At 37.2% G+C, this 125,215-nt stretch overlaps 6 protein-coding genes across 7 annotated transcripts; 4 read left to right on the top strand and 2 right to left on the bottom strand.

Annotated features, from left to right (window-relative positions):
• The first annotated feature begins 8,547 nt into the window (after window positions 1–8,547).
• Window positions 8,548–73,140, top strand: LOC140137767 (2'-5'-oligoadenylate synthase-like protein 2). Its single transcript, XM_072159534.1, has 5 exons — window positions 8,548–8,692; window positions 9,104–9,421; window positions 10,017–10,428; window positions 12,043–13,387; window positions 73,067–73,140. Exons 2-4 carry the CDS (start codon window positions 9,412–9,414, stop codon window positions 12,176–12,178), a joined length of 558 nt encoding a protein of 185 aa, XP_072015635.1. The 5' UTR covers window positions 8,548–8,692; window positions 9,104–9,411; the 3' UTR covers window positions 12,179–13,387; window positions 73,067–73,140.
• Window positions 15,253–29,233, top strand: LOC140137766 (2'-5'-oligoadenylate synthase 1A-like). The gene is made up of 5 exons (XM_072159533.1): window positions 15,253–15,517; window positions 17,167–17,380; window positions 18,336–18,654; window positions 28,016–28,409; window positions 28,812–29,233. The coding sequence occupies exons 2-5, from the start codon at window positions 17,168–17,170 to the stop codon at window positions 28,942–28,944; spliced, it is 1,059 nt and encodes a 352-aa protein (XP_072015634.1). The 5' UTR covers window positions 15,253–15,517; window position 17,167; the 3' UTR covers window positions 28,945–29,233.
• Window positions 32,533–48,336, bottom strand: LOC140138429 (heme-binding protein 2-like). 2 transcript variants are annotated; one of them, XM_072160323.1, is made up of 5 exons: window positions 47,738–48,336; window positions 38,525–38,617; window positions 36,520–36,652; window positions 34,166–34,346; window positions 32,533–33,032 (listed from the first exon to the last, which is right to left on the bottom strand). In XM_072160323.1, exons 2-5 carry the CDS (start codon window positions 38,600–38,602, stop codon window positions 32,837–32,839), a joined length of 588 nt encoding a protein of 195 aa, XP_072016424.1. In that variant the 5' UTR covers window positions 38,603–38,617; window positions 47,738–48,336; the 3' UTR covers window positions 32,533–32,836. The 2 variants fall into 2 exon arrangements, with proteins under 2 accessions (XP_072016424.1, XP_072016423.1); XM_072160322.1 differs by lacking the exon at window positions 47,738–48,336 and adding an exon at window positions 39,806–39,911.
• LOC140137768 (heme-binding protein 2-like) lies at window positions 62,673–70,732 on the bottom strand. The gene is made up of 5 exons (XM_072159535.1): window positions 70,586–70,732; window positions 69,717–69,867; window positions 68,016–68,144; window positions 67,274–67,439; window positions 62,673–64,147 (listed from the first exon to the last, which is right to left on the bottom strand). Exons 3-5 carry the CDS (start codon window positions 68,110–68,112, stop codon window positions 63,973–63,975), a joined length of 438 nt encoding a protein of 145 aa, XP_072015636.1. The 5' UTR covers window positions 68,113–68,144; window positions 69,717–69,867; window positions 70,586–70,732; the 3' UTR covers window positions 62,673–63,972.
• Window positions 73,069–82,223, top strand: LOC140137769 (heme-binding protein 2-like). The gene is made up of 5 exons (XM_072159536.1): window positions 73,069–73,140; window positions 77,513–77,670; window positions 78,455–78,584; window positions 80,045–80,225; window positions 80,918–82,223. The coding sequence occupies exons 2-5, from the start codon at window positions 77,527–77,529 to the stop codon at window positions 81,093–81,095; spliced, it is 633 nt and encodes a 210-aa protein (XP_072015637.1). The 5' UTR covers window positions 73,069–73,140; window positions 77,513–77,526; the 3' UTR covers window positions 81,096–82,223.
• Window positions 82,224–86,977: 4,754 nt separating this feature from the next.
• Window positions 86,978–95,725, top strand: LOC140137765 (surfeit locus protein 4-like). The gene is made up of 5 exons (XM_072159532.1): window positions 86,978–87,129; window positions 88,956–89,104; window positions 91,827–91,941; window positions 92,916–92,959; window positions 94,153–95,725. Exons 1-5 carry the CDS (start codon window positions 87,073–87,075, stop codon window positions 94,604–94,606), a joined length of 819 nt encoding a protein of 272 aa, XP_072015633.1. The 5' UTR covers window positions 86,978–87,072; the 3' UTR covers window positions 94,607–95,725.
• Window positions 95,726–125,215: the final 29,490 nt, after the last annotated feature.

Here is a 125,215-nt window from a genome sequence, read left to right as displayed (position 1 = left end):
GAACCTTTAACTAACCTAAAGTCTAACCTCAATCCCAACCACAACCCAACATCTCAATTTTGCTATTAGTAGCACTACTCATGGAAATTCTTTGCCATTTTATTTGTACGTAACTCAAGGGAGGGAGGGGGGTAAAAAGTTACGTACGCTTTGTACATAAGTGAAAATGGCGAAAATTATGGACGGCCCCTAACATATATGTCCTATGAATGCAATATTTACCAAAGAAATACATGTGCAATTATAATTTTTTGAATGCAAATCCTGTCAGGATATTTTATATAGGCAAGAGTCTTTATAAATACATGTAGCTATTTCTCTTGTGATAGATTAAGATACTAAATCTTGATTTTAAAACTTTTTTACTTGCAAAAAATATAAGTTTAGCATATATGCAAATATTTGTATACAGGAATTTCTGAAAGCGAGAAATGATTTCATACGTGACTAAGTATATAAATGTTTCAATCTGAACTTAGTGAATAGTTAAATACAGTTTTACAAAACATCAATATTCGATTTTAGGGGGTGACATTTTCTTTAGAAGCGGCCAAATATGTCAGTTACATGTACATGTGTCAGTTGAAAGAAGTAAGCTTCATGACCACATAGATTTATGCAAACAATAATGATTCTCACTTTTTTAGTATGTCAAAAAATGATTACACCCACACACATGATACTCCTTTCCAAAGTAAATGACAGCCTCTTGAAGGATTTTTATTTTAAACATGATCTCATTTTCTTGTATTAATGTTTTATATTGTATTATTAAATTGAAGACATTTTATAATTCCAATTTTGATATAAATAAAGTACTTTGAATTAAATTTGTTGTTTGTAATTTTGATTTCAACGTCTGTGATTGTGTGTGTGCCGGGAAACCGATTGACTCTGGTTTTCAGACAAAGAAAGTGTGTGCATGGGTTATCCCCGTCAAAGACATGGGTTATCCCCATAATAATGATGAAAAGTGTTTCATACCTGCATCATTTTTGTGAAAGAATAACCAAATTAAAATTTGACAGAAATCCTAAGGCTACTTCATAAACATACAAGCTTATAATATGATTTTTTTGCTACATTTGTAAAATCATCACATGTCCCAACTTACACCTAAATGGAATCGGCCAAATTTGTTGCGTTTGGAGGTCAATTCTGTCGGTCGGACATCCGGGCTATCTCTAGTCTCGGGCCCAAGCTGCATGTGGCTCACGGTTTGTTGTGTACAACAGAAACCGGCTGTGAAGGAGGCTACATAGCGATGTTGCTGGAGTGACATTCAATTTCGGAAAAAAACGACACTTTCGACCATGGAATTTAATTTTAAGTTTGTCAGTATATAAACGGTAAATCAAGTAAGTTTCTTTCACTCTGAAGACTTACAAACGGTTGTTTGATTCCACTGACTATTTGCGATCGAAATTTACATTACACCAATGACAAAAATCATCAACAAAAATCGAATCACGGACTTGTTTTCACTCGAACATCATCAACCGGAAGTGACGTGACACGGACCGACAGAATAGAGCAATATCCAACATACTGCCATTCACACAGTAAATCCCCTATAGAACTTCATGTTAATATATGGTCAATATGTAGCCAGTGAAGTTTCTTTCTCATTACCTCGTTATTTCTACTTTAAATGGGCAGACTTGAAGCCCCTTCCTAACATTTATTACTAATATTATATCAACGTTTTGGGTAAAGACCAAAGCCTGACCATGTAATTTTTCATACATGTTGAAATACAAGCCCCCATATTATAAAGAACTAAAATTTTGATTAATTGGCTCACATTTTAATACACTATACTTTTCTATGGGGAGGCTGGCATGAAAGCTCATGAATCAGGATATTGCCAAATTTCATTGTGTTACTAGTGTGATTGTGCTATTGTGTGTGTGAAATTTCTGTCATTGCTGTTTGGTGTTTACATGCTCGGGAAATCCCTGAAGAAATCATGAAAGAGTTCATGCAATAATTATAGTGCATTAACCTATAATTTCATAGATCAGGAATAAAGATGGCAGCAAATGAAATGTATGGTTTACATATCTCCCCAAGTGTGTTAATTTTATAATGTTTCTAATTCCGATTTCAAAATAAAACTAGGTGTTTTTTGAAAAAATGTGAGTGCAAATAGATCTGCATAATTTCAAATACCAAAATCCTTTAGGGGTTAGTTAGCATAGGAAACATTAGATAAAGAACACTTTCCAAGTGTTAGAATTTATAAGAAATGAAAAAAAGGGTTTCTATTATTATCTAACATGGATAATGCAGTCATGATAGTGATAGCATGTTGATTTACTTGCCTCCTGTTTTGCCTGTATTCATATTGAAATCCTGTGATTTTCACTTTTTAGCAGTAATTATTTCAAGAACCAAACTTCAATTTTGCCAAGGAATTGTTTTTAAATTATTTTTGAAATCAGAAGTACCTTTCTGTTTATGGAAAGGGATAAGGTAGAGTAGAGTCCGAAGTTTTCTGTTTACGGAAAACGGAAGAAATTCACGGAATCGGAGGTACAACACGGAAAATGACATTTTTGTATGATGTGACAAAAATTGTTAAAAGATAAGAGAAATAAATGTTAAAAACAATCATGAGTTGTGTTTGTCAATTTTATGATAAAAATACTGTTTAATAATACCGAAATAAAGGTATATTACCGAGGCATGAACCCCCTATATCCCTCCAAACATCGTAATAGTCGGCCTATTATCGTGAGAACATTCCAATATTGATTGCGATATTGAACACGTTATTGTGATATTAATATCATTGTTTATACATTTTAAGCTTTATTCATGACACGGATTTACAAATTTGACAACACGGATTACAACACGGAAAATGGATTTTAGAAAACGGTAAACTTCGGACTCTAGGATAAGGATGCAGTTGTACACTGCAAATGTTAATTTTGACTTACTAACACAAATGATGTGAAACTTTAACATGCCTGAGCGTGTCACCTGTGCCTTGACAATAGCTAGAAATTTCTGGAGCGTCTCATATACTCATACCATGCATATGCTATACAGGTAGGTGCTAGTGTAAGCTGAACATTTGGACCGCTAATACAGGTAAGAAAATAGGCAGTGTACAAAATAATTTTTGTATTTTGTCTCATCCCTGGTATGAGCAATTAGGATTTTAAAATACCACCAATTCTGTTTTATTTTAATGAATCGTGCTTTTGGGGGTGGGGGTTGATTTTTATTTATATTTGGGGCTAACAGAACATATGTGGCATACCATCACTGGTTTGTATGCAGAGCTGCAAACAGTGTAAATGCTCACTGGTACATGTATGTGGGAAGTAAAAACAAAATTTACAAAATATGTATCGGTTATTTGGTTCAGTCATGTTCGATCACGTAGCAGCACTCAGGACTACCTGATCTTAGCTTAACAGGGACAAGTTGTGTTGGGGAACAAACAAGTTAAAGCCAACTAAGACTCGAAATAATGTTTCTCTATGTTGCTTTCTTGTTTTTATTTCAACACACAACTGCCATAATACATATAGCTACATATTTAGTATCCTTCTCCCATTGAAAGCCACATTGAGAGATCTGTCACTGCCAACTAAGTTTAATTAAAAGTTCATGCATGCTTTTTTGCATGTTTACAATTTTTAAAACTCTATTAAGTACCTGACTCCTGATATGTACAAGTCTGAAAATTTTGTTTCCATGTCAAGAGAGGAAAATATTGGATCCTAGAGGAAAATATCGGATCCTATTACAGTGCGCAAAATAATTCAGGTACCAGTTATGTTCATGCCTGTATATAATAAACAAAGGCAGATATGTGTAATGTGTCATAAAATTGGAATCAGCCGCCAATAGCTGCAGTGATATCTTTTATAGCATCATGATTTTTTTTATTAGAACATAAAAGTGCAATTTTTGATTTTGTTCCTTCCTTAGGGTTTAGATCAATGTTTCTTTAATTTTCAGCCAATTTCAACAAATGGGATCTTAATTTTGACATATTTGTCTTTGTTTTTGATATACAGGGGTGAACAAATACCTTAATTCTTTTTACTCCAAGGACATGAAGGAACTTGAAATTGGAAATCATCCACAACATAGATACACTTAATGATTATCTCTGAATGCGGCTTAAGTGACTAAAAAGAGTTTAAAACAAAAATGAATGATTATGAATGAATTAAAAGGTTCTCTGCCATTTGATATTTTTCTGGTACACTTAAATGCCCGCTTAAATGCAAAAGATTAAAGAGGCTCTGATATCAGTGGACATTCTGACCTTGACTCAAAATTCACCTCATCTCATATGCTATCTAATCTATATCATGCACTTTATTTGATAATAATCATGATGAACGATATGTTATTAATATTTCTCATTTTCTGTACATGACATTTTGCAGAACTTTGCCATTTTCAGTGATATAATATAAACATGGCTGCCAAAATTGCAGTAGTTCGTAGTCAAGCGCCATGGAATACCGTAGAAACCCGTCTATAAGGAATAGAAGCGACTGTGATGATAGCATATTTCACGCTAGCGCCCTCCACAATATTATATCATTATGGAATTTGAGCAAATCATTTACCGACACAAGCTGGTATACAATGTATTATTTTATCTTTATTTCGCATCTCACGAGCATAGCTCACTTGGCAAGGCATAAGACTTTGGTTCTTTAGATCGGAAGATGGTGAGTTTGAGCCTCATCACGGTCACACAAACTTTTATAAACAAAATATTGTTCAAACTTTTCATTTATATTTTCTTGCATTTTCTAAAGACTCCTTTCGTGATCATTTTTTTTCATATTTAGTTTAATTTATTCTATTGTTTTTCTTTTATTGTTTCTTTTCTTTGTCTTTTTTTCTTGTTTAATTTTATTTTTCTTTATTTTTCTTTGATTCATATAATATTGGCAGGATAAGGAGAGGAGGGAACTAAAGACCCATTCAGTGATTTGCTCATCCGGACGATCGTAAAAATCATCAAAATTCACCTTTGTCTTTGTCATAGATGTGGTAACATAGCCTGCTAGTGGTTCAGCAGAAAACCGTGTGACACATAATATACATTTGGCTACATTTTATTATATACGATAAATACTGAATTTATTAAACCTATCCCGACATTGCCCTTATGAACTCACATCCTCCTGTTTTATTTCAATACGCTGGCGAAGTTACGTAATAATCGGATTAACTACCATAGCAATAGGTGAAAAACAATTTTTGAATATACCGCGTTATACACTGATACGTTCAGGCGGTACCTCTTCATTGAACCATATCATGCTGCACCTGTAAGATCTTTGAAAAGACCAGTATTGTATTCAATCTATGATTGCAGACATACACAGTACAGGTGATGAGTGTAACCTGCTTGTAGCGCGGCGCGATATGTTCAAAATTGTTTTCACCTATTGCTATGGTAATTAATCCGATTAATTACGCCACTTCACCAGCGTATAATGGTCGAATAAATTCAGACCATCACCTGGCTTGTTGGATTCGTCTATACTACAATTGGCTGTCGAGTGCGTAATAATCGCAATAACTACCATCAAGCAGATTGCACTAATCACCGCGTATGTCACCAAACATAGATTGAATACCACTCTTTTCATAAATACTAATCTTACATGGCGAGTGATTAGCATTTCTTTGACAACTATGGTTTAATGCATAGGTGCCACGTGAACGATGAAGTGCAGGGCTATATATTGAAATTGTATTCATCAATTGCTATGGTAGTTAATCCGATTAATTACGCCACATCGACAGCTTAATAGCCTATAGTATGGGTTCAAGTGGAACAAAAATAGTGTATGTCCATTGCTAGCTATGGTAATTAATCATGTTAGTGTTTACATCACTACTTCGGTGAAGACAAGAGAAGTGTGCCTTCTCTACCAACGCCTGTGATATAACAGGTGCAAGCGAAACAAAATTGAATGACCAGAATAGTTTCCTTTGTCAGATGAATTGATTGAAGTTTTTGAAGACACTCTATTCTTGATGGGACAATACCCTTACGAAAATGGCACGCAGTTTTGAATGCATGCAATACGCAAGCAGCACGCTGCGTGCACCGCAGCAGCATGTGTGCAGTGGGTAGCGTGCGGATGCGTATATTTGGAGCGAGGCACGCATGCAGGAAGCATGCAGATGCTTGCTGCATGCATGCAGCAAAAATGCATGCTGGCGCACAGTTTGCATGCAGCATGCAAATCCATTAGCGTGCAGCACGCACTGGCCATATATACATATGCGAGACAAAATCACGAAAAAAAAAATCAAAATTAGTTATTGGCGTATATTGTCCTTACATTAAGTCTTACATTACCTGGCTATCTTTTTTCACAATGAACCAAAATTGCCTGGCTTAATTTTATACAAGTGATTATCTAACTTTACCTACCTGATTTTGAACCAGGGACCTTCTGCATGGGAGTCTGATGCTTTACCATTTGAGCTAACAGGGGTGTACACATTTGATGAAGTGTTTTAAGTTAATATAAGCAATATTTTGATGACTAAACGGGCCAAAGTGCATCATTGTAGGAATATTGATCAAATTTACTGTAAATATTGATAACATTTATTATAAAAATGTTGAATTTTGTTTTGATTTTTTTGCAGTGCCAACTGTTGATTCATGAATGGTATACCAACATTGGCCCAATGTTGCAATGACAACTATCGAAACAGGAATGCATTTCAACATTGGGCCAATGATGCAATGCCTAACTATCGAAACAGGAATGGAATTCCACTGAACATTGGCCCAATGTTTCAATGCTAACTATCAAAACAGGAATGGTGCATTCCAACATTGGCCCATGTTGAAATGCTAACTATCGAAACTTGAGGAATGGCATTCCAACATTGGGCCAATGTTTCAATGCCAACTATATTGACTCATGAATGGCAAATCAACAATGGCCCAATGTTGCAATGCCAACTGTTGATACAAGATTGGCATTTCAACATTGGGCCAATAATGGAATATTCCAAAGGCTGCTGAAAAGATGCAAAAAAACATGGACCAATGTTGGCGTGCCAACCGCGATGGTCCTTCCAATGCTTGCCACCGTTGAGCAAATGTTGTATTGATATTATGAGACGAGGTCTATTTAGGGGCTGTGCAATAATTAGTGGGTAAAATTTTCAAATACCTGCCCAAAATTGCTTGCCCTCCCCTCTAGACCTGCCAAAAATGGCTTGCCTCCCCCTCACCTATTGGCCTGCCAAAATTGCTTGCTCCCCCCTCTTGGACTGCCAAAAATCTTGGTCTGAAGGTTAAACACTTAGAAAATTTTGGTCTGAAGGCTAACTTATTTATTCATTGTAAACATTTAAATATTTTCACTACTAGGTCATTGCCAAATTCTCACTTATGTCAGTTGTGTAAAGGTGAATTAGTCATTGAGAATCCTGCATGCATGCAGCATTTTACCTTTGCTGCTTCTGAAAACCCTGTATGCGTGCAGCATTCTAACTTTGTGATCTGGAAATCCTGCATGTGTGCAGCAATATGTGTGCTGCATGCAAGATGCGTGCAAGTTGGGAAACAATTTGTGTGCAGTCCTACAGTCCGCACACAAGTGTAGTCTGCATGTAATTTGTGTGCAGATTGGTAGTCTGCACGCAGGTTCTGCAAGCAAATTGTGTGCGCGGTGGATATTTGCGTGCGATGCCTGCATGCATACTGCTGGTTCGCACGCCTGAACACGCTACCAGCAGGCCTTGCATGCATGCTGCGCACATCTGCTGCGTGTGCTGCACACTGCCTGACGCGTGCTGCATGCTGTTGCACACATGTTTCATTGCTTGCATTTTCGTAAGGGTAGATTCAAATATGGAATAATTATTATTCCTCATCTATTTTTTTTTATTGAAAAAACTGCAATTGTGGCAACAGAACAATATTTATTTTGATTTCATTTCAAGTAGAAACAAAATCGTGCTTAAGCCAAAAACGCACCCTACCTCAAGAATTGGGATGGCACAAAGGTGCAACATAGGTTTTTATTGCAAAGACGAGGACAGACAAGTAGTTACAACACATCTGTCTAACCGTGGGTTTCGCTATTATTTAGAATAAATGCTTTTACTAGTTTCTATAAAACCACAAAATTACTAAAAAAAACTATAAAAAAACTAAAAAAAAAAAAAAAACGCACCTAAAATTAAAAGTAGAAAGGTAGATTTGAAGAAAGATAAAAAGAACATGTCAAAAGTTAAAATTAAACGAGAATGAAAAAACGGAACCGGTGCCCGGACCATGCTCTCTTCAGCATGTCTTCAGTTCCAAAGTCTGACGCTCTATCAATTGAGCTATATACGATCCTGATATCTGAAACAGTCGTTATTATGTCAATACAATTGATTGGTGTTACAACATACTTAGATGGAATGCATAGCCACCCAGTGCCAGTATATATTTGCTCAAACTCCAAATACAACAAGCAACCAATTTTATTGAGGGCGTTTCTTAGGTATATCCTTGTAGACGGGGTTTTACAGTATGTCCTCTCCAAAGGGGCTGGAGAAGTGGTACAAAGAAAATGTGGAAGATGGTTGTCAGGATTTTGCTACTGGATGCAATGAAAGCATGGATACCCTTGTTAGATTTCTCCAAGAGTTCAAAGGAATCAAGATTAAAGAAGTGCGAAAGGTATGTTTTGAGTTTGACTACAGCTATGGGATGGGAATAGTTGTTGTCATGAAGTAGATCAGAGTGCACAGTGTGGCAGCGGTACAGGCTGTGACCAGCTGTGGCATGATCGTGCATGAATCCAAAATGTGTATGTTTTTAGTGCGCTAAAAATTAAAAAATCTGAAAATTAAAGTCTCTGGACTTCGGGCCAGATTTGGCTTTGATTATTACAGGACCTTTATAATTATGTTCAGCCCTGATTATTGCAGGGTATGTTAGTTTAGTTCAGTACATTACAATTGTGTAATAAAAATCTGAAGTTTAAAAAACGTTGAGGGCATCCTCCTCAGCAGATGTTACATTATGGATATAAGTTAACATTTATATTGTGATCGCTTTAAAGTGTTACTTTTGATTTAATTTTGACAGGCGGGTTCTCTTGAAAAAGGCACCTTTATCAAGGATGGATCCGATCTTGACTGTGTAGTTATTTCCAATGAGATCAAGCCACTATCGGAAGTGAGTGATACCGGGCGATATAGACAACAGATTCTTGGGCCACGAGTTGAGAAAATAGTGGCAGCTCTTCAAGCGGCATCATTTGTGAAAAGTTGCAACAAGGGAGATAATAACATGCAACTGAAAGTGACGGTGAAGCAAGCAAACCAAGGTGAAACGGAAATTGATGTTCTCCTGACAGCAGATAATCTGAACTATGAATATGAAGATCGGCAGAAATGAAGAAAAGTAAGTTTCACTTGCATCTGATGTTGATTTATATGCTACTTATTTATTTTGCAGTTAAGTTCTTACATGATATTTAATACTCATTGTATGTGATTTGAAGTACTTGTCAATGAGTATAGAAATTTGAGGGCAAACAAAAATTTCAATTCAATTTCTGCTTTAAAAATTGTTTTTCATCATTCAGGCTTTTGCAGAAAAAATTGTTCCTTTTATCAAAGATTGGATTACAATACCTATTATACAAGTTTGTGTGATTGTATCATATATACTGGTTTATTTTTAACCCTGGAAAAGACAGAGTTGTTACGAGTCTTGAATTGTGACGTAAGGTAAATGAGGCCACTGACTCGGGATTTGTGTAGGTTTGCAGTGGCGTGTCCGGGGGTGGGGGGCTTTGGGTTCTGAAGCCCCCCTGCACATTGTTAAAAATTATGTAAAATCAGCTGTATTTTGGCAAAATAACACTGAAACCCCCGTGAAACCCCCTCTGAGCCCCCACAGGAAAAGATCCTGGATTCGCTGGTGGTTTGTGTGTGGGGGTAGATCGATGTGTGTTTGTCTTCTACCCATTGTTACATTCATTATGAATTTACAGGATTGATCGCACCCTACAACGCCATGATGAAAATGAATGACAAGGCTCAGCGATTCATATACCAGCCATGCTTGACACCACTGCAAACTGAGTTTGTCAAGTCTCAGCCAACCAATGTGAAATCTCTCATTCGTTTGGTCAAATATTGGAAAGCTGAATATTTACAACGAAGGCAGACAGAGAAGTTGATTAATTCCTACACCTTGGAATTGATCACCATTTACGTGTACAAAGATGAAATGGACTCACCTGACAAATTTGATCTGGCGGAAGGATTCAAAAGAGTTCTGTCTTTGTTAGCAGCCAGACTGGATGGTTTTCAACACTTTTGGGATACCTACTACTCAAAAGACGTGGCACAGAGAAATATCACACGCTTGAAGCTTGGGAGAAGCCAGTACTTTACCAAAATGTGAGTTTTGTAGAAAAATTACGATTTGTATGTTATAAAGTATATGAATATTCCTAAATAAGCATATAACTAAGGTTCAGATTTCATCACATGTTATTTCCACATTGGTTGAATGGCTCCTTAGCAAAAATTTCTGTGGAGTGAAATTTTTCCCCTGGCTCTCCCTGGCTACAGGGCCGTTCCTAGGGATTTTGCCGCCCTAGGCAAATCCTCTCCCCGCCGCCCCACCAAAGCACACCAAAAAAGTGTTTAAGGTGGTTACCTCCTTGAAAACTGGCCACCTATTTGTATACTGCACACCAGTGGCGCAGTTAGGGCTTGTGACGCCCCCTCACCCCGATTCTTGAAACTATTGCGCTTGTTTTGGCTGTAATTAATTATTAATTATCTTTAAAATGATTTTGAAGTGAAATGCGCGCAAAGCACACGAACATTTTGACTTTCATCGCTTGGAGGGGCGCAGAATCGATGCTGAATTGGTCAATTAATTGATTTTAAATAAGGTCTACCACAAATAAATTTTAGCTGTAATTAATTATTAATTGATCTTTAAAATGATTTTTGTAGTGAAATGCTTGTTGCTTGAAAATTTGACTTTCATGGATTAAGGCGCAGAATCGATGCTGAATTGGTCAATTGATTGATTTTAAATAAGGTCTACCACAAATAAATTTTCCTTTTCTGTATTTTTTATCCCTCCCATTTTTTTTTTTTTTTTTACTTTTTCGCCCCCTTTTTTGCGCCCCTCTGCGTTTGCCGCCCTAGGCGACCGCCTTACCTGGCCTAATGGTCGGAACGGCCCTGCCTGGCTATATGCTGCAGGGGCGGATCCAGGAATTTTTAATAGAGGGGGCGCCGAGCCACCGCCGCAAAAATACATAATGTCAGGCCCCCCACTAAATCTGCCCCTGTGCTGCTGACCCCCACTCCCACAAAATTTTATGCCAATTTTTTAATCCCTTTTGATACACGAGCCAAAATGAGTGGGTTAGCCCTCTTTAATTGGCATATAAAATCCAAACAACATTTTCAGCCGTACTATTTCACAAAGTAAATAAGAATTAGTACAGGCTTTCCACTGATTCCAATATTTCCATTTTGATGGAGATGAGGAAAGCAATAAAGCCCTCATTTTTTCTTGAAATTTTACACGATTGTAATACTAAATGATGTACTTAAATACCCTGAATGACATGAAATGCTTTTATTACAGTAAATTACAGTAAAATTGATAAGTTTATAATCATCGGAATACTAGATTTTCAGCTATTTTTGAACCCTGATATCGAACTTGGTCAAACAGAATAATTGACAAATAAACTATGAGGCTGAAGTTATATGTCTTATTTATCGTCCATGCATGAAGTTATGGAATGTTCAACAGCTCGACCTTGACACACTGATACATACAGTGATAGGCACTGAAATAAAATGAGCGATTATCTCCGTTTTTTCTCATTTTTCGGCCAAAAATTAAAAGAGGACGTAATTATCCGGTTGTGAAAGTTAACATTATTTTTAGAAAAAATACAAAGTCTATTTTTAATACAAATCACACATTTTGCTTTAATGACTATATTATTAAGATTCTTTTGTTTCATTTAAATTTTGCAGACCAGTCCTGTTAGATCCAGCTGACCCAACTGACAATGTCTTTGAAAGATGGATGGATGGACTTCACAAGGTGTCCAAGTTTGCAAGGAAACACTGGAGACTCCTTTCATGGAAAATACTGTGGTATAGACAATAATAATGCCAAATTGGTAGAGAAGGAGCAGATTTTAGCACGTTTTCAGCTTTTACATTTGTAGCATATGCCATGCAAGCTTAAGAGTTATGGTTATATAATTGGCCAATAATGACATATTGTAAATTATGAATGATAAATGGCTTTTGAGATATGATAGAGAACTATAATAGATTTATTTTTTGTCAATATAAAGTTTTAAACATCTTATGTGCTTGTATATTTATGATTGCTTAGTTTGTTGTAATATGTCATAGCATATAGCAGTAGGCATATTGGTCAAGTTTACATGACCAGGCATATGGCATATACTATGTTAAATACAAAGATACATAATTACAAATTTATCAATCATGCCCAACTGATAAATGGAAGAAAATATTTCCAGACATATGTAAAAAGTCAAATCACCATGTTCTAGGGCTAGCCCATAGTCAATGTCATGATTGCCACCAATCACTGTTGGGGATTTCCACAATGTAAAAATAGATAACTGATAGTAATCAACTTATATTGCATGCTATTGAATTGTGAACAGGTGCAAATACTAGCTGTCACCATTGTGTAATAAGGCATAAATCATTTAATTGATATTACCAGGTATTAATTTGAACATTATTGCATGATCATGGTATTACCTCTTGCACAGACACTTGTGAGTATATAGCCAAGCATGGCATGTTCTGGGTCCATAAGTCAGGCATAAGAATTTTTCAGGCTTTTTAAGGCCAAATTCATACACTTTTTAGGCAGTTTTCAAAAAAGCTATTCTCAGACCTCTTTTTAGCGGATTTGATCAAATTTATGTGTTTTCTATTATTTTCAGCCCAATTTGAGCCATTTTATCCCAATTTTATGCTGTTTTTCACCTTTTTAAAATAATTTTTCAGTATTTTCACTGTTAGTTTCAGGTCTGCATTCTCATGCCTAGAAGTCAGTTGTAGAGACCTGGGACAAATGCTGCCAATCCCCAGTGCCAATCTCTATTGGGGAATTCCAGCAGTTTTATTTGTATCACAAAAAAGATACATGCATAGCTAAAAATATCACTCATGTACTGCAGAAGATTCTAGAATCTAAGGGAAAGAATAAAAGCCAGGTGAAACGGCAGCAGTACTTATTTACCAAGTGTGTACTATATTGTGGAAGTCTGATACATTTTTGTTTTCATTGTGGATAGTCATCTGAAAATTTTCTGTCCAGCTCCTTGAAGTAAGTGTATATAATTTAAAAGCTATAGCTTGATCTGTAACATGTACTAATGAACTTTAGGCTAATCAAATTTTTGGTTTATTACCTAATTGCATATAAAATGGTAAAATCATAACCAGAAGCTATGTTTAATTTATACTCTGTATCTCAGTTAAAAGAAATAAATCACTGAATATTGCACTATTTTGGGCACAAATTGCAATATTGTAAATGTTCAAATTCGGACCTGAGAAAAAAATCCTGACACCATCACTGATGATAACACTCCCCATCCTGTGTTTAGGATATGGTGTTGCATTGGGATGGGTTCTGGTTAGGGTTAGTATAATTATGTTAGGGTTCAGAGTGTATTCAGAGAACTGGATGTCATGTGGCACAGTCGATGAAAAGTGTGATATAGGCAGTTATACACCATGTGCTTTTTTACGTTCTTATACTTCTTATATCCATATATATATTTATAAGCTTTAAACAATTGAACCAGAGATATCTGGACAAAATATATTGCCTAAATACTCCACTTTATGCTTATTCTATAAAACATTGCAAAGAACTTGTTCTGTAACTGAATTACTGTTCTCACATTTGTGACACAATCTGCCCCACGGGGGCCAAAGGAGGCATTTTTGAAAATTGAGTTAGCCTAATGTTACTACAAGATAATAATTATACTATCATTTACTGAAAAAAAAAAAAAGCAAAGGTCTAGCATATTTGGTTCTAAAATTATGAGGTTTTGTGATGTGTATTTTCTTATGTATTTTATTTTTTTTTACTCCATATTTTTGCCTTTATCTCAATTTCAAATTTGCCGCCTTTGGCCCCCATGGACCAGATCATTATATGTTAACCATGGTTTGAAGACCTCGTTTGCAAATGTGACATGATCTGGTCCATGGGGGCCAAAGGCGGCAAATTTGAAATTGAGATAAAGGCAAAAATATGGAGTAAAAAAACACTAAAATACATAAGAAAATAGACATCACAAAACTTCAAAACTTTAGAACCAAGTATGCTAGACCTTTGGTGTTTTCAGTATATGATAGCCTAATGTTTGTACAATGTAATAATTATAGTAACTCAATAATTTTCAAAAATGCCTCCTTTGGCCCCCATGGAGTAGATTGTGTCACAAAAAAAAGTGTTCATACTTTTATGCTATCATGTTAAATGCAGTGGCAGTGCTATTATTATTTTTTTCTGGGGAACAATGAATTGAAATTTTTTGGCAAAAATATGAAGTTTTCCAGGAATAAGGTAATTTTGGCCAAAAACAGGGGAAATTTGGTCTAAAATAGTGGATTTTCTGTGATTGTTTTTGTCCTGACTGGTGGAGGATCAAAGAAAAAATGGATCACTGGTTAAATCAGACTTTGGTTTTATTAGATTGATTTCCAATTGTCATTTGTAATGTCAAATCTGAATTCTGGTTGCACAAGAGTAAAATATCTGTCCACTTTATGCTATTAAACTTCAAATATATTTAAATGGTGTTACCAGCCTAATCATTTGTGAAATTATTGTGCAATAAGGCTTAAAAGGTCATAATATATGTATGGGTAATATTATGTTATCAGTGATTGGATGTTGCATGATCATAGCATTGCTCGGACTTTTCCCCAGACATACGTGAAGCATCATTATAGTTCTAGCTGATAGGCCTATTTACAATGCTGTATAAGCTGTAATTTTTCAAGTTGTTTTATTTTTGTGGATTCCACACATGAGCATGGATAAACAAATGTAAAGATATGAATAATTATTATGTATTAATGCCACAGAGTAGTGAATATTTCATGAAAAAAGCAACTTGCATACTAGTAATTTCCTAAATCTTGCAAATTGCAAAAAAATTACATACTTGAAAATAATAGCTTATGAAATATTTCCAATGCCATCAATCACTGTCGGGGATTTCCAGCAGTTATATTTGTGTTGCGAAAATAGATCATTGATAGCTAAAAATATCTCATGCTAGAAGCGGAAGATTCTAGCATCCAAGGGAAAGAGTAAAGCTGCACCATTTTATTGGAACTGAAGACAACATCAGTTAAATTAATCTATAGTGTTTTAAATTTGATACATTTTTGTTATCATTGTGGATAGTACTCTGGAGACTTGCAAAGTAAAGTAAGTGTCGTAACTAGTCAGTACATTTCAATCTGTAAAATTCACTTTAAAATATATTACAAATTCCTTACAAAATGCATCCCAGTAAACACAAAAAGGTTTTAAAACATTTAAAAGGGTTATATATTAGGTTTTGGTATAAACTTTTTAATATCATTAAATGTTGGCAGGTTTTATAAAGGTCATGAACATGTTTCAATACATTTTGTATGAAAAGACACTACAACATTTTTAAAATATTGTCAAAATGTTATTGTAAAAATATGCTTTCCAAACAGTTTTTTCCAAATATTGTGTCAAAACTTGAATTACATTAGGTTAAGAATATTTTGGAGTAAGTTCATTAGGCTAATGAAAGTTGATTCCAAGTTTCCTGACACCCGCCCGCATCACCTTTTCAATTTGACCAAAACTTTCATTATTTTCATAAAAAAGTCAATTATCTGAATATTGATATGAAAATAATCAGAATAAGAACTCTCAAAATGTCTGACATTCCCTGCTGATCATAATCATGATTTTCTTAGTTGTAGGGGTAGAAGATGTAGTAAATAATGGAAATTTAAGGAGTACCTCATCATGTTTCTAGTGATTACAAAAATTGCAAATTTCTTTTCATTTTAATAATAATTAACAAATTCAAATTTTTTCTCAATCTGTTGCAAAATGTTTGTAATGATAATCTAAGCATTAAAACACGTTTTGAGATGGACTTTCATCAACAATATAGGTAAATGAAAGTTTTGACAATAATGAAAGTTTCCAAAATAATGAATAATTAAATCATGACCTAATGTTTCACTGAAAAAAATGTGACAGGAAACTAATCATTTCATTTCATTAGCCTTATGTTTGTGAAAGTTATGAAAACATTTATACGCCCTTTATATATATATAACCCGACATTTTAATGTCTTCTGGTAACCTTCCCTCCAAAAATATTTTTGAAAACATTTTCTGCTCGTTGGGATATTCTTTTATCATTTTTGGATTCAGATATCTATTTTGAAACTCAAGTTATGGCTAAATGAAATCATCTGGTATTTTTGTTGTTGACATTGCTTATAAGGGTCTATTCATCCATTGTTCAAAGTCCAATAAGGTATTCTGTAAAGTATTGCATGATTAAACTATCTATATGAGATAAGAGTTTTGACAATTATTTTCCCCCTTGTTGAAATCTGTTTTTAAAAGAATCCTTCTTTTTTTGTAATTTACAATTGTACTTTACAATTGAGTTCTCACCTTTTATCATAAATTGAAGTAGGTCTAAATGACTTAATATAGCAAAATAGCAAACAAGGCGTTTTGTGCTTGTGTTGCATACCCATCACGATTTCTGTTTTACTTTTTACAGGGAAACAAGTTATGAAGGCTCATGTGACATATCATGCAACTGAATAGTGAAATATTTAAACCGGTGTATAAAATAGTGGACTTTTTTGGTTTTGGTTTCATAGCGAAATGATAAACCATTTTGTCATTTACATTGTGTGAAGTCATGGGATTATATAGTTTTATTTTAGTTATTATAACACATTTTTTTAACACATTTAGGTTTTAGTAACCTTTTAATTTACACATTTTTTTAGGAATAATCATTACACTTACAAATTTCAGGTGATCCCCTTACTTTTCCTACTATATAGAATGGCTTCAAATTTTAGTCGGCAAGAACCATGGAATCTGTCCCAAGAAAATCTACAAGAGTGGTTCCAAGATAATGTTGAAGAAGGTTCAAGGAGCTTTGCTGTTGAGAGTAACAAGAGCATGGATGACCTAGTGAGATTTTTGCATAATATGCCTGATATGAAGACCAAAGGGCCAAAGGCCAAACCTGTCAAAGTAAAAGAAGTTCGAAAGGTATGTTTACAAACAACACTTATATTGTTAATTTGTTGCTGCTGTTGTTGGTGGCAAAATAGGCACACTGCACTATGATATTTTAGCCCTGGTAAGACTACATTGAGAGGCTCTAGTTAAAGTCATCTAGGGCCAAAGGATGTAACCAGGAGCCTCCAAAGAAGCAGAATAATATTTGTTCTATGTCCGTCATTCATAGTAAATTCTTTGTTCATTGATTGGCTGTAAGATTACTCACTAACATAAGCCAATGTCATAGGGCTAAGTATGGTGTTGGGAGGAGGCACATCGAATCATTTTTTTTGGTGGGTATGTTTTCAATAGAACTGGAAATGGTGCGGAGCAGGTGGTGTACACAAAATGTATTTGTAAAAGGTAGTATTTTGGAGCTGCAAATTCAATAGTCATTCTTGGCTCTCTGGTTGAAAATCTCCCTGAAAAGAAATGAATGAGCAATTTTGGGGTCTTTTAGAGCTGAAAAATCAAATAATCAAATCATGGGTCTTTAATTTCTCTGTTTTGGTAAAACTTAGGGTCTTTTTTAGCTACACAGCAGGGTTGGAGATTTTCTTAATATATTTTTTTAAATCATAGGCATAGATTTTTTGATTTAAATCAGATTTTTTAAAATTTAAATCGATTTTAAACTTTATTTATTTACAAAAAAATCAAATCATGTGAAAATTTCGAAGAAAATGTTTTTGTTAAATTGTGGGGAAAAACCTGTTGAATTATGCACCTTGAAGATGAATTTGTAGCAATAGATAAAATGACATCATAGAGGTATTTAATTATATCCATTAGCTGTTTGCAATCTGATCATTTGTTTGTCTCTAATTTTGTTTATTTATTTCTCAATGGTCCTTTTCCCCACGTTCTTCCCTGCCCTTAGTGACTAATTAGCTTACCTCCGTTATTACCTCAGCTCTGATTATGAATGATTTTGATGTTACAGGGAGGATCTATAGAAAAGGGTACCTTCTACAAAGATGGGTCTGATCTGGACTGTGTGGTTGTATTGAATGGCATTCCTAAGCTGAAGGCAAATACAAAAACAGGGAAGTACAGGCGTGGACATCTCAAACCACTAGTAGAGAAAGTTGTTACGGCTCTTCAACAGGCTTCATTTACAGCCAGATGTGAGAAAGTCAGTAATTTACAGTTGAAGGTATACGCAAAGCAGGAAACTGGTGGTATCCTGGAAATTGATATTCTTTTTACTGGAAACAACCTGGACTACAATTATATTGATGATGAAGTGACAATGCAGAGAAGTAAGTACATTATACAAATATTGAATGTTTATAAGTTCAATGGTAAGAATTATTTCATGAGGTAAAATATGGACTGTTAATATTAATTCTTTCAATTGAACAAATAAAAGCATTTAATATTTGTTTTATATGACTCACACCGAGTTCAAAAGTCTTTTTGCAGCTGATGCTAAAAATAATAATAATAATAATAAATTGTATGGGCGAATCAAATGACAAGAATCTCATGTATGAGTTATATAATAAGTAATGGTTTCTGAGATAAAGCTTTAGCTTATTTTCCAAACTAACAAATTCTACCTGATTTACACAATTTTGATTGTGACAATTAATGCCCTGACTGTTCACTTAAAGAGCCATTTTCAGGAGCCAATTATACCCGCATGCGAAGCATGGACGGGTATATTGCCATCCTGTGGTTTCTTATACCCGCATGCGAAGCATGGACGGGTATATTCTTATTCTGTGGTTTCTTCTCCTCCTCCTCCTCCTTTTCCTCCTCCTTCTCCTCCATCAAACACATTATTCTGTCAAGGCTAGCGTTAAAACTACAAAGGCCCTGGGGCCCATATGTGGTACACTTATGGGCCCTACCCTCAGAAGTGCCTTTTGCCCATCTTGGCCCCAGAGGTCAAAGGTCACGGGCCCCAGGGGCCCAAATGTTAAAATACAAAGAATGCCGTTTCTCATCAAATGAAGCAGCCTCAGGGCCCTGAGTTGGTACACTGATAGCCCTAGGGGTACTCTATATTTACAAATATACAAGAGCCCCATATGTTATATATTGTGGGCCCCAAGGCCCCAAATGTTAAAATATGGTGCAAAAAGATTGACAAGCCTAGCTCTAAAAGTACAAGATCAATAGGGCTCATAAGTAGCATATGTATGGGCCCTAAGTTGTAGATGTGCCTTTTGCCCATTTTGGCCCCAGATGTACAAGGCTAGGGGCCCCAGGGGCCCAAATGTTAAAACAAAGGGCCGGCTGTTTCTCAGCAAATAAAGTAGCTACAGGGTTCAGATTTGGTACCCAGATAGGTCTTTAGTATTATATTGTCATATGTATATAATCCACGTATGTCACATAATATGGGCCCCAGGGCCCCAAATCCTACCACATAGGGCCGGTCGTTACTTAGTAAATAAAGCAGCTACAATGCCCAGCTTGAGTCTACTGATAGCACTTGAGAATCATACTTCAACATATGTACATGAGCCCCATAAGTCATTTATATTGGGCCCCAGGGCCCCAAATCTTAAAACAAAGGGCCGGCCATTTCTCATCATATAAAGCAGCTTTATGGCTCAGAGTTGGTACACAGTTTGCACCTGAGAACTACATTGTTATATGTACCTATGAGCCCCATATATCACATAATATTGGCCCCAGGGCCCCAAACGCTAAAACATAGGGCCGGCCGTTACTCAGTAAATAAAGTAGCTACAGTGGCCAGCTTGAGTCTACTGATAGCACTAGGAAATTATATTTCAACATAATTATGTACATGGGCCTCATAATTCAAATATTATGGGCCCCAGGGCCCCAAATGTTAAAACAAAGGGCGGGCCGTTTCTCATCAAATAAGGCAGCTTCGGGCTCAGATAGCACCTGAGAATTATATTGTTACTAACACCCACACACCCAGCCACCCCACACACGGAGGACTAAACAGACAGATCGTATGATATCATAATTGGAAATACCAGCGTGATGCGTTAAGGCTGTTCAGTTAAATTACATACCCATTGGCTGTTCCATTTAATTTACATACTCCCTCTGAAATGGCCCCAAAAAGGCTGTTCCGTTTAATTTACATACTCCCTCTGAAATGGCTGTTCCATTTAATTTACATACTCCCTCTGGAATAGTTTCCCCTGAATCATATTGCATAGCCTCACTGTGAGTAAGAGAGACTGACAACAGCACCCTATGGAGAATAAGAGAGCGACTCCACTGGGAGGAACTTTTTACAGTATATTTATTTTAAGTGCTACGACAGTGCAACCTACATTCAATTAAAGCTTGTGACTTGGACTTTCACTTTTTACACATACAATTTCTTTATTTTAAGGCCTCAGCAAATAAGGACTGTAAGTTTGGGTACACCGATAACATGCGGGTATAGCCGTATTTGTGTACAAATATATAGCCTTCTAGTTCTCCTTCTTATACCCGCATGCAATAGCATGCAGGGTATCTTCCCATCCTGTGGTTTCTTCTTCATCTCCTTCTCCTATCAAACACATCATTCTGTCAAGGCTAGAGCTAAAACTATAAGGGCCCCAGGGCCCATATGTGGTACACTTATGGGCCCTACGCGTAGATGTGCCTTTTGCCCATCTCGACCCCAGAGGTCAAAGGTCACGGGCCCCAGGGGCCCAAATGTAAAAACACAAACCATGATGTTTCTCATCAGCTGAAGCAGCCTCAGGGCCCTGAGATGGTACACTGATAGCCTTAGGGGTACTCTATAAATACAAGTAGACATGAGCCCCATATGTTATATATTATGGGCCCCAGGGCCCCAAATGTTAAAAATATGGGGCAACAGATTGACAAGCCTAGCTCTAAAGCTACAATTGCACTAGGGCTCATATGTTGCACATGTATAAGCCCTAAATTGTAGATGTGCCTTTTGCCCATTTTGGCCCCAGATGTACAAGGCTAGATGCCCCAGGGGCCCAAATGTTAAAACAAAGGGCCGGCCGTTTCTCAGCAAATAAAGTAGCTACAGGGCTCAGATTTGGTATACAGATAGGTTTCAGTATTATATTGTTATATGTATATATGTACCCCATATGTCACATAATATGGGCCCCTGGGCCCCAAATGCTAAAACATAGGGCCGGTCGTTACTCTGTAAATAAAGCAGCTTTAGGGCTCAGAGTTAGTACACAGATTGCACCTGAAAATCATATTGTTATATGTACATGTGAGTCCCATATATTACATTATATGGGCCCCAGGGCCCCAAACGCTAAAACATAGGGCCTGCCGTTACTCTGTAAATAAAGCAGCTTTAGGGCTCAGAGTTAGTACACATATTGCACCTGAAAATCACATTGTTATATGTACATGTGAGCCCCATATATTACATTATATGGGCCCCATGGCCCCAAACGCTAAAACATAGGGCCGGCCGTTACTCAGTAAATAAAGCAGCTACAGTGCCCAGCTTGAGTCTACTGATAGCACTAGAGAATTATACTTCAACATATGTTCATGAGCCTCATAAGTCAAATATTATGGGCCCCAGGGCCCCAAATGTTAAAACAAAGGGCCTGCCGTTTCTCATCATATAAAGCAGCTTTAGGGCTTACAGTTTGTACATATATTGCACCTGAGAATTACATTGTTATATGTACATATGAGCCCCATATATCACATAATATGGGCCCCAAACACTAAAACATAGGGCCGGCCGTTACTCAGTAAATAAAGCAGCTACATTGCCCAGCTTGACTCTACTGAAAGCACTTGAGAATTATACTTCTACATATGTAAATGGGCATCATAAATCAAATGCTATAGGCCCCAGGGCCCATAATGTTAAAACAAAAGGCCGGCCGTTTCTCATCAAATAAAGCAGCTTCCGGGGTCATAATTGGTACACAGATAGCACCCGAGAATTATATTGTTACTAACAATATACACCCCCACCCACACCCCCACCTACACACACACATAGGACTAAACAGACAGATCCGTATTATCTATATAAATAAAAGGAAGTCGCTAAATCTTGTCCAGAAGCAGGCTCCGAGATGCTTTCACTTTCAGCTCTGATTTATTCGTACATTAATCGGGTACATATTGCCATTAAACCATCTGACGTTCATTTTTTGCAAAACTATTCAATCACTATGGAAATAACAAAAAAAAATGGTATGTTGCTAGGCCGTTGAGGTCAATAACCTTATTGGTCAGGTCATGACAGCAAACGCGTCAAATGCAAGCGCTGTCCAACATTCGCGGTAAGTGGCCAGTCACGCATCTGCGCGTACACGGCACCATAGTTTCACGCGCATTGCGGCGCATGGTATGAACGCACTTAATGTTGGCTTACCGCGCATAGGCCTACGTATACGTGACCCCAGACAAATGTCTATGTACGTGACTGACTGTTTCTCTGAGACGTGACAGTGGCGTGTGAATGTGGAATGTGGGAAGGGGGCACACTCTAAGTTTTTGCCGCCACCTTTTTGAATGGCACGAAGCACCGTTGTGTCGCGTATAGCCCGAAAAGATCAGGAAAAGATTAAATGGTAGGGAGGGTGAGCCCACTTTAGTGGAACTTTGAAAGTCCACATTTTTGAAATTCTGCGGCCCCCGCAAATAAATCCTGGCTATAATGTAGGCCTAGCTATTAACAACACGGGCTCGCTTTAAATGTTTTGCTGCAACTTTGAAAGAAGTTGCTTAAATGTTTTATACCATTATAACCCGAAATTGAAACGTTTTCTTGCAAAACTCTTCTAACATTAATGTTTTATGTTTCTTGGGATAAAGTTAAAATCAAACATTTTGTCACGAGCTGTTTCAAAAGAAATCTGAGGGATTGAGTGAGTATAACAACATTATCACAGGTCTGGATATTCACTTCTTTAATATGACAGGAGCTAACATAAAAAAAAAAAATGATTATCAAGCTAACATGATCATTACTAATACTGGATGAATAATCTACACCAAGACACCATGATTATCATCACCGTTTACCATGTTTACTAACCACTCCCGTTTACTAACCGCTCCCGTTTACTCAACTAGCGGGTCTCCCGCTAGTAATATAATAATTGAAAATACCAGCGTGAAGCGTTAAGGCTGTTCCAGTTAAATTACATAACCATTGGCTGTTCCATTTAATTTACATACTCCCTCTGAAATGGCCCCAAAATAGGCTGTTCCGTTTAATTTACATACTCCCTCTGAAATGGCTGTTCCATTTCATTTACATACTCCCACTGGAATAGTTTTCCCCTAATCATATTACATAACCTCACTGTGAATAAGAGAGACTGACAACAGCAACCTATGTAGAGTAAGAGAGACCACTCCCCTGTGAGGGGACTTTTTACAATTTCTTTATTTTAAGTGCAACCTACGTTCAATTAAAGCTTGTGACTTGAACTTTCACTTTTTACACATTTTCCGGCCAATTGGGCAATTTTTTTATAATTTCTTTATTTTAAGTCCTCAACAAATAAGGACTGTAAGTTTGGGTACACCGACAACATGCGGGTATAGCCGTATTTGTGTACAAATATATAGCCTTCTAGTTATTTTCCTTCTCCTATCAAACACATCATTCTGTCAAGGCTAGCGCTAAAACTACAAGGGCCCCAGGGCCCATATGTGGTACACTTATGGGCCCTACCCCATAGATGTGCCTTTTGCCCATCTCGGCCCCAGAGGTCAAAGGTCACGGGCCCCAGGGGCCCAAATGTGAAAATACAAAGCACGCCATTTCTCATCAAATGAAGCAGCCTCAGGGCCCTGAGTTGGTACACTGATAGCCCTAGGGGTACTCTATATATACAAATATACAAGAGCCCCATATGTTATATATTATGGGCCCCAGGGGCCCAAATGTTAAAATATGGTGCAACAGATTGACAAGCCTAACTCTAAAAGTACAAGATCACTAGGGCTTATATGTGGCATATGTATGGGTCCTAAGTTGTAGATGTGCCTTTTGCCCATTTTGGCCCCAGATGTACAAGGCTGGGGGCCCCAGGGGCCCAAATGTTAAAACAAAGGGCAGGCCGTTTCTCAGCAAATAAAGTAGCTACAGGGTTCAGATTTGGTACACAGATAGGTCTTTAGTATTATATTGTCATATGTATATTTAATCCCCATATGTCACATAATATGGGCCCCAGAGCCCCAAACGCTAAAACATAGGGCCGGCCGTTACTCAGTAAATAAAGCAGCTACAATGCCCAGCTTGAATCTACTGATAGCACTTGAGAATCATACTTTAACATATGTACATGAGCCCCAAAGGTCATATATATTGGGCCCCAGGGCCCCAAATGTTAAAACCAAGGGCCGGCCGTTTCTCATCATATAAAGCAGCTTTATGGCTCAGAGTTTGTACACAGATTGCACGTGAGAATTACATTGTTATATGTACATTATGAGCCCCATATATCACATAATATTGGCTCCAGGGCCCCAAACGCTAAAACATAGGGCCGGCCGTTACTCAGTAAATAAAGTAGCTACAGTGGCAAGCTTGCGTCTACTGATATCACTAGAGAATTATACTTCAACATAATTATGTACATGGGCCTCATAAGTCAAATATTATGGGCCCCAGGGCCCCAAACGTTAAAACAAAGGGCGGGCCGTTTATCATCAGATAGCACGTGAGAATTATATTGTTACTAACACCCACACACCCATCCACCCCACATACGTAGGACTAAACAGACAGATCGTAATTGGAAATACCAGCGTGAAGCGTTAAGGCTGTTCCAGTTAAATTCCATACCCATTGGCTGTTCCATTTAATTTACATACTCCCTCTGAAATGGCCCCCAAAAGGCTGTTCCGTATAATTTACATACTCCCTCTGAAATGGCTGTTCCATTTAATTTACATACTCCCTCTGGAATAGTTTCCCCTAATCATATTGCATAGCCTTACTGTGAGTAAGAGATACTGACAACAGCAACCTATGGAGAGTAAGAGAGACGACACCCCTGGGAGGGGACTTTTTACAATTTCTTTATTTTAAGTGCTACGACAGTGCAACCTACATTCAATTAAACCTTGTGGCTGGGACTTTTACTTTTTACACATTTTCTGCCAAATTGGGCGACTTTTTACAATTTCTTTATTCTAAGTCCTCAGCAAATAAGGACTATAAGTTTGGGTACACCGATAACATGCGGGTATAGCCGTATTTGTGTACAAATATATAGCCTTCTAGTTTTGAATTCTTATTCTGTGAATTTGCATTTTATTTTATCTCAGACATTTGCTATTATTACATGATTTAAGGTGGCCCTATCGGCTAATTTCTTTCAATTCAAATATGTTAAAGCTCTTGCCTTGCAGATTACAAAACTGAAAATTTTGTTTCAATCGGACATTCGGTTCTCGAGATATGACCTGTCAAAATGGCGCGAAACCAACAAATTGGAAACAACTTTCTTTTTATTTTCTATATTTTTGACAAGCCCAGTTGCCAGGTAATTTTCTAATTATATATGCATGAATTATGCAAAGTAAAGTTTTCAGATAGAATTAAAAGAGCTGTGGTACTGAGGCATGGTACATGGGTAGTACACACAAGGTGCTACAAAATTACGGTTGCGTTTGGCAAATTTCAATTTGCATAATTAATTAGGGCCACTAATTAGAAAACTTGATTAGGGCCCTAATTAATTATGCAAATGGAAATTTGCCAAACACAACCGTAGGTTTGTTGCATTTCATGTGTACTACCCATGTACAAAGTTTCAGTATCATACCACCTCTAATTGTATCTGAAACACTGCATGCCAAAAATAAAGAAAATAAAAAGAAAGTTTTTGCAAATTTGTTGGTTTCGCGCCATTTTGACAGGCCATATCTCGAGAACCGAATGTCCGATTAAAATAAAATTTTCAGTTTTGTAATCAGGACAGCATGGACTTTCACATATTTAAATTAGAAAAAAATCTATATCCGATGGCCAATGCTGGTACTCCCTTACTCTAACATAGATACACTATGAAAACCAGTGAGGTTAAAGGGAAAGTAAGGACCATGCAAACTTCAATCAGTGTAGATTGAGGTTTCTCCTACAGTTCAGTCACAGTGGGCATAAAAAATGGATACTAAAATCCTCTTTCCAGAGGTGAGAAATAAAAGTGAGTCCCATGGCCTGCACCTGAATTGTTTTCCTTAAAGGCCAAAATAAGTTCCAACATTTAGGCTTATAAGCCAGCCTTTCCTGTTGGAGTTTCGACTGAAATCACTATACCCATGCAAGTGAACAGTGCAGTGGTGGCTGGTAGGCATGCACTTTTGTTGATATATAATAGGCATGCCACTGATCACTCTTGGGCAACACAATAGGTGTCTGAGGGGGGATGTGCCCCTATTAGAAGAATTTTGTGTGTAGTTGGCCAATAAAAGTGACTCTAGAGGGGCTGCACCTGAATTGTTTTCCTTAAGGCCAGAATATAATTCAACATTTAGGCCCGTAGCCAGCCTTTCCCATTTTGACTGAAATCACTACCCTTACAAGTGAACATGGTGGGCACTTTTGTTGATAAGCTAATAGTAGAGGCTCCGGAAGATTGGAGGGGGGATGGGGCCTGGCCCAAGTTATTGGGGGTGGGGCCTGTATACTTACTCATAGCCACCAAAATTACTGCAGGCCGAGCCCATAGGCTTGCGGTTGATTGACATAGGGGGGTATGCTGCCAAAGTAGAGATTTTTTTGAAAAATAGAGTTGAATTGGAGTGATATGGTGCATATCTGAGATTTTGCGTGTGGTTGGCCATTGTAAGAAACACTGGCAATTTTTCAGCAGTTTTCCAACAACATGAGAAGACAAACAAAAGCCCTGGAATAAAACCTATCACTTTAGTGACAAATCACAGCTGACAACCAAAAATCACAGTTGAGAACCAACACTGCAATCCCTGCTTACAATGGATAAACCACAGATAAAATTGTTGGACTAATACATTTAAATAAAATTCTCCATAAGGTACCACGGAAAATTCATATGATAATATAATAAAACGTGTGATAGGTATGAATGGTTGTGGAATTGATCTAGAGACCTGTCCCTCTGTCCCGGGGGATCACTCACATAAATGGGCTGTACGCATGTGTGACCAAAAAAACAAGGAAAAGGGGGTGTGTTTTTTAAGCAAGGCAAGTTACGCGAGTGACGGCGCATTTAGGGTCTAAAAAACACTGATTTTTAAGAATAAGGGTAGTTTTCTGAAGCTGAACAACTTGTTTAGTGTACCTTTTCACATTTTTGGTAAATTATGAGTCCAAAAAGGGTCCATTTTTTCATTTTTACTAGCCAAAAAACTCATTTGGGGGTAAATTTTATATTAAATTACCTTATTAAGGGCCTCAATTTGCTGGTAGGGTAAAACTCATTTTGGGGGTGTTTAAAGAAAATTTGGTCACGCATGCGTACACTATCATACTTGAGTGCCCCAGGGCCTCTGTTAAGTTATCTTAACTTTCTGTCCTCCAGCATGGCTGCCATTTCAATTGTTATACCGTTCCTGTTGGTTTATTGCATGCACTGTATTAAGTAGGAGGCAAATTTGTTCAATTAAAAACCAAATAGATACTAAGCAGCCTAGCGTTATATTTTGATGCTTACTTTATATATCCAGTTCTCAGTACACCGTACAATACAATGCTGAATATGCCTCCCAAGAGTCAGCGATTTATCTACCAGCCATGCTTGACGCCACTGCAGACAGAGTTTGTCAAGTCTCAGCCAGGCAACGTAAAATCTCTGATACGTTTAGTCAAATATTGGAAAGCCGAATATTTGCACCAGAGGCAGACAGAAAAGTTGATAAATTCCTACACACTGGAATTGATCACAATCTATGTGTATGAAGAAGAAATGGGTTCGCCTGATAGGTTTGATCTGGGAGAAGGATTCAAGCGAGTCTTATCATTATTGGCATACAAGCTGGGTGGATTTCAGCATTACTGGGATAACTTTTACTCTGATGAAACAGCCCAGAGAGGAATGAAATTGAAAGACATGATGAAAAGGTAAGATGCTCACAAATTATAACCATATGCCAATCTGACCAATCAAATGTAATCAATGTTTGTAAACTGTAAGATACCCAGTAAGATATCTTGTGCACACCCTTGTTAATTAGCTAGAGGTGTGCCTACTGTAAGGCAGGATTTCAAGTCTGCTACTGTGCTACTGCCCTTTTCTACTTTTACTGTCAACTTGCGCAATTAACTGAGTTCCATGATATGCAGTGATCAAGTCCGGTTTAGAGTAATATTTGGTAATTGTATGATGAACGTCAGTGATATAAAACAGTCTGTCAGTGTATCCATTTCTGTGATGCCCACAACATCATACATGTTATCAAATTTGCAAATATTTTGAGCTCATCATTGTTTTTTCTTGTTTTTTTCTCAATTTCGAATCTGTAGACCAATTCTTTTAGATCCAGCTGATCCAAGCGACAATGTGCTTCAGAGATGGAAAAAGGGGCTTGGCACTATAAGTGAGATTGCCCGTGAAACACTGCAAACTCCTCTTCTTCGAAGCATTCATGTGAATTAAAGTTTTCAGTGAAGATGATGAAGTAAAGCTGATGCTGATGGTATTCCACAATCCAATTCACAATTGCTTGTACATATTGGCATTTAAGGCCAAAATTTACATTGAAGTCTCTAGAAGTAGCAATAAGACATGCATGCCTAATAGTTGAGTGAAAGCTTCATAGTTATGCTTATAATTGAAGACCGAATTAAAAAGACTAGTTTGCGTCTGACGTCAGGGCAAAGGCGCGACGTGATTGGTTGCTGATCTGCACAGTACAGCATTTTTGGTCCGGTTAACAGGTCGTCATACACAAACTACTCTTTTTCTTTGGGTCTTCAATTACAGTTTAATTACTTTTTCAGTAAATGTTATCTGGAGAAATTATCATCAAAGGAAAGTATAATTATTTTCAATGTCATGACATCTTATTTTATGCTCTGAAGCATCAGAATGACTTATTCTTTGTTGTGTAAGACATTGTAATACAGTACCAGATTTTTTTGTGCTGATGTCAGACTATGAATGTGACGTCTTAATGTCAGTATTCAGTGAAAAACTACCCATTATTCACATATCTGGATTTTTCACTCATCTGGCCAATGCCTAGTCCCATCATGCCTGGATAAAAGAGATTGGACTGTTGATTGATTAGAAGACTAAAACCAAAAACAATCATGATTTTGCAGTAAATGACTTGGTTTTTCCAATACTACATAATTTAATAAACTGCTTTTACATCATTATAGATATAACTATTTTTTCAAATTAAATGTTATGCAATTCATAAGGTTTGTAGTTTTAAACAGTAGAAGCCAAATTGGCTGTTAATATCACCCCATATTAAAATATAGGCTGATATTGCAATATTTGGCGATTAACTGGGGATGCTGTTCCCTGCCTAAGGTGGTCTCACAGGTGCACTACAGACAAGAAAAGCAAGGTCAACTTAAAGGAGTATTTCGTGATCCTAGCATCCTCTTTTTATGACATTTTTCAGTACATATCCACGAAAAAAGCATATTCCCAAAATTTCAGTTGATTCCGATTTTGCGTTTGCGAGTTATGCATGATTATGTGTATTACACTGCTCCATAGACAATACGTTGTAAGTTCGTTCTGGTGCACCAGAACTAAATTCAAATTTCGCGATATATCTTTGCGAAGCGAATTAATCTGCAAGAAATATTTTGTACATAAACATTATGTAGCCAGAGTATTCCAGTGATATAAAAATCTCAACTTTTTTTTTGAGAAAAGTGGGGGATGAGGCTGTGGATCACGAAGTGCCCCTTTAACTATAGAGTGCAATGTTTGAATCTCTTGCAAGATTCTCTCTAAGATGCTCCTTTAAGAACATGTCAGCAAGTATTTGCCATAGAGATGATGATGTAACAGGATTAACTACCATAGCAATAAATGAATGCAATTTTTGAATATATCGCACTGCACTAAAAGCAGGTTGCACTTTTAATATCACCTGTGTATGTCTGCAATCATAGATTGAATACAATACTGATACTTATCTTACAGGTGCAAGTGATCAGCATGATATGAATATTCTATAGAATTACGATCCAGATCTTTATCCCTGTTCTTTGATATCTATGATTCAATGCAGAAGTATTGTGTGAACGTACTAGTGCAGTGCGATATATTCAAAAGTTGTATTCATGTATTGCTATGGTAGTTAATCCTGTTACCTCATCACTTCTACAGCAAATATGCTATGAAGACTCACCCTGAAATGGAGCATGATCAGCTTGTACTGAAATATATAGGTTACAATAGAACTATACCATTTTTTACCCCGATGTGGCGGTGACGTCAGTGCGAATTTCATTGGGCGCATTTTTAAATTGATAGTGTTCGCTCAAAGCGCTGGCACTACATAGATGCAAAGACACTGCAGAGATGCGAGCGCAAAACGGCTGCCTCAATGCATTGTCATCACTGCCACATCAGGGCGAAAAATGGTATATAAGTAGCTAATAATATGTAAGTAGTCACAAAATATGGTTTACTTTTTAATAGATTAGTTCTTATTCAATTAAATACCCGGTATATTTCAGATTATAAAAATACTGTTACTGTTTCATATATTTCCAATCTACAATAATTATTTTCCTTAATATACTACATGCAGTACACATGCATGATAATATATAAACATGATAAGGGATGAAATCAAAACTCGACCGCCGGTTCCGCCCGGTTGCTATTGTTCTAAACAATGGCAGCCGGACGGAACCGGCAGTTGTCCGCCGGTCGAGTTTTGATTTCATTCCTAAATGCATTCACTCTACAAGTTTGATATTATAATTATTCTTCTGTTTCTATAAGCAGAGTCAAATTCAAACAACTCCTGTATCTTCTAAATCATTACCCTGTTACCCAGATGAGTACCTGATCCATCCAATACAATGGGGAAAATTGACAGATGTCTTATACTAATCATTTTACTTGTCTGAAAATAAAACAATCAAATGTCAAAAAACATGTAGACTGAGCTGGTTACATGCCAGCTTGTATCACAATTTTATCTTGTTAGACATTAGATTGCTTGGATCAGGTCCACATGAAACGCAAAGCATCAGTAGGTATTACAAACTTAATACATGTATATATGTCAAGATTTTTAGCAAAAATTAAAACGCTGTCAATAGATTATTCATAATAGTTCCCCCTAATACTTTTTAAAATAAGTCGAAAAATATTTTACAAAATGTAAAAAGATATGTATAGCCCTATATTTGTTTTACTCCTGTGGAACAATTTATAGCGTCACACATTGTTGCGTTTAGTCACAATGGTTAATTGTGTAAGAAAAGAGGCCATTTTAAAAGTTGCACCTGAGTCTATAGCAGATTAGCAGTCAAGTTTTTTTTAACAAACACACCAATAGGCCTGGTCTACTGTTTTGTTTGAGATCTGACTCCTATGGCTCGACTCAGATGCCACTTTTAACACTGTTTAAAACAGTCTCTCTTTTTTACATAATGAACCATTGTGACTGGGGAACGCAATGACGCTATAATTTGGTCCATATGTGTAAAACAAATAAGACTACTTTAATACTTATATCTTTTTACATGTTTGCATTTCGTTAAATAAAAAAAAAAAAAAAAGTATTTCATCATCCAGAATGCACAATTTCATTGTCAATACAACTGCAGTCACTTGATGAGAAATTGTGCCAGTGAACTTTGCAAAATAAATCTCAGTGTAAACTCAGTTTTTACAGGCATGCTGTACATTGTAAAAATGCATGAATAACACATTTAACACTAAAAAGCGTTTATTTCCATACTTAACCTGTAAAGCATATTAGGCGTTGTTTACAATAACTCTGATATGTGTTTACAAGGGCATTTTTCATAACAATTACAGGGATGTAAGTAAGCCTGAAGAAAAAAACCTGAACATTTGGAAAAAAGCACGTAAATTTGGGCTAAAAAGCCCCAAAAGGGGATGAAAATAAAAGAAATTACGTAAATCTGGACTACAAAAAAACCTGAATTCTGTAAAAATCCTGAAAACTTACATCCCTGCAATTATTAACACACAAAGAAATACATATTGCTGATATAAACATGCGATGTTGAAAGACGGGTGACCGCTAGTAGTTTGGTGTTGTTCTCATGTGTATGGGCTTTTATGCACTCTTTATCTCCTGCCCATTAGTTTACTCTCTGTTTGTTGTCAAGCAGCTCTTGAGTAGCAGTAGGTCATTTGATTACCTTATCTTATCAGTTACCAGTTTGATTCCAATCCATATATCATAAATTCTGTTAATGTCTTCTGGGCTAATGTTCATGATAGCACTTAAAAAAATAAAATTTAAAAAAATGACGATGGGTTCATAGTGCCCAATCTCTACATACTCTTTTCAAGCCAGTTAATCTATCATAGTCTATTCAATAGATGTAGTCTGGCCCTCTTTGACAACAAACCATACTTCATTTCTCCTGTTGAACATCTTCCATGGGCTATCATACCCTGCTGTGTAGAAGTATTCTTCATGGACATTATACTTGCCATCAATTAGTTGTGCTAATGTCTGGGCTTCTTCTAAGTATTTGTCATCTTTTGCAAACCCAGGGAATGTTCTGTGGAAGCAAAAACATGGTAAAAAAGAGTAACATATCTCGATTTTTGTATTCAACATTGACTTGCATGTCTTATCTCAACCCCAGATCTCAACTACCCAAAAATGTTTTTAAAGCTTTTAAACAGGCTATTTATAAATGTGTTGAAAAGATCCAGGTTATATTAAGGCCATGAAAACATTTTTAAACGTTTTGTATGGAAAATTCCAAGACTTCAGAATAGCTTTAAAATTTTGTAAAAATGGTATTTTAAAATATTTTTTGGCAAACAGTTTTTCAAAATATTTTGTCAACACTTAAATAAGGTTGTTAGAATGTTTTGCCACAAGCTTCCAATGTTTTTTCAAATGCTATTAAAATGTTATGTACCTTTATATTCCCTTTATATAACTCAACATTTAAAATTTACTGTACAACGTTTTTTTTGTTTGCAGGGCACTTAGCAACTAATTTGACTACAAATATGGTGTGTCAGCAAAATATACCTTTATTTGTCAAGTAAAATATATTTGCATCCAAACTGGTTTTGCAGTTCTTTCAACTATTTTTACTTTGCCAACACTGTTAAGTAGAGTAGTAAAGAGAATTTTCCAGCAAGATTCTTGGAATTTGGTTCAAGTTCTTACTCTTATGCAAGACTAAGCTTTGATAAAAGAACAGATTCTGGTTAAGGTACAAACATCAAGTTTCAACTTATCAACAATCTTTTAACCAGAAGGGGTATCAAATTTGCTAAGAATATTGAAAAAAAATCCACTATGGGTTATCAAAATTGTGATGGAAGTCATTACAGGTGTGCATGGTTCGAAAAAGTGGGGAATTTGAGAAGCTCCTTCTCTGGAAATGTTGGCAATTCTGGTATTTGGAGGGAAATTGTGTCTTTTTTGTATTATTATAAAAACATGCTGTAAATTGTGGGAAATTTAGCTTGCTTCCCAAGCCCTGCAGGTGTGAAAATATCTTGCCATAAAAGTCATAAAAAGGGTAGGAAATTGTTTTGTTTTTTAAGTTATCTAAATAGCAGACATTTTCATCACCTTGTTTAGGATCATTTTATAGGCACCCCTGGCACAAGAAGCATGGTCGAATAACTCCCCCTTCCCCCACATGTTTAGTTTAAAGAACACCCTTACCTTGCTATGACCTTTTGTGCTGGTAATCTACTAATAGATACATTAGCATCATTAGGAGTGGGTGGGTCATCTTGGAATTCTGGTGGAACATAAAATGACATATCAATGGAACCTTCACATGCAGGACCTCCTCCTGCTATCACCTTACGAAGCACTGGAACTGTCATTTCTATTTTCTGTTCTGTAGATACAAGAAGATATGAAATTACACTGTAAGTGATGGTTAGACCGTTGTGCCATGCAGAGACATGCTTGGGTTCTGATGAGACCAGGCTAAACCAATTGCTCAGGCCAGGCTGAAGGGTCACATATCCAAAATAATCAAAATGCAATCTGTGTTAATTTTCCATTGTTTGTAGCAAAATTAGCAGAATTCATCCATAATTTTAGCTTTATTTTATAGAAATCATTTCAAACTCATTAAATTTGGTATATTGTTAGAATTAAGAATCCCAAAGCATATCCCCGCCCAAGAAACCAAATATCATAATCACTACCCCAACTTGCAAATATTTAAGTGAAGCCTCGCTTAATGCAATAAAAAAGTATTTTTGTGCAGTGGCAGAACCAGGAACTGTTTTTGAAAGAGAGGGCTATAATTCTGAAATTTGACATATTTTTGCCCAAAATAGTGGGATTTTTTGTTCAGTTTGGGAGGAAATTGCTCCTGCTTATGTTAAAAATGCAAACAAGTGCTTTGATATTATTCACACTGGCAGCAGTGTACATTTTTTTCGGGGGTAATTGGGGAAAAAATCAAGTTCTGGGGTAAAATGTGTACTTCTCATAGCTTAAACTTTTTGACATTTTGATACCCTATACATGCACAATGCAATGCTATGCTGAAAAATGAATACCATTTGCACTTGCATATACTTTGTTCATTCCCATATTTCTAGAAACAAATTGTTTGAAGGGCATAGCTAGCTGCACCTCTTCCCCCTCCTTAATTAATAATTTGATGGTTGTGCAACTTTCTAATTTATCCAAAATGATAACTGGCAAAGAAATACTAAGAGAATAATTAACATTGAACTATATAATATATTCTAATTAAATATAAATTGAGAGTAGGCTTAAGCTTGCTTTAAAAAAAACCTGTTGGTATGGTAAACACAGGAGTACATGTCGCTGTCGCACACAGGAAAAGATCCATTACTCACAGATAGATCACTTTACTGCTATCAAGTACTTAACCGATGAGTGTATCAGAAATTGAAATATTCTACAAACCATTTAGGTAACTGAACCATATTTTTAGTGTGTGAGAGCACAAAAAAATTGACTTAATGTCCCCAAACTGACTAATGGTGGACTCTTTGTGGCCACAAATCTAGGATGGTCAAACTACGGGGAGAGGAGGAGTTTTTAAGACCTAAACAATGTCAAAATTGGGCTGACTTTGCCCCAAATTATGAGGAGTAGGGGAGCCTAAAACCCGGGGAGGGGGTGGGGCACATCATAAAAAAAATTTTTGGTGGGTATGTTCCCCCAGAATTATGAGGTGGTGGGTCTTTGGAAGCGTACTGGCACATGTAAAAGGGGGTCTTTTGGAAACAGTCAAAATCGCCTGAAAAAACAGCAATGTGAGGAATGAGCATTATTTAGGGGTCTTTTAGAGCTGAAATGATCAAAATCAAGGGTCTGTGACATGATCTGGTCCATGGGGGCCAAAGGCGGCAAATTTGAAACAGAGATAAAGGTCAAAATATGAAGTAAAAAAACAATAAAATACATACGAAAATAGACATTTAAAAACTTCATAACTTTAGAACCAAGTATGCTAGACCTTTGGTGTTTTCAGTAAATGATAGCCTATTGTATGTAGAATGTAATAATTACAGAAACTCAATTTTCAAAAATGCCTCCTTTGGCCCCCATGGACCAGATTGTGTCAGAGGGGCGCGACAAAAAAGGGTGAAAAAACGGGAATGGAAAAATAAAAGGGAAGAAAAAAAGAAGGCCGGATAAAAAGAAGAAATGGGAGGAAAAATAAAAAGGGGGTGAAATAGAAAACAGGGTGGAAAAGGAAAATGGGGACATGAGAAGAAAAACTGATGAGTTTTCAAGGGGGTAACCCCATTAACACTTTTTTGGTATGCTTTGGTGGGGCGGCAGGGAGAGGTTTTGCCTAGGGCGGCAAAATCCCTAGGAACGGCCTTGTTCAAAATGTACAAAAGTGTACCACAAGGTAAAATAAAATTAATTTGAAGACTGGTTGTACCTAAAAAGAGGATGTTAGAATCGTGAAATATTCATCTATTAAATTGTTTCTTTTTAAAACTGCCATTTAGAGGAAGGGTACAGATGAACCTCCTGCATGAAGAGGTCAAGTATGAAATCACAGGACTTACCTTTATTATTTTTACCCTGTATGTAGTTAAAGAGTTGCCAAAAGTGATCACTGCCTCCATCTTTCATTTTCATGGTTTTAACTGGTGATGTTGTTACCCATGTTGATGGATCATAGTCTCTTTCTTCATATCCCTGTGATATAATAGTGATATAAAATTAGAGGATAATGACTGAACATGATTTTGTTGTAGCATAAATGACAAAACTTAAGGGGGTACTACACCCCTGCCCCATTTTTTGCCTATTTTTGCATTTTTCTCAAAAATTATAGTGCATTGGGGACAAGTAAGATATGTATATCATAGGGGCAAGGACTACAACTACTGCACTGGAAATTTTATTTCAGCACAGACAATAGTTGTGGAGTTACAGTCTAAAATGAGGGAAAACCAATATTTGATCAATATATCAATAACTACTTGCTTTAAGGTGCTGAATTTTCAGTACAGTAGATGTAGTCATTGCCCCTATAATATGCATATCTTACTTGTCACCAATGTGCTATAATTTTTGAGAAAAATGCAAAAATAGGCAAACAATTGGCCAGGGGTGTAGTACCCCCTAAAGCTAAATTAAAAACAATTATATAAGGGCAAGTGCACTTTTGTCATTTGCCCATCCAGTGGCATAGATTTCTTTTTGACATTGGGGTGGGGGGATGGGGTTGGAAAAAATTTCTTGAAGTATAGTGAATCAAGCACCTTTTAGCGACAGAATAAGTTAATGGTACAAATGCGAAGCGTGCAAAATTTTTTTGCCATATTGAAGCTAAATTGATGAAATATGGTGTAAAAGTGGAATCAATTTGCTCGAAGCATGGAAAAATTTGCACTTTTGGGTATAAAACGGCCAAACATGAGGTTAATTTGGTCAGAAACCCACATACAGGCGTCAATATTGGGGAGGGGGATGATTGTATGGACCATCCCCCCATGGCAAAATATTGAGGGGTTTTATCCCCCCATCCCCCCGGGATCTACGCCTATGTAGTATGTACCCATCAACAAAATCATACCTGTCATTGATTAACCTCATTCATAAACACCACAAAACCATCTTGTAAATTTGTATTAAGATATTGAATACTTACCAAAAAAAATATATAAAAATTCTTTCCTGTTCATATTCATAAAAATTTCAAACATTCTTGTGTAATCGTCACATAAAACTTAAACACATAAGAGAGCTTTGGTCCGATTTTCCATGTTATATATCTCAGATTGAGGCATACCACAAAATGTGAACTTTCTTCAGATACCAAAATCTCAATTTTGAAGAAGAAAAATGGGGGATGAGGCTGTTGATCAGGTGAAGAACCTTTACTACAGTTATTTTCTTTGTTTGGCACAAAAAAGCCTTGTGATTATATCAACATGATCAAAGGTTATGCTATTGTTTTCATTGAGCTAGGTGGGTTAAAAAATCAACTAGACTGATATAAAGGGGGTTGGCTTTTATTAAAGTGGTTCCTTGTTATGCAAATGAGACATTTTACGCTCCTTAGCTTTCACACTGAGATTCAGAGGCTTGCTTTTTGTTATTTCCCTATTTATTTTAACATGCTCAAGGACATTTCTTTACAGATGAATGATCATGAAATTATGGTGATAATATCCGGGGGATCACTCAAATATGACAGTGTACGCATGCGTGACCAATTTTTTCAAACACCCCTAAACGAGTTTTACCCTACCAGCAAATTTAGCCCCTAAATAAGGCAATTTAATATAGAATTTACCCCCTAATGAGTGTTTGGCTAGTAAAAATGCAATAAATGTACCCTTTTTGGATTCGTAATTTACCAAAAATTTGAAAAGGTACCCTAAACAAGTTAGACCCTAAATGCGTCACGCGTGTAACTTGCCTTGCCTAAAAAAACACCCATTTTTACTTGTTTTTTTGGTCACGCATGCATACAGACCATTTATGTGAGTGCCCTCCCCCCCCGGATAATATCAGATTACTTGAATCAAAAAATGTAATGCATGATGTGATATAATTTACCTCTGCCTCTTTGATCACTGTATATGCTGGCATCTTGAGGTCAACACCAAACAAAGTCTGCTTCACAGCTTTAATCATGGCGATTCTCTACTTCTGAAAGTTGAAACGAAAATTGTGCAGGGTTTTATATGATATCAAATGGATTCTAAGAGTTGATAAGAAAATTGTGCAGGGTTTTATATGATATCAAATGGATTCTAAGAGTTGATAAGAAAATTGCGCAGGGTTTTATATGATATCAAGTGAATTCTAAGAGAACTCTACCTTCATGAAGAGATTCAGCTGCAAGTACAACATGTTATATTATGAAATCACACATGTTCCGTGACATACGCAGTGGATAAATAATCTTTTGGAACAGCACCCTGTGATTATTATTGGACCCCAAATGTTTCCAACAAGACTCTTTGGAATAAAAACTAATTCATTGTTGTATTTTGTACCAAAAAAGAGCATAATGTAAAGTGCTGCCATAGAGAGTCTATAGAGAGATATATGCATGCAGTAAGCAAGATTTCAGTCTTTATCATGTTAAATAACATACAAAACTGAAGTCTTGCAGCGGCATATAAGGATGCACTGTTTGGCACGAAGTCCCAAAGTTTAAGAAGTCTAAAGTTCAAGAAATATAGGCCTACCTTATCCATGCCCAACCCCTTGAGACAGTTGCTCAGCTACATCCTTCGCCCCTTCGGGCCAAAAAAAAAAAAAAAAAAAAAAAAAAAAAAAGCCCACATATTGTGATGCTTCTAATTTGTACCGTAGATGTTAATAAAGCACTAAGCAGGGGCGGATCCAGGAATTTTTGATAGAGGGGGCGCCTTTTGGTCGATGACGAAAAAATGGTGTTAAGGGGGTTACCCCCTCGAAAACTCAACGGTTTTGGCCCATTGTTTGCTGTTCATGGCCGAATTTGTTCATTTTTTAATTTCTTTCATATTTTGCGCCCCCCCCCCCCTAAATCCGCCCCTGTAAAGTGCACTGTAACTTAGTATCCAATAACCATGATAACGTCATATATTAATGAAACATGAAAATACAGTTAGGGGCCTACAGTTCAGTTGAGTTAGCTACTACTATGAATAACCATCGAGCTAGTAGCTCGATGGAATAACACTACACTAGTATCATAAATATGTAGCAGTCGGTCATCGTATCCCAGCCTATCCGTCCTCAGTCAGAGTCACAGTTTGAGTTGTAAAGTTGTATTATTGTCACTGACTGTGTAGGCCCATTATACACAAATGTCATGACTGATGTCGCAACAGTCAAAATTCTTACCTCAAATTTGCAGACAAGGTATTTGCTGCAGCTTGTTGACCCTGTCAATGTGGTGATGTAAGACCCGCCTTGTTTAGATACGGGCTGTGTTTATCAAACCTTATGCAATTATGGCAAGCCAACTAGTGCATAATTTTCGACTGGGTATTTTGAGTTTCAGAGTATGAATATCAAAGAAAAGAAAAAAAAGGAAATAAGTTTAAATTTTGCGAATACAGTGGCCTTAAATGGAAACTGGTTAATACTGTTTGAAAGAAATTACGCGATCGCACTCCACGAGAAAAATTTGCTTTTTTTTTTTTATTATCACTGAATGAATTTTGGCCATAATTCTTACTAATTTCCTGTCAGGGGCGTCGCCAGACCTTTTTCATTAGGGGGGTGTAAAAGTCAATGTCCTATTTCAGCCCAAAATGAAGGTAAAATTTATGTAAAGGCCAGTGCGCGAGAAGCGCGCAAAATTTTGCAACTCGACCATATTTCGGTCCAAAACATGGTGTTTCGGGGAACATAAGGCAATTTTAGGGGCCTGGGACCGGATTCGGTCTAATGGTAAATCCAGCCCCAAGTTTGAAATAGCTCAATGGAAATCGGCCAATTTTCTGTAGATACTGACAATTTTCGGTTTGGCCGGCATGCAAGAGGTTAGGCCTATCCATGTTCTATAAGCTGCATAGGCCTATCCTCTTAACGACTGCTATACCTTGTTTAGGACTTTCAAAAGAAGTACCTGCATGTGCAACCATGACTGTTTCAAAATAGAGTCAAAAAATTAAAACTTACTTTTAATTTAAAATAAATCATAACGTGATAAAACTCCCTTTAAAAGGGAAAGCCAGCCTCAATGTAGAAGAGGTCTTGTAATTAGTTTTGGTCAATGTGAAAGGCATATTTAGGATCACGGCTTACTACATCCATGTTACATGACAGTCCACCAAACCATCAACGGTGAGAAGATGTACACTGAAACTGCAGAAAACATTAACTCCTAATCTCCTGTCAACTCTTTAATTCATTATTGTTCATTATTATTAATTCATTATTGTTCTCTAAATTGTTCTGTTCTGGTTTTATTTGTCTTTTCAGCTTTTTACCCACGATATTTCAATTTCCAATTTTTTAATACCATAACTCAATTTCTTCGCTTAGGAATGTCCGATTTTATTGGGGAAAACGGCGTTGTGGAGCAAAATAGCTCTTTATGTGAAAGGCTCCAAATTTATAAGCTGTCCAAAAGATGTCTGTTTTTGACATGATACGCCACATTTCTTAAAGACCCATTCAGTGATCCCAGCGCAAGAGTAAAAAAAATAAAATTGTTTATAAATTGCTTAAAAGAGAAGGATAGGCCTAAGTCGTTCAAATTGTCATTTGGTATTTTTGAAATGCCAAATTTGGCAAAAAATGAAGAAAACAGCAGTACTGAGGAAGTTCAAGCCCCGCCATTCAAATACGCGTAGCTAATTTTAGATACTGTCAGTATCTAAAAATACAGATTCGTGTAAAATGTCTTATTTTGTCTTAAATAGGCCTACACGGCTTTTGGCTGAACCATTCGCAGACTTAGCACATCTATGTAATAACAAAGGTACGGTACCAAAATTTTGATGATTTTTACGATCGTCCGGATGAGCAAATCACTGAATGGGCCTTTAATATTAATAATAGATAAGCTGCCTTTAAAAATATTATTGACAATGTTGAGAGTAGGAATTACCTTAAAAATGTCTCAAACACATGCCAGTTATATTCCGGTCTGAAACGATCAGACAATCTTTTAAACATTAATAACATCATAAACCCAAATCGTGAAAAAATCACCCGGGTAGATTTTTGGCTATTTCTCCATTTACCATCCTGCCCAAAAGTGTCTGCTTTCGATATACCACGTCACAAATACTACACTGCACTGACTGCAGGTTTTAGTTAAAAGGGCATTTCGTGATCCACAGCATCATCCCTAACTTTTCTCAAAAAAAGTTGAGATTTTTATATCACTGGAAACCTCTGGCTACATAATGTTTATGTACAAAATATTTCTTGCAGATTAATTCGTTTAGCAAAGTAATCGTGAAATTTGAATTTCGTTCTGGTATACCAGAACTAAATTGCAACACATTGTCTACACATAACCATATTTATCTATAAGTGCATGTCAAATGGGCACATTGTTCAATACTATAGCCTACATGCATAAATTATGCCCATATTATAGCTAGGCCCTAAAAACTTTATTTTGCATCGGATTTTTCCCGTTGAAAAGGCAAAACTGATGTTTATGATAGCAACTATTTCATCAATAGCATTTTGAGTCATTTTTATCCATAAAACGACACAGGATAGGATAGATAATTACTTTGACATCAATATGGTCCATATGATGAAGATTTTGATTCTTAGATCTGTTATCAACATGATATCACGCTGTTCAGTCAAAGACACTGAAATGACATACTTTTCTTCTGCTGACCATATGATGCTGTATATTAACTATTATTGTTACATTTTAGGCCTATACTTAAAACTTTTAAAGTCATATTAATTCAAACATAACTTTGGTAATACCACTGTTGGCAGGGCACCCTTTTTAAAGGGTGCCACTTGGAAATTTGGAAAATCCTTAAAAGGGTGGGGGTTTAAACTTTGTTGGTAAAAAGGGTGGATTAATATAAAGGGTGGGAGTAAAATAAAAAGGGTGGGAGTGCCAGCTTACAATATATTTTCATTGAATGATAAAATCATCCTAGAATAAGTGCCAAACCACAAGAATAAGTGCCAAACCACTGCCAGCAAACCATATCGCAAGATAAAATTCCATTTGATGCATGTTTACATCCACTAGGCTATTGTGTGATGATAGGTGCAGAATTCGGCGTACTTGATTTACTTCGAACCAAACTGCCTGTGACTTCATCAATGTATACAAATAGGGGAAAAAGTAAAAAGTGGTGGGGTCAGGAATTTTCAGTATAAGGCCGTGTAAAATTAATATTTTGGTTCTCGTCCCCTCCCTCCTCAATTTCTGGGATTTGTCAGATTTTTTTATTTTTTAGATTTTTCAATTTTTTAGACTTTGGAATGATTTATGAAATCTTCATACATATAAATAAGTTTATTAGAGAACAAGCATCACTTCCAAGTCTTTTTGTGGTACTCTAGGGGTTTATCCTCAGAATCTCACATTTGAAAAAAAAAAGGGCCTCATCGTTTCCTCGAGCACTGTTGGAGAAGACCGAAAACTACTGACAATGCTAATTTTACATTGGAAAAAAACAAAAACAAAAAAAAAACACCTCCCTCCCTCATCAATTCATGAAAATCCTCTGGACGAGAACCAAAACATAAATTTTATACGGCCTAAAGGGTGCCTCAGCAAAAAGCATAGGGGTCAGGAATTTTCAATATAAAGGGTGCCTCAATAAAAAGGGTGGGGGTAAAATAAAAAGGGTGGGGGTCAAACCCCACTGCCAAGTATGAATACTCACTCGTTTTCATTCGTTGAAACGGCAAAACATACTTACTTTTCCTAACAAATCGAATTAAAATATTTAAAAAAAATTTAACCACAAAAAAAAAAAAAAAAAAATCATTCCAATACCACTAAAATATAATCTCTTGAGTAAACTGACCCCAAACCTGAAACAGGTACCAGCCCCGAATGGGCTGGCGAAAAGACGTATATGCCTCAAAATTTTGCTCATTTCAACACCGAATTCGATCGCTTCCAGTGCCTATAAATTAAATGACTGAGTGGGCCTTGTACAACCAGCTAACCAGGAAAGTTGAGTTCTTGGTATAACAATACTGAGCCAGGTTGACCTAAAAGTCCCGCTAAAAGTATATGCTGCATAGGCCTACTGTACGGGCAGTGTACGAACTTTCAATCGATAACAAACAAGCAGGGCTTCTCTATTCAATCAACAAGAATTGTATTGTCCTTTTCTTTCTGAGATTTTGATGTAGGCCCTAATACTGATAACGATTTTTGTTCAGGGACCATCACAGATTTGATAAAGAAGAAATACTCAGCTACAAAATGCATGATTGGCAAAATATGTCCCTTTCATTCTACGAACAACTTGATATAATGATTCTTTTGTTATAGATATCACTCCTAAAATCAATTTGACTAAAAGAAACCTGGTATGTGTGTGAGTAAAAGCCATAGTAAACTGTATAAAAAGTCAGGACAAAGGTGTTTATTACCGGATTCGCACCATCCACTTGCATTGTCTACATTCAATTGAATTTAGTGACTGATCTCTAAATGCTGGGGCCGGGTGTATTGTTAAATGTTTACGATCCCAGGGATTTACATTTCCTGAAAAATTTACACATAGGCCTAGTTAAAGAATCCCTCCAAGTTGGTTGCGATAATCAAAACTCACGTGCAATCCTATCCATGTTGGTACCGGTCAATATTTACGAATTTATAAGAAAAAAACAATGACGACAAATTTTGGGTCTTCTTCCCTCGCGCCACTTGTTGGTCTGTACCCATACTGTTTGGGTTCTGGTATGAACGTTTACACATTAATTTTTGTGGGACATGAGAGCACATCAGACATGTCGAATTACATTCTGAATACGAAGAATGTCCTTCTGATATCAAATAATTTGATTTTTTGAAATTCGCAATACTATACAAATTTTATGGCAAATTATTCAAAAGTAATATTTTTGACATGGCCGGTCAATCAGTTCCCAAGACCCCCCCCCCCCCCCCCATTTTTGACCGGCCGATCGGTTCGTCCCTAGACCCCCCTTTTTGGCTGGCCGATCAGTTTCTTAGACCTCAAGTTCGAAACTGGCGGTGTCCACCCCTACCAAAATAAAAATGAGTGCCCCCCCCCCGGGCCGATAATCATTTGAAAATTGTGATATTTCGTATTGAAGATCTAGATTTCTCCTCCCCACCCCAAAAAACCTAGAACATTGACAGGTGGTGTGCGCCACGAATTCTCTTAAATGCCATACGGCTGAGAGGTTTTGCCGTCTCTCTCCGCCCATCATGCCATTCGCCGCCTGAAAATTGAGGACTGTTTGGGAAAAAAATGTGTATCTTCAATACGAAATGTCAAAATTTTAAAATGATCGTCAGCTTTTCCTCCCAGCTACACACACTTTAAGTACATATCTTTAGATTTATAAATTTTACTTTTAAATATGAAAAATAAAAAATATATATCAATTTTGAATATTTTGCAATAAAATTTGTATTACATCGCCAATTTCAAAAAAATCTAAATTTAATACCATTAGGATATTCCTCGTATTCAGAATACAATTCGATATATCTGATGTGCTCTCATGTCCCACAAAAATAAGGTTCGCTAGTCCAAAAAAGGTTCGCTAATTCGAATTCAAATATAGAATAATTTGCATAATCTAGGATGTTTTGTTACCTGGATAACACAGTAAAATTTCAAATCCCATCGACTTTTTTTACCTATTTTTCTATTACCTTGTTAAGTTTGATTCTCAGGTGGAGGGATATGGGAGTTTGGGGCAGGCATAATCTACGATGTTTTGTTACCTAGATAACACAGTAAAATTTCAAATCCCATCGACTTTTTTTACCTATTTTTCTATTACCTTGTTAAGTTTGATTCTCAGGTGGAGGGATATGGGAGTTTGGGGCAGGCATAATCTACGATGTTTTGTTACCTAGATAACACAGTAAAATTTCAAATCCCATCGACTTTTTTTTACCTATTTTTCTATTACCTTGTTAAGTTTGATTCTCAGGTGGAGGGATATGGGAGTTTGGGGCAGGCATAATCTACGATGTTTTGTTACCTAGATAACACAGTAAAATTTCAAATCCCATCGACTTTTTTACCTATTTTTCTATTACCTTGTTAAGTTTGATTCTCAGGTGGAGGGATATGGGAGTTTGGGGCAGGCATAATCTACGATGTTTTGTTACCTAGATAACACAGTAAAATTTCAAATCCCATCGACTTTTTTTACCTATTTTTCTATTACCTTGTTAAGTTTGATTCTCAGGTGGAGGGATATGGGAGTTTGGGGCAGGCATTTTTTCTTTTGCCGCCGAAGCCGGTAGATTTTTTTTTTACAGAGTTGGGCGAGACAATTTTTAATTTTCATTTCACTACTAGTGGGCAAATGTTGTTTAAAAAAAATCTCACAAGCCACACCATGGAAATCTAAATGTTGTGCACCTAATGCAAACTAATGAACTATTCTTTATTTTTTGTGCTATTTGTACTATGTTCCGTCAAAATCGGACCACTTTCACGGGGTTTTTACCCCTGTATAGAACCAAACATTTGACCTTTGACCTTTAAGGTAATTAATTCGAGAACGTAACATTGAAGATAGGTCAAACTATACTCCGAATCCTGATTTTTGAACCCTGTGGCACCCAAAATTTTACATTTAACCCTTTTGCCAGTAACTCGAGGACTTACTATAAATGTACGACGTATATGCTTACAGTAGGCCTATTTCTCCTTCTACATGAATACTTGATGCCTTATTGTGACAACTGAGCCAAGTAGTACATCGGAGATAGGTTAAACTATTCTTTTTCGAAATCCGTATGATGCGTACCCCGGTACATCGTTATGATTTGTAACCAAATTTAATCAACTTTAAAATTTGACCCCGGATAATCAGCCATTTTAGTTTTACGCAAATTACTACCAATTGCAGAAAAATACAGCACTCATTTTTTTTTTATATTGGAAAATATTATCAAGTTCTGCCAACTGAAACATAGCTCAATCCTAATCATTCATTTAACACTAACTGGCAGGGCCGGATTTACCTTTTGGGGGGCACTGGGCCAGGCCAAAATTGGGAGGCCGCCAAACGCACTGTGAGGAAGGCATGTACACTCAAGTGCCCAAGTTTTAGATTTTACTAGGACAGTTGATTAGCGCAACAAAATTAAATTTTAACCCAAATTGAACTGAATTTTGCTCTGATCAGGCCAGTGTGCGCGAAGCGCGAAATTTTTGTAATTTTTGTACCCTATTTTGTTCCAAATGAACATGGCGTTTTCAGCTAAAATGGAAGATGCACACTGCACAAGGCAATTTTGGGGACCCTGTGCCCGGGCCCATCTGGCCCTATGGTATATCCGGCCCTGCTAACTGGAGATAAAACAAAACGTTTACTATTTTACCAATTTCTTGAAAAAAGAGCCAAAACATGCATTTTTGGCATGTTTTCTGACAATCAAGTTACACAAATCTTGCACCAAGCCTAAGCATTCAAATTTTTGAGTTGATGCCGAAATTTTGGTCTAATTTTCACTTTTTTGTATTACTTTATTATGTCTTTTCCAAAAATTAGAATGCATAAATTGAAATTAGACTTCGTACAAGTCTTTAGAATTTAATCTCAAAAAATGAGTGCTGTATTTTTCCGGAATGATGAGTAGGCCCTTTACCCTGATTTTGTGGGACTTTTAGTATGGCGTTCTGGTGAACTCGTATAGATGTTATACATGGGGCAGCTGCCCCCTTGGCTATGTCACTGACTGAACTTTGGACCTCTTCCTCCCCCTCACGCATTTCCCTTTGCAACAATTGCCAGACTTTTTCAACTTGTCCCGGGAATTTCTGAGCTATCGAGCGATGACAATTATATATACATATGAAATCAAACCATTTGCCCGAGATTTATCTCGGCAATTACATTTGCAATTTACCGTGACCTCTGATTTGTTCGACTATGCTCTGCATACGTTTTGACAGTAAAATGAATCTATCGATGCACACAATAATTACATGGATCGAATCCATGGGTTCCTACGATACAGTCACCTGAGGGCCGATCTGAGGGCTGATGACACACATTCGATGGGTGTACACAATAATAGGCCCAACAATAATAGAATTCTCACCGGCTACAGACTACTCTGTCTGAAATTATGAGACATTAATCACTGATATGACTTACATTGCAAAGAGGTCCGGCGAACCCAGATGATAATGCAAATAGACTGCGGAACAAACTCGGTACTCAATAATTAGACAGTCATGATTATCTGTGGCCATACGACTTTGAAGAATGGTTCCATCCCGTGGTTCACTCAGTTCCAATAATTTAAACTCCCTGCTCCTCAAACTTTCGAAATTTGTAGTTACTACAACTGGTATTCACTGGACGGCATAACTTTAGGCCTAATAACATGCATGCCAGTTTTCATGAATGATTCGCAGTAACAGTTGATACATTTTAATATATTTTAAAGGAGGATTTCGTGATCCTAGCATCCTCTTTTTATGACATTTTTCAGTAGATATCCACGAAAAAAGCTTATTTCCAAAATTTCAGTTGATTCCGATTTTGCGTTTGCGAGTTATGCATGATTATGTGTATTACACTGCTCCATAGACAATGTGTTGTAATTTCGTTCTGGTGCACCAGAACGAAATTCAAATTTGGCGATATTTTTGCTAAACGAATTAATCTGCAAGAAATATTTGGTACATAAACATTATGTAGCCAGAGGTATCCAGTGGTGTAAAAATCTCAACTTTTTTTTTGGAAAAGTGGGGGATGAGGCTGTGGATCACGAAATGCCCCTTTAATGCAAGATATAAATTCAAATACCATAGACAATCATGTAATGTTTACTTCAACGTGTCGCGTCCGTTACAGGCATGATACTGCTCAATGGGCTGTGAATAACTGATAGTACTCAATAGGTTATTTTTGATCCAATGAGATCGATTGTACTTTGTGTTTATCGCTCGTCGCTATCTACTAGAGTAGGGTAAAGTGGGCCATTAGGGACCCCCATTTTTAGTTTTCATCATACCCGACTTTTATTTAATACTTGTTTCTGTTTTTAATGGTTTCACTTGATAGACCTGTTATTCCGCTATGTACTGCAGGGAAAAAATCTGCCAAAAATGCATTCATTTTCAAACACCATGCATTTATTTACAGTGATGTCAAGTGGTCCTTATTGCTCCGATGGTGGGGCATTAGGTACCACATGTTTGTTGACCATTTTGAGATCTTTAATCGTTCTTTAGAGTTTCTTTTCAAAAGTCTTATATCAGTATGGTGTTTATTTTATGTGCGGAACAACTGACACATGCAGTCCTGATCTTTCCAGTCCTCTTCCAAGCCCACAACTTCTCCATATAAAAAATGCCAGAAAAGTTTACAAAACGTGCACTGGAGCTGGAGTCAACCACAACCAACATGACCAATGTCCTCCAGTCCACAATCAGGACATATTTTGGCAGGGTCATCTTCATTGTCCACTTTTTGTTTCTTTGTCTTCTTTTACTGGCTTGGTTTTAGGGTTCTTTGTTTTTTTTTTTGTTGTTGTTGTTGTTGTTGATTGGTTTTGACTTCTTGATCAGATGCTGCTTCTTCTGGAGTGTAGCAGCATATTGTACATACGGGGCATTGAGGACCACTTCTAACTTCATTATGGCTATGATTTGACCCAAAAATGTCATAGTTGGCTAATACTTACTACAAACCCATTATGGCATAAAATAAGCACAGTCTTTAAAAGTTGTTGTCGGACAACCGATTCATACATGGGAAATTACTGATATTTCACTGAAATCGTAGTATTAGGGACCACCAGAAATCGCAAAAATCATAAAATTGCAAAATTTCTTTAAAAGTACATATAGGTTATATTTTCTGTTAATTACCTATTTAACACTATTAATAAGCAAAATTAATGTAATTCATACAATTGTGGTCTTAGTGCGATCTTCAATCAAGCACACCATAATCTGTAATTTACTAAGAGGCCTAGCGAAAGTGGTGACATCAGTCGGAAGTCCACTTTCAACATGACATTTTATCTCTTCAAATCATTGAATGAGACAAATAAATCTTGATATATGCTTGCTAGTGTGTCCACTTTCAGATGAAACTATCAAAAGTTGTTGATCTATACCGCATGTGAAAAAAAAGGATGTTAAATGATGTATTTTATCTAGTCCGATATACTATAAAGTTCAGCATGTACTTTGAAGATGTCTGCCAAGATGATGTTTGGGTCACACTGTGATGAGCAACTAACATGAGTGTTACATAAGTACTGATCATTTTTAGTGAGTAGCTATATACAACTCTTGCAAGGTATATTTAAAATAATGGTCAGGATTCCTTAATATGCATAATAATTACTTGTTTTTTTGGGTGGTACGTATTGCCCCATGGTACTGAATGCCCCTCTTTGCCCTATATAACACGTAAAGGGAGTGACGTGGGCGTGACCAATCAGAACCCAGAAGGCAGTGTTTTCCATTTGATTTGGGGGTAAAACAGACAACTAGAAGTGCGACCTCTGTCGTCGAACTCGTTTGACATGATTAGAGGGCCAAAACAATTTCAATCAACGGTATCGCATTTTAAGGGTCGTTTCGTGATGTGTCGCCGATTTCGAGACAGAAAATGGATTTTTCGTATTGACACCATGGATTATATTTTCGTAATTTTTACACCATTTATAAGAACTCGTGAATGTTTCTAAATTGTGATTGAAGTTAAGCCTTTACCCATCTGATGGGTAGAGGACGCCTGGTTTGGGGTTCCAGGAAGTAAAACGTCCCCCATTTATCACAAATCATAAGTTGATCTAAATCAACGTCATAAAAGATTTGTGATTTTTAGTTTTTGCTTCCAAAACATTTTTGTAGGGGGCGCTAATTAATGCTCAAAAAGTCGTTTCACTGGTCTCCTCCACAGCCGAGATGATTCCGCTCATTCAACACAAACCGGCGACGGAGGAGACTACGGTAACGTAAATGCCTGCTGCTGATTTATAGTCCTAAACCGCCTGGGAGACTACTAACTGATGGTACGACAAGTCCCAAATAACAATTTAAAAGCTGGCTGAATGATTTATGAAAATAAATGACTCAAGTTGAATTTTGCTTGGATTGGAACTTTAGCAGATCAGACAGTAAAATGAATGTCATCTTATAGAGATCATTCATGAAATTGGGATCATAACTAGTTCTAGTAAATCTTACTCTCACTCGTGTTCTCACTCTTCCTGCAGAATTTACCCGTTTAAAATTCAATCTGCGTAAGAATTTGTGAACTGAGTTCACAATGTTGAATGTAAACCAGTTGTAGCATATAGTTTTCTCTACTGTCTATGGTTGGTCACTACAAATTTCGAACGGTTGAAGTTGAAGACTTGTTCTCGAGTTGTAGGAAGTGCCACACCAATAACAAATATAACAACCGGTATTACTTTGTAAGCTTTTGTAAATCGAGTTTCGAAAAAATATTTATGTATAAAACTAATATAATCCAAAAGGCAGATTGTTTTTGATATTACATATCAGTTACTGCATGCCAGTTCCATGCCCGCACGGAGTGCTGGCAATCATCAGACTGCAGTGCTGAGACTGATCAAAACCACAAGCAAGTCCACCACACATAACAAGGAGAACAACTATTGATTGCAAACAATAATAAACTTATTGATTACAGTACTTGAAGATAAAGCATAAAACACAGTTCAATCAGTTCAATCACTGGTCTTGCCGTCTGATGGTTACTCAGGTGATGCTAAAATGAGTTTATAATTTGTTTCTACAGTTTATGATGATTTCAGAGCGTTTTTGAGAGATGAGTATTTAGAAATCATGATGAAGCATTTAGGCATAGATTACATCTTTCTATTGCTGCCCGCTGAATTATGGACCATTTTATATTAAAGTATGTAATGCCTTTATCTTTAAGGTGCCATATGTGAGTTGGATTTCATTTTAAAGGAATGGGTGTGGTTTCCCAAAACTAAGTACGCCTACTGAATTATATATAAAATTTAAAACCGGGCAAAAAACAATCAATCAAATAAAAAGAAAGAATGAAAGAAAGAATTATATTGACCGGTTTTCGGAACTAAAACATTTATTTCGTCATTAAAAGTAAATAAACCACCCCTTAGATATTCTAATTTCACACTATTCATTTTGTAAATAGAATCCCTGCTCATTTATCGGTGATCCCCTTACTATTCGTTTTGATGATTATACTGTTCATCTTGATTCGGTTTATTACACAGCCGTGACGTTAGTCACGGCTGTGTCTTTTTTCTTACAGGTTCTTCTTTCTTTCTTTCTTCTTTCTTTCTTCTTTCTTCTTTCTGTCAACCATTACATTTGCTCTAGCACTCACATGCTTACATCGATTTTGACCTAACTTGGTCACAATGATCATTGACCATGCCCCTACATGTCACATGAAACTTGTGGGGTCAAAGGTCACGCAGGGGTAATAGGGGTCAAAAACGTGATTTCGACTCAAAATGCATCTTCTCCTACAAATTACGTAGAACAGTGACGCCACTTGCACACATGCATTGTAATTACCCAGTGTCTATAAGGTGTACACAGATTTGGGGTCAAAGGTCATTAAGGGGTCACTTCCGGTATAAAACGGAATACCTTCAAAAAATTTTATTATCTAAGGAAAACATAGGACAATAACGGTATGTTCACATATGAGTTACAGTTATCCAATGTATATGTGGTATTTTTTTTTATTTGGGGTCAAAGGTCATTAAGGGTCACTTCCGGTATAAAACGAAATACCTTTAAAATGCATCTTCTCCCACAAATTACGTAGGACAGTGACACCACTTGCACACATGCATTGTTATTACCCAGTGTCAATGTGGTGTACACAGATTTGGGGTCAAAGGTCATTCAGGGGTCACTTCCGGTATAAATCGAAATATTTTCAAAAATTTTATTAGCTAAGAAAAACATAGGAGAGTGATGGTATGTTCACACATGAATTGTGTTTTCCCAATGTATATATGGTATTTTTTATTTGGGGTCATAGGTCATTAAGGGTCATTTCCGGTTTGACACAAAAAACTTTCAAAATGCCCCTTCTGCCACAAATAACATGGCAAAGTGATGCCACGTACACACATACATTGACATTAGCCAATGTCTATGGGTTTTCATATATTTTGTGGTCAAAGGTCATTAAGGGGTAACAACACGGCTGTGTTCGTGGTCTTAGACCACAGCTAATTCTTTCTTCTTCTTCTTTCTTCTGTCAACCATTACATTTGCTCTAGCACTCACATGCTTACATCGATTTTGACCTAACTTGGTCACAATGATCATTGACCGTGCCCCTACATGTCACATGAAACTTGTGGGGTCAAAGGTCATGCAGGGGTCACAGGGGTCAAAAACGTGATTTCAACTAAAAATGCATCTCTCCCACAACTTACGTTGGACAGTGACCCCGCTTGCACACATGCATTGTTATTACCCAGTGTCTATGTGGTGTACACAGATTTGGGGTCAAAGGTCATTACGGGGTCATTTCCGGTATAAAACGAAAAACCTTCAAAATTTTTTATTAGCTAAGAAAAAAATAGCACAGTAACGGTATGTTCACATATGATCTGCAGTCACCCATGTATATGTGGTATTTTTTTATTTGGGGTCAAAGCTCATTAAGGGGTCACTTCCGGTATAAAAAGAAATACCTTTAAAATGCATCTTCTTCCACAGATTATGTATGACAGTGACGCCTCTTGCACACATGCATTGTTATTACCCAATGTCTATGGGGTGTACACAGATTTGGGGTCAAAGGTCATTAAGGGGTCACTTCCGGTATAAAACGAAAAACCTTCAAAAAATTTTATTAGCTAAGTAAAACATGGGACAGTAACGGTATGTTGACACATGATCTGCAGTCACTCAATGTATATGTGGTATTTTTTTATTTGGGGTCAAATCTCATTAAAGGGTCACTTCCGGTATAAAACGAAATACCTTTAAAATGCATCTTCTTCCATAGATTATGTAGGACAGTGACGCCACTTGCACACATGCATTGTTATTACCCAGTGTCTATGGGGTGTACACGGATTTGGGGTCAAAGGTCATTAAGGGGTCACTTCCGGTATAAAACGAAAAACCTTCAAAATTTTTTATTTGCTAAGAAAAACATAGGACAGTAACGGTATGTTCACATGATTTGTGGTTACCCAATTCATATGTGGTATTTTTTTTATTTGGGGTCAAATGTCATTAAGGGGTCACTTCCGGTCTGAGACGAAAAACCTTCAAAATGCGTCTTCTGCCACAAGTAACATGGCAAAGTGATGCCACGTGCACACATGCGTTGACATTAGCCAATGTCTATGGGCGTTTTCATATATTTTGGGGTCAAAGGTCAATAAGCGGTCACAACACGGCTGTGTTCGTGGTCTTAGACCACAGCTAAGTCTAGTTATCACTTTGAACCGACAATCTTATCAAAATGAATAGTTTCCGTTTTAGTTTAACAAGTGAATATTCATGATATTGACAAGATCTCCAATTTGACAATTATCCATTTCAATTTGACAATATTCTGTTAAGTCCCCTCTGACAAGACAAACTACTCAAATTCGGTAAGTTGGGTTATTTTTGACGATAATCAATTCATTCAATAATAATTATTGATGACAAGATCGCCGTTTTAAATGACAAGGCAACTTTATCAAATTTGATTAGTTTCTTATCATTTTGATGAGAATACTCAAGTCATCGCCTACGTCCAAGCCCGTAATCAGAGGGGGGGTGGGGGGTGGGGTGGGGGTGGTGGGGGGGGGTGGGTGCTGGCATGCGCGTATTTTTTTTGGGTCAACCTTTTCGGACTGTTGAGGAAGGGGCGGCAAAATTTAATTTTCTTCAGCCCCCCGGGGTAGGAGCGGCGCGGCCACGGTACGCCACTAGCTGGGGGAGGCCGCCCAATCCTCAAATGCCCCAAAAGTCCCCTTTTTGACGAAACAATAGGGGTTATTTATTTTGGTCAAAAAAGGTCCAAAATTTGGAGAAAAAAAAGTCCACTTTTTCAAAATCCGCCCTAGTCCAAATTATTTTTTGAAAAAAATTCCACCGTCCAAAATCAGCCTCCCACCCAAAAAAAAAAATCCTAGTTGCGGGCGATTTCGTCTAATCATTCCGTCTAATTAATCATTCTGTCTTGTAATCATTTGGTCCGATAATCATTTGGTTTAATAGCCAATAAGTCAAAAATCCATTTAGTCTAACAAAATTTATTTATTTATTTATTTATTTATTTATTTATTTATTTATTTATTTATTTATTTATTTATTTATTTATTTATTTATTTATTTGTTTGTTTGTTTTGTTTGTTTGTTTGTTTGTTTGTTTGTTTGTTTGTTTGTTTGTTTGTTTGTTTGTTTATTTATTTATTTATTTATTACTCTTTATCACTAGTACGAAATTACAAAATATTATATTGCACATAAGATACATCTAAAATGTCCAGTGAATGGCTGGAGCGAACAGGTGCTTTGCACCTTTTAAGACCGCCCGACCAAATCCAAAACGAAGGGGAGGGGAAAATAAATTTTGGTGGTATTTTTTATATTCAATTTGTTGCCGAAAAGGTCTAAAATCGCGCAAAGAAAAGACGCGTTAAAACGCGTGTTTCAATGGGACGCTTCATTGGTGATGTGCACCTTAACATGTAGGCCTACATGATTAATGGTCCGAAATTTGGCAAATTTAGGAGGATAGGCCCTATGTTCTATATCTTCGTTTTGTTTATTTCAACCAACACGGGCATTATTTTGATGAACTTAAGGGGGTACTACACCCCTGGCCAATTTTGTGCCTATTTTTGCATTTTTCTTAAAAATTATAGCGCATTGGTGACAAGTAAGATCTGTTTATTATAGGGGCAAGGCCCGGGGCAAGGACTAGTTCATTATGGGGTCATCCAGGGTCACCCAAGGGTCATCTGAGGTCAAATTACTAAAAACTGTCGAATGGGCATGAAATTTGGTTGGTACTTTCAACATTTAGAGTTAAATTTTTGGAAGGTCATTGTTAGGGTCATTTCGGGCTCCCTAGGGCAGGGGTCATCTGAGGTCAAAATAGTGAAACGGAGAGCCAAAATGCGATTTCAGATTTTTGGCCTGTTTTTAAGCTTACCTCCCGTGTAGCTCCGTGTGTTGTCAATGGCCAAATTTAGCTCTTGTCAAATTCACATTTAGAGAAAAGTCACGATGCTCACGTGTTCGTGGTAGTTTTTGATTGTTATTATGAATATAAAAATGATTGCATGGCTCTGCACAAGGTATATTTTTGTAAATATTTGGATTTGTTTACCTGCCGATCGTCTGTTGTTGTCGAGTGTTGAAAATACGGCAGAGAAAATTTGTCATGTCGTACGTGCGAAATTGGCCTCAAATTTCACGATTTCCGCTATTTTAGCTTATATTGTACAGTGATCTTATAATATTGTGTAAATAATTTTGTCAGGAGCAAAATAAGGTATTACATACCGTCCATGAGTAAATATTCAGGACAAAATTCAGGCTTTTCATGTGTTGTTTCAAAGAATTTAGGATTGTCATTTTGAAATTCCCCGGCCAGCAATCGTCTGGGAACGTAAGCAAGTTTTTCCTAAAATTGTAAATTTCCTTAAAACGACTTTTGTTGATCAAACTTTGGATTATTTATGATGTAATTGTTTAAGGATGTAGAATTTTAAGATAATTTTGAGTATTTTCACGTTTTATGGTCAAAAAGGGGGTCATCAGTTTGATTCCTGATTTAAAAACGCTAGCAGTTCTAGTTATTAAATTTCGTCATGTTCAAAATCTTTTCGAAAGTGAGCGCCTGACGCGGAGTGACTGTGCGATATCCATAGTAACGGAGCTTACGCTTTGAACGCAGCCGCCAAAAGGTTCCATGAACGCGTTCAGGAGAGTATAAAAGGCCGTGCACAACGCAAATTAATCAGATTGCTTGGTGGACAATAGTCCACCCAAACCTTCACTCAGTTTGAAGGTAAGCACTGCCAACCAAAGCAAATACGCCCTACTCTGGAACTCAGATTGAGCTAGGGGCAGCTTGGCTACCACAATAGTGGCAACACCCGGGTGGTTATGCACTCCGGTGTTTTGGCCTAGCGCCTATGCCTATTGTGCAAGTGACTTGCCGCACACATGCACAAGTCCAATGGAAAATTATGCACTGTATTTTGTGTGCATTCATTGTTGCATGGCAAGTTCGTATAGGTGTACAGAAATGGATATTGTACTCTGTAGTCGGCCTACTAGGCCTTGGCTCAGCCTATGACTATGTCATGTGATGAGAGATTCTTGATTAAATTGTATTTTTATGCTTCTCGATTATTCAAACAGATGTACTGTTCGGCAGCATTTATTGGTAATTTATTTGGATTTAAAAGAGAGAAATAAGGAAATATCGTCATGATCATCAACAGAGATTGTGTATTTCCCGGGGTGAATTTACCAATGTTTTACTTGTATTTATGAAATGTGATATGTGATAAGACAAATATGAAAGCAAAATAACAATACAAGATATAACAAAAGAAGCAAATATAAAACAGAATTGTCAAGTCTCATTTTTACCTGTTAGCCTACTCCTTTCTTGCATCACTGATTCCACATATCTTGGGGAGAATTCTAGTCTTTGATACTACGCTACCACTTGTATGTTTAGAAGGCTAGTCTTCTCCACCAGTCGTTTACATAAGTATTAGGGGCAAGCTCGGTCCCGTTACAACTGGTGGCAGCGGTGGGATAAATCAAAATTTAAAACAGATTTTGGCTCACGATTTATTATGGCAGCGACTGAAGATAGTGTTGATACTTCTCCAACCGATACCAGCTCAGAAATATTAGCTGGTGATGAATTTAATGATCATGAAAGTGATGAGTCAGTGAGAAGTAGGCCTAAACATTTTAGCAATGACACTCAGTCTGGAGTGAAAATAAAACCTCAAACTTACGATGGAACCACTTCCTGGTCAGACTATTTGATACAATTTGAACTTGTTGCTGAATGGAATAAATGGAATGATTATACCAAAGCCATTTGTTTAGCAACTAGTCTGAGAGGTGTTACTCAGAGTGTACTGGGATATTTGGATTCGACTGAACGGCATGATTACCACTCACTTGTGGCCTGTTTGAACCTGAGGTTTGGAACCGAAAATCAGGAAGAGCTATTCTGGGTGAAACTCAATAACAGAGTAAGGCACCCAAAAGAGTCATTGCCTGACCTAGCTCACAACATCAGGAAGTTAGTCAAGCTAGCTTTACCAACAATACCAAGTCCTTTCTCACAGGAGATAGCAAAGAAATACTTCATAAGTGCTATCAGAGAAAGCGAGTTGCGGTTAAACATCCTGCGTGCAAAACCTGCTACTTTTGATGATGCAATCAAGTTTGCAGTGGAAACAGAAGCTTTTTACAAAGCTGAAAAGTACAGAAAGCATCAATATGATGCATCTGTAGATGGTGCAGATGGAATTGCTGAAGGGCAATTTATAGACGTGGAAAAGAAGACTGGGCGATCATCCAGAAAGAACCGGAAGTCTCCCTCATCACAAATGCGAGCCAGGAGAAGGTTAGCTTTCTTAAAGATCCAGAAAAAGTTAACCAGGCCGCATGCTCCCTTAATTGGGAAAGACTGTGATGGTCTACCCTGCCAGATGGCATGCTCAAGCAGTTTCAAGAAGAAAGGGAGGAAGACACGGAAGTCTCCATCATCTAGAAGGCGAGCCAGGAGACGGTTAGCTACAAGGAGACAGTTAACTGGTCAGGACACTCCCTTGATCATGATAAATGGGGAAGACTGCCAACCAGCAGGTACCCCGAGTGATAATCAGACGGTATTAGTTGACCGTATAGGCGTAGGTGAATGGAATTCATCTGGTCAATACGCCGACACTCTGAGAAAGTTGTCATCTCAGATGAGTCTTTGGAAGAGGTCAGCTATGCTACTTGATGACGGTCATGATGGTATAGGCACACGATCAGGCCTATGCACCAACTCATTGGCACCAGGAGACTTGCCATCATCAGAATGAGTCTGGAAGAGTGACCGGTTATCATGCAGATATGCAATGATTGTCTGATTGTATATAATTTGTAAATACCTTTACGAGGAAGATTCAAGGAGACGAAAGCTATCGTGTTTATGGGATAATGATATGCGGAAAAGCCCTCGCCGTATAGTTATTGATCCTTGTGGTGTATATGAAGTCCGGAAAAGGGCTCACCGACGTCTTGCACTGCCTGCTCACAACTCCTTGCCGCTAAAATATGAAAGTACTGTTTTATGAAGTTGAAGTCAGGTATAGGCCTTGCCGACATCATCATCATATAAACGTGTTTTATAGCGGATTGTCTACTCGACATGTAGACCCTGTATATAAAAATTGTTTTCATTATTGTTATTATGTAATTATAATAACTCAACTTTGGGAGGGATAGCCTCCAATAAAAAGAACTTCATGAATGAAATTTTATTTCAGCCAAAACGTGATTAGAAGTTTGATATGACTTTACTGACTGCAGCGGTATTGTCATGCCAATCTTTTGACCAAGTTTTGTCTCTGTGAAATTCTTGTTCTTTTTAAAAAGAGCAATATTCTGGATTTCTTAATTTAGATAAAGTGAAAGACACCTCACTTTATTTCGACACAACTCTTCTTAATATCATTTGGAATGATGGACATGCATGGAGACATCACCATGAAAAAATGGACAGTGTTGACTGTCGGGCACTCATGTTGTTTTACATGAGATTTCATGCCTTAATTCTGAATTGAATGTCAGATTTTGCAGATTACGAAGACAGATGAAGAAAAACAAAATGGAGACGGAGATAGCTACAGTTAAATAACAGACATCGACTTGAAGCCTACAATAATGGTTGCTTCATTGAAGCCATTCGATCTGTAGGCCTACGTGCTATCTACTGAAGATAGCTAAGTTTCGTCGTACATACGGCATGTGCTCTTAAGAAGATTAACGAATGAAAATCAACTAGATCTCATCATGTGTTCTCTTACTGATACTGTTGAGGCATCACCACGGACTGGTTATGCAGATCTTATGATTTTGGAACTCTGGTTGGTGCGACGGTGACTCACTGATTGCAGTCATGACTCACTGATTGCAGTCATGATGTTTTCAGAGCAATGTCAGACTATGTAGGCCCATCGGCAACATGAAATCAAGTTTCGCTCTTGGGTGGATTACCAACTGAGAAAGTCTACAAGGACTTTTTAGAACTCAGGTGCAAGAGTGAATGGCAAAAGTGATATTTGACTAGTCAATGGTTATTCTTTACCAGGTCAAATGTTTTATTGGATGATGTATGGTTTCTTTACACCTTGCATAATTGATGTAAGGGCGGCGCAGTCAACATTTCCTCTCATGATCGACGGTGAACCAATCTGGCAGTTTCTCATGAGAGTTGCGAAAGAGGTATGATAATGTAGATTCTCAGATGTTGAAGACTGGAACTGAAGACAAGGTCCATCAGAAGAAAGGACGCTGAGGAATATAGAACTTTTAAAATATCTGAACTTAAATAAATTGATCATATGATGGCAAAAATGTAAAATGTTAAACTGATGTTTTGTGTAACTTGATGCAGAGACAGACTTCTGTAAATTCATTAGCTCGAAAGTCAAGATTAAAACTGGTATTGTTCATTTGAAAATGAAATTGATGGAAATGTGCACCAAGGTGAATTAAATGGTTCTCGTAAATTAATATTTTATTGGTGAAGAAGAGTATGCATAAAAACCAGGTGATAAATAATTTATGCCAGAGATGCTGTGAAATAATTGTATAAAACTTGTAAACCTAATAATATAATTTGCATGTGAAATAGAGTTGTATATAAAATGAAATTGTTTTTATAATGTATGTAGTTGTAAATCTGCCAAATAGCCAATTAATTTTGGAAAACTTTTTGAGGTCACGAGGTCACGACAATGTTATTGTCAGCCTGTCACCAAACAATGGTTGAGTGAATTTACCTATGTTACTGCTATAGTTTTGTGAAGGAAATGTTCTTTATTTTTTTTATTTTTTTTTATTGTAATTAAGTTAAATAATTATACATGTTACATTTCGGGACGAAATAGTCTCGAAGAGGGGGTAGTGAAACGGAGAGCCAAAATGCGATTTCAGATTTTTGGCCTGTTTTTAAGCTTACCTCCCGTGTAGCTCCGTGTGTTGTCAATGGCCAAATTTAGCTCTTGTCAAATTCACATTTAGAGAAAAGTCACGATGCTCACGTGTTCGTGGTAGTTTTTGATTGTTATTATGAATATAAAAATGATTGCATGGCTCTGCACAAGGTATATTTTTGTAAATATTTGGATTTGTTTACCTGCCGATCGTCTGTTGTTGTCGAGTGTTGAAAATACGGCAGAGAAAATTTGTCATGTCGTACGTGCGAAATTGGCCTCAAATTTCACGATTTCCGCTATTTTAGCTTATATTGTACAGTGATCTTATAATATTGTGTAAATAATTTTGTCAGGAGCAAAATAAGGTATTACATACCGTCCATGAGTAAATATTCAGGACAAAATTCAGGCTTTTCATGTGTTGTTTCAAAGAATTTTAGCTTTGTCATTTTGAAATTCCCCGGCCAGCAATCGTCTGGGAACGTAAGCAAGTTTTTCCTAAAAATTGTAAATTTCCTTAAAAACGACTTTTGTTGATCAAACTTTGGATTATTTATGATGTAATTGTTTAAGGATGTAGAATTTTAAGATAATTTTGAGTATTTTCACGTTTTATGGTCAAAAAGGGGGTCATCAGTTTGATTCCTGATTTAAAAACGCTAGCAGTTCTAGTTATTAAATTTCGTCATGTTCAAAATCTTTTCGAAAGTGAGCGCCTGACGCGGAGTGACTGCGCGATATCCATAGTAACGGAGCTTACGCTTTGAACGCAGCCGCCAAAAGGTTCCATGAACGCGTTCAGGAGAGTATAAAAGGCCGTGCACAACGCAAATTAATCAGATTGCTTGGTGGACAATTATAGTCCACCCAAACCTTCACTCAGTTTGAAGGTAAGCACTGCCAACCAAAGCAAATACGCCCTACTCTGGAGCTCAGATTGAGCTAGGGGCAGCTTGGCTACCACAATAGTGGCAACACCCGGGTGGTTATGCACTCCGGTGTTTTGGCCTAGCGCCTATGCCTATTGTGCAAGTGACTTGCCGCACACATGCACAAGTCCAATGGAAAATTATGCACTGTATTTTGTGTGCATTCATTGTTGCATGGCAAGTTCGTATAGGTGTACAGAAATGGATATTGTACTCTGTAGTCGGCCTACTAGGCCTTGGCCTAGCCTATGACTATGTCATGTGATGAGAGATTCTTGATTAAATTGTATTTTTATGCTTCTCGATTATTCAAACAGATGTACTGTTCGGCAGCATTTATTGGTAATTTATTTGGATTTAAAAGAGAGAAATAAGGAAATATCGTCATGATCATCAACAGAGATTGTGTAATTCCGGGGTGAATTTACCAATGTTTTACTTGTATTTATGAAATGTGATATGTGATAAGACAAATATGAAAGCAAAATAACAATACAAGATATAACAAAAGAAGCAAATATAAAACAGAATTGTCAAGTCTCATTTTTACCTGTTAGCCTACTCCTTTCTTGCATCACTGATTCCACATATCTTGGGTAGAATTCTAGTCTTTGATACTACGCTACCACTTGTATGTTTAGAAGGCTAGTCTTCTCCACCAGTCGTTTACATAAGTATTAGGGGCAAGCTCGGTCCCGTTACAATAGTAAACACTGTCGTATGGGCATAAAACTTGGTGGGTAGAGTCAAAATTTGGGAAAATCATTTAGTGGTCATCAGGAGTCAGTCACCTGAGGTCAAATTATAGTAAAAACTGTCGGATGGACATGAAACTTGAATCGTGCCCAGCCGAGAACCACCAAATACGCCCGGGCAAATACGGGTAAACGCCCAGTATATTGTATGCTGCAAAATTAATAAATTTATGAATGTAGACACAAAGTTGAAAGTCAGTGAAATATTTTAATAATGTTAAAAATACTGCACAATACTGTAGCAAATACAAATTCGCAAATAAATATATACACATGTTTAATATTAAAAACAGTAAACTCTACACTGTAAATACAAGTGTTTAGGGTTTCTGTAACACCGTTTTAATCACTGCAAGATGTTTAATTTATCATTTACACAGTAAAGGTATAGGACACCTAAACACCAAAGTAAACACATAAACACAAAGAGTAAACACATGAGAGTATTTAGATTCTAAACATTTCAACATGTTTACTTTCATAGTGTTTAGAAAGTAAATCCACATGTGTTTACTTTGTAAACATTTGGTGTGTTTACTTTCTAAATGCTATGAAAATAAACATGTTGAAATGCTCAATACTTTCATGTGTTTACTCTTTGTGTTTGTGTTTACTCTTTGTGTTTACTTTAGTGTTTAGGTGTCGTATACCTTTACTGTGTAAATAAAAATTTAAACACCTTGCAGTGTTTGAAAAGTGTTACAGAAACCCTAAACACTTGTATTTACAGTGTACTTCTCTTCAAATGCCTTCGTAACCGCCTTATAAAAATTATCATTCTTACAAATGATTGGTACCCACCAGTTTTCATATATCTGTAATGGATGAGCCTGACACATCAAAATTCAACATAAGATCCAAATAATTTGTAGATTAATTGTCAAACAAGTCATAAACTATTCATCCTGGACATTTCAAGAGTATCCAATTTTGTATTTGGAAGAGGCAGACTTTTCAATAAACATCAAAATTGATATGGGTAGCAATCATTTTGATATACCCTGTATATAGGTATTAGATTTGCTGAAGCATGCCGCAGTTCGGACACAAACCAAAAGGTCGATTAAGCCATAGGGCCCATATCTCTCTTTTTCGAGTAATGTCTCTTATCATAGAGTTGTTATATTCTTTTAGGAGTGGTTTTCATTCTTTCAAGAGTGATTTTCACTCTCTTTGGAAAGGGTTTCACTCTTTTGGAGAGTGAGTTTTTCACTTCTTTTGCATATAAAACGTAACTATGAACTAGTTTCGTCAAAATGCTGACCCCTCTCTCCTACCCATCTCTAATGAAATATGGGTCCCAATGTGGGTCCAATGAACATCAATTTTCATATCCCGGCTCCCTTCGCTACACTGATCTTTTGCATCTTTTGGTTTTCCCCTGAAGAGATACGGTGACACACAACACCAGTGGATTCGTTACCGGGATCGGTATATAATAATTTCATTCAAGTTTGATCTATCTATGGAATTCTAACATAGTCTTTTCATATAATGTCTCTATGCTTTTTTGTACCAGACTTCGTTGTGTCTGTTTACTGGTTTAAAAGGTGCATCATATCCTGCAGTGAAGTAGACACCTTCTTCGAATGAGCTGCTTGCTTGTTGGAGGGATGCTGCCAGAGCCTGGGCTTCTCTGCTGTAATCATCTTGATCGGCATAACCAGAAAATGATCTGTCAAGAAATAAGAAATTGATTAAAAAATGCAGTTAATATTGACGAATAATATAATATAGGCATGGCTATTATAATAAGGGTAATAATTATGAGCCCTGGTGGGACTATACGGGTAAAATTGGAGGGGAGAGGGCGTCAATTCGAAGTTGAACGCCAAGTGTCCACACAGGATGGTCCAAAGTTTATTTGGATGTGGAGGCATTTATGATTTGATCCCTAGTGACCTCTGGAGGTCACGAAAGGTCACATGGGAGTAAATATTTGAAAATGTTCCAATCTTGTCGACCGATACACCAAATTATTTGTCTAATCACAGATCACAAGGATTTCAAAAATGTATAGGCCTACAATTTGTTCTATATACGATCTATCGTTACAGAGTAATATTGTACAAGGGCACTGGCGGATTTAGAGGGGGGCGCATCCGGCGCGCGCCCCCTCTAATTTTTGCAGATCGGCGCCTGACTCTGTGTATTTTTGCAGAGCGGCGCCTGACTTTGTGTGGGCGCCGAACCACGGCGGCGGCGGTGGTGGCTCGGCGCCTCCTCTATTGAAAGTTCCTGGATCCGCCCCTGATTAGGGGTAATTTCATCTTGCTCCGATTTTGACAAAAATGTGGCACATTGCAGATTTACCGGGGTAGCTATCACGAAATAATAGTTTTGAATATCTACTGTGTTAACCTACTGAGATAGCTAAGGTTAAGAGTATATCAAATGCAATTGGCTGGCTATATGGCCCTGTTGATCGTTAACCTCGGTTGTTAACTTCCATTTCAAACAACAAGTAAAGAGTACATTTTAGATGGTAAGCCTATAGGCCTATAGTATACTATATTGTCAAAACAATTTGCCACCAATTTTGCCAAAATCAGAGAACCAACCAAGTGCTGTTTTGACCTGGTTTTGACTTAAAAATTAGGTTTTCTGTAACGAGGTCGTAGATAGCACAAACTATACATTTTTGAAATATTATCAGACGAATATTTTGGTGCATGTTTATCTGTCGAAAACATTGGACCGTTTTTTTTAAACTCCTGACCTCTAGGTCAGGGGTTATTTGTGACCTCTAGGGGTCATATCCAAAGTGCCTCCACATCTTTAGACGTAATCACAACTTGAACCGTGACCTTGAACTTCAGATGTGGACACTATATACAGTTTTTATCACATAGTGCATTAGTGCACAATAACAAATGACAGAAGAAAATGACAGCCCCCTAACATGATGCAGTCATGTCTACAGTAGAATTCATCTCGACCTTTGCAGGACTTAACCCCATTAAAAGCTATTAAACCAAGATAACACTCATTGAAACAGCTCAACTGATTAAATCGGATCTTCTCTGGCTGTGCACAAGTAGCCTACAAGTGTCTGTTTTCATGTGCGATATCGCAATAACGCTGGTATTCATAGCTTCAGTTGGGTAACCGATTATAAAGGAAACGAAAGGAAACAATGGTATGTGTGGCTTTGTTCACGAAATCAGACAATGGCGTGCTTTTTGTAAACCAGCATTCTTGAAAATGAGCAACATAATGATTGTTGACTTAACACGGTTTTAAAATAATTTCTTCATATTTTTGGTGTTATCTGTCGTTTACATGTCCTTCCTAAAACACAAAAGTACGACCCTCTCCAAACACCTAAATTAGCTAAAAATTTAGGACATGTTACAAAACTATATTGTCTAGAATTTTAGAAGAGTACTTTTAATATTGGCCGGTTATTTTTCACACAGCGACGTTAACTAGGCAATGTACTATTACCTATAACATTAACTAAAACACCAAAGTACGAATATTTCCAAACATCTAAATTAGCTAAAAATTTAGGACATGTTAAAAACTATATTTTCTAGAACTTTAGAAGAGTACTTTTAATATTGGCCGGTTATTTTTCACACAGCGACGTTAACTAGTCATATCCCCATAGTTTTAACGTAGGGCTATTTGTAGGGGTCACGCGTCAATGGGAAAGAGCACTGTGTATTGTGTATAGGAAAACGGACAGTAACTGCAGTATGAACAGAAAATATTAATTCACACCAGTTATATAATTACCGAGTGGCTTGCTATAACAGCCTAAGTATCAATTCTTAGGTGTCTGGACCTGCAATGCACTGCCTATCGCGTAACAAGCTTTAAAATAACGACTTATACGAGATTGCATAACCTCTGTGCTAAACACAGCCCGTGTCAAAATAATCTTGAATACATAACATTCATCTATTGTAGTGAACCACTCATTTGTACATAAAGCATCGAGACCCTGAGAATGTAATTACACAACGAATCATTTGATTGGTTATTGACGTGTCCTTGTTATATTAGGACAATTGTATTCGTGGAATTAATTGCATTCGATCTTATAACACCAAAAACATCAGTCAGGGTAGGTGTAGTACACGTGTCGTGAGCATAGCCGGGAATAGCTGCTAATTTTGTATCAGATATAGGCCTTAATGCTATAAAGGTAAGAGATGTATTTTGTGACATCTTACACTCTAAATTTCAAGGATTTAAAATAAATACCGCGTTCACAAAATAAAAGGCACACGTACACGTATACCCGTACCTTTAATCTTGAAGCTTTTATACATGCGAGCGAGCGATGTTATATGGATACTGAAACATGTAGGAGGAGAGAAGAGTTGAAAAGTAGTTGAAAAGGAAGCTTAAGATCGCGACCTACCTACCCTATTTTTTATGTTACGCCAATCAAACAATTTTTTAGGCCTAATTTGTCATAAAAATATTAACGTTTGTATTATAGGCCTAGTTGCGAATTCAAAAAAAAATGATATCAGAAGGATATTCCTCGTATTCAGAATGCAATTTCGTTTCCGATCACGGTGCTCTCAGCAAGATAAATATCATAATGTAAGATTGTAAATGTAAGTCTGTACTTTAGATTGAGTATCTCGAGCTAGCTCTCAGGCCCCACAAAAATACTGTGCAAACGACGTGGCTGTCCGAGTCCGTAAGGAGGGAAACTTGAAGAAAGAGGGGAAATTAGAGGAGAAAGGAAGAAGGAAGTTCGAAGACCCAAGTTAGCTGAATTGAAGCATAGACTTAATAATATAACCATGCTCACGATTGCAACTTCAAATATTGAACTCACCTAACGTAAACTTCATGTTCAGGAACCTCCTTGATGAATACATTTTCTGCACTTGGTGCTGGTGGACTGTCTTGGTGCTCAAATGGAATAAAGAAAGACACTGTCATCATGTCGCTGTTGTCTGTCACTTTCATAAGTACTGGGGCCGTCATGTCAATCTTTTGTCCTGTAAAAACCGAAAATGGGAAACACTTCAAATAGAGTCTGACATTTAAAATGATGTACATAATTATACTATAAGTAAATGAAACACAAAATTGAATTAAAGAAAACAAAGTGCACGTGACTGTCGTTCATTTAAGGGGTACTACACCCCTGTGGTAAATTTGTGACTATTTTTGCATTTTTCTCAAAAAAATAATAACACACTGCTAATCAAAATTATGTATATTATTGGGGCAAGGAATCCAATTACTACACTGAAATTTCAGTGACTCAAGACAAGCGGTTTAGTATATATGATAGGAGACGAGGTACATGCTAGCTGTACCTTATTTCTTATCATAAATAATAAACCACTTGTCTTGGGTCACTGAAATTTCAGTGTAGTAATTGGATTCCTTGCCCCAATAATATACATAACTTTTGTTACCACTGTGTTATTAGTTTTTGATAAAAACGCAAAAATAGGCACACATTTATCGAGGGGTGTAGTACCCCCTTAAGTCTAAAAAATTAATGCGATCGATCCTACTTAAAATCGACAAACAGTTCATTTTGCTTGATTTTGTCAAATAATTACCTGCTTCATTGTCTCCACTGATGTAGTTGAAAAGTCTGTTAAAGCCCTCCTTGAAGCCCTGGCGTTGCTCATGCCTGTCATTTCCGTGCTCACCCATTTTGCTGCCTCGTAATTTCGGAGCTCAAAATCCTGCAGAAAGGAATATGTATGAATTATAATGATGGAATTGGATCGCCCTTCATGTAATTATTTCGTGTAAGCTAATCCCAACCATAATCCAAAGGCTAATCCTACTCATAACCCTAATCATAACCCTAATCCTAACGCTACAATAACTCTAACCTTAACCCTAACCCTAATTTTGTGTAAACTTACATGAAGGAAAAATTGTCCATCCTTCATGTATAATAATATTATTTCGTGTAAGCTAATACTAATCCTAATCCTAACTGGAATTGGATGGGCGTTATAGGCGTAAATCCGGGGGATACATCTCCCAATTTTTTTTAATATAAGGGGGGATGGTCCATCAGTAAAATTACCACCCCCATGTTGACGTCTGTGGTTTCTGACCAAATTAACCTAATAAAATTTGGCCATTTTTAGCCTAAAAAGTGCAAATTTATGCGCTCTTCACGCGAATTTGTTCCACTTTTGCACCATGTTTCACCATTTTAGCCTCAAACATGGCATTTGTACCACAAACTTATTCTGTCGCCAAAAGGGGCTAGATTCACTAATACCTTTAAGGGGTACTACACCCCTCGATAAATTTGTGTTTATTTTTGCATTTTTCTCAAAAACTAATAACACAGTGGTAACAAAAGTTATGTATATGATAGGGGCAAGGAATCCAATTACTACACTGGAATATCAGTGACCCAAGACAAGCGGTTCGTTATTTTAATATAAGAAATAAGGTACCGCTAAGATGTACCTCATTTCCTATCATATATATATACTAAACCACATGTCTTGAGTCACTGAAACTTCAGTGTAGTAATTGAATTCCTTGCCCCAATAATATACATAACTTTTTGTTGCCAGTGTATTATTATTTTTTGAGAAAAATGCAAAAATAGTCACAGGGGTGTATAGTACCCCCTTAATAGATTTTATTTGCCTATAGGCTGTACCTCTCCCCCATCACATGGACGTTATCAGGCTAGTATAGCCTTCCAAAAAGTGCCTGAGACTATCGTGTAAAGTATTTTCTAAAATCATTTGCATTTTTCTGCCACTGAAATTTCTTGTCAAACGAAGCTGTGCCCGGTACCAACTATACATGAAAACACTTGTTTTGCAAGGGAAAACACCACCGAGTTGCACCCTAATAATAATAAAAACTTGGTTGCAATACGGTATACTTCAGCTTTCGCATTTATTGGTGTAAATATACTTTGACAACAATTAATTTATCAAATCAAATATCATTGATTATAAAAGGTTTCAATTTTGAAAAATAAAGTTTATATGCTATGAACGTGATGAAAGTATTGGACTGCGATCTGGGATTTAATATAGAGTTATATAGCTTTTTTTTTCTTTCATACGAATTAATAACAAAACCTTATAGACATGATAGATATAATTATAGATTCTTTTGAAAAATAAGCTTTCTTTTATAACGTCATGTAAAGCTAAGAACTTTTTTTTTAAATACGAGAAAAAACGGTGCCGTTTTTCATGAGTTTCAAAATCTCGACATATTTGAATTTTAGCCAAATAATTTAATTTTAAGCACATAGACCAAAATCTTACCTCTGTGGTCTCTACGACAGAAAACCTGGGGCACTCGCCTGACTCACAAAATGCTGGCGTATTTGACGTTCTTCCGCATGCTGACGTATATGTGATCCCCACAAGAAATACCAGGAGTGCCTTTAATAAAGCCATTATATGACGAAAATTGCTGCGAAAAGAGAAGATGAGAATTATATTTAGCAAAAATTCCAAATTTCATTTTCTTCAAGCAGTAAACAATTTTAAAAATCTTATACCCTTATAATCTTATACGAATCTTACGAGTTTTTTGTCTTCTACTAGCTTTTCAAGTAGGTTTGAGTATATTGCCAAGCGGCTTTTTTTTCCTATTTTTTTTTTTACAAATTACCGGTACATTTTTACCAATTTCATGATTTAAAGGACATTTCGTGATCCACAGCCTCATAATCCCCACTTTTCTCAAATAAATTTGAGATTTTTATACCACTGGAATTCCAGTGGAAACCTCCCAATGTTTATGTACCAAAAATGTCTTGCAGATTAATTCGTTTAGCAAAAAACAACAGTGGCCTATGGAGCAATGCAATACACATAATCATGCGTAACCATGGTATAAACTCGCAAACGCAAAGTCGGAATCAACTGAAATTTTGGGTAGGCCTATAGGTCTTTTTCGTGAATATTGAATACCTATACTGAAACTGAAAAATGTCATAAAAAGAGGCTGTTAGGATCATGAAATCCTCCTTTAATATAACTTTAGAAACCCGTGAAACCCGGACGCGCACAAACACCAGTCCCGACACCAGTACACCACCATCCCCCGCATGCACTCATCCCCACACACCCAATCCCCCACACACCCAGCATGCACTAAGTAACAGAACTGGATAAAAAAAACTTACCAAATTGCTATACGGAGTATGAAACTTGAAAGAAGACGTCTGTACTTGAGAGCAAATGAAACCGATGTAATTAAATCGACATATCGGACAAAGGCTTTATATAGAAAACTCTGATGTAAGGTGTGTTGACCCACGTTGGTGTGCATGTGCTTGAGCGCTGTCTCGTGTTTTTTAAATTATTTAAGCAACGCCAACAATACACCGCACGTGCTCTGTTATGAAAATTATTTACATAAGCCTACATTTAGGCCTATATGCTCGGGAACAGCGGGTACCGGGTGGGTTTCAAGTTTTGTTTGGTGCTTTACCGTGCTTAGGCCTATGCTTAAAAAGCCATGATGTTTGATGCTTACTGATTACGTAGGCCTATATTTTTTGTTTTGTTTTTTCACATCGGCAATTGAACACTAATCATTTACTTGTAGGCTTTTATATAGGCCTATTAAGGACGTTTACTCAACTTAAAAGGTATACAATTCTGCCACAGTGCCACCACCTCTAACAGGCCTACTGGATACTAGGTTAAAGTTCAACTTAATGTTCCTTGCTGGAAACGAAAAAGGTATGATACCGCGATATATATAGGCCTAGTTCAAATAATTCATTACCAAAATAAAGTTTTTCAGCAAGGTTGTTTTTTGTGTGCATAAAGTATCAGGAGCCTGGTCAAGGCAGTATAACGCGTGTTTCAGCGCGTGTTGCTCAAATATAACACTGTAAAAACAAGTGTTATAGTTTAATACTATTTGAGTAACACTTTTTAAACATTTAAACCGTTAATGTATTTTAATATTATTGTTAAACATTTATGTTAAAATATTAACAATTGTGTGTTAAAATATAAACACAAATATTAATAGTTGAACACATTAAGTTTAATGTGTTTAAAAAGTGTTACTCAAATAGTGTTAATCTATTAACACTTGTTTTTGGAGAGTGTTGTTAACGTGTTAAAGTGTTAAAGTGTTTAAAATGAACATCCTCATTTAATCATAAGTCTTAAAAGGGCATTTCGTGTTCAACAGCATCATCCCCCCTTTTTTTTCTCAAAAAAGTTTGAGATTTTTATACCAATGGAAACCTCGGGCTACATACCGGTAATGTTTATGTACGGGTACAAAATATTTTTTGCAGACTTAATTCATTTAGCAAAAAATATCGTGAAATTTGAATTACGTTCTGGTATACCAGAACGAAATTACAACACATTGTCTATGGAGCAGTGCACTTATCATTTTGGGAATAAGCTTTTTTCGTGGATATCTCCCGGGGGATATCTACTGAAAAATGTCATAAAAATGAACACTCAATAAAAAAAGTGTAAACTGAGTGTTAATATTTTAACACAAAATTGTTAATATTTTAACACAAATGTTAATATTTTAACACATTAACGGTTTTACGTGTTTAAAAAGTGTTACTAAAATAATCTTTGACACGTAATCGGTGTTATTTAGGTCGATATATTTGGCGACATAACCAAGATTTAAAAGTTTGACCATTTTTGGCCAAAATTTTCTAATGTTCTAAAATAGTGTCAGAATACTGTAGAAAACTAACGACACATAAATAAAAGTGTTTTTTAGGTTGAAATTCGCCCAAATAACGAAGTTCAAAAACATTAATAAAAAACCGTCTTGAATTACTCCAGTATGCCGTATTGGTCAGCTATAAACATGATAAATCACTGCGTGTTTTTTTTACATGATCGATGCAGAAAAACGATTAAAATTATATATGTAGGCCTAATTACGAATGTCTAATCTCTGATGTCTTTCAGGGCTGTCGAGTGCAGATCCGTCGGAACACGCTTTTCAATACGGAATAAATGCTAACCTCATCCAAGCAGCAAAGTTCATTGAACTTTGCTGCTTGGATGAGGTTAGCATTTATTTTAGTTCATTTCCCATTGAAAAAGCGTTATCCGACGGATCAGTCGACCAAGTTCTGCTTTAATCTCGAGACAACTTCACCGTGCAGTCTGATTGAGTGTCCCTCACATTTAAAGGCTTAATGTACGATTTCCTTCAAATTTTAAATTTGTCAATATACTCAAAATGCTGAAATAATACTAGTGATAATTATCGGGAATGGTTTCCATTTTGAGCTGAAATAACGAGGTAAACACTGCTTGTTATTTTGGCCGTTTGGAAGTCATAATTTCTTGAATTATGACTTTATGTCGAAGTTTGCTCTGTTTACCTACAAACAGAACAAATTTGGCTGATTCCATGTGATTCCATTTAGGTGCAAGTTGTGACATGTGTAAGCATTACAAATATGCCAAAAAATCAGGTTAACCAAATTCATATACGATCGTACATCATGACTTTAAGCAAACTCACATGCGTCTTGAAACGTGTGCAAATATTAAAGTGATGATAAAGATTTATACCTTTGCCTTCTTGCGTCACAGATTGTTTATGTAGGCCTATTATATACATGATGGAATAATCCTTTGTGTTGATTGTCTGGTTTCAGATCATTTGCATTAGTTTACAGTGCAAACCTACGTTTCCAAGTTGTATACTCTTCAAACCCTGGAAGGCAAACCGGTAAGTTGTTGTTAACCCCGGTCCCCGCACTCCTTGCATCCGCGGGTATTCATGCTTGTCGAAAATTTCGCGAAATAAGGGGTGTTTTCAGATGAAGAAACGCGATTCGCGAAACACGCAAAAAAGGGGTGTTTTTTCAAACCACGTGTTCGCGAAATTTAAAAAAAGGGTATTTTCATCGAGCAGCCTACGCGTTTCTGCCTGAAAAGGGTATATTAGAATTATCGTTCGCGTTTTAGCGAAAATATGGGTATTGTCGAAGGGTAAATAATTCACGAAATCGCTAAAAAAAGGGGTCTTTTTCCCCTAAAAACTTCGCGAAATGAGGTGCAAAAGGGGGTGTTTTTAAAGTTCTCCGACAAGCATGAATACCCGCGGATGCACGGAGTGCGGGGACCGGGTTGTTAACTATTTTCTTGTCAATTAGATTGATATTATGTATAAAAATTGACAGTCTTTTGCAGATGCCTACCGTATATCGGCATTTACTAATATTAGGTATGTCACAGTGGCTGCACAATAATTATGTCATACTGTGCACGCATACATAACAGTGAATCAAAAAGCGCGCGGATCAAAGTTGGCCAATTTTTGAAAACATACATGTAAAAAAACGATTTCCTCGTTATGTTTCATTGATCACAATAATTTGTCTTTTTAATATATGGTAGGTGAAACATTTCCTAAATCACTATCAACTCCGCCGAAATTAAACACTGCCTAGTTTAAGAGTTAAGACCTGTTTTATGAATTTTTTAGATCGTCCATAAATCAATAAGTATAGGTCTCTCGAAATAGAGGACCTAGTACCACCGGTCTGAAATACCAGTGTTTGTTATCATGTATTTTTTTTCCTTGGACAATGAGTGAAACACTTCCCTATACCAATTGAAAACTCGGTGCACTTAGGCAATTAACTGCAGTTTCTTTATTCAACATCACAGCAGGTTCATATTTGACAAAATCATGCTGTATGAATAAAACATAAATAAAACATTGAAAAAGTAAAAATTACATATGCCTAATTAACATAAGAATGGCATAAATATATAATTAGATGTAATTAGCTAATTTGCATAATTAATGACTTTTTTGTGTATTTTTGTTACCAAATGAAAGAACTTTGGGTACTTATGTGTGCAAAAAAACCGCATCCTCATATCATGTACGGTTCTCTGTTGGCATTATTTTTGCATATTAATTAGCTGGACTTAGTCATTTTTAAGCTTTTATTTGTCTGCAGATTGGTCAAAATGGCTAAAATTGTATATTTGGTGGATTTATTACATTTATTCGAGGAGAGATTTTTTAATCTTGTTTTCTTTAACGAAGTCCGGAAAGATATGCAATTAATCTGTGATACTTAAATCAATGCTACCTTTTCAAGTAAGTGTCCGAATAAGCATTACAAATCCCAAAAATTACCATTTTGCCATTTATAGCAATTTGTGGCAGGTTTTCACCCGATTTCCGGGTATCTTCAAGTTGACGTTACATCACTTTGCATTATCCGATTTCAATTCTGTTTTTTGTTTTTTGAAGCATTCATAACGATGATTCAATTAAAAGCGTAAAATAACATGTTTCTGCTGCGCTTATTTTTGGGGTGATATACCTACTAATATAGGCCTATGTCTGGAAATTTAAATCGGCACCTTAAGGTTAATACGCGGGGTATACGATGTATTGTTGGTCGCGGCAGCAGAAAAAAAAGTAGTTCACAGCATCTTGCGAATGATAGTGAGCTTTAGGAAAAATTGCATAGCCCAATTCATAGCGAGCGTGTAGAAGAATTCAAATATCACATATACTTTTGTATAGGTCCTGTGGTTTTTGAGTTATGTTGTAAAGAGGGCTGAAACAACAACACTTTTGTAAAACGTACAGTCATTAACAACAATAAATTAAGCAAGTTTTCAAAGTATATATGATTTGTAGAATGAACTTTTGCAAAACACCAAAGTGTTATTTTTCAATAATATATTTATTCAGATAATGAAAATCGACCAACAATACCTCGTATACCCTTAATGCCCGCCCTAATGTAGATTAATAAGTCGAAGGTAGCAAATCAAGTGCAATAATCATGATAAATAGTCAATATCAAATGATGGCAGACTTGTAGTATTGGGACCCGTCATGAGTACGGGTACGGGTCCGAGCCATGAGTACGGGTACGGGTACGGGTCCCAGACCATGGGTACGGGTACGGGTACGGGTCCCAGGCCATGGGTACGGGTACGGGTCCGAAGCCATGAGTACAGGTACGGGTACGGGTCCGAATCCAAAATAGGGTGTGGTACGGGTACGGGTACGGGTCCGGAGCCATGATTACGGGTACGGGTACGGGTACGGAAATTGGGACTCGAGTACGGGTACGGGTACGGGTCCCAGTATGGGTACGAGTACGGGCCATGGGTACGGGTACAGATATTGGGACTAGAAACATTGTATGAGTCCCATTATGGGTACATGGGTATAAACAAAGCTATTGTAATTGATTATTGACTATTATTTATTGGCTATTATACCTTGCTGTAAATACACTCTTCATTTATACCACAACAAAATGAATTAAACTACATTTCGCACCAACAGAATTAGATAAATTAAGCATATACAACATCTTAATTTGTTGTGTGTGCCATGAGTTGCTGAGACATTTCTATTTGCTAAGAAGTACTTCCATTTACAGAAAATTGTAGAACTGGTTTTGTGGAATTAATCAAGAACAAAAAGAGATTGGTGATGGTCTTAGTGAATCTAGCTTAAATATTTTGGGATGCAACAATCATGCAAACTATGTCTGTGTATTGACACACAGACTGTACAATACTAATTTCAACATACATTTAGCAGTGATATAGCATTCAAGTTATTATTCACCTCAAAACATCAACTGGATTTCAAATTTGATCAAAAATTTGTAGACTTAATTGTCAATATCAAATTTAGTGAAGCCTTTCATGCACATCCACACATCCCAGCACACATCCACCAGATTAATATTTTGCCTAAAGCTCCAATAAATCATAAATTTCTGTAAACATGGTATGGCAAAGGAACTATGTATCATTTGACTCAAATGCACACACTGCCCAATTACATGTGGTGGGAAAATGTAGTTTTTATGTGTGCACTTGTGCTAGGGGAGTGTATTTGGATGGGGAATATTAAAATGATGAATAAAATAATGCTATAATAATGATATCAAAACATGATAACTTGAAATCAGTAGCGTAGCCAGCAGGGGGGGCAGGTGGGGCAGAGTGCCCCCCCCTGACAAAAAATGAAAGAAAAAGTGCCCCTCTGAAAAAAATGAGAGAGAAAATCAGGAGGGCAAAGGAAAAGAAAAAGGGCAAGGAGCCCTTTTCTAGCAACATTCAGGGCCAAAATAGTGTAAAATACAAACATTTTCCGCGCTACGCGCGCAAATTGTAACAATAAAGCCCTTTTTAGCCGGATAATGGGCGAAAATAGTGTAAAATACCATTTTTTCTCGCTACGCGCGCACATCATCCCAATAAGGCCCTTTTCGGGAAGCTCGAAGACATACAGTCTCTATGTATTGTATGATGCAACTGCAATTTTTTTCGTGTGTGCCCCCAAAATTTTATTTTGCCCCCCCTGACCAAGAAAGCTGGCTACGCCCCTGCTTGAAATTCACCACAAACAACAATTTCTTGAAATGTTTTACTTCCAGTTTGCTATTTTTTCTGTATCAGTCAGAGTGTGAATGCTACATGTAGTATACATGTACATTTTGTGTAGCCAGGACTAGAGTTACCTTTTTCAGGGCCCTGGGCCAGGTTACAATTTAGGGCACTTGCTATCTGGATCCAGGCATGTGTTACTCCACACCCAACCCCATCCATGTAACCTATAGTTTTGATTATGTCTATGATCAGAGGACTCAGTGCATGAGTGGAGTTAAGTCAGTTAACAGGCTTGTGAGAAGTGAGAGTACATCTACTCTCACTTTCTTACATGCATGTAGGCAGGCACTGTATGGTATGGTACCCGTACCCATGGTACCCGTGTCCACGGATACGGGTACGGGTACGGGTCCCAGGCCATGAGTACAGGTACAGGTCCCGGGCCATGCGTACAGGTACGGGTACAGGTCCCAGGCCATGAGTACAGGTACGGGTACGGGTCCCAGTCCATGAGTACGGGTACGGGTACGGGTCCGAAGCCAAGATAGGGCATGAGGATGGGTACGGGTACGGGTCCGGAGCCATGGGTACGGGTACGGGTACGGGTACGGAAATTGGGACTCGAGTACGGGTACGGGTACGAGTACGGGTACGGGTACTACAAGTCTGAATGATGGATCATTCTTCAATTCAATGCCGATTTCGTTTTGTTACAGATCTTTCTTTCACTATGGCCGTCAAATCATTTGTAGCATTGTTAATTCTTGGCATCTCCATGACCAATGCTAGACATGTGAAGGTGAATGCAGATAAGTCACCCAAGTTCTGCAATGGACTCGATTGCCCGGAGTTTACAGTACTGAAGCAAACAGATGTAAGTGACCTTTTTCAGGGGGTAGGCAGGATCACTCAAAGTGGGAAATTTTAAGCTATTTTAGACATTGTGTAATTGTAAGAATTATAAGTGCACCAGAATTTGTTTTGCTTCACTTTACTTTATTTCACATTTCTTCTCACTCTACATGAACCCGTCAAGATGCCAAGTTACCCTTACCCTTAGCTTTGGGAGTTTCATAAATACCTATAATTGGTAGTGGGGGAAATATTGGGGATCTGAAAAAGTTTACATCATAAAAGGGATAAAAACAAGTTTAGTGCTTTATAAAGGGGGATAAAAAAAATTGAGAATTGATATTGCGAAGTTTGGCACATATTTGTCCATTCAAATAAAAAAAAAATCAGTTGCTCCAAGCGGTGAGGGGGCAATGCAAGGATCCAGTAAATTATAAAAGAGTCAATGTATACAGGAAATTGGGTGAAGTCTACTGATTAAGAGCCTCCACTGGTTTGTACACGCCACTTTCTTGAAGAGAGGAGGGGTAAAAATTCAGACCTTAAGAAGGAGGATCGAAATTTTTTTAGTTCCGTATAATTATAAGAAGCATTCTCCTTATACCTTTACTCATCCTTATACTATAGTATACGCATCTTTACCCCTATCGTTACTCCCAACCCTAACCACTACCCTTACACTTGCCATCACCATTACCTCTACTCTACTCTACTCTACTCTACTCTACTCTACTCTACTCTGCTTTGCTCTATTCTCCTTACCTTGCTTGATTGTTTACCTCTTTGTTTACTTACATTTCATTCAGGAATATGATATTCGGGCTTATGAACAATCTGCATGGGTAAGCACAGAAATATTGGGTATGGATTTCGATAAAGCGGGTGAAGAAGCTTTTGGAAGACTCTTCGCCTACATCAGTGGCGCAAATGAAGCAAGTAAGTGTGCCATTTTTGTCCCTATCTCAGTGCCCGTCTCGTCCCCCTGGGGAGGAGCACTTAACACAAATGACCATAGGAGTATGATTCCTCCGAAAGACACCTGTTTTTTAAACGGCACAGCTCCGAACGACCCCTGAATTATACCAAAAGCGATAAAAGACCTCCGAAATCGCCCAACGGTTCTTCACAGTCACCATGTGGGTTATTTGCAACCGATTTTCAACCTGAAGGCCATAAAAGACCCCTGGTTACTTTACATGAGTTAGATACCCTTTTACCGGTACGCCTCAGCTCCCAAAGACCCATCATTCTCTGAATTCCGGGGGAACATACCCACCAAGAGATTGTGCCCCCGGCCGGGTGTCTTATCTCTCAAGTTTGATCAGCCCGTAATTATGGTAATCGGCGGACCTTATGGTATCAATACATTTTATTTCGAGAAATGTCTTGTGACATCTCATCAGATCATTCAAGTCAGTCTGAACTATAGACCAGACATGTCAATTTTATTACTCTTAACGTGGGTCTACTTCCCAACTTTTATAGTGGTAAGAGCCTAACAATTCCCGCCGATTACGATCTGAGTAAACTTATCAGTAGCTCGTCCACTATCCATCTGTTTTTCTCCCTCAGCGCGGCCTGTCTCTCATGACTTGCTCTTCCACCCTCCAATGGCTTACCGGGGAGTATGTATTTGGACGGGTCTGTGCGAAAGAGTGGGCCAAAAGAGTAAATGAGTGTTGGAACTGAACACTAACCAGCTTTGTAGGCCTACTTGAAAAAGTCTAGTAAGCCCCTCTGTGCACTGTCAGAGCTGTTTTTTGAGACTTGATGTGTTTGTTTTCATTTAGCTTGTCGATTTTGGGCACTAGGTTGGGCCCTATATACCCCCATCATCTCTTTTTTTTATCTGACTGAGTCCTCTCTGTCTGTGACGTATTAGAGGTCTGTTGTTACATTAAAGAATGAATTTGGAGAAAACCTTCTGATAATTACAAACACTCACTGAGCAGCAAGACCTCCCCTTTTAATCCGATAAGCTGATTATCTATTTGTTTTCATGAATTGGAAAACATTCTTTGATGTATTACTGAGCTCAATCATCTGAAATTACTGGAGCGTGAGCCACCCAGGCTGGTGGCTCAGCATAGTATTTTATCACAGACCCTAGAAAAAAGGGTCTGTGAATTTATTAACAGGTTTTCTCCAAATTCGTTTCCTAATGAGGGGCAAAGATTCAAAATTTCCTGTGTGGTGTGCATCATTTTAGCCCAGTTTGCTCAGTTATAGGCACCTGTAATGACTTCACAACGACTTGCTCAAAAAATACTTTATTACGCGCGAAAATGGCAATTTTACACTTTTTGGGCCCATCGGTTGATACTGTTTTGTTGTGATTTCATTACATTACTTCATAACATGAATGTAGCATTGATTTATTTCGCTTTATCCCACAGAGGAAAAGGTTCCCATGACAGCACCAGTCATCACCAGAGTTATTCCAGGAGCAGGACCAGCTTGTGAGAGCAACTTTACCATCTCTTTCTTTGTGCCTTTCAAATTCCAATCCAATACACCCAAACCAACCGCAGACAACGTGTTTCTTTCGTCTATAGAAAAGCATGAAGCATATGTAAGGTAAGCTTGACACCGCCGATGCAATAAACAAAACCTCACCAATGAAGCCCCTATAGCTTTAAGGGAGTATGTATTTGGATGGGTCTGTTCGAAAGAGTGGGGCCAAAATAGGAAATGAGTGTTTGAACTGAAATCTAACAAGCTTTGTACTTGAAAAAGTCCCGTAAAAATCTAGTAAGGTTCAACTTTCTCTTCTTGTGTAATACAACATACACCAAATTGCGGAATTTGGTCAAAACACTTTTCTAGATCCCCGGATTTTCAGTTAGTGCCCAAACAGCCTCATTCAGTACCAAAGTATATTTATGAGCACATCCTTTAGAACAATGATCAATTTTGAGGTAGGGACCGCTTCAAGGCTTTGCAAGTAGCAGTCTCCTGCAGGTGAAGGAGAGCGACGAAAGTTGGTTACCGTATTGCCCAGGAGATGCATGCGATATAGGTATTGAGGAGCAGTGTTGAACAGACCAAACAGGGAGCACGGGCAAAATGTGAATCCAGTGGCGTAGCCAGCACTGTTTCAGAGGGTGGGCAAAGGGTAAGGAGAGCCAACTTTTACAGGGGGGGGGTGCAAAGGGCTTGTGGATCCCGTTGGTTGTTGGAATAACTTTGAATAAAAATATTCTACACGTGTCATTATATATTTTTAAAAAAAAAGTCAAAGTTATTGCTTACTCATTTTTTAATTGCAGGTCTTTCCCCGGTTATGCAAACCAAGATAAGTACCTGAAGGAAGCCGAAGCCCTGGGCCAAGCCTTGTTGAACACCACCACACCTTACCGCCAGGATTTCTTCTACACAGCCGGCTATGACGCACCATTTAAACCATTTAACAGACACAATGAAGTTTGGTTCTTCGCTGAAGAGTAGTTCATTATAATCATGATGATTAGAAAGTTTAAAGTATAATTTTTTATATCATTGAAGAATATAGCAATAAAATGTGTTGAAGAACATCGTTACAGATTGTTTTCATTTGAATTAAACCAGTTTACCACATTACAGTGTCTTAAGAAGAATGTTTTGATTTTGAAGTATTATAATTTAAAGTTTCATATAAACGTCATTCATGCATAGACTGTAACAATAAAAAATATACAATTGCAATTTCGCTTTTTAGAAAAAAAAAAACCATGGCAACAATATGCAGTGGAATTGGTAACATCTTGGCTAATAGAAAAACTTCACTTGGTTTCTTTACTAGTTCGGGCTCAAACGCTCTGCTTATTTAATTGAATCGTCCAGAAAACCACCTCACGCATATCAAGCTTGCATCACGTAAAATCGACTTTCATGATTAGCAATTGCATTTTTGCTTTTAGAAAAAATAAATGAAAAGGGGTCATGGCGTAAATGTGATATGCAGTAGAATCAGTAAATATCTTAGCTAACACATCAACTTGACTTGGTTTCTTTCCTAGTTCATGTTAAAATGCTATGGCCGATTTTACTTTATGGACCATTTTTTGCCATGTTCGCACATGTCAAGTTTGTACCGCGTAAAATAAACGTGCGTGCTTATCGTCAAAGATCTCAGAACAAAAGCAAAGATTTTTCATGTCTTTCACATAATTGACATCAAATAATTTGACTTTTATTTCAAATTTATAAATTAAAACACCATTTTCAAATGCCCAATTGTTAGTAAACTTACCAATCTTAAGAGCACACCGATCAGATGGTTCATGATTTAACTCAATTCAGTCAAGATACGTAAGTCGACCAATTAAGATGTTTTTGGGCTAACTTACACAATTGTCTCTATCTTTGGTTGTAGACCATTGATTTTATTGAAACAAAGCTAATGTCTGAGACGAATATACCTCGTCTCAGGCTTATGTAGCAGCTTTAGAAATTACCTTGACGACCAAGTAATATTCAATACAATCAATAAGTGACATGCCTCATACTATTTTCTAAATTGGTATATATTTTTTGTAAAAACCTGTACATAAGCCACAGCTAAAATACAAATATACGAGTCCATTAATGATGAAAGACGTCTATATTGTGTGTCGTCCTCCTTTCCTTCCTCTCTCTATTCCGTCATTTAATTCCCTTGCTCCCTATTATTCTCAGTTTCAATAAAAAAAATTCTGTTCCACCATTGGCAGTTTCATAATTTGCCTAAAATGATGAAAACTAGGGTCATACGAGAACTGGTACAAAGTCTAGTACGAGGGCAGTAGCGTAGCTGGAGAAGGGGACAAATATACGGTATGCTGAAAAGAAAAAACAAATAAAAAGTCACAATTAAATAAAGAGGGGGGGGGGGTCCAAAAACCAAATTTCGTCCGACTCCTTTTGCCAAACCGTGAATCTAATACATCAGACAATGCCAGATCAATGCGCAGCACGCGAAAAAATTAACAATTCCAAATTGAGTATATACAATTGTGTCCTAAAATTCCCGGTATTTCGAGCCAGTGTAACAAACTTGTCTCCCCCTCCCTCCTTCCTCCGGTCAGTTTGCTTTTAGTGGGGTGCAGGAGTCCGCGTCTGGCGGAAGATCAGGGGACAGAGCCTCCGGAAGCTTATGAGCTCAGGCTTGGAAGCATCAGAGCTCATCAGGAAAGCTGCCCTATAGCACGCATATTAATGATTTTACAGACTTTAATAGATGGAATTACAGATCTGATTCGAGATGAGAAAAATTTCTGTAGGGCCGTTTCGCTGATCTGCTCTCACAATGGGTCTACTGGGACTAATGCGCGAGAAGCGCGTTGAAATTTGGCATTTTAATGCTAAATGGGACCAAAGGGTGTTAATTTTGGGTCTAAAATAGATAATAGGAAGATGCAAATCGCAAATTTTGTCCCAATATTTCTGTCGACTGATGCTGATGAGACAGAGCAGAGAAACGATTTCCCTTTTCCTTTTTTTCTGGGATCTCCAGGGGGTTTCACACCCTACACCTCCATGGCGACGGCCCTGGATTGGACCAAATTGGATTTAAATAATAATAAAAAAAAGCTATATAAAGAAATTTTAAAATGACGAAGCTGACCAAAATTTAAAACGGAACTTACATAGCGGAGATCATCAGGAACATGAAGGAAAAAATAAGAAACAAAAATGAAAACATGCCTGGTATTAAAAAATAACAACAACAACAAAAAAGATAATTCAGTACGCAAGAAATTACCTTTTGTCTTATACAAGCCCGCCGTAATTGCTATCTTCAGTAGATAGTCAACATGATAATCATTAACAAAAGCATTGAAGATAAAGACAAAATATATAGCAGATATTATTAGGAACATGAAACAAAAATGCAAAATATGGCTGGTATTAAAAACAAAAACAAAACAAGCAAAACAGAAAAACAATGATGATTCAGTACGCAAGAAATTACCCTTTGACTTATAATATATATTATAAACTCGCCGTAATTGCTATCTTCAGTAGATAGTCAAAATAATAATTGTAAAAATAATATAATGATAAAAAATATAGAGAGGTATCATTTTCTTTCTATGCCCAAAATGCTATCTTGAGAAGATAGCAAGCAAATCAAAAAACATACAAAATGATAATGTTCCAAAAACATTGCCTAACACGCATTCTAGATGATGATTCAAAATCCCGGGGGGAAAACGCGTAACGGCTATAATACGCGGATTTAGGGTTTCTCTACCGGAAGTCAATTTGTGCCGAAATTCCTTCCCTAACTGCAATAAGCGTTTTGCATAACAATAGATATAGTTCGGATTCGGAGGTTAATCAATATTCTTTGTTATGCAATACGTACATTGCATTGTGGGAAGGAATTTCGGCACAAATTGACTTCCGGTAGAGAAACCCTAAATCCGCGTATTGGCCGCGCGTTTAGAAAAAAAAATAGCCACTAGACCGAATGCAAAGCTGTAAACAAATGTTGAAATGACGAAGCTGACCAAATTTTAAAACAACACTTATATAGCAGAGATTATCAGGAACATGAAAAAAAAAGCAAAACATGGCTGGTATTAAAAAACGAAAAATAACTAATAAGAAAACAATGATGATTCAGTGCGCAAGAAATTACCTTTTGTCTTATATAACCTCGCCGTAATTGCTATCTTCAGTAGATAGTCAAAATAATAATCATAAAAAAATCTTTAAAGATAAAGAAAAAAATAGAGGTTTTAATTATTTCTTTATTATGCTATCTTCAGAAGATAGCAAGGAAAGCAAATAACATGCAAAATACTAATGTTCCAAAAACATTGCCTATCACGCGTTCTAGATGATGATTCAGTACGTAAAATCCCGAGGCAAAATAGACTACTCTGTAGTCCACTTAACTTGCCATTGTGCATACTCTGGATATTATATTTAAGCTTAAAACTCTGATTTAATTAATGTGTGCACAATTGATAGATTTTCACAACTGATCTTTTCAGTCACCGTACTCTCGCTGTTTGTTAGCTTCCCAAGTGATTTTTAACTCGGGACTTTCGCGATTAATACTGGTAGATTCTAAAATCAGAATTGTTCAGGATTGAAGTGCCAATATAATTATGACATTATGATATGCTGCATTCAATAATATAAGCCTACGTACACTTTACTTTTACCGTCACTAATATAATTATATGAACTTTTTCATAATAATTTATAGTATTTTGATGTAATAAATATCAGTATAATTTCGAGTTCAACTGAATGCTTTTATCATGATTAATAACATGCTTTTATTTGTCAAAAATCGACTATGGCATAGTCTAGAGGCAAAAAAGCTATAATTGGCCGCGCGTTTAGACAAAAATAGCCAATAGGCCGAATGCAAAGCTGTAAAGAAATGTTAAAATGACGAAGCTGACCAAAATTTATCAGGAACATGAACGACAAAAAAAAAAACGAAAAAAACAAAACAACAACAAAAAAGAAACAAACAACATATAAAACAATGATGATTCAGTACGCAAGAAATTACCTTTTGTCCTATAGACCCGCCGTAATGTGCTGTCTTTAGTAGATAGTCAAAATAATAATCATAAAAAAATCATTAAAGATAAAGAAAAAAACAGAGGTATCAATTATTATTTTTCTTTGTAGGCCGAAAATGCTATCTTCAGAAGATAGCAAGCATCCAAAATCTAAAACGAAACTTATATAGCAGAAACTATCAAGAACATGAACGAAAAGAATAAGAAACAAAAATGTAAAACATGGCGAGTATTAAAAAAACCAACAAAACAACGAAAAAAATGATGATTCAGTACGCAAGAAATTACCTTTTTGTCTTATATAAACCGACCCGCCGTAATTGCTATCTTCAGTAGATAGTCAAAATAATAGGCCCTAATCATAAAAGTATTCATTAAAGATAAAGGCAAACATAGAGGTATCAGGTATTAATTATTTTCTTTGTAGGTCCAAAATGCTATCTTCAGAAGATAGCAAGCAAAGCAAAAACATGTAAAATAATAATGTTCCAAAAACATTGCACACGCGTTCTAGATGATGATTTAGTACGCAAAATCCCGGGGTTAAACGGGATTACTTGGCCGCGCGCTTAGAAAAAAAAATAGCCAATAGGCCGAATGCAAAGCTAGGCCCTATAGGCCTAAAGAAATGTTAAATGACGAAGTTGACCAGAATTTAAAATTGCACTTATATACCAGAGATTTCAGGTATGAAGGAAAAAAAGAAACAAAAATGCAAAACATAGCTGTGTAATGTGTAATGCTCTATAGGTACCAATTCATAGTCCTGATTCTATAGAAATTGTATTCCCAAATATTGAATTTGACCTCTTGCTGTGACCAAAACGGGCAAAAATTTAATGAAACTTTTCAAGAATCATATAAACATGATAAATGCCCTCTTGCATGCACGGGCATAACCTTTCCAGTACTACCGGGGGTATTCTACCCACAGAAAAAAAAGCAGGGAGTCCTTTGGCAAAAATAACAGGGGGCCTTGTCAGCAAGCAACTGCTGACTTGCTGCCACAGCTTAAATCCGCCACTGAGTTTAGGATACAAATGCGCCATTTGGAAGCTAAACTGATGAAATATGGTGCAAATGTGGAATCAATTTGCGCGAAGCGCGCCAATTTACACTTTTGGGGCTAAAATGGCCAAATATGAAGTTAATTTGTTCAGAAATCCACATAGGCCTACAGGTCTCAACATGGGGGGGTGATTGTATGGACCATCCCTCCTGGCAAATGATCATTTTGGGGTGATTTATCCGCCCCATCCCCCCTGTTTCTACGCCTATGGAAAGCAATATATTCTATGATGTCATGAACTTATGGACAATTTAGGCAAGGCATGCAGATCTGTTTTTGGAACTACTTAAAAGTTTAATCCACTATAAAGCATTACCTACCGTATATAGGCCTATAGTGGAAACAAGAGCAGAGTAGTTTAAGTATACTTTGTGCGGGTGGGACGGGTGGGGGGGGTACAAAAAGTTGCATAAAAGGGGGGAGTCTAAAAGTTTAACATATAAAAACAAACAGAGCTAGAGAGAGTTCAAAAAAAGTTTTGACAAACTGAAATCAAATTTTCCAGCCACCAAAAGTAGGCCTATTAATGAACGTTCCCCTCGGCTCAAGTTGTGCCTGAGCACTGTTCCTGGAACCTCTGGGCTTGTGCGTTGATGTGGCATAGACAGTAGAGTTCTCTCTACTGCCTGTCAGGGGTTGTCAGGCCAGGCAGGCTTTGTACGCCATCACTTTAACATTTTAAAGCACAAATTGATTTTCATCGAATATTGAGGGCAGCAACTTCAGACGTGGCACTGTCACTTGTATTGCATGATGGGAAGGTTAATCTCCTTCCGGTTTGGAAAGTACTCGTGGCGATCTGTCACACGAAATCTGGGCAGTAAAATCACTGTTTTCTGCTCCAAACATGTCTATTGCAAATCAAAACGAGTTAGTAGGGAAAGCAGAAGATATAGCAGATCAGGTGAGACTATTCGTTGAGGAAGTTAAGCTTTTCTTAGGTTGCAGTTGACTTTTGTTTTGATCTAATTCGCTAAGCTTATTCATCATGTAAAATCGTATACGAAATACGCTACTCACACCTCCGTCACTTCGATTTCCACTGACTTCTCCGCTTCGAGGTCTGAGGGTTTTAAGATATACTGTTCCATGGTACACCCAAAATACCCTTATTCACATAAATACCATTTGCTACCGATCCTCATATTATGAAGATGAGAAACATGTTAATAAATTTAAGCAAAACATGATTTGGTCACTCACGGTCATGACGGTGCATGGACTGTCATATGGTGGGGCACATTTGCGTGACAAGCAATGATTTTGATCAGTTGTCCTCTTTCTTTTCACTTAAATTGATACATGTCAAAACCTGTACATCTTGCACTCAACAATACATATTTTTGGAAAATATGTTCCAAGGTCAAGGAATCCAATGCAAAAATGAAGTTCGTACCGTATACCATTTTACATTTATAAGCCCTTTCGCAATTTTGGAAAATTGCAACTGCGCATGCTCAGACATGGTCACACAGTTCTTCAACGAAAGATAAACACAAGGAGGCTGCAGTGCGTTTGCAAAAAAAGTGGCGAACTTTGCACTTCCTTCCAAAACATATTTTTGTAAAACATAATTATTTTATTCATTCCTACATGAAATATTTCCTGTGAAATACAAATATTGTGAAGGAATGAGGACCAAACAGTCAGCGAAATTCCAGTACGAAACGTTATTTATGCAAACATCAAAGTTCACCCCATTGAAAATGTACAGTAGCCTCATCGTGTTTACTGTAAAACCAGAAATGTTCGCGAGCATTTTAATTTCGCGATTTTCGCGAATGATGTAGAGTCGCGAAAATTTAATGCCGCAAAAATTTTGCTCAACACAGTGAAAAGTGACCGCCGTACTATCAATCATAAAAGTTGTTCATGCAGGCCTGTTTAAACTCCAGTGCAGTAATTATATTATAATACCTTTGATTTCTTTGAAAATAAATGTTGAAGTTCATCAGCTTGATGAAAAAAATAATAATACCCCATCTTCCGACCACGACCGTGTGACGTGTGTCATCAACATCTGCCATTTTATACCAATGAGTCTGTGTGTAGGGGTCCAAATGTTGAATACCGGTACCGTACATAAGTTTCTATTTTTGTTCACAAATTTGCATGGAGTATGTATTCAGCTTTAGAAGATCAGTAGACAGAGAGAAACCAGATAACTGAAGCATTTAGTCAGTTTGAAATCCATTTTGTTGAGTTTTATTTTTTTAGCAAAAAATAATTCCCCATCAGCCACCACCCCCGTAAGATGAATGGAAAATGCCTAAACTTTATATTCATTATGCTAATTAGAAACAACAAAACAGTAGGATATGATAGTAAACAAATAAGTAAACATGTAAGGATGTTTAGTAAATAATATTAAAACATTTTAAAGACACAGGGGAACTAAAATCTCTTGCCAAGTTTCATCACATAAAGTATTAGTCCAGATGAAAAACTAATTCACCTTTCGCCTACATGTGTGCCACCTTGACTGAATTGAACTTGACTTGATTGAATGAGTCATTATTTTAAGTCATTATCGGCTCTTTGGCTAACACTTTGCTTTGATAGCACGAAGAATTCAAAAGATTTTACCTCTGCCAAACTGCCTCAAATAAGCTGTAGTTTGAAACTGCTCCACGGTCACGGAGGATCATAAGAGCTGTCTTCAAATGTTGTTACATAACAGAGGTGAATTTATAAATTCATCACCACCATTTTCTTTCAATTTGTGTACAGGTATTACGAAAAAGTAAACACATCCTGCCTCATGTAGCCCGCCTTTGTCTTATCAGTACATTCTTAGAAGATGGTGTTCGTATGTGGTTCCAATGGAGTGAACAGAGAGAGTACATTGACCAAACTTGGGGATGTGGCTGGTTTCTAAGGTATGTACAAGAATATATGATCAAGCAACACATTGCTATTTTGAAAGTCAAGTAAATTGCATCAATGAGCAATATTTTGTAACCTTTGAAGTGAAGTGTAGTTCAATATGTACCAGTAGTGTATGGTAGTTCTAGAATAATTTACTGGAAAAGCCCAAAATCAGATGATGATTTGTGTCTTTAAGCATGAATGCATGCAACACTGAGGCCTCGTTATTGGCACAGCTTAATACTGGAAGCAGAAAAGCACACACTTCAAAATTAAAGTTTACCAGGCAGTGTTCGATTTACCGCCTGCATACCTGCACCAGTGCATGTAACATTCCCTCTGTGCATGCAGCTTTTCACTACCTGCCTGCACGCGTGCATATGTACGATTTTAGCGCTAGCGATATGACATGGCCAATATACAAAAGTAAACAAGCAGTCAGTCCGATTTGGAAAAACCCAATCTATTTGTAGCGCAACATCCTGACTTCATTAGAAGGGCTGGCGCAAATTGTGCAATTGACAATTCCCGATACCCCTATCACGTGAGAACTGTCACTTTTTTCATTGACTTCCCAGCTAGTCTTCTACACAACCAGTTTGCGTCGGTCTGATACTCGTCGATCCTAACGAACATTCGTGATAGCCACATATAGTCTGGTTCGAGACTATGACTTCCCTTAGAGGGGCTAGCATAATGTGACGTCATCCACCAATCAGGGTTCGCGCCAGATCGCGTCTTCGCGTCCATGACGCTTTTTTTGAGCGCCGGACGCATTAATTTTGAAATTATCAAACCTTCTGCGTCCGACTGGACGCAATAAATTTCAATGTCAGTCTTCAGAATGCAAGAAAGATCCCTGAAATTTGCCAATTGATCATCAAATTAAATACAGTATTCTCCGTTATATGCAAATTATAGTATGCAAATTATGTGTGTTCATGGATCTCATACTCCAAACTTAATGCCAGACAACTATGACGTCATAGAAGTAGCAATGTTTATATGGGTGTATAGTTCAGTGGTGAGACGAAAATATCGTGTGTACTGCCTTGCGTGACAATCTTCCAAAATTATACAAGATTTTCAGGATTTCATAGATTCCTCACATTATTTTAATGCTTCAGCTAGTAAATTTGTGAGTTTCCTATACTCAAAAATGTAGAATTTCTCTTGATTACTGAAGGAAAATTTGTGTTAGAATTAAGGGCACATGATAATCAGCTTAAGAAGTTAGGGTGCGAATTTTGAACCACATTCGCCTGCAAGTTGCAACACTGCAATTGCATAACGTTGCCTCTACCGGCGCAGATAGTAAAGTTTGACTGTTTCAGATCATCTAGTAAATTTCCTTCCAAATGACAAAATTACCCAGTAATAAGCTTAACAAATGTTACAGTTTTCCATGCATGGGTGGCCATGTGGTAATTATTGTCGCAAAATTTTTCAAAACATGATCAGTCACAAAATATCTGCTTGTTTCTTTAATTCTTTATTGTTCGTCTTCAGTACTCTTAATGTACACTCTTATTGTGTACATATATCACATTACCCCTAAAATGCTTAACAAAATTTGGGACCCCGAAAAAATTACCCCGGACCCCGAAATGTTTGGAAATGGGGGTTGAAGGGGTCCAATGGACCCCGTAAATTTTGACCCAGCGCTAACCCTGCCACCAATTCCCGATACCCTCGCACATGTAGAAGCTGTCATTTTCATTTCATTGAAAAAAAAGAACCAGAATTTAAACTGGGAAATATTTGTTTACGTATGGAAAATAATCATAATAATGTCCAGCAAAAAAGGAAATAGCTCAAAAAACACTTGCATCATTCTGGAAATCGTGCACCTTGTCGGCGACTAGTTCTAGAACAGATGAAGCCACAGCATCCAGTGTTTTGGCTAAGAAATCGGCGAGTGATCGGCATAAAAATGACACTGACTGACACTGGAGCCGCTAGCCGGGAATATTATTACAAGCTTAACTGACAATATCGTGATTCAATGTGATTTTATGTTTGCTTTAATTTTGGTGCATGGACACTTTTTGCTGTGCATGTAGAAATTTTGGGCTACATGCACCAGTGCAGGTAGGAAAAAATTTGTAAATCGGACACTGTTACCAGGTGTAAGGCAAATAAGTTTTCACTTGAAATGTCACACAAATCAACAAAATATAACTTTAAAAAAAAAGAAGTCAGAAATCAATTCTAAAATTGTGTTATTTTGCTGTAAACACAACTTAATGGGTTAAATTTCATTAAATTATGTCATACATGTAGTGTAATGTAAACTTTATTTTTTTCCCAGATTTTGACATAATTTAATGAATTTTGATCCATTTTGTGTATCAATTCCTGCCAAATTAATGCAACCTATGAGTTTTGATTTTTTTTCATATTATTATAAGAATTGAATGGAATGTTTGTGCATGTAGTGAGTATGTTCTTTTAGTGATTGCACAAATAAAAAGTGTGACAATTTAATTTAAGAAATTGATTGAGGTATAATGATGCCACGTACCACATGATTAGTAGACAATGGTAAAAGTGCATTGCTTCCTATGATCTCTTCAGTTATATTCTTCTCAGATTCAATATCACATTCTTCATATGACTCTTTCGTAAATGTGAATATGTAACATGTCTCAAATAAGAAACTGGAGTGGAAATGTTAGCATGATAAATTAATAATAAAATTAACAATTTCCTCCTTGTGTTTTGCTTTTTCAGTTCACTGTTTGTACTTACCAACTTGCTGGGCCAGCTAGCAGGCTGTGTGATGGTGTTAACTAGGTTTCAGGTCCCCATTGCATGTGGCATGTTATTTGGCATTATTGGTTTACAGGTAAGACACAAATATGATGGAATCGTGCAAAAAAAATCGGGGAAGTCACAAATATTGATTCTAAGATGTAGTGTTTAAGCGGCCATTCAACTGCTCATATTTCTGGGACTTCATTTTCCAAGGCTACTTTCTGCGTTTCCTGTTGAATGCAGCCTAGCAAAGTGGAGACAACCAGTTAGAAAACTAACTTTAATATGCCTGATTTCCTGACTCATTTTGTTTGATTGCATCACAAATATTTGAATGTGACAAGGTAATGAAACTGGGATTAATTTAGAACCTCATCTAATAACATGCTGTCCAACACTCACTTTCATTACATGAAAATTAGCTGGGATTAGATTTGAGTCTGTAATTGATCTCTGTTTTACACATTTTGTTCAGAAATATGACCATAGATGTGTATCAATAAATGCCATGATCGGCAGCTATTTTATGCTGACATTTTTTTGGGCAATTGTCGATAATATTGTTGGCAAAGCAGTTTTCCAGATTGTCGACAAGCATGGACCAATTGTCAACAAAGACTAGTCATTAAAAATATTAGAGATAAGCTTATAAGATCACAATTATTTATCATGGAATATACGCTGCATTAAAATCGAACACGCATGATTCTCACTATACTATACTATACGCAGGTATACGGCCTTTCGAATAGTGCCCTCTTATGTGACCCGGTACTATGAAATTACTTTGCTCGATTTAACATATACGTGTACACCTGCAAAACGTGCACCGTGTACCCGAATAGTATACTTCTATGTGATCGCAGCCTAATGGGCCAGTCAAGTTTTTGATTAAGGCTTGCTCAAAAGATTATTGATTGCATGATTAAATTGGATGATTATCATGTACAATTCTCATCTACAATTCTATGATTCCAGTTGACTAGATTTTAATTATCAATTTTGGATATTTTAGATACCTGGATGACTGAGAATATGATTCCTTTTCTCTTTACCTTTTTTCAGACTGTTGCATATAGTATTCTATGGGAGCTCAAATTTTTAATGAGGTAAGCTTTGTGTATGGTAGTGAGTATATGGCTATAAACACTGTAAGTCCACTTAACATCAGTGGATTAATTCAAGGCAATGAAATTAACATGAATGATTGAACAATTTAGTTTGATACCTTACGTAAAAAAAAATATAAATGATCACGGTTTTAATGAAATGAGCTTATGAAATTTGGTGCAAATTGAAAAGCTTGTAATAGGCGGAATTCATAACATAGTGGACAAGGGTAGCGCTAGGTCCAAAAGCTCGGGGGTCCCAAGGGACCCCCGAGCTAACAGAAAATGCAAAAATGGGGGGTCCCTAAAGAAATATCGGGGGTCCCAACTATTCATAATTGTCTAGCCAATTCAATCTATTTGTGTAATACCATACTATTTTTTTGGGGGGGGGGGGCGGGGGGTTTATTAAATATTATTGTATTTTTTGTTTTTTCTTTCATTCTTTTTCTTTCTTTTCTTTTCTTTTCTTTTCTTTTTCTTTCTTTTTTATATTAATTATTGAAGTAAATTAGGCCATAATTTGGTATTTCAGGGGTTCAGTTGCTTCGAAAATGATGTGCATAATGCAAGTTGAGGAAACTTTTGAGCCTAGTTTTATGAAACCTGGATATAGAAAACAACATGTGGGAATTTTTTGTTGCGTCGACGGGACGCAATAACTCACTGCTTTTGCAATATTCATGCGTGAGATTCGGGTTTTGGTGGGTCCGGAACGCAAAAACGCAGCCTAGCGCGACCCTTGATAGTGGATTGATATAGAATTGTGTACACACGGCTGGGCGCAGCGTGGTGTATTGCGTGACTGAAGCACGCTTTTGTGAATTTATTGACTCGCCTAGTAACAAAAACCTAATAATTCTCGCCTATTACGAGCTGATCAATAGTAAAATGGATTTCAACCATGCATAATGCTCAACCAATTGAAAAGGCAAACATACATGGTATTTCATTCAAATCAGACAAGCTGGATGGTTTCAAATTCTTTTGACAGATTAGTGAGGTATCAAACAGAAACTGCAGCTAACAAAGTTCTTCAAATGTTTGGGTGATGCATGAGCCTCAATGTGAGGTAGAAAACATGTGTTTCAATTGACCCACCCAACTTTAATTGTTTTGCAAGAATTAGAGAAAGAAGTCCTTGTGTCCTTTATTATAATGTTCGAATTTTATAAATGATTGAATCTTTTCAGAAACCTGTCGTTATGTGGCGCCGTCATCCTGTTGCTGGCTGAGTCGAGACAAGAAGGCAAGAGCTTGTTTGCTGGTGTACCAACCCTGGGCCAAAACAAACCCAAGACATACATGCAACTGAGTGGCCGCATTCTTCTTGTGCTCATGTTCATGACCCTGCTCCGCTTTGAGTTCTCCGTCATGCAAATCATCACCAACATCTTTGGCACCGCTCTCATCTTGCTAGTTGCCGTCGGTTTTAAAACAAAGCTTAGCGCCCTCGTACTAGTCCTATGGCTAACTTGCCTTAATTTCTATTTGAATGCGTGGTGGTCGATTCCCGAGTACCGTCCGATGCGCGATTTTCTGAAGTACGATTTCTTCCAAACCTTTTCTGTGATAGGGGGCTTACTTCTGGTAGTAGCTTTAGGTCCAGGTGGCGTCAGCATGGATGAACATAAAAAGGATTGGTAGGGTAGATAGGATTGTTTGTTTATTGTACAGGATGCCCATTGGTGGTATGTGAAGGCGTATTAAATATGGGTTATAACATCTAAGCAAGGATGATTGATAAGGTTATTTATAAGAAGTTGATTCTCCCTCATTTGTTTGAGGGGAAGCATGCGATGGATAAAATTGAATAAGCACATGGTGAATACATGTGTATTCCGGATTACTGGTATCATCGAGCATAGGTTATATTGTTTGTAATTAAAGACCCATAGTTTTTTAAATTTATGCAAAAAAAAAGTTGTCAACATTCAGATCTGTGCATTCCGTCTTTACACTTATACAGTGTCAGGAAGATTGTGTAAGAATTCCTTATACATCAAATTATTCTGTAGTATGAGGGAGAAGTTGATGCAATGAAAATGTTTATGAAGGATCTAATGATACTAGCGAGCAAGAATTGAAGGTTGTTAAATGTTGTAATCCCTTCCATGTTTTTCCCGTCAGCAACTTATGACAACAGATTGGGTCTACCATAATACTGGAGCAAATTTCTAAAACATTTGGGAATTGCGTAGAGTTGACAACCTGGAACACACAGACCACACACCCCCACACACGAAAGCAATATCAAACTGTTTTACTTTGATATTGCTGTATGGGTTTTATTCCTCATATATCGAGGGCTCTGCGCAACACTGCTGTATCCCTATATTTGGCAAAATGAGATGCTGGCAGTCGCACCATAATCATTGGTAATTAATGGCCTAGATTTCTTTTTGACTTAGGATGGATGGGGTTCGAAAAAACTTCTTGAAGCATAGTGAATCAGTACCTTTTGGCAACATAATAAGTATATGATACTTGCGCGAAAAGTTCTGCAATATTGGAGCTAAACTGGTCAAATATGGTGCAAAAATGGAATAAAGTTGTGCAAAGTGCAAAACATTTAGCACTTTTTAGGCTGAAATGGCCAAATATGAGGTTAATTTGGTCAGAAACCCACATACAGGGGTCAACGTGGGGGGGGGGGAATGATCGTATAGATCATCCCCACTATCAAAATATTTATCCTCCCATCCCCCTGGGATCTACGCCTATGTCGGTAATGGATGGGCCTTCCATCTGTAAAGCCACACAGAGGTGAAAAATACAACCCCATCCCCAAGCTGTCAGTGCAACACAGACTCGAGTGCATCCAATTATTGCTGATGGGGTAGTGTTGCTCCGAGCCCTCGACAAGAAATATTCAGTGATTCCTTGATGTGATGTTCTAGGTGGTGAATGAAATTATTGCATGCCTTTGATTAATTCATGTAGTAAAAATTATTGTTCGAATTTTGTTAAGGAAGCAGGGTGTAGCTATTGAAACTTAACTTTGTTATTTTTTAAATATATTTTTCTGTTTGTTTTGTGTAGATCTAGAGATCTTTAATAATCAAATATTCATTGTATGAAATAACTTTGCCAAATTGTCTTCTGGTTCTCTCTTAAGTTTAAATTTTCAAGGGGCTGTTTTATTAACATTTATTTAAATACTGTAGACTTGAAATTGGCGATGATGGTGCTCTTAACTTTGTATAGTGTTGTTAAAATTTACAAAATGGTTAGCTTTCTAATAAGTCAAAATTAAGGATGTAAATGAAACGAACTTTCCACTCCTAACTTTTTCTGTTTGGAAGATGTAAACCATGTACCATGTAACTTATTGTTGGGCATCCTGTACGTGTCAATAATCGTCCATGTTGAAGGCGAGATCCTTCTTTGTAAATTATTTTTCAGATGGTTGCAAATATGGAGGGGTGGAAAGACATTTCAAAGCTTTGATTGTGCGGTGCTTTAAGATCCAAACCTGTTTAAAGAAGTTAGTCTAAACCTTGTCTACGCATATGACCGGGTTTACGCTAATCATGCAGTAATGCCATAACCTTTCAGATGTGATGAACAGTTGATTAAACCAACATTGCAAAATAATATAATACGGTAACTGGAGTTTAAAGCATTGTGTACTCTACACGTCCATAATATACATTACTCACTCAAGACGGTGCTAAATAGCTCTGGTGCTTTGTGCTCCCTTGAGGCAATAATGTAAAGGACGGCATAGGATGCATGTTGGTATACAATATTTCGGTTTGTAACAAGTATACATAACAGTAACAGTAAACACAGGTAAATGAAAACACTGGAAAACGCACCTCGACTTAAGGAAGCTTTAAACACTTGCGACATATGCACAAAAGACACCTCTGTGCATGTTGTTTTGTACTTTCCACTCTTCCTACCAAATCCTCTGATATTTAGGGATATTGTACAGTTCTAACATTAAAAAAAATATATATTTGCCTTATACATAGCATTTCACTTGTTGTTTTGAATCAATAAAAACATGTTAGTATGTGGCATTGTAATGATCTTTCTTACAGAGATAACACAAGTGCTATGTCTACTGCATTATATACTTGTGTTTTTATTATAACATACGAAACATTTCAAAAAGAAAATGTACATGGAACAATGTGCAGGTTTATCAGATATTTATTATTTGGAGCAACGTAATGCATCGAGAAAGTGGTAGGGCCGTTCATGTAGGCCTCCTGCCAAAGAAGATACTATGTTTTGTATGGCCACACTAATATCTTCAATTCTATTAGATGGATTGAACTATTGTCTATTCCAGCTCCAGTGACACCTCATTAATTTCCCTGGACCTAATAGGTTTTAGCATTATACTTTGAAAAAGCAATACCAGTGCTGTAGTGCTATTTTTATACCCCTCCAATGAACATTAGACTAATCATACCCAGGACAATATGCATGAGGTGTCGGTGAAATTGGAACAAATTATAAAGGATGAAATCAAAACTCGACCAGCGGTTACCAGTGGTTCAACTGCGTTCCATTATTTAAAACAATAGAAACTGGCTTCAACCGGATGGAACCGGCAGTCGACCGCTGGTCGAGTTTTGATTTCATTCCTAAGGTATGACTTCATTGTTCTCCAAAAATGCAACATAAAGTGACACTCTAAAACTTCTTAAACCAACAGATTATTCAAGATTATTGCAAGCAATTATTGTTTCTTTCTTTACTGTCAGAATTTCAAATGAATGAATACAGCATAACAAATGCACCTGTTCCTGCCGCTGACATTGTGACCATACAATTACGTGTACGTCTAAAATGGCACACTATGTTCATTTATTTGAAATTCTTCATGTTAGAGGTTTTCCTTGCCAATTTCATTTGGTTAAATACTGACAGCTTATGTGATCTTTGTTGCATCTATAGATGTGACAGCAATGCTGTAAACAAATCCTGCAGGGAGAAGCATACGATTATGCTGCAGGGAGAAGCATATGATCACTTCACTTTTCAATAGTATTTTTACCCTTTGTCTGATTTTGCCCGAGTTTTAAAAGCACAGGTCTTCAACAAAATACGATGTGCACACATCAGTGTTGGGGAAAGAACAAAGATCAGTGAAGATGTTTGGCATGACGTCACCTCATCTGTAGACTGCTGCTCTTTCTTGGAAATGAATTTACAGTACTGCCGTCATGTATTTAAGCTACATGTAGTTTTGTTGCAGTTGGCATCTGTAGAAAGGCATGACAATATTTCATGCAAGTATTTTGTTTTGGACATTTCCATATTATGTAACATTACATTTGCAATGCATAAAGTTCAGCTTGTATTATATTCTACTGTAAATTTGCCATATGCGTCTAATTTTCCTTTTGCAATCACCCACCAGTGTCCCGTTTCACAGACATTTTACGATTGATATAATCTGTTACGATTAATATAATGGGTTTACTTGTGATAAATGAAAGATAAAATTGATCATATTCTTGTGAAATGGGGCTCAGGATAATTATTTCCAGCAGTTTGTAAGGAATACTTGATAACCTATCCTTCAGTTATATATACAACACCTCATATTATGTCAGTTGGTTCGTGTATTTGTATTATTGTTGTCATGATTTGCCTATACCACTTTTATTGTGTACTTGAAACACTGTTGATATGCAGAAATAAACACTCCAAAGAAATATTTACAATTTGTGTTATTTGTGGAGTTGTGTTGAGAAAATTTGCATAATACTATAAACCTTGTCAAATGTTGTTTGGATACCTTAACCAATGGGAAAAATTATACTGTGTGATGGCCTTCTGTTATTTTTAACATCGAGGGTTGAGAACCAGAAAGCCTGAACTCCATTGCTAAATTGCTTTCGCTGGTGTCAAGCCTAAAACGCCCCAACCTTGATGTTTTCCCAATAATCAATGAGCAACAGTGCTCAACAGTGATTCAACAATCGATTCCGGGAGGGGAGGCTCATATACGTATAATACGTAGCCCCTATTTAAAGTGTTGCAACACTTCTGACGGGCATTGGAGTTTTACAATTCATATTTACGTTTGAGGGTTATAAAGCTTTGTGTAACAGGGGCATGAAGGGAACAGATCAAAAGATCATGACGTGGGGGTGGTGGAGGTTTGCCAGAAGGCAATTTGCTATATTTCACGATTATGATTCTGGCAGGGGGGTTGTCACTCCTTTCATGGGAGGCAGTGGTTTTTAACCAATGAAAGAATGCAGTATACATCTTAGTCAATAGCCAGAATATTTTTGATTCGGTCTGGAGTCCGTATTAGTAATTAACGAAGCTTTGAATGAGTTTTGAACTTGACGGTGGCAAAATAACTTACTGTAACAAATCTTCCCCCCCCCCCCAATTTTGAGGAATCCTTTGCAAAGTGTACATTAGGATTGCTCCTAATAAAGGGAGAAAAGGAAGTAAGTTTTGCTCACTAAATAATAATCTCCCGCAGCTGTCGCAGGATGAGTCTTATATAATATTTGCTGAACTTTACTAGCGTATGAACGAACTATTTCAATTCGCTACTCAACGTGCATCCAACACCTGACACACACCCCAAACCACACCCAAGGCCACTAATAGTCAAGACGTTTTATGGGGGTCCCCCCCGGGTTTTCCCCTTGCGACAGACGGTTCGGTTCTCCGCAGCAATAGTAGATAATTTCAGGTGTCCGCTAATTTCAGGGGGCCGCTGTGACCTTGGTGTTTTTTGTTTGGCTTTGTTCACCATATGAGATGAGCGTCTTCTCCAGCATTCTGCGGAAAACGCTACGAAATCAGCCATAATTTGCGTTAGTCAAAACGACAAAACGCCCGCAGGACGTCGTACTAATAGAGGCCTGTAAAAACCTGTCAATATTCAGGTGGCGGTATATCAACATGACAGAAATTCGGAGTCATTTTGGGGGATGGTCAAAGAGATCACCAGCCATCGGCGCGAATCGGTATTGAACAAAGCATGATTGAACTTATGTTATTCTTTTACATGCCAAGAGAATGAATGCCAGAAGTATCATTTTTGTCAGAAGGTAACTTGAATTTCCCGACTCTCACTGGTACTTGCACATAATTTTGTACAAGATCATGGGTGCCATATTCCATATTCCGACATCAGTAAACATGATCAAGTAATTATATGAATTATTTTTTTACAAATTTACCTTCATTATTGAATTGATTATTTCATTAACTCGTATACACACATCAACACATTAGAATGCCGAAAACCTTTAAATGACTATCCTTGACTTACCTTGACCTAAGTCGTCGTCCACTGTCCACACCATTTTGGGAATGTGTGATGGCTTCTATTTAAGTATGGCTTGCCAGATCCTCCGACCACGTGATATACTGGTAGCTTCAGCCAGGGAACTCAGGTTTCTAGTAGCACAGTATGCCTTTACACAATCTGTCCATTTCTTGACTGGTCTTCCACTTGGTATGTCTCCATGGATATTGGAGGTCAGGAGTATGTTTGGGTATCTTGATGGGTGCATCCGATTGACAAAGTATTTCAGTCTTTTTGTGGTCACTCTATCAATTATTGTCTCCTTCAGGCCTAGACTTTCTCTGATGATAGTGTTCCTGATTTTGTCTAGTCTGGTGACACCCATAATTTTCCTAAGGCAGATCATTTTAAAAGTCAGCAGCCTATTTACGTCTATCCTTTTCAATGTCCATGTTTCTGAGCCATGCATAAGGATGGACAGGGCAAGTACTTTGTAGAGTTCTTTGTTGAGCAAGTGATTTTGTTGAGACTTTGAATTGCGCCTTTCTAATTCTGTGCCTGATGTCTTCGGAGCATGTGTGTCCCCTCTGAGTAATGGCACCTCTAGAGTATATGAACTTGTCTACTTGAAGAAGTTTCACCCCATTGATGTTGATGTTTAGGTCATGTAGTAGCTTGCTGATAACTTGTACCTCTGTCTTGGCGATGTTAATTTTCAAGCCAAAATTTGAGCTGTTTAGGTTCACTTTGTTGGTCAATGTTTGCAGATCTCTTTCATTTCCGGCTATCAGTACAATATCATCTGCAAAGCGAAGGTTATTTATCAGGTGTCCTTGTATATGTTGATGCCTATCGTAGTGTCATGGGTTGCATATAGCATTACAATTTCCAGAAGGATGTTGAAGAGTTGCGGAGACAGTACACAGCCCTGACGTACACCCACCGTTGTTCTAAACCACTCGTGTCAGTTCGCCATTCACCCTGACTGCACTTAAAGACTGATTATACAGTGCTTGAAGAAGTTGTATGTGCTTGTTTGAGTATCCAAAGAACTGTATCGCTTTCCAAAGACCTGCCACACTGTATCGAATGCCTTTTCAAAGTCAATGTAACAACAGAATCGGGTTTTCTTCTTAAGGTGTTTCTCTGCTATCTGTCTGATGGTGAACAGTTGATCTGTTGTTGTTGATCTTCCTGGTCTGAAACCTGCCTGGGACTCTGTCCTCTTTATGATTATACGTTGGAGAATTAGAGCTCAGTAGACATTATGCCCCTGTAGTTGCCACAGTCAAGCTTGTCTTTCTTCTTAAAGATGGGATTAATAATTGCTCTACCCCAGTCGGCTGGGAAGACTTCCTCCTTCCAAATTTGTTTACAGAGTCTATAGAGAATATCTATACCAGTTTCTCCTGATGCTTTCAGTTCTTCCGCTGTTATACTATCATAACCCAGTGCCTTTCCATCTGTTAACTTCTTAACAGCACCAGTCACTTCATCTCATAGGATGTCCGGTTCATTTTTCAGCTTAGGCATCTGAAGTATTTGAATTGCATCCACATTGACATATAGTTGTTATTGTTATACAGTCCCTCGTAATTTTCTCTCCATCTATCTTTCACATCAGATAAATCAGTCAGGACTTGTCCATCTTTGATCCTCACTATTCGCATTTTGATACTTGATTTCCTTGTGATCTTCGTAATAGACCTCCTTGGATTTTGCAGCTTGGTGTGCGTTATCCACCTTTTTATCTTATCATTATCTTTGATCCATATATCATTGCATCATTTAGTATTCCTTTTAATTTCTCTGTTGAGGAAATTATACCGAGCTCTCTTGGTGGAATCCTTCATTTTAACCTGCTTTCGCTCTTCACTAATCCACGGGTCTTGATGCTGGGCCTTTCTGTTGCCGAGAACCTTGGATGTCTCGTTGAAGGCTGTTTTTATGCCTTCCCATAGAGTTTCTACATCCGTGTCAGCATCATTCAGCAATGGGGAGAATCTTCCTCCAATTTCAACTTCATAAAAGTTTTGAGTAACAGTGCCTTTGAGCTTTTGCACATCGTATCGTTTGGGATAATTTGGTCTTGCCTCTGTCTTGAAAATGAGCCGTAGGTTGGCTATAACCAGTTGGTGGTCAGAACCCACATATGCACTGGGAAAACCTCTTGAGTTATCGATGGAGGTTTTCCATTTGCTGTTGATCATTATGTAGTCAATTTGTTGTGTGTTTTCTGGTCCGGTGATGCCCGCGTCCATTGACGACTATTACTCTTGGTCTGCTTGAACATGGTATTGGTGGTAACAAGATCGTTATTTGCTGCGCAGAAGTTGAGTAGCTTCTCTCTTCTGGCATTTGCTTCTCCAAATCCATGCTGTCCCATTACTTGTTTCCATTGTGTGTAGTCTGTGCCTACTTTTGCGTGTAAATTCCCTTATAACTATCAGAATGATCTCAGGTGGTGTATGACGTGCATTCCCTAAATTCAGTAAATTTTCATCGTCAACCGTGTAATTGAATGGGATTATTTTGAAATTTTAAAACGCTTGAAATATCACAAACAAATAGGCCTATGTTGATAAATAATATAAATACAAGCTAAAACCGTTGGGGTTCGATAATGAACCCCACAAAACTAACCGAGTATATGGAAAATGCCATACGGCCGAGCGGTTTCACGAGTTGCCGGCTCGATCATGTCATCCGCCGCCTGAATGATCTTTTAGGGTGTTGTCCATAGCTGCCTGTAACTGGTTATAGAATTCATCTACAAATTCTTCTTTATCAGTATTATTTGGTGCATAAACTTGCTTTAAAGTTATGGCACTTGACTGGGTCTGCATGATGTGATCAATATCTGGGAGATTGGATTATATCCAAGAAGAGCATTTTGGCAGATTTATTCAAAATCAATGCTACACCTCCTCTATGTACAGGAAATGATAAAGTACAATACTCATGTAGTCTCAAGGTGTGATGAAAGGATTTTCGGAATCTCCCATATCAGATCCAAACACAAAGTCCATAATAATAATAACTTGTTTTGTAGTCTCAGAAATTCAGTTGGTCCAGAAGTAGATCACCAGGGATCATCATTACGCTCTTAAAACGATCTACTCATTTTTGAAAAAGAAACTTTTACGACGGAAACTATTAAAAAGTGAATAGATTCTTGCCAAAATGATCCAACTTGTGAAGTTTGAGTAGCTTGTCTCACATTTGAATAGTTTGTATTGTCACAGAGGGACATAACAGAATCTTGTCAAAATGAAATGGGTAATCTTGTCAAATAATGAGTAGGCGATCTTGTCAATTTGAATAGGTATTATTAAAATAAAACGGAAACAAAGTGATAATCAAAAATCTCAAATAAATGAGTAGGGATTCTATACATGAATTAATAGAGTGCAAGGTTCAAACCGCGCTCAACTGGTGACGGCGCGGTATGTTCTTCAGCATGTTCAGTGAAGAGACTTCCAGAAGAATAATTATTTTGTAGAGCAGGAAAATGACTCGTTTTAAACATTAAAGTGATGCAAAAGAGGAAAGTTTGAAAATTACTGCTAGTCATAAACCAGAGACGAATTCTACTGCGTTATACTTTGCCTCAACATCAAAGTAGTGAGATCAATGTCCGGTGTGTTGGTCATAAAATGAGATGTAAAACGATACCTTAGATATTTCCACTACAGTATCGCATCACATCAATTCTCCGTAATCCGAATAGAATGAAAAGTAAAGGTTTCATATCTGCTTACTTGTTTGTCTATTTTTCAAAATATATGTGACCCGCTCTGACAAAATCAGGAACAAGTCGCATTTTTGACATTTCATGATTTGATTATTGAGACAATAAGGTTTAAAATGATACCAAAATTATATAAATAGCATAAATACTTTTCGAGATATGGATAATTTTGTAAATGATCCCTTGATATTTTTGCGAAATTGCTATTCTGAGTAATGGGCCAATTAGTTTCCTGCCTTACATAAGATTGAATAGGGATAGTTAAATAAACCTATTTTCAATCAGTACTTTCAAGGATTTGAAAGTCCACTAAGTCTCACAGTCAAATACTATGAAATTAAGAATTCCAAAATTTCATTTTTTATGGGAATATCATCTTTAAAGGCCTTTAACTCAAAAACATGACTTGCGACTTGTTCCGGGTTTTGTTGGAGCTGGTCACATATATGTAAAGATCAGAAATATTTATTTTGTGTTTGCATTTTAAGTTCAAATGTGCAAGTATCGATACTACGATGAATTCAGGATGGAATTTAATAGGATAGTGTTTGCACACTTTCCTCGACGCTAAATTACTTTGAAATATTATGCATTGCCCGCACGTCGAGCGATCTCATCATGATCTGTCCACGCAGACAAGGTGTAAAACTATATGCTTTTTGGACATCTATAGCTGCATGCCTATGAATTTCAAATAACTATGGATTTCCATGCTGGAAGAAAAGTCAATTCCCTCTGCACTTGATTCATAGCTTTCTATTTCGTTTATTGATTGACTCATAACTTTAAATTCCATTTTATAAGTAACTTGAAAAATATAGATTCGGACTTACCGCCACCAACACACCCATATATAATGTGATGTGCCCTGATTAATTCAAATTGATCATTTAACTTTGTTTACAATTTGAAGCTATTTCATGGGGTATGAGAGATGGGAATCCCCTTTCAAGTAATAATGTATGAGTTTGTGTAACTATAAAAGCAATGGGAAACTCCAGTTTTGATCAGAAAAACAAATTCAAAACATTCCAGCAAACACAAAACGAGCTAACAGGTTATATTTAGGGTTTTGGTAAAAGGTTTTCATAACATTATATAAAGGTCATGGAAACGTTTTTAGAACGTATAAAAACACACAAAATAACATTTTAAATATATTGTCAAAATCTTATTGTAAAATGTTCTTTGCAATCATGATTTGCCAAATATTTTGTCAACACTAAAGTAACATTATGTTACAAAATGTGCCGTAAGTTATCAAAAATGTTTTTGAATGTTATTTACCCTTTATATAACACGACATTTAAACGTTTTCTAACAACCTTTTCTAAACTGCGAATGATGTCGAAAACGTTAAGGTTTGCTGGGATATATATTTTTGGATCTTGGAAATCACTATGGTTCAATATATTGCGGTCAGTTTGCATAGTGCATTAACACTAACGTAGGAGATTTTGAGTACACGAAAGAGCTCCTCCTTGTTATAAAACAACACGTCGCGTCGGTCAATAGAGTGGATCAGTGCAAGAAAAATCCTGGATATTGTCATCTGTGTGAGGATTTTACGCAAAGGATACCGGTATATAAATTGAAGTGTAGAGTGGAATTCGCAGAACAGTGATCTTCACAGGACAAGTAAATCAGGATATACGTCATTCGTCCGGAGCATTGAGTGCAACAGAATTTTGTAATCAGCAAGTAGAATACTGCCGGATAAGTAGTAATTATTAGTGTGATTATACTGTACATACCGTGTATTTATCAATCATATTTCACTTTTCATTAAAGATGCAGATATTTTTCAAACAGTGTGTCTTTGTTGTCTATTCATGTGAGAACTGGGAAAAGGTGAAAAAATAACTGCTACAGTGTTGACTTTATTTGGGACAAAAAGATATGTAGATCCAGCAGATCCAACTAAAGATCAGTTGATAACGCACGTCTTCTTGCATTCCACATACCAAGCGGGCTGCTGGTGACAAAGCTTTTTATGCAGCCGCTCCGCTCTGGAACTCTCTTCCTGCTCATATTCGCCAGTGTACTCGTGTACTATACCAGAGTGGAGACGAATATTCTACCAGGGCGTCACACTCTGCCACAAGTAATGAGATCCATGTCCGGTACGTGTGTTGATTATAAAATGAGATGTAAAATTATATCTTAGAACTGATATTTAATATTTCCGACTAATATCGCGTCCTCGGATCGCGTCACATCAGTTCTCGTAATCCAAATGGAAGAAATATCAATTCGGACAGTTCCCTCTGCATTTGACAATGTTTGAGGCATAAGCTTTTATTTTCGTTTAGTAATTGACCCATTTTATACGTTAAATGTGAAGGGAACTTAAAAAAAAAAAGAGGAAGCCAAATGGACTATTACAGCCTATTTCTTCATTTTTTAAAATCTCATCTGCAATTTGTCAATCCAACGTCAAGGTTCTACAACTACTGCTACGATACTATTTTTTCAACATTTCAATTTCGACAAAGAAAACGCATGATAACCGACGTGGTCATCCTCTTTTCTGAAGCATTCTTAAGGATATTCCAGCTGAGTTCAACCGCTATATAAAATCATTTAAATAAATATAATTATTCATTACAGAAGTTATTCTTATTCCATTCACGGCTACCGTTGAGGAGCTATGGTCATCGTGATATATGACGGTGGTATGTTTGGTTTGGGACAGGTGACACTGTTGTCCATGAAGGCATTTTGTATAAACATCATCTCTTATTTCCTCGAATTTGCATCTTGCATATAGCTTTCAGCAAAATCCTGTCATTTGTATTTTTGATCAATACCGAATATAGGCGGGCCTCAAACCACCACGACCACGGATTGATATCGTTCCAAAATTGAGTCACATAATAAACTACGCAAAAAAAGTTTCTTTATGGTTAGGAAATTTACCCACTATTAAAATCTAGCAACCAATTTTGTACGTTTGCTCACTATTCGCATGCGGGTGATTGTCCTGCGCATTTTGACACCTCAATCACTACTCTACGACACTCCTGAGAAAAGATATGAATGTTTAAGTAACACGAGGTCGAAAATGAAAATTGCAAAGAGGCCTATTCAGCGGTTTTAGAGCTGATTCACTGATCCAAGACGGTTTCATTATTCCCGCCTTTTAAATTTTAATTTAAAGTATTTTCCTTGATGCATGTTGGATAATCCTTTGCTTATTATGCAGATGAATGATCAAAGACAAAGGTGAGTGGGTACTAAGACATTTACGTTTTGAGAGATGGATTTGGAAAAGGGATTCAAAACAGGTCATGATTACAGCTGCATTCCTGGAAGCAGAAGGAATTGAGACACTAGAACATAACATAACATAGAGTGGCCCTCCAGAAGCCCTGATCTTAATCCCTTGGAGAACATTTGGGATCAGCACAAGAAACGAGTCAACAAGAAGATAAAGGCAGATATAACGCTGGTGGGATTGCGTCGCATCGTTATCAACGAGTGGAACGGGGTTGAGCAAGGTAACATTCGACGCCTCATTAGGAGCATGAGACGCCGCGTGGCTGCTGTAAGGGAAGCCAACGGTGGACACACAAAGTATTGAAAGACGGGTAAAGAGAGAGATTAATCTCAAGTGAAGTTGGAAACGGCAGTATGATGCCTGAAATGTACTCAGCAATTAAACAAAAAATGTTATCTGCATGTTTGTTGTTTTTTGTGTTCTTTTATGCTGAAAACTTGAATAGGCCTCTTTGCAATTTTCATTTTTCGACCTCGTGTTACTTAAACATTCATATCTTTTCTCAGGAGTGTCGTAGAGTAGTGTTTGAGGTGTCAAAATGCGCAGGACAATCACCCGCATGCAATTATTGAGCAAACGTACAAAATTATTCGCTGGATTTTAATAGTGGGTAAATTTCCTAACCATAAAGAAACTTTTTTTGCGTAGTGTAGTAATGTTGTTCCATTATAGTTACAGGGTATTCCTGAAAGAACTGTATCGTCAAACTTAATTGCTTGGATATTTTAACGCCACAACTAAACATAACTAAATAACTGGTCAGGTTGAAGAATAAATCATCTATCACATACCTTTTGAATTTTGACAATTGACCACACCGTTCTTGACATATAAGAATCTTACTAAACGCCTTCATTTTCAAACCTTTTCATGGATTTAAATATCAATCGATGATCTGTATATCGGACTACTAATCACTGCGCATCATCAGCGCATGAGGCGTCTTTTGTCATTGATAGATATTTGACTCCGTGGAACGGATTGAAAATGAGATAATTTCCCTAAATTTAGTTTATTTCAAAAACGGAGCGGTCAATATTGTCAAAATTAAAGAAGTATGTGATAACTGATATACATTTTTACTCAATCACATCGGTTATTTAGTTATGTTTGGTTTATGCGATAAATTACGAGTTGAACAAATTCAGTTTCCGACGATACAGTTCTATATCAAAAACACCCTGTATATGCGGTGAATGTTTGTAGTTTGAAGCGCATCCATATATGTGTGTTGTCCGTATAGAAACCGCCAGCATTGACTTAAATGTCAAATATTATCCTTATTAAGTCACTTTTGGTCTTATCACTTGTAGGGTATTTTACTTGCACATTATCCCTCTTACCGAAATGCACAACCTGATTTTTGATCAGTTTTACTAGGTGGGACAAATTTCGAAAAATTGGACATTTTCTTTTCTATTTATACCCCTTTGTGGTTTTGATTTTGGACAGGATTAAGGTTACCTCCAGCTAGGGCTCGTTTGAATTATTTTAATTTAAAACAAATTCTGATTAAGCAAATTACTGATAGTGCCTTTAGTCATTTATATATATGTGACCGTGCACGACGAATGAGCCGTAAATGTCCTAAATTGTATTCTGAGTTATAGTGTAAAATGTGCACGAAGGTCGTATTTATAGGTACCTCAAGTTGGTGCGACAAGTATCTGATTTTAATAGCGCTAGTCAAACATATTTATAACTAATCAATAATCCTATTGTTGGAGAGGATAATAAGCTTCTACCTATTTCTATAGAATTTTTAAATAGCTCTGGTCTTTGTTTGCTTTGGCTAAATCCTGTTCAAGTTGTCTGTACAAAGCATTGTATTTTGTCATGTATAAACCAACAATTAACAAGAGAGGACCTCGTTGACTTACGATATATATTTTATAAACATGAAATAAAACTAAATTGACCTGGGAGGAATTTACGGCTCATTCGTATAGTGTACGGTCACATATAAGAATAATAGCCTTGACAAGATGAGCTAAGTGTAATCACCTTTTAAGCTCACAAAAAAAGCTATCATTCGGCTATGTTATCGCTTAGATGTATAAAGGATGTAATCTTACCGATAGACATTTTACATGCGAGGTAGGCACTATAAAGCGGAAGAATAGAAAAGGAATATCGTTTATCAATTTCATACGTCCATGTACTTTAAGCGTGAATCGTGACGATGTTTGTCTTTGCGACACGTTAATTTTTTAACATAATAGCTCTTCAACAAGTAGAAAATATTCAGCACGCGTGTCTGTACTAATGTTTCCAACGGCAAAGTGCTCTTGCATCCGAGGATTATGCAACAATGCTCTGCAGCTTCCGAAATCACGAATTAATTAGGCAGGCTACATAAAAGTTATTAAAGCAGTTCAATGTGGATTAGAAATGTGTCGTCTACAGTATAATGCATCAAGTTGTTATGGTCAGGGCCGTTCCTAGGGATTTTGCCGCCCTAGGCAAATCCTCTCCCTGTCGCTCCACCAAAGCATACCAAAAAAGTGTTAAGGGGGTTACCTCCTTGAAAACTCGTCAGTTTTGACCTATTTGTATACTGCCCACGACCGATTTTTTTTTACATTGGAGGGCCGAAGTATAGAGAACATCACCTTATGGCGACAATCCCCGCGACATAATAAGTTCATGCTACCAATGCGCGCAATTTTGCCATTTTGAAGCTGTTGAAATGTGGTGCCAAAATGGATTAAATTCGCGCGAAACGCGATAAAAATTGCACTTTTGTGACTAAAATGGCCAAATATGAGATTAATTTGTCAGAAACCCACTTACAGGCGTCAACATTGGGGGAGGGAGGATGATTGCATTGACCACCCCTCCTGGCAAAATATTGGGGAATTTATCCCCCCCATCCCCCCCGAGATCTACGCCTATGGTTTTCCTTCTTTTCTGTATTTTGTTATCCTACTTTTTGTTCTTCTTCGACACTTAGTGTTTTCTGTATCTTTTCTCCTCTCTTCTATTTTTGCTTCTGTTTTTCTTTTTTCCTTCTGTTTTTTCACCGCCCATTTTCATCTTCCTTTTCTCCGCCCCGTTTCTTCTTTCTTTTTCTCCGCCCCGTGTCTTCTTTACTTTTCTCTGCCCCGTTTCTTTTCTTTTCTTTTTCTCAGATCCCCCTTTTCCGCCCTGTTTTCTGTTTCTCTTTTCTCCCCCTTTTTATTTTTCCTTATGATCCACCCTCATTTTTTCTCCCATTTTCTTTCTCTATTTCCGTTTTTTCTTCTTTTTTTGCGCCCCTCTGCGTTTGCCGCCCTAGGCGACCGCCTTAACTGGCCTAATGGTCGGAACGGCCCTGGTTATGGTCACTGGAATGACCCAGGCCAAAATCACCTGCTTCGAGTTCATGCAACACCAAACACGCAAACACACTGTTTATTACATAGAACACTTATGATTAGTGCAGTATGGCTATCAATCAAATCCTTATACAATATTACAACACTTATCAAAATTATCAGTACAAAGAATATCTTTAGCTATATTTACTTAACCAAGCCTGGAGATCTTTGGCACAGTGTCAGCACTTAATACTGTGGTAATCAAGACCATTAGAATATTATTCAAATGTCTCCAGAACTTTCTCCATATTACTAGATATATGAATTTCTTATTCACTTTAATCATTAGCATTCTAGAATATTCTTTGAATCTCCAGAATATTCCAATTTCAAACAAATGGAGATACATATCAAAACAAGACAAGTGAAAATTAATATTTGATGACAAAATACATAATATTTAATGAATATTGTGGAATATTTTTGGGGCACATAACAAAGTGCAGATCTCCGTTTAATTTGTCCGCAGGCGTTTACATGCAAACACATGGTCAGAACATTAATTTCTATTGCGTATTATATCCGGGTTATTTTAAATTAATTTAAAAGGTGAACGCGTAGAAATAAAGATTGGCGTAAGAAGTCACTACCTCTCAGTCGGCATTATAGCTATATCCGGTAAAGTATTTTTTGTTGTGTGTGTGTATGTGTGACAGGTTGCTTTAATTCTTTAGCCCATGCATTCTTTATCGGCTATAGACCATTCACACAATTGGCACCGTCCTGCCGTTGATGGGGTAAACATTGATAAAACGTACTATAAAACCCTGCTATAAAACATAAAACGTACTATAAAGAAAGCGAGGTCAAGAAGGGTATCACGGTATTTAGAAAGTAACGAAATAAGTCACGTGACCTCAATATGATATATCGATGTTTACGCCATTAACGGTAGGAAAGTGCCAATTATAGGAACGGTCTATAACTTAATTATCAGGTACGCAGCATTCTTTTGTATTCTGTCGGTCGGACATCCGGGCTATCTCTAGTCTCGGGCCCAAACTGCATGTGGCTCACGGTTTGTTATGAACAACAGAAACCGGCTGTGAAGGAGGCTACATAGCGATGTTGTTGGAGTGACCTTCAATTTCGAAAAAACGACACTCGACCATGGAATTTAATTTTAAGTTTGTCAGTATATAAACGGTAAATCAAGTAAGTTTCTTCCACTCTGAAGACTTAGAAACGGTTGTTTGATTCCACTGACTATTTGCGATCGAAATTTACATAACACCAATGACAGAAATCATCAACAAAAATCGAATCAGGGACTTGTTTTCACTCGAACATCATCAACCGGAAGTGACGTGACACGGACCGACAGAATAAACTGGTGAATTATTCGCACCAGTATTTGAACCAAGTCACAATTCACGATTCCAAGCCAGCCTTTTAGAGTGGGCGGTATAGCCATTTATGGAAGGAGGCAACAGAGCATAGTGCAGTTATGCTGCACAGCAAACATGATTCGACCTTTGCAGTACTTAAACCTGGTTAACAGGAAATTACTCCATCAAAATCAATCGATAAAGTCTAGTCCATCCTGCACATTGAATGGTGGGCTGCACTTATACCCAAATATGTCACTTGGCAATCAATAATCACCCACTTGAAATCCCCTGACTCTCTCCACTGACCAAAGTTATGGACACATTTGGGAGTTGTTTTTGCTGTTATCTGTCATTTACATATCAGGGAGGTACGACCATTTGCAGATGCCCCACCTACTCAGTTTTTAGCCTCCATGTAATGTATACATTATTCTAGATTGACAGCAAGTACAAAAATATCCGTCAAATGGTTTAGTTTTAACATTGATCAGGGGTAATGGTCAGGGGGCTCATTTAGATTACCATATTGAATGAAAGTGTCCCAACACTTTTGATGAACATTGTAGATTAAAGACTTTGGTCCGTAAAAATATTATTTGAACTACAATCTAGGCAACTGGACTCACGTTTTTGAGTGGGAAATGTTCACGTTCGATCCTGAACGCATCATCAGCCCATCCGTATGCACAAAACAAGTTAGACTCGGTCTAATTTTAGACCTGGTCTAAACCCAAAAACAAACCAAAAAAATAAAATAAAATGAATCAAACAAGCCCAATGTAGACTATATTCCATATGTTGTGGTATGATAACTATGGAAGCGTTATTTATTGAATCATCTTCAAAATAATATTAAAGCAAGAGCAGGCCTGGGCAAAACATGAACTGATTGATTTACGTGTAAGATAACATATCCATGAGAAAAGAGATAACAGACCAGATGTAAAAGAACTCGTGCAGCAAACGTTTTTACCCACTAGTCTAGCTCTTGGTGGGATCAGGGAATTCTATATGTATTGTGTTTCATCCGATAAACGTGCATTTTAGGGATAAAAATCTAAGAGTTGTTGAAGAAGTCCGCAGTGAGGTTGACCCTCTTAATCCGATATACATCAATAAAAATACGTACTTGCGGCAGAAAAGAGACGGCATATTGGTAATAAAGAGAGATGATGATGATTATAATACTTATAGAGCATAAAATGGGTTGACCTCCATCATTGAAGAACAATGATTAAATCTGACTTGCTGAGTTCTCAAAATGTTTGCGGGCTGTAGATGAGCAATATTAAGGCTTGTCGCTTGTTAGTTCTTTCAAAGATTGCCAATGATATTGACGATGTCCCTTGATATTTCTTGCGTACCTCAGGTATCATACTGGAAGCAGTTTGTTGCCATAATATCTTTGGATAAGTATATTGTGTAAAACCTTTCTCTAATAGATTACATCATTTTACATGGCTCTATTACACGAAAGAAACAAATGTATTGGTTAAAATCTAAGAAGAATATGATTAATAGTTTCCTCACTTTATCCTATAAACCGAGGTCAGAGACCGACCGTTTGCATGAACCAACAGTCAATGCAATCGCTCTAGGGTCGATTCTTCTAACTATCAATACACATTTGGAGAGTATAATATTGACTTGATTTTTTTCTAAAATGCTTTTAGAAATGTCCTCGGGGGAGGACATGGTCTAGGAATTCAAATATTACGCTCTCCAGTTGATTTGGTTCTAGCGTTAAGAGGAAATATTACAACAAACAAACACACAAATGATATCTATGAATTATACGCTCAGAATTTCAGTTTCTTGGTCCTCAAAAAAGTAATTAAAACAATCCGCATGTTGCATTTCATACTGCTATTGAGAATTTAAAACCACTGAATTGTACAAATCATTCAATTGTTAGCTTGGCACCATTCTTTTCAAACCCAGCATTTTTAGAGAAGTAATTCATCGGTAGAGCACCAGCGCGGTCACCATCGGAGCCTTATTTCACCCTTATACAGATGAGTACTCCATTATAATGCCTCTTTGAAGGTGTCTTGGGAAGTATTTCTTGAACTGCATATCTCCTTGTCTTGGGTAGGCATCAATCAATTCTCCGAGGTCTCTGGACTTAGGACCATGCCCAGACTCTGATGGGTTAAACCGGTTTTAGGGGGCCCCAACCGTCTCGCTTCCCTCAGAGATAGATTTAATTAAATCATCATCAGAGATTGGGTACTCCATCCTGCTTTCAGGCTAGGAACAGCTGGTATGATCATGATGATGAGTGGTGTAAACCAGTGTGCGAAGTCAATGCCCCTATATTACCCAGCATACCCTTGAGCTAGAGTCAGCTGAGCAGAGCTTGCACTGTGACTGGTCACAGGAACCTATTCTTACTATCAGTTGGAGGGGTAGGTCATTGGTAGATCACCAGCGCGGTCATCTTCGGAGTCTTCACCCTTCTTAAGATGAGCACTCCTGGTGTAGTTCTCTCTTGGAAGATGACAAAATTGGAAAAATCACCTTGTTGCAGTTTAACTAACAAACGAACAAAATCATCTTGTTACACTAGCAAGTGCCACACCGTTGCAACGGTCCACCCGGGGTGATGTAAGGCAGCAGGCAGGACTAGGAATATTTGGCATATTTAGGTCTGAGTGTCTTGTGCTGGTTCGTCTTCTTTATCTTCACATGGAGACGGTTTCCAGCTTTGAATCAGGTCTATCTGTCGGAATGCTTTGCTTTGACGGCATAACCATATCACATAGCTGGTTCTGAGTGCAGTTTTAGAAGCCACATCCATGATGTTACGTCTCTTTCCACTTGGTACTCAGAGAGCAGCGATGCATTTTGTCAGCGATGTGTTGTAAATACCTCTGCTTCCAATTTCAATTGTGAAGTAGTGCGTACACCATCCCCTATTTTCGCAGTCGGCTACAAGATCTTGGTATTTGCTTTTCTTTCTTGCATTGGCATTTGACAGGTTTTCTTCCATTGGGACTGTAAGCCCAATGATGATAACTGTTTTGGTCCTATCAGAATAGATTGTAATATCAGGACGTTTTGCAGTCTCTGTGATTATGGGAGGAAATACTACTTGCTTATGTTCCTCATCCATCAGAAATTCCCAGTCATTGGCCTTCTGTAAGAGGTTTGTTGGATCTCTTTTTGGAAGAGGCAGTGCTGGATTCCGGTAGGTTACACCATCTGCAGTGCGGAATTTGATAGTAGTCATATAGTTGGTATCTTCTGGAGGGGCGTCGCTCTCTTTGTTCAAATTCTCTGACTCCATTCCACTTTGATTGCTTTGCTTTTTTTGTAGGCAATCTTTGTAGAGAGTATGTGTTTTTCCATCTATAGAATACTTGTTGAGATGGTGCTTGGTGACTTGCATGCATTTTACAGAAGTGGTGAGTCTTTTAAGGTGAAGCCCATACTTCTTCCTGCTTCTGTATAGAGCACTTTTGGTGGTGCATCTGCTTATTCCTGCCCATCTTTTCAAGTATTTGGTGCAGGTAGCTTCCAAGCCCTCGATGTATGTAATTGGGAAGTTGTAGATGGTAAACTCCCATGTCATTTTGGGTAGGATTGCATTATTATAATTATATCCACATCTTCATGATTCCATTGAGTAGGCTTTTGTCTGTCTTTTTCAGCATGTCTGTTAGTTTCTGCTTTACAGACTCTCTGATTTCCGTATCTTTCAGATCTTTGAAGAAAAGCTTGCCGAGGAATCGCATGGGTTGGTCGTGGATATACGCAATCTCTTCTCCATCTATTGTCAACTTTGGATCATATGCCACAAATTGGGTTTTATGTCCCTCTTGCTTTTGTTTCTTATTTGGGACAAATCTCTTCCTGGCATGGGATCGACATTTGTTTGGCTTTGCCTTCATTGATCGAGTCCACCTCAGGAAGTCGCTAACGACATTGACCAGTTTCTGGGTTTCTTGCAGTTAGAGTAAGGTCATCAGCATAAGCTTTGACTGAAGATTTGATGTATGAATCCTTCATGCAGTACCCCAGATGGCTGTGTTGGTCAAGAATATCAAGGCAAAGATTGAATACTGCCAGGAATAGAATGCAAGATAGTGGGCATCCCTGGAATACTCCTATACTGCAGTGCATCCAATCTGTTGTCCATTCCTTAGTCTTTACATAGATGTAGCTTTCATCATAGTAGTTAAAGATCATCTTCCTGATGTGGTCGGGAACATGGTACCAATCTAATGCAAACTGGATGAGGTTGTGTGGCACGGTACCATATGCATTTTGTAGGTCAAGCCACGGTGTCACAATCGATTTTCCATTCTTTTTGGCGTCTTGGAGTATCTCGGAAAGTGCCTCAGTATGTTTTACACATCCCAATATTTTCTCCATGAACCGTTTCTGGATGGATTTGTCAATATATTCATTCTCAGTCAGGTAGCTTATCGTCTTCTGAGCTAGGAGTCCCATTCCAAGATTACCACTTGTATTCTTGATTGTGATTGGTCTGAAGTTTTTCCAAAAGTTTAAACTGACTTTCAGCACAAAAATTCACTAACCTTGAATTTTCGATGTGTGACACACATCTTCATCAGAAGAAGTCCTAAGATGTTGTGATGGACTTGCCCTTTTGTTGATCATTGGCAACTTTTGGTCTAATGAGGGCGTTGTATAAGGTTGGCAATTCCAGTCCTTGATCGCGATTTAGTTCTGGCGATTTCTTCTTGATCTGGAGGGCCTCCCGCACTAAACGGGGTACTCTCTATCATCCTTGGCTAACACCTTTGTGGATTCCCAGTCGATGTTGTGGTGAGACTCTGTTTTGTGCTCTGCAACAGCAGAGGGTTTGCGGCTGGGGGCAGTTGACTTGTGCTCCTTCAGTCTATCTCCGAGTTGTCTACCTGTCTGGCCGATGTATGAACTTGTACATTCGCCGCAGGGTATCTCGTAGACCACACTTGATTTTTTTCTCAGATGGAGTGGGATCCTTAGGTGCGACTAATAGTTTTCTCAGCGTACTGTGCGGTCTGAAGCTTGTAGCAACACCGTAGGATTTGAAAATACGCTGGAGCTTCTGTGACAACCCCTCTATAAAGGGTAGGGTGATGTAGGTCGACGATTTCTTTCCCTCTACTTGGTTGGCATTAGTAGGAGGGTCAGGAGTGTTCTTACTTTTGTCCTTAGCTTTGGCTAAACCGAAAGTCCAATTGTGGTAACCACAACGTCCTAACGCAGACTTGATATGTTCAACTTCCTTCACCCTTTCCTCAGGGTCTGTCACCGCTATTTCAGCTCTGTGAAATAATGTCCTGATGACACTTAATTTGTGAGCGATGGGATGGTGTGAATCAAAATGGAGGTATTGATCCGTATGTGTAGGTTTTCTGTAGATGGAGATGCTCACGGATCCGTCGGCGTTTCGCAAGACTTTGGTGTCCAAGAAGTTGGCAGGTTCAGATGTATTTTCATCTTTCGAAATAAGAATGGTTTCTCCCACCCGCCAACTCATCGGAATGTCACCCGTTCTCCAGATGTTGCAGATTACTTCGTGGAGGAGTTCTGTTGTGTTAGGGCACTTCTTCCACACTAAGTAAGGGATGCGATTGATTCCAGGAGCGCTGGAGTTTCTTCGTTTCATAAGATAATTAGCCAGTTCTGTGAGACTTGGTGGTTTGGTATTGAAGGGTTGTTTAGGACATGGCGGTCTTTTCATCCCTTTCAGTGGGTGATACTTGTAGCCTCGTTTCTTATCATTGTTGACAGAATTGAAGTACTTTTCTGCAGCAGGTTTCTGAAATGCTGGGTTTCTATTTGTATCTTGGTTTAGAAGTTTCTTAGCAAACTGGTGTGGATTCCTTCTAAAATTATTGTGAGCTTTGCCGCTTGATGCATTCTCCAGTTTTCTCAGTTCCAACTTCCTTACTTAATGTAAAAGAGTACAAGCCCACTCATTGCAAAGCCAACAGGGACAACTATTTTCACTGGCTTTACTCTCAAAAGTTTATAGAGTGGAATTCTCAGAAGAGTTATACCTTCTATAGGTTCTCCAAGGTTGTTTTTTATTCGTTTATTTTCCATGCTTTCAGAGTGTATAAAAACCCATTAATGGTTACTATTAATGATGATTCTATCGGGGATTCTATGTAAAGTGTTTTGGTAATTTAACCATTATAATTGTCACAAGGGCTTAGCATATCAGTATAAAGTTATCAATCACATACATAATTTACACTTGACATTTAAACTGCTGCTATTTCTTCATTAATTTAGGATGTAAATGTCGCCATCTTGTAGACGATGAAAGATGAAGCCACAACTCCAGTGAAATATTAACAAACTGTCACTTACGCGTAGCCCGGGACGCGTAGGAACGTGTATCGTAGGTTTTGTTTAGGTTTGATTCTAACTTGCACTTCTACTGGTTTTATTTTCAACTTTATAATCTTAATATTAAAACAAAATATAAATAAAACTTTTGTAGAAAGAATTGTAATAATGTACTTGTGTAATTTTCAGTGTGTGAGGTTTTGCACTTGACTTTGCCGTTAATTTGATTTCAAAGTGATATTTCATAAAAATTCTTTTATTCAGTGCAAAAACCACAACAAGAGCACCTTCAATTATACTGATTAAAATGTGTCTTATGTAATAAAAAAATTCTTCAAATTCAATGTCGACGAACATTGACTACTGATTCCATTGTTGTAAGTCCCTGAAATATCTCTTTAAACCACTGGAGGCTAAAATTGACTTTCATGAAGTAAAATGTTATCAGTTTCACACTTACCAGGGTAAATGTCATTTCGCTTCAGGCGTTTTATTCGTGCTACAAAAGGACTGTATGCACAATAAATGAATTAAGTAAGTAATGAAAGCAAGCCTAACTTTAGTTCAAACTTTATGATGCCAGTACATTGTTACGCATAATGTATACGTTATTTTTCTCATAGCTTCGAATTATGTTTTCAGCATCTCATTATTTGATTAAGAATATGAAAACTCATTAGAGACAATTTGTTACTGCATATTGCAATTTTGATACAAATGTTAACTTTCCATTCCCTGGTTTAGCACTAAGAACGAACTGGAAAGTAAACTTGCAATGACAAGTACGGTGTGAATATAAGATAAAACGTTAGAAGGTACAATAATACAAGAAGCCTGACATTTACATATGAAATGATACACTATTTTTTATGAAAAGGAATCCTTAACATCAAGTACAGTGGTCTACGGTATTTTTTTAGAACGAAAGTAATACTTTACATCATATTATGCATTATATATATAAACCTCCGGGATAAACCTTAAAATTGAGTCGTTCACGTACACAAGGATGAAGCTGCACTACATTGGGGGAAAGGAGTAGCTTTAAGTTTTGTTGGGGTTCATGAAAGCCGCTACACCGAGTGACGTGAACTACTAAATAGACACATTCAATGATATGTCTCGACTTCAATTGCCAATGTCGTCCACAAGTGTGACAAATTGAATTGTCTCTTTCCAATAAGTACCATGTGAGGGTAGTTGTTGACTGTTTATTAATGGCATGCTTCCATCTCTCTGGCACACTTCCATTTATATTATTGAATCTTTCGAAAGCTGTTTATACTCGATTCCTGAGCGAAGAACGATTGATGTTTGACTATATAATTATCCTATAAATACGATAAAGTATAAATTCAGTTTAACAAAGTGTATCAACAGTACAAGACAAGAGCTGATCTATGGACTCATCGTGCCCCGTGCAGGATGTTTGGATTCCTCTCTAATATGAGATGTTTGAAATGTCTGTGTCCGAAGGCTGATGTTTTTCCCCAACTTATCTTAAGGCTTTGCAAGGTGTACCGTGTAATGTAAAGTATACCATGTCTAAGAATGACGATTTATCGACATACTTGTCAAGTATTTAGAGTCTTTCAGCAAAGTATTCTTGTTTTGTATTTATTGTATATTTCCTAGCCACGGTAACGATTTTCTCACAAATAAATATCTTATCGTACAAATTTTCTACTGGATGGACTCAAGTAACAAATGTCTCACAAATAACAAGATCTTCACATAGCATGTACACATTTGCCGGAAGTTGACTATAACATGAATGGCATAACCAGCGTGACAGATGGATGACAGTGTCCTGGAAAAATATTTTAAATCGGGACAGAAATAATAAACTTCTATGTCATTACGCTATAGGTCCCCGAGAGGTTTCAACCATTTACTTTTGACAACTTTAGTTTCATAATAATTTTGTCCTTGAAATGACAAGTTTATCAGTTTGTCACATAGCCAATGACAATGACCAAGATGGGATGACCAAGATGGGAGTCAGTTATACTAGAAAATTGATGACCTTGTTCAGGTCAGCCTTTCGTTTTTCCAGAAAGTAAACTTCGCCTGATGCAATTGGTTGTTAAATGTTGACAGTTGGTAACAGGTGTCATGCGGGAAGCAGTTCTTTACCATTGTATAGTTGAATGAGTTTTGGTAAAATAGTCTGAATTGTTTAAGGCGCCTGTAGCGTTAGGGCGATTCAGCCCCTTTTGGATCATGACTGTTAACCCTTCAACCAGCACACGTTTATCGATTACCAGATTTTTGTCCTATCGGAATGAATAGGCTGGTTACGGGACTGTTAGCATGTCCAAGACCATTGTTGATTGCAACAATGGTATCCTCGTTTCGTTTTCCTATAACTAAGGTCAGAGACCGGCCCTCTAAATGAATCAACATTTAGGTCTAATTATCGATTTTGCCAACTTGTTAGAGAGCATCTAACGAACCACCAGCAGTTTGGAGTATTTTGATAGTACTTTAGGAGGGATAATTGTCCAGCGTGTTTATAGTCATTCGCTGAGAAGTGTTTCGCATGTTATTCAAAATGTTTTGCTACGAAAAATGGCGCGTAGTTTGTTATATTCTTTTGAGATTATATGATATCTGTCTCTGAATGACCATGTCATTTTATCTTTGTGTTTTTCACTTTTTTTGTATATTGAAACTCCCTTTACCATTTTTAAATCACCTGGTACAACACCTGTGTTTAAAGACAGATTTTTGAAATCATTTGCAGTGGATATGCAATATCATACGCAAACTTTTTTTAACAATATTTTTTTTCTACTACACAAACTTGTAATAATTTTCAAAATATCTTCTTCAGTGGTTGGTTTAAAGGGTTTACATTTTGGAATATACTCATCATAAAGTAGCATAAATTTTTCAATGAACTTATTGTACGACATATTTACATCTTCAGATGAACAAATACAATCCTAGTGTACCTTTTCAATTTTATTTTGCTCAGAAAAACTGGAAAGTGATCAGTTACATCTGTTACCATGATTCCATGTTTGACATGTATAACAATTGGTAAAAATGTTGTCAATAAAAGTAGCTGATGTTGTGGCAGTGGTAGCCAGGCAGTGGTAGCCAGGACTTTTTCAGAGGGGGAAGGGGGAAAGAGGGCATTGCAACTTTCAAGGAGGAAAAATTTAACAAAAATTGTTTTAAAATGGGATGAAAAGTACAAAAAAGCCCTAAATATCGTAAATATGAAGGCGCTCAGCTTCGGGGGATGGAGTAGGACGTCTGGAAGGCAGTTTTCGATTCTTTCTGATTGAAAAATCATTAAAAATTATTAAGTAGAATAAATTCTACTTGTTTTATCATTAAGAAAATTATTTAGATGTTATTTAATGAACAATCAGCAAAACAACATGAACTGATTGATTTACGTGTAAGATAGCACATATCACTGAGAAAAGAGATAACACACCAGAGGCAAACCAAGTCGTGCAGCAGACATTTTTATCCACCTATGCATCAGAGAAAACTTAGTCTGTATTATGTTTCATCTGATAAACGTGCATTTTAGAGGATAAACATCTAAGAGTAGTAAAACTGAGTTGTTGAAGAAGTCCGCAGCGAGGTTAGCCCTTTTAACACTACGAGAAATATGATATACATCGGTAGAAAAACGCACTTAAGGCAGAAAAGAGGTATTAAAATATTGGTAATAAAGAGAGATGATGATGATTATACTTAAAGGGCATAAAATGGTCTGACCTCCATCAATGCAGTACAATGATTAAATCCGATTCGCTCAGTAAGATATTTGGTAAAATATTTGTGGGCTATAAAAGATCAATGTTAAGGCTCATAGCTTGTGAGCTCTTTCGAAGCTTGCCTATGATATTTTATTGGCCATGTCCCTTGATCTTTCTTATCTCAGGTATCATGATGGAAGCAATTTGTTGCCATTATGGTTGGATAAGTATAATTGGATAAAACCAGGACTCTGAGAGTAAATTTCGCTGGTATGCGTGCCGACTTGTCCAGTTTGATTTAACGAGTGATTCCCGCTGTTGGTTTGGTTCCAACTTTACCACCCCCGGTACACGCATGGAGACCGCCACACACCGTCATCATCCCTATATCTTCGTGTTAAAAATTGCCGTGATAGTACGATGAATCCTCACGTTTTTCAACAACTACGCATGGTGATTTTATTCGAGATAGGCCGTGCAACTCAGGCTAAGCATACAATTTGAGATTTTGAGCGCCTGCCACACTGTTTCTATTCTATGTTTTACGATTTTCGCATGATCAATATATGGCTGGCCGTAACCGCCACAACGTGGAGCTGCTACGCGTAGCTTACTTTTCGCTTCGCGGAGCTAAATTGACCAATCATGTTAGATCTTTTCATTACGCGGAGCCAGTGGATGCATCCTCGTTCCAGAGAGAGAAAACTCTTGCCAAAATTAATGTTTACTATGGGGATTTTAAATGAATCGATTGTAAATAAACCACGACCAGTTGTACAGGATCAATACAATTGTTTGATTAGTGTATAGTCAATGTTACCTTGCATGCATGTGTCATGTGTGTGGCGTGTTTGTTTGTTTGTTTGTCTACTGTGTCAGGCCAGGATCACTGACACCCACGGTACTGATACTCTCATACTATCACGGTGATCATATTGTTGAATGTTGTTGACTTAAAAATAATCATGATGCAGTCATGTCTATACAGTAGAACTCACCACGACCTTTGAAGGACGTAAACCCTATTAAAAGCTATTAAACCAAGATAACACTCAATGAAAACGGCTCAACTATGTTACATCAGATCTTCTCTGGTTAAATACATACTGCACTTGTGTCTGTTTTACCTGTGCAATGAGCAATGAGCTGGTATTATAGTTTCAGTTGGGTGAACGATTATAAAGCGAACGCAAGGTAACAATACTGTGGGCTTTTGTTTACGAAATGAGACAATAGTCTGCTTATTGTTAACCAGCGTTCTTGAAAATGAGAAGCTTAATGACTTAACACGGTTTAGAAATAATTTCTTCATATTTTTGGTACAAAAGTACCAATATTTCCAAACACCTAAATTAGCTAAAAATTTAGGACATGTTACAAAACTATATTTTCTAGAATTTCAGAGAATACTTTAAATATTGGCCGGTTATTTTTTACACAGTAGTGACGTCAACTAGGCAATGGCCTATACTTCTAACATACACTATTTGTAGAGGTCACGCGTCAATGGTGAGCGCACTGAGTATTGTGTATAGGAAAACGGACAGTAACTACAGTATGTATGGCCTACTACTAGTATATAAAGTAAATCCGAACTGGTTTGCAGTTTGCTGAAGGTCGAATTCGCAGGGACACCGCGCAAGTTATACAAATTAGCTCCCGGCGATACACTGCAGATCGCAGAACTGTGTGCATAGTTTACCACCACTCTGCCTAGCTATATAGTTATGTACAATACTGTATGAGTTTCTTATGAGTGCATGTCCATCTTAATAATAAGTCAGTTCGTACTTTTCATAAACTACTTTTTGAATCATAACTTTCGTGACCGAGGATATCTTGCAACTACGTGACGCTCGTCTTGCAAATTCTTAATGAATAAATTCGCTTCACGTAATGAGTAAGTCGTACTTAATTAGTCAGTTTTACCTCCGAGTAATGAAAAACTCTAACATGATCAATTTGGCTACACGGAGCAAAAAGTCAGCTACGCGTATATCCAGCTCCACGTTGTGGCGGTTGCGGCCTACCATATCAGTATCCCATATGATACTTCTATTGCAAGAAAATTTTATTTGTTGTCAGGTTTTATCTTAAATACACTAACTAGAAATTAACTACACTAATTAGTGAGGACCGGTATTTTGCTGTGGATATGTTTAACTGCAATTTGCGGGTAAAAATTTGAAATCCTGAGTAAAAATTTTGATCATATTCAACTCTTTGAGAAAAAATTTATATAAAAGAATGCATGTAAAATCCAGCTGCAATACAATGTACATTATTGACACACTATCACTCTCTTTATCTACGGCAATAATAGAATATCGATTTCAATCGAATTGAATACGATGCTCAGTTTTGAGTTTATAGTTGACTACTAAGCGACCTAAGCGATCGATTGCTAGCCAATCAGATAGAACTCCTTTTCTTGCGTTCGGTGAAATACCAGTCGCCCGTCGCTCACCAACGGAGTATTAAATTTATATTTATCGAATAGGAAGTCGACACTGTGCGCCATTGGGGTGCTGGGATGCTAAAAGGGGGTTTTTTAGTATCTTTGCTTACACATATGTACAATTGTACATACCATTCCCTTTATATTATATCCCAATTCGTTTGATCCTTGGTAAAACTTTTCTCTAATATATTTTATGCCGGTTTCTTTTAGACGAATGAAACAAAGGTCAATTGGCTACAATCTGAGAAGAATATGACTAATATTATAGTTTCCTGAATTTATCCTATAAACCAAGGTCAAAGACCGACCGTTTGCATGAACCAACAGTCAATGCAATCGCTCTAGGGTCGATTCTTCTAACTATCAATACATATTTTCATTTTGAGAGTATAATATTGACTTTTTTTTTTTCCAAAATGCTTTCAGAAATGCTCTTTGAAAGCCTCTTGGGAGAGTACACGGTTTACGAATTCAAATATTACGCTCTCCAGGTGATTTGGTTCTAGAGTTAATATTACAACAATCCGAAACTCTAATCACAGGCAACGACATCTATGAATATATCAGAATTTCGTGGTCCTCAAATTGCAAAAAATCAATCAATTGTGAACTTGACACCATCATTATTTTTAAACCCAACATCTTTAGCTTAATAGATTGTCGGAATATTCAATTCATAAAAGTTTCAACGCCTGGCCAAAGAATCTCCTAATTGCAACACAGGGAATATGAATTTCAAATGGGTTTATCTGAATTGGTGATTCCGTTTGAAATCTACACTGGGAGGTTAAGGTCATGTC

The sequence above is a fragment of the Amphiura filiformis genome, chromosome 17 (assembly GCF_039555335.1).
Source record: "Amphiura filiformis chromosome 17, Afil_fr2py, whole genome shotgun sequence".
In the NCBI taxonomy this organism is placed as follows: domain Eukaryota; kingdom Metazoa; phylum Echinodermata; class Ophiuroidea; order Amphilepidida; family Amphiuridae; genus Amphiura; species Amphiura filiformis.
Note: the sequence above shows the minus strand (reverse complement) of the source record. Positions and strands in the feature narration are given on the sequence as shown.

What these genes read in the sequence shown, in the direction of transcription:
- LOC140137769 (XM_072159536.1), top strand. Translation starts at nt 77,527, where the DNA reads ATGGCCGTCAAATCATTTGTAGCATTGTTAATTCTTGGCATCTCCATG. An exon ending in CAGTGGCGCAAATGAAGCAA is followed by an intron (nt 78,585 to 80,044) that starts GTAAGTGTGCCA and finishes TTTATCCCACAG; the next exon opens with AGGAAAAGGTTCCCATGACA. An exon ending in AAGCATGAAGCATATGTAAG is followed by an intron (nt 80,226 to 80,917) that starts GTAAGCTTGACA and finishes TTTTAATTGCAG; the next exon opens with GTCTTTCCCCGGTTATGCAA.
- LOC140137766 (XM_072159533.1), top strand. Translation starts at nt 17,168, where the DNA reads ATGGCTTCAAATTTTAGTCGGCAAGAACCATGGAATCTGTCCCAAGAA. An exon ending in AAGTAAAAGAAGTTCGAAAG is followed by an intron (nt 17,381 to 18,335) that starts GTATGTTTACAA and finishes TTGATGTTACAG; the next exon opens with GGAGGATCTATAGAAAAGGG. An exon ending in TGAAGTGACAATGCAGAGAA is followed by an intron (nt 18,655 to 28,015) that starts GTAAGTACATTA and finishes TTATATATCCAG; the next exon opens with TTCTCAGTACACCGTACAAT.
- LOC140137765 (XM_072159532.1), top strand. Translation starts at nt 87,073, where the DNA reads ATGTCTATTGCAAATCAAAACGAGTTAGTAGGGAAAGCAGAAGATATA. An exon ending in GGATGTGGCTGGTTTCTAAG is followed by an intron (nt 89,105 to 91,826) that starts GTATGTACAAGA and finishes TTGCTTTTTCAG; the next exon opens with TTCACTGTTTGTACTTACCA. An exon ending in GAGCTCAAATTTTTAATGAG is followed by an intron (nt 92,960 to 94,152) that starts GTAAGCTTTGTG and finishes GAATCTTTTCAG; the next exon opens with AAACCTGTCGTTATGTGGCG.
- LOC140137768 (XM_072159535.1), bottom strand. Translation starts at nt 68,112, where the DNA reads ATGGGTGAGCACGGAAATGACAGGCATGAGCAACGCCAGGGCTTCAAG. An exon ending in CAGTGGAGACAATGAAGCAG is followed by an intron (nt 67,440 to 68,015) that starts GTAATTATTTGA and finishes CGGTTTTTACAG; the next exon opens with GACAAAAGATTGACATGACG. An exon ending in GAACATGAAGTTTACGTTAG is followed by an intron (nt 64,148 to 67,273) that starts GTGAGTTCAATA and finishes ATTTCTTGACAG; the next exon opens with ATCATTTTCTGGTTATGCCG.
- LOC140138429 (XM_072160323.1), bottom strand. Translation starts at nt 38,602, where the DNA reads ATGATTAAAGCTGTGAAGCAGACTTTGTTTGGTGTTGACCTCAAGATG. An exon ending in CAGTGATCAAAGAGGCAGAG is followed by an intron (nt 36,653 to 38,524) that starts GTAAATTATATC and finishes ATTATATCACAG; the next exon opens with GGATATGAAGAAAGAGACTA. An exon ending in ACAGGGTAAAAATAATAAAG is followed by an intron (nt 34,347 to 36,519) that starts GTAAGTCCTGTG and finishes TTGTATCTACAG; the next exon opens with AACAGAAAATAGAAATGACA.
- LOC140137767 (XM_072159534.1), top strand. An exon ending in AGCCAGTACTTTACCAAAAT is followed by an intron (nt 10,429 to 12,042) that starts GTGAGTTTTGTA and finishes TAAATTTTGCAG; the next exon opens with ACCAGTCCTGTTAGATCCAG.